This window comes from Melopsittacus undulatus, chromosome 1 (assembly GCF_012275295.1).
Source record: "Melopsittacus undulatus isolate bMelUnd1 chromosome 1, bMelUnd1.mat.Z, whole genome shotgun sequence".
NCBI classification, from domain to species: domain Eukaryota; kingdom Metazoa; phylum Chordata; class Aves; order Psittaciformes; family Psittaculidae; genus Melopsittacus; species Melopsittacus undulatus.
In genome coordinates, this window is record NC_047527.1 from 128,150,585 (window position 1) to 128,294,763 (window position 144,179).

Below are 144,179 nucleotides of genomic sequence, written 5' to 3' on the forward strand. Positions count from 1 at the left end.
TCCCTAAAATAAGGATCGAGTCACAGGCTGTCAAAACAACCATAATTAATTTTTTTTCTGCTTCTCAATTAATTCTACAGGAGATAAGTTTCCTGTATTAAATATATTTTAGAGTATCTCAGATATCTTATTTTTCTATCTGCTACAACTTCTGTCTGGTGACTATACCATACAGTACCATAGGACTGGATTCTCTAATCTATTATCAACCCTTCCTGTTTCTATATACTACAATAAAATAGAGTTCCCTTAGTTTATATGCTGGCTATTCTGCTTTAAGACCTAGCTTCCCCAATGTTAACGGGATGGTTACAGCTGCCCAGTCTTCCCACCGCCAGCTGTGAGAGATTAACTACCTCCAATCATTCTGTATGCAAATGAGGAAAAAGAGAATTCTACTCCTCTTCTCCAGTGTCCTCTTTGTACTGTTTGTTATTAAAGCTCAGAACGCTCTTGAGCCATGGTTATAGAAATAATGTCTCTTTTACACATTCCCTGGCATGAGAGGCAGTTAAGTGACACACTGATTGAGACACTGCATCTGCTGGAGAAACTCCTGAGAGTCTTCTGAAATTCATCTCTGTTTAGAAAAGTACAGGTGCAAATGTGGGTGTTGGGTTTTTTAATTCTTTTTCTTTTGTTTCCCAAAAGTAAACATGCACATGGTATGTATTCCTTGAGCAGAGGCACTGTCCTCTTTCAGACCTTTGGAAGGGTCTCCTGCAAAGCAAAAAAGTGATGTTTTGGATTCTCAAAAGTATAATAAAGATCAGTAAATACGGATAAGCCTCAAGCATCAGTTTTTGGTTTGCATGCCAGCTTCTTCAGTGAGAGTGTTTAGGTTAAAGGTCAGTAGACATACGGGGATTTTCACATCTAGATTTGAACGTGCACAGATCCTGAGAGTGTTTGAATAGCAGGTTTGGATGTCGGTCTTCCATCTTTTCCCATCTTTCTAAATAGCTGTTTCCTATTGCTGCAAGGAAAAAAAAAAAAAGGCCTTCTTGAACCACTTAACCTATAACAGAAATCTTTTCAAGGAAAAGCTATAATGACCATAATGAAAAAATGCATTGCTCACTTTTTGTCTTGTACACACCAGCCACAAATATTTGTGAATTTCTTGTGAAACCAGTGGACTGGAACATGTTTGTTATTGTTGTTACCATTTTTATTACGTTAAAGGGAAAAGGGAAATAACCTGAAATGGGTGAACTTGGCAGCACTGTCAGTGTGTTTCTGTGTAGATTCTGTGTGGAAAAGAAAAAAAAAGACAAATTCTGAGAATAAAGAAGTCTGACAAAGCCCAGGAAATGCTCTACCTCATGATTCTTCTGCTTTGTTTTTTTATTTTTTTTTAAACATTGTTTGGTTTCCCTTGTTTTGGTTAAAAAAAATAAAATTAAAGAAGAGCAAATTTATCAAGTTGAATGAAGGAATGACTACAGTTACACTCTTTTTTCTACTCAAATGTCAGTTAAGCAAGTTGCATAACAATCGAAAACATAAAAATGCGTTTCACTTTTTTTGCAGAATAATTCACACACAAATTACAGAATTACAGAACGACACAGAATCATGCAATGTTCAGACCTGTTCACAACCCTGTATAAGACAAAGAAAGCATTTTTTTTTATTAAAGAAAAAGAACAACAAAAAAGAAAAAAGAGAAAAGAGAAAGTAAATACTGCAGAACTTGGCACTGGAATACAAAATATATCCCTGTTATCTAATAATCCAAAGTACTATGGCTATCTAGAATAGGTGGCAAGTTTTTTTATTGATGAGGTCATAGTTCTACTGGAACTGATCTTTTATGGGAGGAGAGGAGACAGGACTCCCAGTTTAAGGAAAATTGAGAAAAAAATCAGGATTATAAGAAAATATTTTAGGAATAGAAATCCAGATTCAAAAGATATTGTGAATGTATCTTAGTAATAGTAGCTATACTCCAAAAGAAATGTCTAATTTAACCATATGCTATCAATCCAAATATTGATTTTTATGGTTAAAAATCTATTCATCCATATAAGATCTTTCTATCTTTTAAACAAAGGGCTGGCTACATTTTCACAGGAGATATGTCAATATATTCAGAAGTCACCTTGGGTTAATAAAAAAGATAAACAGACCTACTGATCTTTTATATACTGCATACCAGCTACAGACATAGCCTTCAGCATTATAAAAGGTACCCATTAGCTGTCTTCCTTCCCCCATCTCACTCCCAGAAAGCATTATTAATGAGATATTTTCACAGGTAGGAAGAGACTAAGTAACTGTTTGAGGGGCTTTACTTTTAAGTCATTGATAAGTTGTTTTAATTAAAATATTTCTGAAACTGCATCAGAACAGTTAGTGTGTGTAGAGTGCAGGACACAGTACTGTGCTATGGTGCCTTGCAAAAGGAGAAAAAATGCATCTATGTTTTGTAAACACATTTTAGTTCTCTTGCACAAATAGTTTTGTTCCAGGTCATGTGCTGGCACCTTTGAAATCTTGCTTGAAGTACTTTATAGCTTTGTCTAATTCAGGGTACTTGCGTGTGATGGTTTATACGATGAGGAATTACTCTTCACATGTACAGGACTCTGCACAGTTGTGAGGTTTAGCACTGCTATATAAAGAATTAAGCTTATTATGCCCCAAAGAATTAAATTATGCTGAGACAATTTGATTAGTTGTATCCAAGGGAGATACAACAATAATGAACTAAAAGTTTAAAGTGAACATTAACAGTAGTACAGTAATTTAAGTATTTGCTTAACTAATTTCTTTAAATCTATTTTCCCTTTTATTTAGTCTATTTGCTGTTCTCGTAAAAATGTTATTTGGTTTCCAGATGATTCAAAGCATGAAAGTTGATTGAGCTTTCTAAACTTATTTTAGTGTTTATGCACACTTCACAAAATTTTGTATTCATGATCTCTATCAGAAATTCTGTATTTGTTGGATTTCTTTCAAAACATTTTTAAAGATTTTATTACTTTAAAATCTTTTAAAATCTTAATTTTAATCTTCTTGAAACAGACATGTCTGTGCATGAATTGTGATTAAAAAAAAAAGTCATAGCATCTAGTAATTTCAGCTTGTTGAGCCAGTCATGAATGGAAGCTGGTTGATATTTCATTAGTGTTATTTTTAGTTGAAGCAAATGGAAAACCTAGATGTCCTGTAGTGTCTGCTAAAAGCCAAAAAGATAGAAGACTACTGAAGCAGTGAGGCAATGCAGTGGGTGAATCAATAGATTCCTGCAGAAGCAGGTTATTAAAAATCAGCACCTTGCCTTGCAGGTAGTGATGCAGTGATGGCAAGTGATGTCTTATGGGCAGCCTTCACAGCACAGCTATTTTCAGCAAAATATAATTTGATAATTATTTTCATGTCAGCACAATTTAGCATATTTATTCTTTTGTAAGTTTTAATTCCTCTTAAGAGGAATGATCCAGTCAAAGTAACAGGGTCATAAAGATTGTTACATGTTGAGATTAACCTTTCTTCTACTTCATTGCCTCCAAGCTTTAGATCAGTTCTGACTGATTTTGTGTTTATGTGCTGTTTCCAGGCTACTCTTTCAATTTTGTTGTAATGGTACTAATATATATTGCTTTATTTATATTAATATTTATTGGCCACTTCCTCCCCTATAACCTGATTTTCCCTCTTCATTTCTGAAACTTTTTTTGTAACTACCTAGTTGTACCATACATATAACATGGATTTACACTGATATTAATGTCTTTCCTTCTTCACAAACTGAGGTGACCAAGCACATGTTAATATTTGGGCAGTTTGTGGCATTTATGCTGAAATCTCAGAGCCATCAGTACTTAACCTTAAGACTAAGGCTATAGGGATCTATGAATCTTAGCTTACTCCTACGAAAGTCTTTAAATGATGCTTGCTGTGGTGGTTGGTACATAGATGGGTATTTTTACTGTGGTTCCCTTCTGATATTGCTTACAACCCTAGTATCCTATGTTTTCTCACTGCCTCTGTTGAGCTTGAAACACCTGATTCCTTGAGGCATTATGGGGAGAACTAAAAGAAGAGGTTGACGTTTTTTTCCCTCGAAGGTGAAGATATGGAATGAAAGTGAACAGACATGGCCCCTAGTCAGGGTTTGTGCAGTATGTTTATGGTTTGAGAGCCATTTATTATTTAAATTAGTGTTATTATTCTCATCTATATGCTCGCTTGAAGCATAACCACTTAAGAGCAACAATTCCTTAAAAAAAATATTTCCCTTGGAAATCTTCTCCTGCTTTGCATTGTTTTCCACCTAGTAATGATACCTCTTCAGGAGCAATCTGGCAACTGTGCATCAATATATTGCTACAGGGTTTCCGGATTTTGGTTTTTTTTTTTTTTTTATTACCTGTATTGTGTGATAGCTGTGTTATTTGTATGAGTAATATGGTATGTTAAGGAATGTTAGGCATTCCCGATTTGTTAGATTTCAGGCAGAATGTTAAATTTACTTCTAACTTTTCAAGAGTCAACTTCTGAGCATAATTCAAATCTATTTTTTAATTATTCTGCAGAATATAAACTGGTGCCTATTTATTTTAGCTTGATAGCTTCAAATGGAATAGGTAACACATGCAAAGTGTGCAAAGTTTCATTTATTTCAGCAAATCTACTGAGCAATAATTCTGACTTTGTTTCAACTGACAGTGGAAAAAAAATGTTGTAGAGCTTTTTAAAGTGTTTACTTCAAAGCCATGCCAAAATGAAGGAATTTTTAACAATTTTAAACTATTATTGCTGTTTCAGTTCAGACAAAATTAATAATTTTTATGATTCTCTTCCACTTCCCCCCCTCCCTAGAAAACAATTGCGTCTATAAGAATAGGTCTCAACTTACAAACTACACCTGTAATTTTCCTTTTGCAAGTCAGTATTATTGGTATCTTCTAATTTCAGCCTCTGTATTTGTTTACTAAATGCAGTAAGATCACAGCAGGTAAAAACGCTTTAAAGCATTGCCACAGGAATTATTAAAAAATAAAAGTATTTCTTTCAATGACATCTAATATCACTTTCCATGTATTTAATTTAGACACCTTAAGCATTCATTCTTGAAGATCACAGTTTAATTTCAGGAAGAAAACAATTAAAGAGGATATTTCTACTCCTGTATTTTTTGCTTGTTTTGCTTTTATTGCTTGTTTTCCCCATGCCTTTGAAATAACCAAAGTTGTGTGTGATTTCATGAATGTGTCTTTGTGCAGTGTACAGCTGCAGAAAAAGCAAAACACATTCTGATGAAGAGTCACGGAGGTAATTTCAATGACTAATGTGTTTAGCTTTGCATTGTGACCTGCCTGTTCAGCAGCTAGGAGTTAGATAAAAGAAAGCAATGAAGGAAGAGTTAAAAATAAGAGAAAGAAAGTTAAAATAATGGTACCGATACAACTTCCCCACACCTCTGCAAAGCAACAGAGAAAAGTGCTTGCAAATTTGGTGCAGTGGGATAAGAGTGGTTAGGCACAATACAACATGGATAAGTCAGTAATCCCCAGATCAGGGCAGAACAAAAATCTCAAGAATCCTTCAAATAGGAGGGAGGTTGAAAAGAAAGGAGATACTGTCAAAATAGGCCATTGATATCTTCTCAGAACAACAAGGTGATTTTTTGTTTGTTTACTTTTCAGTAGTGGGATTTGCTCACAAAGAGGATTTATTTATTTATTGCTTTACCTAAAGGCTTTTTACTTTGCAAAAAGTAATATAAATTACTCTGTTTCTAAAGCCCCCTGTCAGTGCAAACATGCTGTGACAAGCTCCCCCAAGGAAAGTCCTGTAGGGTCCAAATCCCAGCTGAAATTCCTGAGTGAGCCACGCTGAATGCTTGAGACTGTTACCTGATTGCTGGCTGGAGTGACTAAATTGCAGAATACTGACTTGAAAGGTACAAAAGCCTGAGGATCTGTACATCTGGCAGTACAGGTGGCTGCTTGTCAAACCAAAGAGCACTATTGTTTGTTTCTTTTTCTGAATCCTATCACTCCTTAAAAGTGTATGATGAAATTGCAAAAGTACCCACCATTGATTAGCTTCTGTTAACTTTATTTTCAGTAATATCTCTTCAGGGATTGCATTTAGACCACTGAGGTGGAGTACTCTGTAACTGATCCCTAATTCAGCTACCCTGACTCACACAGCACACACTATTGATATTGGTGCTTCTTCTTCCAGTGTAAACTGGAACACAGGAAAAAAGGGAAGAGAAGGAGAGAAAATAGTATTTAATTGCAGCTTACCTGATCTGGCCATAGGATACAATAAGTACCTGCTCAGGGACTAACAGCACCCACAATTTGGAGGAACCATTAATTTCAACAGAAGACCTTGCAAAGCAGCATGTTGCTCAGAATTAACGAGGAGAGCCACTTCCCTTAAACTGGAATGATTTCCAGGACAAAGTTAGGCTAGATATTAGATAACTTACATAGAAGTCACAGTTTTCTAGAAACTGATGTGTTTTGTTTTCTTCCTATATCACCATTGCAATAGTTTCAGTTACAGGACACAAAAAGTGTCACCAGCTTGCTGTCCTGATTTTTTCTTGAACAACAAGCTTGAAAAGGACTGATTTATTTTCATCTGTGGGTGTCTGTACTTTTCTTAAGCTACATGTTTTGCTACAACTGTGAAAAACTACTAAATACTGTGATTTCTGTGGTTTTTATAGATGGAAATGACTGAGCTACTAAAAAAAAAGTTTTATTTCATAGACACAGATGATAGAATACAGAGTACTGTTTAAAGCTTGTTCTCTAAGTTATGCCATTCCTGTCAAGTATTTTTGAGAATATGTAGTACCTCATCTTTTTCCATACATGTAAATATATTATAGTGTCAAAGAGGCACAATTAAATGAACACAATATGTCAAATATTATCAATATTGTCTGTTGTTACACTGTGTGAATACCAAGAAACTCCATCAAATGCCTAGTGTTAATAATGGTAATTCAACAGCAAAATGGGTATCTCATTCTTTCCTTTCCTTCCCCTGTGACATATTGTCACCTAAACCAGAATCATTTGTCCATTTGTAGAAAATTCTGCTATAAGTCTGCATACAGCTTGATGTTGGAAGTTACTGTATTTCTGACTGTATGTTAGACATACATAAATCTTTGTAGGATAGTTCAATATATACATATATCTATCATGTGCTTGCACTGCTTATGGACTGCAGTTGTAATAAACTTGGCAGGAACAGCAGTAGGTTGTTCTATCCACCAGCCTAAGCTATCTACAGCATCATTGTCAAGTTTAATGTCATTAATCACATATATGTGAAAAATACATTATGGTAGCAACTACTCAGCTGCTTGTGGGTAGACTGTACATAGATGCTGAAGGAACAAATTCAGAAAAGTCAGAGCATCAATAACCTTAGCAGTGACAGAATAGCACAAACACATCTGGAATTCTTGCACTTGGTGTATTGTACTTAATTTTATTTTTAAACCCGTTCAGGTGATCCACAATCATAATTATAAGGAAACTATATTTCCAGCCATCAGGAACTGTAACATTTTAAACCATAAACCCTAAAATGACAGTTTTCTTTATTCTGTTCTGTGTATAAGAGAAAAATTAGAGATGAAGGGTGAAAAAACCCACTGAGCTGTGTTTCTTCCATCTGTGTAGCTACAAAGGGAAGGAAAACAAGAAGAAAACACACATAAAGTAACTATCAGGTTCTGCCCTGCTCAAGGTAACTGCCTCATTGTGTCCATTATAAATGCTGTCATGACACTAGTTCAAAATTTGGCTTTAAACCATGGAGATCACAAAATACATATTTGCTACATATTGGAAATGTTATGGGAATGACCTAAATATTTTATACAAGGATAGCAATACATATTGAACAAACATTGTCTGGCCATAACACTCTGGAACATGGACTGCTGAAACAATTGTGTCTGGGGAGAGGTTTCTACAGGAAGACTAATATCCCCAAAGTAAACTTTTTTACAGGTCTACTTTCAGAGAGGCTTTCTTTTTTTCAGTTTACTGCAGAAGGACTGTGTGGTGGGGGAGGTGGAGGTTTCCCTCTGTGTGTTCTTCCGAGTGTTTCACTAAGGACAGTTTAAGGACAGTTTAAGTTTGTTTACAGTAGTAAATACACAAGATGCTCTATGGAGCCAGTAGGTCACCAGAAGACTGTACAAGCACAAACTGAAGATTATTCCCATATCTTTTCCTTTCTTTGTCCATTCTTTGTACTGGCTGATTCTAGAACATGGGCATAAAAGGCAACATGCACCTAGAAAACTAAGTAGAGCCTAGATGTTGGCAAAGACCCAGATACCACAGCTCAGACATACGTACACTGTTATATTTGTAAAATTCCTTGTATGACTTTCTGCCACTGCAACTGCAGCCATTGAAAACTCTGAGGTCTTTTTAATGTAACAACATATCGATCACTAGATCCTACAGTGACTTCCTAAATGAACTATTACGAAATAATAGCTTCCATGGTTCTACGAGCTACTAATATAACTCTGATTTTCAAAGAATCTTTTGTTATTTTTCAGATTTTTGTTATACCTTCCTTTTGGTATGTTTCTCCTTAACTGTTGCCAATTTTCTCTTCAACAGCCACTCTTTTAATTATTGGTTTATTGTTATTTTTGGATTTCCTTGTCTGCTGTGCTTATCGTCTTTCCTTTTCATCAGTTTAATCTTCCTGTTCAATTCCTGTTGCATTTCTAGGAATGTACTTATGAATCCCAGCTCTAGAGAGAAGACTCTAAAAGGTCTGTGACTGATAAAAGGCCACAAGACTTTCTGGTTATTAAACATCTCAAGATTGTAAAGAGATGCTTAATTAGTTTTAGCAGTTAGTGAATACATAATTACACCAAGAATAACATGATGTTCTCTTGTTACTTAGCATGCAATAAGACTGTTCGCCAGATTTTCAGATCTGATGGAATTAGGGAACTGGATGAAACATAAACTCAATTCACTGCATGTTACTATAACCATTTATATTTTTAGTAGGCATAGTAGGAATGATTACTAGAAAATAGAAAAAAACAAAATGTAACAGACTCATTGCATTTCATTCAATAACTGCAATAATTGAAGTAACCTTCAGCTGTAATTCCTGATTATTTTAGCATTGAGGTAGTAACAAGATCAGAAATTATTCTTTCCTCTCTAGAAACACATTTAAATCACTCCAGTCTTGGGCCATTATCCAGACCATGGGCCAAGCCTGAAGGTTAGCTGAAAGGTTCAGACAGACCAGCCTGCAGCTGTTTGTTTGTTTCTTAACATAGATAAGACTGTCTCACCCAATTTCTGTGTTTGTTGTTTGGTTTCTTTTCAAATACTACTCCAAAGTATTGTAAAGTGTTTCTTGAAAAGATTATCAACTACTTTTTAAGGACCATGTATCATGCTGCACATTATAAAGAAACCTCACCCTCTATTTAGTAAACTGGAAGAGCCCAGATGCAAATTTACCAAGTATAAAGTCAAGGAATTCTTATAAGAGAAACCCTGGGTGAAAAAAATAATGCTTGCTGAAGACTTGCTCCCTCTATTTCTCTTTCAGTAAGCCCTCCTTGCGAAAGAAGCTGTGAAATGGCTCCAGATACACACCCTCAGAAAAAAAACAGCAATATTTTATACCTCTGAAGTGAGCAACTTTAAATCTCTGGCAGATATAGAGCAGCTCCATTGACTATTCAGGGGAAGTGATAAACTTCTAAAGCTTTGTGGTATATTGGTAATGCGATTTGTTTTAGCTATAGAGACACAGTAAGCATATTTGTGTGAAACATTGAAGAAACTGAAGTTCTGAACTCTTTGCGTTGAGATCTCTGGAATTCCTAAGACTATTGATGGTCAAAAAAGCACTGGCACCATGTAGGTTTTGAAGCTGGTTTTATCTACTGTTTTTCAGATGACTGAAGACACACTAAAATAGACTTCTTTTCTGAAAGATCTTTTATTACAAAGAATGCCCATGATAGCTTTTTTCCAACATCCACTCTTTGTTAGGGACTTTACCAAGTTAGATATATATGATGCAGAATACAAATGAGAAATAAGGCAATTTGCTTTAGAGGAACACAGAACAACTTTTTTCACTGTACAGATAATTTTCTAATTCAGTATGTTCAATGATATTAGTGTAAACAGAAAAAATTTTAAAGAACATTCTGAACTGCAAAAGAACACTCTAGACACTGGCCTGGTTTCTTATACAAACATTTAAGAGACAGCTTCTGCATAGCTGAGATTGTTAAAACCTTACTTTTCAGACAGCACCTGAGGCTCTACATTGAAGCTGATGCTACATAGGTTGTTGTGAAAATTAACAGGTAAGCCACTATAACTGAGGAGCTGAACATTTATCTTGCATGTAAGGCACACTGATTAGAAGGTTTTTAGAAGACTCATTACCAGCAAGTGTTAAATACTACAAGTTACTCTGTGGGCCAGACTGAATTCAGAGAACCAGAGATAATAGGACTATAAAGATGATATATAGCTAGCAACAGTTGGGACTTGCTTAGGGATACATGTAAACACAGTCTGGAAAGGACACTTAATAGGATAAATAAGGGGAGGAAAAAGAGTAAAGCAAACAGTACATCAAATGATGTAGAATAAAAGTATTCAAGTCTTTCCTATAGCAAAGATACCTGCTCCTGTTACCCTTTTTCCAGTGTTATTCTATGTAATGTAGTAGCTCTTTGGATATATGCTAGCTTTAATTCTCCAGAGACAGTTGTTTTCCTAGTTTTCTCCCCTAACAGACTCACTGTCCTCTCTCCTTCACTTCCTTAGGTGTCAATCACAGCTGAAGTTTCTTCTTGGAATGACAGAAAGTTGTGGTCACTCTGGATGGGAAAAGATGTTACAGGTCCAAATTACAAAATCTACAGAAATTACAATTGCTCATTGAGAAACTGTCTTAGGAGCAAGTCCTGGAGGCTATAGTTTCCTTGTGACAGAAGGCTGAAAATGATGGGTTGGGCAATTAGCCATCAAGTGTGACACAAGGTATAGCTCACTATGCTGTTGAGGACTATGGACTCAATGAATGACTGCATTCTGTATGATGTAACTGAATATAGTTTGAATGGAACTAACATATCACATTTTTGTTCCCAAGCAGGTTATTTCCTGAGTAGGTATTAAAAACACTGTGTTTGGGCATTTTTTTTTTGTTTGTTCTTGTTTATTATTAATTACACATTATGTTCATGGAAATCACTCTGTAATTATACAGACTTAAATATACAGATTTACTTTGTTATTGATTTTAGCCTTGGCCTTTGACATTCATACATCTGTATATCTATTTGGTATTTTCTACATTCTTCTCTATGTATATCTACTAGATTTGATAGGAAGTTCTATTAAAAAGAGAGAATGCAATTGCCAATTAATACGATACCTGTAGCTTGTCTTAGTGATGGAAAGGTTTTATAAGGCTAAATTAAAATCCATGACAACTAGCAATATTTATTAAAATTAGCTCAGGTTTGTTGGTACAGAAATTAAACTCTGGCATGGCAAGTGTATTGTCACTTCTAATTTAGATAATTTTTTTTTTACTCATTAGTCTTACTTTGTGTATACTCTTTCCTCTTAATGACAGCAGAAAGAGAATTTGCTGGCTACTGAGTTAGCTGTCATAATGGTAAGCTTGTTTCAGGCTCTCTCAAACTACAGGTTTTGTTACATTATAAGCCAATTCAGCAACAAAGCCCTCTTAATAAGTACAGTTCAGCCGTGTTTAAAAAGAGACATAAAATGATCAGCTCTTCATATATTTGTTCAGTGTTGTAACAGCACAGAAGGTCTTGGTGCGGCAAGATCATATGTTGGTTCAGCTGGATCATATGCTGCCCACATTTGCTGATTGTCATGGTGATTTACTGTTGTGACCAAAACTTTCCTGCTTCCGCACACTAATAATTGTAGGCTATTTGCAACATTCATTGCCAAAAGCATTGGAAATATACTCTAAGGTACCAGTAAATTTAACAACTGCCATGGAATTTCCTGGACATTAAAACTCAGTCATCAGTAGTTTTAAATTGTTGGAATTATCCTTTACACAGTTTTGGCATGTTTCCATATTATTCCCAGGGGCAGTTCAGTGATTAGCACAAGCCAGTGGTCATTTGCAGTTTGCATGCAGCCACCTAGTTTGGAAAGTAAGAAAATACAACAGTAAGGATCTGATTTGTTGTGTGCCAGTGAGCTTCATTGGCAGGGAAGGATCCTGAGAACAGAAGGCTTTTGTAGATCCTCATAGTTCAACTGTCAAAAATATCATACAGTATATGCAGAAACATATTTTTCTTGATTTTTCTTTAAATGGGTTTGTAGTTGCAGTCATAAGTCTTTGTAAAATCATGTAACAAAACCAAACTTACGTCTTCTAGCAGGAAGGAGAGAAGAAGGAAGGAGTGGCAGTTGATCGTACTAGTGTCTTGGTTAAGAGGCTCAATCAGGTCATCCTGACTTGCCCTTGGGAAGGAATGACTTGTTACCACTGATTACTTTATGGCCCTCAGTACTTGACTGGGAGTGGATTACATTGGATTAAAATAATGAGTGGCTCTTTACTTTTCAGGATAAAACCACAATGCTCATTAGGAATGATAATGTAAGACTACTTTAGCTATATAATGAAATTTACTTTTAATGCTTAGAGAGGAAGAGGGTTGCTGAATGTTTTAGGCAGATGAGGTTAATTTAAGTAAGTTGTTTGCTCTAACTGTGTAGCTCTTCAGAACTTTTTGGTTTAGATTAAAAAAGGGAGCTCTCTTGAGCTGAGAGACAGTTCCTGCATAAAATAGTTCTCTTCTGCTCATTTCTGTACACAAGAGAAAGCCTGAGAATAGTAAGCAATGTATGGATTTTTATACTTGCTCTATAATGATATTGTTCCTTTATTCCTGTGTTTATAGGCTTTTCATTTTACATATCTTAGGATCTGAGCAGAATTATGATCCTGCTGCACAGATGGTATTTATTAATTTCTCAAATTTTCTCAAAGTGGAAAATACTTGAACACTGTCTCTAAATATGTTTTTCTTCTACTCAGGAAGAAAGTTGAAATAACTAAGACTATAGATTTCATTGGATTAGTCCAAGTTAATAAATTAAAAATAATGAAAATATCATTAATAACAAAGACCTTTCAGCACTAACCATTATGTGAGGATCATAGTCTGCTTGTCCAAACATTAATTACGTTTCATATTTTCTTTACATAGCTCTACAACTTCTGGAAATGCTCCCCAAGTTAAGTACTCAATAGAAAACTGGGTGTAACTTTAAACACTGGAATATCAGAAATAACCCTGCAAGGGTAACGGGAACAAGGAGCCAGGTGTGGAGACAGGAGAAGAGAAAAAGAATGTGCTGGTTCTGTCCTGTGGTTTCAAAAATGCAAACAACAAGGGGAAAAAAAAAGTTTCTTGTCAACCTAATTGTCATTAAAACTCTGTACAGCTCAACTAGTACCTGTAAATGAGACTTTTATAAGAAAGTCAGTATAAAGCAGTGTACTGTTAACCCCATTACTGAGTTTATTTTTTCTAGATATACTTATTTCTGTTTAAGTTTTAAAAAGTGGGGCAGAATTTCCTGCAATATTCCTGGCTCCTCACAGTAAAATGTTTCTATGACATTCCCAGTCAGTATAGAATCAGTATGTAAACTATTCACTGACTCTAATTCAACTTCTCTAGATTATTAGTTCCCTGAAATGAGTACAGAGAGTCACCTGATTTACCAGATATTCTTTCTTAACAGAAAAAAGGCATATGCAAAATAATGCCTAAATCAGCAGTACTTCTGTATAACTCCCAAATGTGAGTTGCACAAATCACAATTTTAAATTGCACTCCTCTTTCTTCATCTCCAGGGAGGCAGAAGAGAAATCATAGATAACCAAACCAGATTTCTTCTGTGTTATTTGCACTGCAAACAGCTAGAACAAGTCAGCACACAGAATTAAGCTGAAGGAAGTAAAATTTTTGCTATGGACAGAAAGAGTAGGATAAAGGCTGGAAATGAGTCAGAGATGACCTTAAGATAACAAGCAGTGTTTATAATTCTTACAAATTCCTCCCAAATGACAAGATTTTTGTTGGTCTCATAGTGATCCTGTGAATCTCAGGCCCACTCAGGAATTTCTGTCTGTTTAGTAAAAGTCCCCTCTTCCAAAAAGCTCTCAACTTGTGAAATGAGAGAGGGGCAGGAGACAGAGCTGAGGAGGGGACTGTGCAGGACCTGAGGAGAAGAAATGGGGCAGAACACATGCATGGAACAAAAGAATCTCACTCCTTTTGGAGTAAGGGCAGCAGGTGTGACTGCTGACAAGCAAGAGCTTTGGAAGATGCATACTGGGTATGGAAGCATGTCTTCATTAATATGGCACATCACATATGCCAGGGATAGGGAAAGCAAACTCTCGATATACAAACACATTTTTCTTGAAGATCTCATCATTCAGTGGCATCACAATTCGTGACTACAAAGGCGGAAAGGCTGGATTTCAGTAATGAGGAGAAAAGCGATCGCTAATGGTTCAAGAGAATTTATTAAGGGAAGATGTGGTCTTTAGTTCAGACCAAATAATCTGCCTGGGTAGTAGCCTAGAGGTAAAATGAGAAGAGGCTAGTTAGAGATCTACAACACACATGAAGGTGATCTGCAGAGGAATTAAATCCTTTTAATTGACCACATGACATCAGTCACAGTCATCTTTTGCAAGATCAAACATGTTGTCAAACCTGAAAAAATACTGCTTTAAAAAGAACAGTAATAATAAGAAAAGCACAGCAAAAAATCTTAGTGTAAAGAAGGCTCCACAATTGATGAATCATGACTGGATGGGTTTTGCTTGTTTTACACTGAATATGACACAGCATATCTACTGTATCCAAATTATCAAACAGAAAATACTGAGACATGGATTAGGCAGAGTCAGGTGAGGATGGATTTGCAAAAGCTGCAGATACTGTGATATCAAAATTTTAGGTGCCTGTGTGCAAAAGGCCCAATGACACATAAGGAAGTTCTCCATGCCCTCTGTGATTCTCTATGTGCTGAACAACTGAAATCTTGTATTTGTTGTTAAATAGGTGGCTGATCCATGGAAGTGGATTTCCAATAGCAGGTAGTGGCAAATGTTCAGAAGATGTGCTTTCTGCCCAGCAGCATGAATTTTCCTTACTCGTTAAACCAGAGAGCTGAAGAGTAACCACAGTACCTCACTGGTGCCATGCAAGTTTCCAGGGCCTCAGAAGGGAACTGGGAGATGAAGTCCATCATGGGAGGCTAAAGCCTACTTACTCCAGAGTTGGAGATGGCAGATGAGACAGTGTAAGTATTCTGACAGTATCTACGTAGCACAGAAGGTCAAGAAAGAGACTTTGTTCAATCTCAGTGAGGAAGCAAAAGGCAAACTGGAAGCTATTAAATGAAAAAGTAGAAGAAGAGGAGCCTTAAACAATAACTGTAAGTTTTCAACACAAAGATAATGTAGCTGAAGAATTTGTTCTTCATATGGAGTGATCACTGCATGTTTGTGTTGACAGAAGAGGAAACCAGTGAGCAGGGAGAGGCTAGGGGTGAAAAGAGTACTGAAAGCGATTGGACAGTTTCAGCTGGAAGAAACTGCTTGGATAGATGGATGGGTTTGGAGTGCATTCATCTCCAGTTTCTGCCCTAAAATCCAAAGAAAGTGGATGTAGAAGGAAGACATGGTGTACAGTATTGATCGTGGTTGTATTTGTGTGCTTGTTTTGCATGTTTGTTTGTTTTCCAGGACACTAGAAAGTTCTTGTGAAGAGAGAAGAACTGAAGAGTGACAGAAGCTATTGAATAGCTGATGTTCTCTGTAGAGGTGTTTGGGCAGGAATGTGACTGCAAAGCACTGACCTCATAAGGTTCTTTAACTATATTTTTTCAAAAACCTTGTTTCCTGAGGACATATTTTCAAAACATCATTGGGTTAACCCCTGCCATACTAACAAGAACCTTAACATCATTAAGGTTTAGTCAAATTAATTTTATCTGCATACCTTGGCTTCAGCATACTTTGCATCTGAGATAGCTTCCCAGGAGACTAACTGAGCAAATTAAGCCGGTGAACAAGAAAGCGTTGTGCTACCGAGCCCCAGTGGAAGAGGAGCGTGCGCAGAGCTCACCCGAGCACGGGCACCTACTGCGAGGCGGACACCACTCTCCGCCCGCTGGTTGGCTATGGCCGGGCTTTGCGCTGCCCTTGTTTTCCCCGCACGTTAACACCTGAGCCACCGCTCATCACCTCCACCAGCAGAGTGGGGCGGAGACGCTCGCATGTCCGGGGCTTCGGTCACCATCGCGCGAGCTCCCGAGCGCTCGTGCAGTGCTGAAGGCCCGGCCGGGCCATGCCGACGGACGGACGGACGGACGGACAGGGGCCAGCACCACGGACACTGCCTCAGCCTCCCGGCACGGGCGGATCCGGCGGCACCGAACCGTGGGGACACCGACGGGGTGCTGAGCCTGCAGCTGAGGTCGCTCTCTGGCGGCTGGGCCCCCCCGGGTGTGCTCAGTGGGAGACGGAGGAGCTCTTCCCGGCTCTCTGCCCGCATGCAACCTGTGTTTACAAAGGGCGACTCCCAGGCTCCCGAGTTTAGTGTTGGAACTAAGTTGATCGCGATTATCCCGGGGGAAGAGCTCTCCTGCTGCTAAAGAGAACAGAGCAAAACGGGCGGGAGAAGAGGCGGCGGGTCAGAAAAGGGTCCCTGTGGATGATTGATTTGTCAGCAGTTAGGCAGTACCTCTTACTTTCTTTGCTGCTCCTTCCCTTTAAACTGTTCAGCCTAAAACGCCGGTATAATAACTCGGGGATTTATGCCCTAACAAGATACGAATTGTGTCCTCCTTCATGGATGCCCCGGGTGCTTGGCGAGCGGCAGCGATATGCCCAGTGACTTCCTTCTTTCCCGCAGGTGTCCTGCTGACCCTGTCCCCGGTGAAGCCCGGTGTGTCCGTGTCCTCTAACCCCGGTACTCCTGACCAGGGCTCCCTCACCCCTCTTTGGGCGGCCGCGTGCTATCTCCGGTTTCTCTGCTGGAGGACCTGCGCTCGTCACGGTTCCAGTCCAAGGCAGGTGGGGATAGGTGAGAGACACAGGCCCCATAGTACCACACAGGTAGTGTCCTCCTCCAACCCCTCCCCGAAGCTCTTCCGTCGCGGTCCCCCCACTCCCGGCGCCCCCCGCCGGCGCCGCCTCTCCTCGCGTGACCTTCCCAACATGGCGGCACAGCCGCTCCCTCAGCCCGCCGCCGCGAGGGGCCTCCCCGGCGAGGGGGCGGTGACCGATAAACCGGGCGGGGCGGCCGAGTGGCTGGGCTGGGCTGGGCGGGGCGGGGCGGGCCGCGCACACTAGCAGGCGCTCGGCCAGCAGACGGCGGCCGCGTTGGGGTGCAGAGGCCGCCGCACACCCTCCCGCCGGCGCAGAGGGAGCCGGCTGGGAGCCGGCGTCGCCTTGGCGGGGCAAGAGGCGCTGGAAAGCACTGGCCTCCCCCCCACACCTGCGCCCTCCGGGGGCGGTGAGTGGGTGTAGCCGCCGCCGGTCACCTGGATCCCCACCCCGTGGCACCTCCGCCTCTGTCCCCGCCCGGCTGGGGAAGGCGCCGCCGCCGAGAGTGAGACCGGCCGCGGGCAGCAGGGCTGGGGCGTGCGGGTGAAGCAGAGCGAGAGCTTGCGGCGCCGGTGGGGCCCTGACAGTCGGGGCGAGGCGGGCAGGAGGGCGGCGGCCCCCGGCCGGTGGAGCCTGCTGTGAGGAGCAGTGGAGCCGCGGCAGGATGAACCCTAATGTCACCTACGCCAGTCGCAAGCGGCGGAAACCTGTGCAGAAAATGTAAGTGGTCCCGCGGGGAGGGAGGCGGATAGGGGAGACCGGCTTTCTCGCGGCTCGGCACCGAGCCGTGGAGGCCCGGGGGGGCCGGCCGGTGCACAGTGTAGTGCAGGGGCGCCCGGGGGAGGTGGTGCCCAGGGGTGCCGGAGAGGTTTACTGATCTTAGCTTTGTTTCTTTAAAGAGAAAAGTGGTGTCGGAGCGCGGAGGGTCGGGGCTGTGGAAGGAGGGAGCCGTGCCGGCAGCGCGGCGCAGCCGGCTGACCTACATTGGGAGGCATGTGAGGTGACTGCTCCGAGCGATGCCTGCGCTCTCCCCACCGGAGCGGGTCCCGCCTGTGGGTCCTGCCGGTGGGTGGGTGGGTGCGTGTCGAGCGGTCACTGCCGCGCTCCCCGCACTCCGGTACTCCCGGCCCGCTCCGCTCCTCTCCGCAGTGCTGTGCGGCTGTCGGCGCGCTCAGGTGTCTCTGCCGGCGGCGCGGGGTCTGAGCCAGGAAAGGCTCTGCTGATTCCCACCCTGCAGGGCTGTGTTTAGCTTCTTTCGGAAGGCTGAACCAGCTTTAAACGTCCCGGTACTACAATACATGTTATTTGTTCAACTCCAAACAAACTCAAGTGCTGAGACCGGTCGAAAGAAGGGGAAAGAGGAAAAGAGGAAAAAACCCAAAAAGGTTTGTCCTTATGGTGGCTGTTTGTTGGATTAGTTTGTCATTTTGAAACTGTAAGAACAGTTTAGCACATGAGTAATTTCATATTATGCACCTGCTTTAGGTTGAGTCCCAGACTTCGAAGGCTTCTCTGAAACGCTAGCTTCAGAAGAGTGTTTTTTCAGGCTAGGGGGGATGCTTAACTTGTACTTTCAACTGAAAGTCAATAATCTGTAGCTCATAAACTGAGTTGCAAGAAAACTAAGCAAACTCAAAAAATCCCATGTATTTCTGCGGGGTACTTTGGTACATGTAAAATAACTGCCAAGACCTCAAAAGCGTTGAAAGAGAGAATGACAAATATTTAACGAAGTTCTATTGTGAATTACATGTTTTTAGATTTATAGCAGTCAACTGTCCTGTGGGGGAGGGGAATTAGCTCGAGTGCTTGCTTCTTTACATTTGGAGTTGTTAGAATGAATGCATGTACATAACTGGGGCTTCACCCTGCAAATTAACACAGAAAGTCTAACAGCTTGAAAATCCCCTTGCTAGAAGATACATTCCCTGTGAAAACAGCAGTGTTTGGTTTTTTGATCGTTATTTTCCAAGTAAAAATGTAGAGGTACTGGGTTAAATTAATTCTGCAGATACAGAAGAATGATACAAAGTGAATGTGTTTTTTCCTGAAGAAATAAAGATATATTTGTGATATTTTTAGATTAGCAATAACTAACGCAAATAATTCTGGAGTTGTGATTGTGAAAGAGCTAAGTGTTCTGCCTTGCTGGTAAAACTGCTTAATGTCATGCTTACTATTAAATTCTGGTTAGTTTTGGTTAGAGGATGTGAAGTCTTATGGTAGTATCTACATACGTAATCCTTTTCTATGTATCTCCTCTTTATGTAAGTTGGCCCAGCTTCTCTAGTTAGTTGAACTTGAAGCCTTTTTTTATTACTAATGGATCTGTTTATCTGTAAGGCACTTTGCCCTGTAGGACTAAAGGAGAGAGAAGTGTGTGTTTCTTAAAAGTATTAAAATAGTGTGTGCCTCATAAATTGAAGTGGAGGCTGGTAACTAACCCACCTTTCTTGGGTTGCTAGAAATTGTTTTTATGCAGGACAAATTAACTGTGCACATAATGTGTATGTGTTTCTTCTCTCCTAAAAATGGCTATGCTCTTTGTTTGCTTTTGCTGTTAGACCAACCTTACAGGACATTGCAAACCGGTCAGAGGGTTCCCATTGCCCACATACATAATTACAGACCATACTTTTAGGCCAAAAAGTGAGAGAGGCAATAAGCTTTTGTAACTGATTGGGGAGGGAGGGAAGATGTACTTGCTGCTGGTTAATAAAGGTTTGACACTACCATGGCTTTACGTATGTTTGAGATTGATGTTTCCTCCCGTGGTAGAATTCATAGCTTCCTCACTCTCACCTTTTACTTTTTTAACTTATAGAAAAGGTGATACATTGTTGGGACTGGTATCTTTTATAGAAGAGATTGTTTCTGTAGATAGTTCTTCTAATGTTTTATTTCCTGCCTGTGTAACTCTGAATGGAGCATGATAATTGGTAACCTGTGGCAGCAGGCAGCTAGTTTATAGACACAGAAGAAGCTATTAATATAATGTCATAGTTGCCATGGAAAAAAAAATGATGTGAATTAAATACTTCTTGCTTCAGGTACAAATAGCTCCTTAAAGCCATGTTAGTAACTCAAAACCACTTTAAGAAACTTACCCCCTGCAGCTCCCTGTTTTGATTATGTGTGTTGTGAAGAACCAAACTTAAAGGGGAATCTCAGGCTGTAGCATGGCAGTGCTGAGGGTTGAAATGTGTTGCTTCAGTTCAGTAGGGAATTACAGTATCACAGCTGAAAAAGAAAAGCATGGGGGTCCTTAACAGGCAACTCTTTCTGCACTTCATCATCTTATCGGGGGGAGGAAAAGTTTTGTTTTGGTTTTTTTTTTTTTTTAAAAAAAAGCCCACTAAACCATGTGCACTTCAATTGCATGTGCTGTGCTACAGAAATCGCTTTCTTAAAGCCTGGGAGATTTTCAGTTTCCTTCCAATGTAATGTTTGAACCCTGCGAGTCCCTCTGGTGGCAGCACATCTGTGGGGCCTCTCGCACCCCACTGGAGCTTGGGCAGCAACGGATGGCCCCAACTTCTTGCTTTTCCCCTTTTTTCTTTAGTCTTGAATTCATTTTCTCTGGGAATTATTAACTGACATGCTGAATTAATATAATAGTATTGTAGTAGGAAGAATAAAATGCAGATTTTGTGGAACTGGTGATAGCTGCATATAGACTCTAATATTAGGTAAAGGATATTAAATAGGTGTAGCTCCACCCTGTAGTTTTTGTAGTTTTCTGCCTGCTAGCTCTGGTTTGCTTTGTTTTTCTCACTGTTTTCTCAGTGTTCCAATAAGAAGTGTTTTGCACAACTAGATAAATGTGAAAGACAAGGAGTGGGTTAGGGAGGTGTAGATGTTTCATGCTATGCACACATGAAAGGCATGTTGGCATGTTTCTTTAGCATTATGATATGTTTTTGTTCCATGTTGTCTTAAATGTATTAATGATATGAAATACTCCAGAGAAAAATGTTTGACTGGTTGAGCCTTAATTTTGAGTAGCTTTAGTAATTTCAGAAAGCAGTGCAGAGATATTTTAATGTAAAAAAAAAAAAAAGTAAATTTTATGTATTCTTTCAAGACAAACAAACAAGAAGTGCCAGAACAAACTTTTAAAATGGAAGTCCATGAGAGAAGGACAAATAATCATTAAAAGATTCCTTTGTGTAAAGCAGGATCTGCTACAAACAGCAGCTTGCACCTCTTTCTTGGAAAGGAGACAATAAAACTGTTATTGCACGTAGAATAGACTTATTAGATATAAGTGAGAGCCTTTCCAGTCTTGGGGTACCTGCATATTACATGTGGACTGATACTTAAATTCACTGGTTTTAAGGCTTGTGAGGTGGTTTTGGTTGGTTGATTTTTGGTCAATACTTCTTGCATATGTATACTGTTTAGAAAGAGAACCTGAAGCAAATGGGGGTAGGCAGATGTAGATATCATGTTCAGTAGATACGAACATACTTTTTTTCTTTTTTTTCCTGTTTCAAAACAGCTTTGGGTTGTCGTCTTGAACAGTAATAAAATATGTTAAAAGCAAGTGTGAAACTTTAATTCTTGTTTGATTTTCTGGCTGTCTGTATCACTCTGGTGGAAGTCCTTCATACACCAAAACAACCTGAGCAAACTATGACATTGTTTACTACTAGAAGACAGTTGCCCAGCATCAGATGAGTAGCACGCTGCTGATTGAGGTGGGGTTTGCTTTAGTAAAAACAGCTTCATCCTTCCAGTGGCCTAAGTCTTCTCTGGCTTTATTGCCTGCTAAAGAAGTCACTGGGTCTTGTGCCCCTTCAGGATGGGTTGACAACAACTTTTGGTCAAAGACGTCAGTCATCTGTATTGTGTTTATTGCTTACAAAGGTATTGTTAGCTGAATTTTTGGTAATTGTAAACTTGCTGTGTGAAAGAAGAGTAAACGTGTAGAAGTATATTTCAGTTGCTAAAGTAAACAGAATTTTGGAGGATGTCACCTAATGAAAGACTTGCTTAATGTTAGCTCATGCATTTCATATACCTGACCTACGTTGAATTAAACCATATAAATAAGAATAACATATGTTATTGCATGTCCTACTAAATGAGATAACAAATATACATAGCTGTAAAGATTAAATCTGTTAGCTAGGTGCCATGTATACTCTTATATTCTTCTTTCCTAAACAATAAAACAGTTCTGATGAGCTCCAAATTAATTTTTTTCTAACTTCTTTTAACATGTAGCTGTGTCCTTAGTGCTTATCTTGCACATTGTTGTGTTTCCCAACTTAATTCTACACTTCAGTATTGTTAATCAGTTACCATGCCTTTTAGTAATTGGTCTTTGATTTTTTTTTCTCCTTTTCGCAGTTTTTGTTTTCATATTATGAAAAAAATAAATTTGCGTTTTCATTTTCTCAAAGAGCTGCTTCAATGTCCCTTTAAAAATACAAATGAGCATGTAAATATTGAAACTTGTTTTGGCCTTTTTATAATAATGAATACTCGGGTACTTGTGCACTTTCTTTGCAGTAATTTGGTGCTGTTAATGTCTGTAAAGGTGCACATGGTAAGCATATGTAATAGAAAGTTCTGATTAAGTATTCTATAGCAGACCTGTGAAAATACTGGTCAGCTAATGTTATGTGAAATCCTTTAGAATTGTAAAACAAGAATTAAGAGTGCTTGCTTGTCTTGCACTGTTGGATGATAAGGATTGTAGCTCAGTTCAGAGGCACTGTGTAGAGACCTCTGGCCTTTGATTAGGGAACTCAATTTCCTGTGAAAGGTAAAAGATCATGAACCGAAAGATCAGCTTAAAATCCACCCCCTCCTTTAGTCCTTCCCCCTACCCCTTTTTTCAAAATTCTTTTAAATAAAACACATACCACATACATGGATTTAATCTTGACATAGCATGTAATTTTCCTTGAAGGTAATTTTCTGCAACGTAGCTAGGGCTGTCTTTAGCATCAAGGGTTTACATAAGTGGATGGAAAATGGTTTAGCTTGCTACTCACGCCCCCGGCGCTTCCGCCCTCATTCCCTTCATCACTGAAGGATGCTTTTTTATATAATGGATTTTAGTTGGGTGACAAGGGAGAAAGCTAGGGAAAATTAGGGAAAAACAGTGTTTGATTTGGAGGAAGAGAGCATGGTAAGATTTATGTTGCAAATAATGATGACTTAATATTCAAAAGTGTTGTATACTACACTTACAGAATCCTTATGCTTTGAACTAGTTAGGAGTAAGAGAAATCATTAGAAAGTAAAGCAAAACCTCAGTCTAACAGCTTGATGAGTTGCATATAGTTTAAGCACTTAGACAAGTTAGCTCTTAGAAGTTTTAAGCAAGTGGAGGACAGTTGTGAAAATAAAAGTTGGTATTTAGTGCTTTTTTATTTGTAAAAGATAGCATGCTTTGAACACTTTGCATCGGGACCTGCACTTTTCAGAAGCAGACCTGTTTGGTTTCATAGTAGTGAGCTGTTCACTGATTGTTATACAAATGTTACCTGCTTCAATTTGGAATTTATTATCCTGTCTCTATTTGTGGCAATTTAATATGTAAAGATTATGAAATAACTGTTAATGTTACTGGTAACTTCTAGTGATTTTTAAACTATATATTTTACAAGGGTTATATTTAAATTGTGTTAATCATATGGCTTGTATAAGTAAATATTCTGCCAGAATAAGAAAATGTGAAGAAATCTTTACTGAATTATTTTAGGTTTAATATTTGTATGGGGCTATGGTAAGCTGCAGCTTTCCATGTCAGGGCTTGTGACCAAACCACACATACATTTGTTTGTTATCCATTTCAATTGGTGACGAACCTATGCTTTTTTTCCAAGAGAGAGAATTTTCATATTTCTTGATTAATCTACTTCCCCACTTTTCTAGTGTTTTTAGGATAAAGCTCTGCTAGAACTTACCCTGCAGCAAGCTTTATCCATCTAGGGAGTAAGTAGCTGCTGATTTCTGTGTATGAGCAGCATTTTGTGTTACAGCATCTTCCAAATTTTCAGGCTTCACATAAGGAGTGTGCCTCCTTCAATGTGCAAAACAGCAGTCACAGTGCTAGGGTAAAGGCAGTCAGACTTAAGTGCAAGTTTTTGACAAGTGACACTTGAATACACAATGCCTGTACAAAGAAGGGCTTGAATTTAGACAAATGTATTAACATTTTGAATTTAACATTTTGAATTTAACATCTTGAATTTAGCAAGAAATGTAATTAAAACATAAAGCCAGCTAAAAATAGGAATGTTCACTCTATCACTGTTTGACTGGAAATACAGAAGAAATTATTTTTCAGTTTGCTTTCAGCAGTGGCAAAAATAACTATCAGAGCTCTTGCAATTTCTCATTGTAAAATTGATGTAAGTGTGAAGTTTAGAAGCACGCTAAATGAAATACTGAAGAAATTAACTGCTGAATGTCTTCATGTTTAGTATTTTTGCAAGTGAAACATCTTGCAGAGCCAACATTCCTTATGAGAGCTGCATGAATTGGTAGCTGCTGCACACCTCAATTAGATATACAATACTGGAAAAGTAAGAATGATCACTAATTAGAAAACTTTAATATAAAATCCATATGGTTCATACAGATAAATGATTTGGTTTCAGTAGTGGTTTGTAATGACTAATTGTCATTCAAGTGAATAGGGATTTAAACCTATTCCTAGAAGTCTGTGTATGATAGAAGGTGTAAGTATCCAAGTATCTGGAATTGGAGCTTAGAATGTGTATGACTGGCAAAATTGCAAGTTTGCAAAAGCTTCGTTATGTAATTAATCAGTAATAGTTTTTTTAAATTGTTTGTTGTAAGGTAAAAACATGTCTTCATGCTCAAATGGAATTCTTTCAGCTGAGAAGTGACTTAAAGGATGAGCTCAATAGTGTTTACTACAAATATTTTTCCCTGCTGACAGAGCTGTATTTCTTGTTTACTTGTGCAGTTTTGTATGCCTTGTGGTCTAGCAAGTTGCTAAAATGTCTGTTGTATGCAATTGACACTAGCGTGTTCCAAACATTGGCAAAAATTAAGGACCCTGTAAAAAAACTGTGACATGTAAGAGTGTGCTGTCAAATGCATTTGTACACAAACATTGCTAGATATTATTGAATCATTTGTAATATGACCATCTTGAGGAATTCAAATGACATTTGAGTGAAAGTTTAGGAAGCTTTATAAAAACATGTTGAATGTCAGTGGTTTCAAATGTTCATTACATGTTCAAATAGACATTGTAGCTGTCACTACTTCATTTAAGTGTGTGTGTTGGATGGGGGATTAAACCATTTTAGATTAATTCCACCCCACAGGGAAACAGAAGTCACTTGGAAGAAACATTTTGCTTGTTAAGGTTTAAAAGACAATTTGTAACATTAGGTGTGGCAGATATTTACCTTAATTTTGGGAAGTGACTTAAGTTTGTATTGTGTTTGGCTTTTTTGCCACAGAGTAAAGCCATCCCCAGCTGAAGGAGTCAAGTCCAATCCATCCAAAAGACACAGGGACCGCTTGAATGCAGAGCTGGACCGCTTGGCTAGTCTTCTACCTTTCCCTCAAGATGTTATTGCCAAATTGGATAAGCTGTCTGTGCTTAGGCTCAGCGTCAGTTACCTGAGAGCCAAAAGTTTTTTTGACGGTAAGGGTTGAGATTTTATTTGGACTGCTTGTAAAATACTGTTCATACTGTATGCTGATTTCAGCTGTTTAAATACTTAGAACTGTTAAGTTTATCTGTATTTTAATGGAACATCCAGTTGTGTGGCTATTTGCAATGTAACTGTATAAAGTAAACTTTCCAGTTTCTTGAAAACCAAATATAACTACTTGTATTTCACTTAAATCACCAGGCTCTCAAAGCTTTGCATTTGGAAGTAATATTTTCCTTAATGAGTCTTTCAGTCCTTTTCTTTAGACCATCAAAGATACTTAAGAAATTTCTTTTTTTTCCCCTTTGTTGCTGTTCAAAACATGTCATATGAGTTTCTGTGAGTTCTTTTGCGCAATAATGCATAAAAAGTGACTTTTTTGATACAGTATAATTGCTAGTGCCCCTTCCTATAGTTTATTGCAAAGGTGATTTTTAAAGAACAGAGGGAAAAGTCTTTCCTGTATTCAGTTCCTGATTAATGCAGAGCATGAGGCATTAAGATGACAGCTAAGGTTCTCCAGTTGTGTGGGCAGGTTTTCACTGACCCCAGCCCTGTCAAGGGTAATACAGCAGCACTTGCGCTTCTGGCCTAATTACTACTCCGTATTCTGTTGCACCACCTTAGAGCTGACTGAAGAATCTTACCTCTCCTTCACTTCCTTAGTTGTTCTATGGGATGAGAGATGCAATGGCTGGCCTCATGCCAGTTTCTTTAAAGGCAGAAATAGTCTGGTCCTTTTTATTGCTGGAATAAAGTAGGCAACTTGTACTTAATAATTGTTCTTTTCTATCAGTCAGTGAAGTTTTATGATATACTGAAGATGGAATTATATTGATCAGTCTTAGCTAAGGAATCTTACTTGCATGGAGTTGATACAAAATCGCAATTTTTTTAATTTTTATTTATTTAACAAAGCATTTTGGACATTAAAATAACCTCTGTCCTTACCAGTTTAAGACTTAGTGTTTCTGCCTCTTGATGGTGACTTCATACCATGGTTGAAAGGACTGAAGAAATTTAGCTGCCTAAGATAGTTCCACTTTTTCCTGCAGAAATACAGGGCACTTATTTTCTTTTATTGTGTCTCAAGGCTAGAGTTGGCGAAATATTTCTAGCAGTGTTTTTTTTAAATGAAAATATTTGCTCCCATGAAATGAAAGAATTCTCCTGGCACATCAGTTTCATGAAATTGTGTCCTGAAACAAATACAAGGTTACAAGTGTTTTGCCTTAGGTGGGATGGAGTGATAAAAGCGAATCTCAATTTCTCATGCAATGAAAGTGCTTGATTTTTGTTTCTCCCCCCACCCTGACAATTTGCACTTTAAGGTCCTAGAATAAAAGGATTAAGGCTATGATTTCTGTATGGGGGAGGGGAGGGAGGGGGAGCTGTAAAGAGACAAAAATCACACCAAAATGTACATCAGTTGCTTGGTTTTAATTTGAATGAGAAGGAAACTTTCAGCTGTTAAGAATGATGATGAATTAGATATATATTAATGGCAGAGAAGTTACATTTGCATTTCAGGTTGCACTTTAACTACTATGGATCCAGAACTAAAGCAGACTTAACCTGTTTTTTTCACCTCAGTAGCATACTATTAGGATGATATCCATGTTAGATGAACATACGCAGCTAATGTTGCCTTACTGGATCACAGCTGTAGAATATAGGGTATTTAATTGTACTGTAATGAATTAAGTAGCAGACTTTTAATTTGCCTTGCAGGAAATTACTTTTTAGACAGCAAGTAAATGTGTATACTAGGTGCATTACAACAGACTATTTTTCCTATAGTGTCCATAAAATAAAACCTGATAAATGTGAAAAGATGAACAATTTGACGTTGCTTATCTTGTGCAAGACATTTTGAACAGTGTAAGATGAAGCAAGTTTAATTTACACCTTCAGATAGAGGAGCTTCAGTAAAAGCTCTCTAACCTTTGGTGGCTTTTTAGCAGAAAAAGGCTTTTTTTTATAGTTTTCAGGCCTTTGAACTTTAGGACTGTGAATCAGGTTGATAGTTGCAATCTATCTGAAGGTGTTTAAAGGCTAACATTGATCACTGAAGATAAACAAAAGTAACTAATCTGTAACTATGACAGACCCAATATATATAAAATTTTGTACTGTTTTAATGTACTTAAATAACATGGGGTCTATCTTGGTTAAAATTTACCCTCCAAAAGATAAATTAGTTCTTTGAAGTACAGAACTAATCGAAATATTCTGGAAACTCCTGGGTTGGTGTTCCATGATCTATGCAGTGCTTCTCACAGAACTGCTTTTTTTAAGGAATGTTTTGTGTAGTTAAATGTATGCTGAAAGCCCTGTAGAATAAATCTGACAAATGCAAGAGTGAGCACTGACTGTCACCTTGAGTGCCTAGACTGGGCCAACAGGTCCACTTTATTAACACAGCATGCTGAAGTAAAGGGAAACGCTAAATGAATAACAGGATGCAAATGGGGGGGTGTGTAAATTCCTGCGGAAAGTAAAATATAAAAGTGTAATCATATGATCTTGCTTGAAAGGAAACCCAAGTTTTTGCTGTAACAATAGATATTTTTTCAAAGAAAACACTTGCATTTTTCCAAGTTTAAATAATCCAGAGTTGAGCGTCTGTTTTCTGATGGCGGAAGGGAGTTGAGGGGGAAAGAACCGTTTTGTGAAAGACATCTCAAGAAGTCACATCAATTTGAATGAATGTGTTACTTAGATGTGTGCGAGTGTTTGGTTTTTTTGTTACTTTAAAAGCTAAGAGTATATATATGTACAAAGAAATAAACAAAAAAAACCCCTTCCCCTACCCTCCCCTCATTAAGGTGGTACAGAATTCTCTCCACAGCTACAGGCAGGTGACTGTTTTTTCTGAAACATGCTGAACTTCTACATGCTTACGGTATTTCAAGTCATACGAAATGGGTGTATGTTCACCCTCCCCCCCTAGAAACTCAAAACCTCTTTCTTCTGTTACTGATCCTGTTAAGCAGTTGCTTTTGATTGCTGTAGTTAGTGAAGGTATTGTGCTACTAAGTGACCCCTTTGTATCACTACCCTTTAGATACTAGTTCTGTGTGGTCAGGTTAGTCTTAAGTCTATCTCATGTCAGGCTTTCTGTATCCCCATGTCAAGCACTCTAGCATGGTCTTTATATATATAACTTTGACCTTGTAGTTAAGTAGGAAATTTCTGTCATGGCTTAAACTATTGTGTCTCAAGTCTGCTTTTTTTTTTTAATTTATTTTTAATATAAACTCAAAGTTCTTCTGTGGTGAGTCAAAGCCAATGAGTGACTTAAGGTGGTGTCGTTTCTCAGCGGTGCAATGCTATACCTGCCTGTACTGAAGTGGATTAGCAGTCCTCAAAGTCAAGCAGGTTAGCTTAAATCAGTGTTGGAGTATTTATTTTGTGCATGTAAGAGATTTCCTGAAAGTGGCTTAAGGCAAGCTTTTTATTTTTAAGAGACAAGGATAAATCAGGCAGGTGACTGCTGACAGTCAGTAAAGAAAGACTTTATATGTTGTCCTTGTATTATTTTACTCCGTTTTGATGCTAAGTGCCCATGCATGTGTGCATTCAGCGGTGAAAAATATAAAGTGGAATATGGGACAACAGCTCTTTGTGTGGGTGCAGGTTAGTGCGAGTTCAGCATCTGGAGAACAACTGGATGATCGTTAAGGCATAGCCTGTGTTCCCAATGCATACTAAAGGAAAAAGCTCTTTTGCCTCTAGCTTTGGTCCTTATAGGATGAATTGATAATCATTTAAATTCTTTACTGCAGTAAGGAAGAACATTTATAATAGGTCTTCTCAGGCTTTGGTGAAGTGGTTAGATTAAAATAATAAAAGTAGAGCTTGTACAATCACGTTTTTAATAATAGCAGCATAATTTTTCTCTTTAAAGGTATAGTGAGAGTTAAGGAGAAGCTTGCAGAATCTAAAATGAAATAGCTGTCCTATGCATGTGTATCAATACATTAGAAACAAAATTTAACATGTTGCTTTTTAATTATCCTTTCATCCACTTCAGTAAGAATTCCTGTGGTTGAAAGAATGTGTTGGGTTTTTTTTCCCCTTCTTGCCTATTGGACAGTATTCTGCAATTACAGAAGAAAGTTTCTGCTCAAAATTAGTTTAGAATTGGTTTCTTATGTTGTATGCAAGTGATTCTGGCAGACTTAGCAATAACAAAATAATTAAGAATTTTTCCTGTAAGTTTGCATTGCTTAATTTTACTTTGTAATATAATTAACACACATTCCTTGGCATAATGTAGCCTAAATTACCAGTGCACCCATTGTCATCACATAAAATATACTCTTTGATATAATGCATTTTTCCTGCGATGCCTGTTGTTCTATCATACTGTGTATTGGAGAGAACAAGGTTGCATATGGCTCCTGCTCTGGAGAGGATAGCTTAAGATGTACAGATAGATGGCAAAGATGGGCAAAGTGGAAGACAGTGTATTTATTCTGTCACATTGAGAAGAGCTACAACGTATTTACAGCCTAGAAGACATGGGTAGCTTTTCTGCCCAGTGTTAGGTGGTGGTCTGAAAAAAGCCTGAAAGTAGGAACAAACTGATTGAAGCTCAGTCAGTTAAGGCCAGGATAATGCAGCAGATGTGGCCTCACTTGCTTTTATTTCAGACTGTTTCTATATTTATTTTCCTTGTTTGTCTAAGGCAGCTTTCCTCATGTATTTTTTGAAAGTGTGACTTCCCTTTCATGTTACCCTCTTTCCCTGCTCTTCCTGCTGCATACATAGACACTCCTGACTCCCAGGTCAGGAAAATCTAAAGCTTTCCAGGGTAGAGCAGTGGAATCAGGCTGCACTTACTGCTTTCAAGTATCTGTGTTGATGCTATATAAGAATTTACCGTTGCCAGCGGATTCTGGTGGGCTTGACTTGTCTTACTTTGTTCATGACTGTCTTGAGCATTTTTGTATTCCCAAGGTAGAAAACATCCCACAGTTTGAGAGAGATTGTGCATTTTGTAGAGCATTATTCATTTGCGATACGAAGTTAAATGGAGAATCCACCACATCTCTTGGTGATTCTTCTAGCAGATATATCATCCTGTTAAAACATTATCTGGACTTAAATTTATTTGGCTTCCAGCCTTGAAAGTTATGTTGTTCTCTGTCCAATTATCTTTCCTGGACTTGGTATTTCTGCTGTGCATATGAATTAATTTTCACTTTTTTGAATGAGCTGCTTTGAGTCTTTAAGTCTTACCTGAGAGTGTAGGAGGGGAACAAAAAAAAATTGTGTGGGGGGGAGGGGGAAATCCCACAAAAGAGCTAACTGTGTTTCCTCTTGTACTCTTCCCCCTGGCCCCAATCCAAAACTATTACGAAATGTGAACCTTGGAATTGTATTTCAGTATTTCAGTTATTTCAGTAGCAGACAGTCATACCATTCAAGTTATTACCTAATCCATGATTGTTCTTCCATGCTGCTGTACTTGTGTTCTCCCCCCACCCCCTGCTCATGCCCACCAACGTTTCCCCCCTTCTGCCCCTGATCCCCTGAGATTCATACTGAGCATTTGTGGCTGTCTGCTACAGGCTATTTTAGCCCGTATTTACGTAACAGAATATAAGTAGGGATTTAGACTTTGAAGTCCTAAATTCTGATCCCCCAAAATGATGATTAAGAGCCATGTAGCTGTGACATCACTTTAAATCTCAAACTATGTATGTTTTCACTATCACGTGCTCATTCTTAGCCTACTCAGAAACTTTCTTTTTAGGACTGCTATGTCACTAAGCATGTCATGAAGCTTAACAGCTCTGTACTGCTAAGGGTTGATGCAACTGACATTTAATATACCCCAAACCGAACATCTAAAATTGACAAGTATGTTTATGTTGCAAAGAGCTCAGTATGCCAATTTATCTGTAGGATAAAGAGGAGAAACTGGCTACAAATACTGACAGTTAACATATTGTTTGGATTTTCTGTTCTGAATCTGTTTTCAATGATTAATGTTAATCATTATTAGAACTTCCTTTGCGAGGGAGAGAAATAAAAGGTTATCTCTTTTTCTCTGCCCTATATGTATTATTTACATATGGAAAGTCAGTGTAGGAAACTTTTATGTTTCCCAAAGCTGTTGTAAAATTTCTTGAAAACCCTGTGTCCCAGTATGCAGAGCATTTGTTTCTTCTCCATAGTCTCCATAGATTAGTTTTAAGTATACTGTTCTGGACTTTGCTCTGGATATCTGCTGCAGCAAATATTCTCTCAATTGCAAGGTCAGAGCCTGAAGTATAGTTTATACTATGCTAACCGTATATGTACTCTGGAGATTGACATTTTTAGGGTTAGTATGACACTCAAACCCAGACTGGGTAGCAAGGTGAAAAGCTATGTCAGGAAATACTGCTGCTTCTCTGACACTTTGTATTCCAAATCTTGTAATCTTTGTTAGCATTTTTATTACTATACTGTAGCGCCTAAAGATAATGAGATTTGGAGCTTTTTTGTTTTGTTATACAACCACAGTAACTGTTGATCCCTTCTCCAAATACAATTTGAGTAGCAAAGTATAATTTAGAGGTAGCACCAGGTTTTCAACATCTGTCTTCCATGAGCTTTTGATTCATCCATTTGAATTTGAAAAAGTATAGATTGTTTGATTGTGACCTTAAAAAATATGTCATGGTAACTTAAGACTTCAGTGTGAATTCACTTTAAAAATGTGTACAAATAATCTATTAATGCTGCAATAGCTTTTAATGCTCTGTGTGCCCTGATGACTCAGCAGTTTTCCTCCTGTGCTTGTTGATAGGAGAAATGCCTTAGCTTTTCCTGTTCGACTTTAGTGTTTTGGTAAGAAAATAAGAGTTGCTTGTATGATTGAGCTCTGTAGATGCTTACAGTTCTGTTCAGTTATAACTGTTTATTTTTTCCCAATTAAACAAAAATATTAGTGGTGTTAGAACAGTTTTTGTTTAATATATGCTTTCATAGAGCACTAACTAGTTGAAGAATAAGTGCTTTGTGAATCATCTTGGAAATCTAGCTAGATAACTAGAACCTCATTCTACTTACTAGAGATCGGTTGTTGTAATCAATTAATTTATAACGTCTTTTTAAAGAGAATCTGAAAAAGATAAGAGAAATAACCAGTTTCAAAAGTGCTTTTCAGGGTTTCAGGTGATGTTCCTGGGAAAAGCCTCCTGGGAGTTCTGCAGCTCAATACACAATTCCTATCCGATTTGTATGTTTTAGCAAGGTGTTCTGTTAATGATAAAACTTACTATAGGTATTCTAGAAACTTAAATGAAGTAAACTGAAGAACTAGAATAGTTATCTGAAACTGCCTTAAGAAAATAAAGGTTTACTGCTTGCCAGCTGCAAACATTAAAGGGGACATACAAATAGGAATTAGTTGCCCTCAGTGATGCATGCTAAACTCTTTTTTTTTAGTTGAACAAAGAGCTGTGCATTTTTTTCCACTGAATAATTGCCTCTTGAAATTCAGCCCGTGTGCCTTTTGAATAGCTCAGTACTTCACACTTTATGCATGGCATCATACAATATCTAATAAGCTGAAAGGCATACATGCTTGCCCCCTGAAGACACATTCTAACTGATTGCATAAAGTAGAAATTTACTATAGCAAGTCCATGAACTGGCTGGTCAAATACTGATTCCCCCATCAGACTGCATTGTCACATCTTCAGCAGTACGATTCCTGTGGGCTAGCATGAGTAGCTAGCTTTTTGTACCAAAGTATTCAGTTTCAGTGAATTTATTTTTGCCTTTTGGTGTCTTTAAGTCAAGAGAAACAAACTGGAGGATGTCTTTCCTTATTGATTTATATATTTATTTTTCTAATCATGCCGCATATATATTTTGCGTGTTTGGAGTAAAAAATAAGGGTAGCTCCCGGTCTCCTACTTGTTTGTACTCTTTGTCGTTTGGTGTACTTCTATCAAACAGTATGAGATGTGCCTAGAGAAAACGATCCCAGTCTTTCCTTGTCCTTACAACTGCTCTTAATTTTGATTTGATACCATCATGCTTTGCATGGTTCTATATATAGTTTCTCACCAGAGACCAGGCTGTTGATTCAGTCACATTAAAGGATGTTGAAATGTATCTGGTGTCATGCAGCACGCTGATACTGAAGGCTTTTGTTAATATGCTTTCTTGACCTATTTAATGGGGAACTGTAGGCAAGTGGAGCCTAATACTTAGTTCTGTGGTTTGTAGCTGATCCTTCAGAAGGACAGCAATGCAAATATGAATTCCTGGTCAGTATGATAATCAGGTGGCATAATGAGTTATTCCCAGTGATGTGGAAGGAAAAAGAAGTTGCTCTTTCTCTTCATGCACTTTAGCAACATTCGAATGTAGAGCACAGAGCTTATGCTCCCCTGCAGGAAAGGTTTGAGCCCCTCGGCTGTAAGAGGTTTTCAGGAATGGATCAGCCTGTGTCTTTCAGTCCCTCTTTCTTCTGTTTCTCTCAAGCTATATTTGCTGACTGCGGGTCCTCTGCTGGAATGCTTGCAATTACTTACCTTCAGTGTTAGGAGTGTCAGCTATCCTGAATTCCTCCATATTTCTTCTGACATGGATGTACAACTCTGAAATGGCTATCCTTCATTAAGTGAAGAAGTCCTTCCTCAGCTGTTACCCTGTGAAAGCGCTAGTCTTACTCATCTGTAGACTATGGGCTAATCGGGCCTGACAAACCTGACTGCCTTTTTTGAAGAATGCCTGCTTTTGTGGACAATGGGAGAGCAGCTGATACTGTTTCCCTTGACTTTAAGAAGGTCTTCAGTGTTGACTCTCATTGTTTATGTATCACCAACCTGGTGATTTAAGGTCTTTTGGGAGTATCTCTCCAGTTCTGCTCCAAGCAATTCATTTGTCTTCTCTGTGTAGTACAATTGAGGTCTGTGTGTTGACCTCAGAGGCAACCTGTTAAGTGCAGGGGATGACAAGAGGTTTCTGCAAGGAACAAGGAAGGACTAATCTTTCAGACTGAGGACATGCATGTGGCTTTAACAGGATGCATCTATGGGCCTTGACAGTGAAATAAGCTGGGAGTAAGTCCCATGTCCCAAGTAGAGATAATACAGTCTTGGGCTGGAAAGGAAGCAACCCTCCAAAAGCATGCTTGACTCCCTTGCCATGCTTCAGTCACTGCAGAAAGTTTTCTGTTAAATTGCTGGAAAGTTTTTTGATTTCGCATAAAAACCCAACTTCATCTGGTTGGTGAAGTGTATGGGTTTTTTTTTCCTCAATTTAAAGAAGACATATTTCTGTTAGTGCTTATTCATTGATATCATTAAATAGCAAGGGTTAGACTTGAATGGTCTTGTAAAGAAACCTTCCAAACCTACCTCCATACCATTTTAATGTAATAGTGTCAAAACTCAATCTTGCATTTTACTAGTAGAATACTTAAACTGTCCTGTTTCATAGATAGAAGGGATCTCTGGAGAACGTCTAGTCCAGTCCCCCTTTGTTAATGCATGTTCAGCTAGAACAGGTTGCACAGGATCATGTCCAGGCAGGTTTTGAGTATCTCTGTAGGAGAAGACTCCACAACTTCTCTGGGCAGGTTGTTCCAGTGCTTTGTCACCTTCAAAGTAGTTTTTCCTCACATTCAGATGGAACTCCTTGTGTTTCAGTTTGTGCCTGTTGTCCCTTATCCTGTTGCTTGGTGCCACTGAAAACAGTCTGGCCCATTTTCTTGGCACCCATCCTTAAAATAGTTGCATGAACTGATAGGATCCCTTCTTGATTGTCTCTTCTCAATGCTACAAAGGCTTAGAGCTTTCTGTCCTTCATCAGAGGAGAGATGCACCAGTCCCTTACTATCTTTGTAGTGTTCCACTGGACCCTCTCCTTTATTGAACTGGGAAGCCCAGAACTGGGCACAGTACTCCATATGTGATCTCATGAGGGAAGAGTAGATGGGAAGGATAACCTCCCTTGACCTGCTGGCCACACTCCTCCTAATGCAGCCCAGGATACATTGTCCTTCTTGGCTACAAGGGCACATAATAGGTAATTTGTCCATCCGGACTCCAAGGTCCTTCTCTACAGAGTGGTTTTCTAGCAGGTCAACCCCTAACCTGTACTGGTGCCTGAGGCTTCTTTCCAACGCAGTACCATCCACTGGCCCTTGTTGATCCTCGTTAGGTTTCTCTCAACTCAATTTTCCAGCCTATCAAGGTCCCACTGAATGACAGCAGAACCTGCTGGTATTTCAGCCACTCCTCCCAGTTTTGTATCATCAGCAAGGTTGCTGAGGGCACACTCTGTCCCTTCATCAAGGTCATTGATGAACAGGCCTCCAACTAGACTCTTCACCACCGATCACAACCTTCTGAGCTGTGCCATTCAGCCAGTTCTCAGCCTATCTCACTGTCCACTTGTCTAACCCACACCACTTCCCATAGATCTCATTCTACTTGGAAGTAAATAACTTACTTCTTTTCTGGCTTTTCATCCCTCATCTCAAAATTTAGCAAGCTTTTTTCTTTTCCCTCCCCTTTTTGTGGCTAAAGCAGTATCATACTAACAGATCTGAAGGTAAGTTGCAATTTACAAGCATGCACCTCTTGCTGACTCTATTTTCTGTAGAAGCAAGGAAGAGGTACCCAGACAGGAATTGAATGGGAAGTACCTCAGAAGAAATGTGGGTGTGCCAGGATATGGTTTTGGTGATTCAGCAGGTGACTGTCATCTCTGTGATAGTTACGGAAAAAGAGTTCATTGCTTCTGTCTTGAAACCACAACCAGTATATGGTTTGGTATGTGGTTGGTGAAGCTTCAAAGCCCAAGTGAGAGTTGGAAAATTTTAACAGCTACGTGTTTCCTGAGATTTACTTTTCTGTTTTAAAGCAAATGATAAAAGCAAAAGTGAAGTTATATTCCCTATGTTTGGGGTTTTTTTTTCCTTTAAAAAAAAAAAAAAACAAAACAAAGCAAGAAAACCCAAAAAGAGCCCCAAAACCAAACAACCAACTGACCTGAAATTCTGGCATTACATGACTAGGTACAATTGGCTAGCTGTAAAAGCACTGCATGCTAATTGCTGTCATGGTTTTCTGATTGCTTTTTCTCAGGCTCTACTTACAGTGGAGGAGAACTACCACTGATGTATTAGAAGCTAAGAAATTCCCAGACAGCATATAGATACTGTTGAGCCTTTAGGACAAAAACATAATAATTTATTCCTGATCCTACACTTCATAGTCCTGTAACCTTCTGCCTACTTCTTGCTCTCAAAAATGGCTGCTTGCCTTTCAACTTCCATACCTTCATATCTTTAACAGGAGATCTGTTTGTTTATTCTAATATTTTTATGGTCTTAAGAGAAACACCAGTCTGCTTCAACAAACAGTTCAGGGCTTGCTGAACTGCGTTTTGGAAATGGGTCAAAAGAGACCATCATATGGAAGTTGAGGAAACTATCATGCACAATCTGTTTAAACTTCAATTACTTAGATTATGTGAATTTTTAAAAGATATTTTTATGTCTTTTATTGTATATATGTTAGACAAATCTAGTAAAAGCTAATGTCTTAATTCTGTAAAGTGCTTTTAAACTCGGTAAGTTTGTTTCTTCAATGTCGTAAGTTCAGCCATGTTTAAGAATGTCATAGCTACTGTTAATGCCTTTAAAAGAAACTGACTCTGGGTATAATATTGTGAGGAAAAGAATTCAGTTACCCTGCAACTTGCATTTTTGCAAAGCATTTTACTGTACACATGCAAGGAAGATTTTTGTATAAGCCAGTAGGGTTAACATTATCTGCCCTGTAACTAACTTCATAAACTAACCCTCTTCTGATATCTCACATGGAGAATGAGAATATTATGCAAGGTACTGAAAATGGAATTAATTTTACAGGTGTAGAAAAAAGTCCCATTTCATTATTTTGGGTCATAATTTTTCTGTAGTTGCTAACAAACTAACTTATTTGGTAGCAGTAGATTTTACAGCCAGTAGTAGCTGTGACTTCAGGAGTGGGATTTAGCCAAGAGTTTGTAGATTTGGCAGGGTAGGGGGAGAAGACAGAGCTTGGTCATTAACCCATTGATGCTCATGCTAGTTTTCCATTTTAGCTTGTCTAGCACTAGAATGTTTTGAAATATTTTACATATGCTATTTCTAGCACCTCAAAGGTCAAGTGATCTCTGTTAGCAAGTTTTTGATGATAAACTGCTCATGTTAGGAGATTTGAGTTGAACTAGGAAGATTTTAGCATAACATAGTCAACAGGCTTTCCAGTTGCATTTAGTCAGATTTGTATATTTTGAAAACATTTTTAAACCATCACTTAAATATTTGAGTTGCTTCAGAATTGAAGAGCAGAATAGGCATTTGTTTTTCTCAAACCGTAGCAGAAAAGGTTACCAGGCAATCAGTTCATGCTAAGCTATGGTGTTTCTGTTTTAACGTTTTTTTTCATGAGTGATACGAAAGAAAAACACTGGTTGGGAAAATGTTAAAAAAATATGAGTAGCTAACTGCTGCACTTTTAAGTACTGTGTTGGGCTACCTGGTTTCCTTCTCGGACATGATTTCTGCTTGCTTAATTGAAATAGCTTGCAGTAGTGGGAATAGGTTTAAAAAAAATCTTGTTTTGCTCTACAGGCTGAATAAAGGTGAACTTTTATAAACAATAAAAGGCCTTGATTGTAAAGAAAAAAAATATTTGTGATAGTGGGCCTGTGTGTGCAAGCAGATAATCCTTCACCAGGTGAATCTGAGCTGCTGACTCACAAAATGTGATTTGGGGTATGTTCATTTTGTCCCATATGTAAATTACTTATGATCTTTTTGGAATGGATTTGTCTGATTAAGGAACGTAAATGGAAATGAAGAGGGAAGGAAGGCGATATGAGATGGAAGGGGGTAGAGTCAAATAATGCACTGTTGGATGGTTATAACTGTTCAGAAAACAATTCTGCTTTAAACTTGTCTCAGCAAAAACAGGCTTTGCAAAGTCTTTAATGCCGTTCAAAGTTGTGTGCCACTTGAAACTTAATGGGATCTTATCTGTGGGAAATCATATGGAAAAAGATGTGTCTTCCTTTGGATTTGGTAGTGGCCCCTAAGCCAACAGTTGCTCTTTTTTGTAAAGTGAGTCACATTCCTTTCAGGTTGAAAATAAAACATGACTATACTGTATATAAATATTATCATACTTGAGGTATCTTTCAAGTATTCTGAAGATTTGTTGGCTGCATTAGCCAACACCCATACCCACAGCCATATTAAAGTAAATGTCAAATTAGAGCCATATTAAATTGAATGGAAAGTACAAGAGACTTTTGGAGGAATTGCCTTAATTATCTCCTCCCCCCCCCCCTTTTGCATTAGCAAGCTACAGCAGTGAGAACATGTCATTACAAGATTCTTTCCTTTCTGTTCACCTTCTCTGATGGAAGAGCCCAGTAGGTGCTATTAGAATCCTTCTTAGCAGCAAGAATTTGAACTCCATGTTTGAGAGCACTTTAAAAATGCAAATCACCATCAAATGCTCATAGGCATACTTCCAACCTATAGATGTGCGATAGGTTCTCTGTGAAGATACAGTCAAGATTATGACTTTCACTGTTAGCCCCATGACACATAAGGATTTCATCTCCCTTAATTAGAAACTTAATGCTTAACAGAGGGTGTAGCTCATCTGGCAACATGTGTGAGATCTAGGGAATAGACTTATATTTTTGTTTGTGATTTTATCATTAAAATAATTAGGAACCAAAGCACTATAACATGTCACTAAATGCTACTTTTTGTCAAAAATGTTAACCTAGGAAATAAAAAAATCTATATTATGGGATACTTACTATATGTATAGGCCACAAACTGAACCCTCTTTCCCTCAAGACATTGATAATAGCTGGAGACACTGATAATAGCCTTAATGTATTTACACTTAAATGATAATTTTGTAATTTCTGGTAACTTGAAAATGAGTCTCAAACTGGTAAATTGCTACCTGATACAGTAGGTACAGTAAGTCTGAATATAACGTTGCTGCGAAAATGTTGCTGTCTTCTTTCTGAATGTAATAACAGGGTCATGTTGAATATGAGTAATTATCACCCCTCTTAAAGGCTCTATGTAAGGAAATCACATGCATAAGATAAATGGATCTAAGAGGTGGAAATAATTTTATAAAGGCTTATTTTTGGCTTTTTTCATGCCATGCAATGGTAAAGGTTGTAATCAGCTGTGATACTCAAATTTGATTTTAGTTTTGAAGGAAGGTTGAATTGTTTATAGCAGAAGATTTTGCTGTTTTGTTTGCAGAGTAAGTTCCTTCTGGAGAACAGGTTGGATGTCAAGTATTTTGTAACTTCAATTTATTCTGCAAAGCTGGCAGCTATATATTTATGTTTGCATAGTCAGTGTAATACTGCTAAATATTTGGAATGAAACAGTAGATATTTTTGGCACTGGGATCTAAGGATGGAAATGCCATTTGCTACATAAAAACAGAAAGTTGTGAATCACTACAGTACTAACTAGACTAAACACCTATAGTTCCTTTCTTAAGAAATACATTACTGAACTCCATCTAAATTGTTTGCCAGTTCTGTTTGAGGAGACAGGCAAGTATTAATAGTTTTCACAATCCTCCAGCCATGAAGAGCAGTAAAACAAATCCGTTACTATAGACAACTTTTTATTTTTTTTTAAGTTCTTCTTTAATTGCTAAAGCTAGAAGTAGGCTAGGAGAGTTCATAGCAATACGATAGCTTTGTCTGCCCTAGAAAGCCAGGCTGTCCTCAAGAAGGAATGCCTGTCAATGTCAGTCTTTTATGAGAATGAACAAAATCAGATCCATCTCAGAGGTTCTGGGTATGCTTTATGCAAAGCAGATCACGTCTATCTGACCTGCTATTTTTGCTTTCTAAAGGTTGGTACCTTCATCTGCTTACAGATTAGTGTAGTCATCACCAGTAATTTGCCTCTTTAATTCCCTTTTGCACTCGAACTTTGTGTTTAAACATACCTGAGAAACCAGTCATGCTTATAAAGTTATGCTTTTAGCAGGGTGATTTTTATTTCCTTTTTTTTTTTTTTTCTGCTTAGTACGTATGTGTACTGAGCTACTATCTCCAGTTTTGTGGTACATAGAATCATAGAATAGTTAGGGTTGGAAAGGACCTTAAGGTCATCTAGTTGCAACCCCCCTGCCATGGGCAGGAGCACCACCCACTAAGCCATGTCACCCAAGGCTTCATCCAACCTAAATTGGTAAAATAACTTAAGTCACTAACTTTTCCAGCAGCTTTGCACAGCCTGCTTATTTTGAGTATGTTTGGGTCAGGAAATGTTAATGCCTCACATTAGCAATTGAGCTCTGCAGCAATGTCTGAAGCTGGGTGGCTGTGAATGTTGAGTTGCAGTGGCGATCTACACAATGTATTAAGGAAGTGCTGTTGGCTTTGTTTTGCGTGAGCACTGTATGCTGAGAACTATCATAGCTTAAAGGCAAATATGTCTGCTGCTAAAGCTACCCAAGTGGTAGAGTTAGCACTGTCCACTTTCAAGGTGAGAAAGCAAGCTGGGGGTAGTTTTTTGATGGCTGTCCTACCTTCACAAATAAAACCATTTAAATTCTTTGAACTGTTGCATTTGTTTCTATTTTGTTATTTGTGGTTTGCTATAAGAATGAGAATCATTCAACTGCATATGGAATGCAGACACCTGAAACTGAACTGCAGAATTAATAAACCTTGTCCAAAATCTGTTGGCTTGTAAGTCTATCAAACTCTTCTTTGAAGTTTTCATCTCTGGAAAATAAAAACATTTTTCTATTTCTTTTTATGAAATTATGGTGATGTATTTATTAAATGTGTAAGTAAAATTAATTCCTTAAATTAAGATTGGCAACTTTTTTTCCCAGAATTGGTGACACACAAGGCACTAAGGGAGATACATACAGATTTTTGCCAAAAATTACCATTTTCTGTTCCTTCTGTACTGTAAGGTCAGGATCCAGAATCCTGGTTACCAGAATCCATTGGTATTCATTTTTACAGAACACTTCATAGGAACATCATATTTGAAAAAAAAAAAAAACAACAAACAAACACCCCCAAAACCCAAAACATTATGATCAGAATGTGATGTAGTTTACAACCACTAATTAAAATGGTCTTCATGAGTTCAGAATCCTCTGGCACAAGGGCCTCCTGGGGAGAGCTTTGTGTCATCTTGTCTCTGTGTTTCCTTCACTAACATATTAAAGCTAATAATAGTTTGTTTTATCAAAGCTAATCTTTAATTAGATGGAGTAATTTTAGAACTGAAGCAAATGTCTCAGGTTATAAATATGGGAGTAAAATTTAGTTTCTATTAAAAGATGAAACAGATGAATAGTTGCAACTGTGCTGGATTGTTCTATATAAACATATCTTGTCATTAATGACAGTTGTCAAAGGAATGTATTTATAAATTTTGTGTTTAGTAATTCATGAGGCCTAGTAAAGTAGATGGAGCCAATTGAGTGAAATTGCCAATAGATTATTTCCAAGTGTTTTTGCACTATTTTCTTTTATGTTTTAAACTGTTAGGCTAAGTGCATGTATTTCTGTAATTGGGTGAATTATTTTCCTGGTGAAAGTAGTGAACACAGATAATAAAGTCTTTTTACCTAAGAATCAATTGTACAAAGACAACTTGACACACATCGGGGGGGAGGAACTGCTCAACTACCAGAAGTGCTTTTGCTTTTCTTCCTGGCTAAATCCTAAACATACTAAGCATATGGAATAATTTAGTAGAAAATACATAATTATCAAATAGATCTGCCTTTGCCACCTTGAACATTACTTTTTTTTTGTGGCAGAGTAAATGAAACCTCCTGTTTGGATTTTATCTCATTTGGTCTTTGTCTGTATTGGCAGAATTTTTTTATATATTTTTTAAAGACAAATGGCTCCATTAAAATATCCATTGATTTGTGCTTACTTTAATATGAATCTGAATATACCTGATAAAGGCATGGTACAAACTTCTAACTGAAATTTTGAGGCAAAGAAACCAAAGTACATATATCTCGGTAAGAACCTGAACAATCTATGTAACTGTAAAAACAAGCTTAATATCATGCAGGTGTTCACAAGCAAATGTATGCACATTATTACATTCATTGTAAATAAAACTGCCATCAGATTTTTGGCTCCAAGGTTGCTTATGATTTCTATGTGGAGGCCAAAATCAGTGAATGCAAATTCTCTGTTCTGTGAGCAGATATCCTTACCAGTGTTGTAGCTTTGTGTATGAAAATTACTTGCAACCTAAGAAACCTGCTGTCAGAATGAATTCTGTATGCTCCCTATTAAATGATTTTGCTTAATTAAATTGATTGAAAGTTCTTTCAGAACTGTGTTTTCTGGACTAGGCTACGCATTTCACATGAAGCAGCCATCCCACAGAAGAGCAGAATGACTCATTCAGCAGTGACTGGATCAGGGTCTGATCTTGGCCTTTGTGGTTAGTGCCCTGGCTGGGAATCTGTTTTCTAATTGTAACTTTCAGGCTTGGGAAACCTCTATCATGAGGAGGAAAAAAAAAAAAGGGGGGGGGGGAAATACTCAATGGGAGGAGTAGGTATTATTTGTACCCTCAGCTTTAAGACTTACTTAAGACTGCAGTGGAAGAAAGGATTGTGAACCACCTGTAAGGAGAGAGGGGAATGAAACCTGAATTTAGCATACCTTGGTACTGTGAAAACGGTCTATGTATCTTTCTCCAGACATACAAAAAAATCAGTGGCTACCAGCTGTCAGAAGAACTGGATTTATGCCATATGGGGGATAGTCAGGAGAACAGCTAGTTTCTGAATCATGCTTGAGGTCAGGGTGAAGTGGGTACCAAGCCATTCTTTCCCATCTAGAGGGAGGTATAGCAGCTATACATGTTGGGGTTTATAGTGAAACTTAGGAAACTGAAGTACACATGGTATTTAGATTGTGAAATTTCTAAATAATTCATTGGGTATATGAACCACAAATTTTATGTATCAAGTCTGTTGTATGGATCTGACCTTCTGGAGTTGTACAGTATTCTGGCATATAGCCCTATCAATCTCTTACATTGTCCATGTAAAACAGTACTTCCCATTATGTAACTGTTTTCAGAAGTCTGGGAGCCAGACAGCAGATGTTCAAAACACCTCCTAAAATGTTTTTTCCTTTGGTAACTCCAGTTACTAAATATCAATAACAAGTATTTTCATACAGTTGCAGTTGGTTTTTTGTATTGGCTTTTCTGGTGGGACTTAAATTCAATGATGGGAAGGACTGTTCATTAAGTTGGACTACTTGTCTTTTGTTTATTCCTTCTGAAAATTTTCGTGAAGTCACCTGAATGAGTCTTGGAAATAGAGTTGGATAGTACTTTCTCATGAGGCATAGTTACTCAATTTATCAAATTCAGTTTAAAACAATGGAGATTCTTTAGAAGATCTTACTTAGTTTGTAGAATCAAGTTAGGGTATTACAAGTATCATCAGAACATGTACAGAGGAGGCCCAGAGAGTGTGTATCACAGATAAGACCGAGTTTGTCCAGTTTAGTGTGGCAAAATAAAGGGTAGGGGTTATGATTGCATTCTATGGATATACCAAGTAAGGTAACACTGAGAAGCGAGAAGAGCTGTTGAGGTTAATGGGCAGCATTATCACAGGAGGGCAAAGAAATAAGTTGGATGAGATAAAATGTGAACTGAAGAGTTGAAGGTGCCTAGTAGCAAAATAGGTCTTACTAGGATTTCAGAAAAAAAAAAAAAAAAAGAGGAGGGACTAAGTATTCTGAAGTTTTAGCTTGCTATTTTCTTTAATGTTATAGCAGTTACCGACTGAAAATGTTGCTTTGTCTCATTTGAGATATTGCACCCTCCAGCTTAACTTTTTACTAGCATTTCAGCCACAGTGAAGGTTGAATGTGCTTCAAAAGCCTTTCAAGAGGAAGTGGCACTTACTTACGTGTGCCCTTCAAATGTCAAAGCTTTAGAAATAAGAATACATAGAATTCCCAAACAAGAAAGGAATGTGTGTGAAATGAAGAGTCAGTGAAATGGGCTGTTCTTTCTGCACATCTGGCAAGATCTCATACTTTCTGGAAAACTGCAGAAGAAGTTATGTGAAAACAGATGGAAATCCTTTTTAAAGTGTGGCACAGAATTGTCAGCTACAGAGATAAAAGGTACTTCAGCAACACATCATGGATACCATATCAGCTCCATGGCCAAGTAGTATCACAGCTCTAGAAAGGTCCCTTGTGCTGTCAGATTCTCAGAATAGGTTGTATTTCTAAGTAGTTTGAAAGCAAACACACACACACACCCCTCCACAATACAAACAGAAGAAAAGCAAAAAAAAAAAACCCAAAAGCTTCAAAATCCCCCAATCTCTCCCCTTCCCAATCAGGAAAAACTCAGGAAGTCTACAGAAGTAAGTTAGTTCTTCTAAGGCATGTCACTGCAGCAAGAAACCGAAAACTTGTGACGTCCGAGATGCTATTGCTCATCTTTGGTTTTTGTGTGGTTGTCCTCCAGGGTAATTTTCTAAGGCAGGCGCATGCTTTGTTTATGTGTGTCCTGGGTTCAGCAGTAGCAGTTATTTTTCTTCTTCTTGGTAGCTGGCAGTGCTGTGTTTTTTACTTTCAGCCTGGGAACAGCACTGATAACACCAGTGTTTTCAGTTGTTGCTCAGTAATGTTTACTCTGACCAAGGACTTTCTGAGTTTCATGCTCTGCCAGGGAGAAGGAGAAGCCAGGAGAAAGTAGAGACAAGACACCTGACCCAAAATAACCAAAGAGGTATTCCATACCACAGCATGGCGTGCCCAGTATATAAACTAGGGGCAGTTACCCAAAAGGGCTAGATTGCTGCTCGGGTTGGGCTGGGTATCAGTTGGCAGGTGGTGAGCAGTTGTATTCTCTTCCATTGTTATTTCCCATATCATTATTATTATTATTGGTGGTAGCAGCGGTGTTTTTGTGTTATACCTTAGTTACTGGACTGTTCTTATCTCAACCCGTGGGAGTTACATTCTTTTGATTCTCCTCCTCATCCGTCCTTGAGCGGGGGACGAAGAGGGGCAGTGAGTGATTGGCTGCATGGTTCTGGGTTGCTGGCTGGGCTTAAGCCATGACAGTGTGTATCAAAGGATCAGTTAAGTGGTGATGCTTTGTGAATGCTGTGTGGGTATTTGTCTTGATTTTTGGGCAGCTTATTAACAGTAGAAAGTCTTTCTCATTTTTTGGATATGTAGTTCTGCTGTTTTAAAATGCTGCTATGACTGAAGCTGTGGGGAAAGACACTTGCCAATTTTGGAGACTGTTGCAGTTAAAACATCATTCTTTTAGGGTATTTAACCATGAAGTTAGTGATTTTTCTCCAAAAATAACAATGGAAACCCAGTGTCTTGTCCAAATCCTGGCTTAGGAAATCGCTATACATTTAGCCCGTCACAAATAAACTCATTAGGTAAGACCTAATTCCTTGTCCTGGTTACCTGCTGTTACCTGTTCAGCTTTCTATTGGAGAATGAGGTTAAGGTTCCTTTCTTGTAAGAGGCTTTCTGCTGTATAAAAATCATACCAGGGAGAGCAGGAGCTTTTTCACAGAGGCTTTCCCATATTACAGGTGCTAGAAAGAAGGGGTTCATGGTTTTGTTCCTCTTCCCGTTTAGTATTTGCCCATGTAGCAACACACTTAGCAGAACAATGCCTTATCAGTACAATAAACTATTAAAATACATCTCCTAGTTTTATTATAAAGTAGTTCTATGATTGAAATTGTGGTTCAGTAAATGCACAACTTTACATGCTGTAAACTGGCAAAGTAGCTGAATTTTTCGTTTCACCTTGTGTAACTTAAGGCATTTTAAAGTTGCTGACATGCCTTTGTGTTATTTTTTCCTATAGATATGCCCGTTAATAATTATTTAAATGACAAAATTGACAAATCTGAATTAAACTTATCTTCCATAGAATATACATATTCAAATGCACACTGTGTTCAAGCGTAACATATCAACACCAGACTAAAGGGGAATTAAGATATTAGTAAAGTGGTTTATCAACATAGGTGTCCAGAAGGGCTCCAAAACTATTTGAAAGGGATTTTTCCTGCTTTTTTTTTCTTGTTAACATCAGTTAATTTTACAAGCAGAAAAATTAGATTCACTGCCCCCCCTTCCCCCCTCCCCCCCAGTATAACAGTAAACTCAGTGTCTCATATGTAATCTTATGATCTAGAAATGTGATTTCTGGGAAATTCATGACTCCCTTTGAGTCTTGGCCAGTGAGATTTGATTGAAGTTTAGGTAGAAAAAAGGTGATATTCTTGCCAAGTTTTTGTCCCTCTTATGATTTGTAACTCTGAACATTGGAAACATATCCTTGCCATAGACCTGGAAACCAAGTAGCACTGGTCTGCACTCGGAAGCATGTCAGTTTTGAAAGGGCAAGCAACAGACTTCCTTATGCCAAAAATAGCTTTTGTGCTAAATTCTTTAAGAATAGCATTTGATCACAGATAAATGGAAAATGTGGGGTAAACCTAAGGTCATTTTAATATTAGATGGTTTTTCTTTGGTGAATCCAAAATATCACACTTTGAAAAAGCTGTGGCACTTGGCATTAAGAAAAATGTTGTGTACTGTTTTTATTTCTCATGTATATTTGTTTTATGTTGATTGAAGAGAATAGCTTAGACTTCATCAGCGGTTCAAGTAAGGTGTACCACTTGCACGCTTTTCTATTGTTGAGTATAAAATATGAATGAAAACTATGTCTGAGGTGTAAGTATGTACAGTGGTCCCTGGGGAAGTTCTGGAGCTGTACCTTGAGTAATTCCAGTCAGATGCTGACAAAATATTTACTGGCTTATTTTTGGTTTGTGAGTCTGTTTTCATCCACAGTCTGTGAAATGTTCAAGTATGTTTCGTAATAGAACCTTAATATAAGAAGTTCTTTATCTTGATTTATATCTTTAGTCTAGGAAACACACATGGCTTTATTGTAGTTGCATTTGTGGCAAACATCAAAGGTTCCTAATACTTTCTGTAGAAATCTTTTGCATTAAAGCAGTTTTAACCTTCAGAATCATCCGCTTCTAGAGATGAAAATTTCATTATTCTGTTTCCTTTCTAGCCTAAGCATTTTGTGGCAAATCCTACATTTTTTTCCTACAATTAAGGAAATCTTGTATACTTGAAAATCCTCACACCTGGGTGGATTTGTGCTCTCTGCTATGTTTGTATAGAAGCATGAGGTTGCATTTTACTTAGAATTTGGGTTAAACAAGAAAGTACTGGATGACTGGAAATGCACAAAATCTGCATTGCAAAGGAAATGATGCCTGGGAATTCTTGATTTCTAGAGACCTGTACACATCAGGTGATGATCGGCGTCTGTACAACAGCTCTTAAAAGCCCAGGAAATTGCCAGAACCTGACTACTTACATTTTTTACCCTTGTTCTCTTTTCCTTTTTTTTTTTTTTCCTCCCCCTGCCCTATCTCTCACTTTAAAACGTACTCTGGTAAAAGCCTTATTCCCCCTTTTCCCCCACAGTCTTTTTTTTTTTTCTTCTTCTTCACCAGCCATAACCTAGTGATACTTTGTTGCAAGTATTGGTGGTGGTATGCTTTATCCTCTTGTGATAGCTGCTTCATGGTGTTTTCTCTCTCTTGAACCTTGAATAATTTCTTTGAGGTCAAATCAAGAATCACTACCAGTCTTCCATGGTGCATAAATTCTTTCAACTGCTTTTCCTAAATATCTAGATATCATAAAAATCATAAAATGTTTATGTCTCTGCATTAGCTGAAAATATGCACATGAATTAAAGCACTGTGTTCTCTGAGTTTGAACTTAGCTTTTTACTAATTTTTTAACCTCCATTCTGCTTTTATTCTGGAAATATCAAAACATGGGCAACTCCTGCATGTGTTTTATTGGTATTTTTCTGCTTTGAAAGTAAAATAAACTCTTTGAAAGCAATTCCAGTATTGTAATAATTTGGCACATTGTCATTCACATGCTTAAGAGAAAAAAAGGTATCCCAAATGTACAATTTCACCCTTATTTTGCTTATGTTTACAAAATACAGTTATTTGAGTTCCGTGACTACTTTTGTAAATTGTTTTCTGCATATAGTGCTTCAGACTATCAAAATAGCGAGGCATTTTTAAAATAATGTGTTACGGTTTGTTTTTTTGTTAGTAATGGAAAATGCATGTTGTTGTGCCTCCATCCATTCACAGTTTACTGTAATTTACAAGCTGTATTGTAAGATGCATTACAGCTTACAATGAAGACTGCCCTTGAATTATTTCAGGCATGTAAGAAAAAAAAGACTGATGCATACCTCAACTTCTCAATGTAATTGTTAATAGTTGGCAGAATAGTTGGAAGACAAGGTAGTGCAATTAGAAAATGGAAATATGGAGCTCTTCAGTATTGAAAACTTGTCAATATTAAACCCAGGATATGTCTAGCATACATTGCTTTTTCTAATAGTTCAGTGTAAATACTTGATCAGCTTTTAGTAGGATATAAATATACAATATAGAGCTATCTTGCACATTATTTGTAATTCATAAATGAAGGGAAAAGAAGTGCAAAACTTAAGTATTCTTTTTTTCTTCATATGCAACATATTTTCCTTGTGCATGCAGCCTACACAGAAGTCAATCTTACCTCATTGTGTAACATAACTAAAATGTTACAGTTATAATAATTCAGAATTGCATTTAATTTCTCTTGTATCTCTAAGTACACAGCAATCCTTTGCATATTTATTAATGAAATGTACAGTTTATGCTATCTAGTAGAAGTGTAACTATTTACAAAATATGCAATCAATGCATGTTTTATCTTTCAAAAAAAATCATTAATTGCATTTTTTTCTCTATGTTAATAACTTTCATAAACATTTTTCCCCTTACAGCCTGGGTGATAACAGGTGCCAAATTTTTCATATCATCTTAAGTAATGGAGGTAGCTAAGGTTGCATCTAGGTACATGGATACATGTAATGTTTTTCTCCTACTTCAAATGGATCCTTTGCCAGTATAAATAGTTTAGTGTATTTTAGTGATTTAGTCAAGAGCTTTATATCAAACTTAGTTTTCTCAGTAGTGCCTTCCTTGTCTAGTTTTGGCTGGTGATCATATTGAAGGTTAGCATTTGCTGCTGAAGTGAGTAAGACCACCCCCCTCATCAGAACTGTTGTTTTTTACAGTAATCTAGAACAGACTAGTTCAATTCATAATTCTGCTGAAAAGGTTATGAAACAGTCTACATTGGCTCTGACTGCAAACTTTGACCTGTTTGGCTGAATTGTGGGAACTGTGCCAAAATTTGATAGAAAGCAGTTCTGGGAAGCTCTTTAAGATTAAATTCCAGGACTGCATGACTGATGTGCTAACGATATACTTGTGATATTAGGCAAGTGTTACTTCAATACAGTTTTAGGCTTTAACAGATCATTCACCTAAAAGTAAAAATCATCTCCAGCCTGTTTTAAATAATTTGTTGCATCTGATTATGATTTTAAAAGCAGTTAAAATTTTATATTTTTATATTCATTTCTCTGCAACTCTCTTGGGTCAACTACTCTGGGTCCTCAAAAACTTTTTCCTATGTTTTTTCTTTGGGAAAGAAAAGGTAGGAAAGAGAAAAGGCTCTAATTGCAGAGTATCTTGTATGATTTCAGAGAAGCTTTTCAGACAGCAATCACTGAGTCAGTTTGTATTCAGCACTCTTTTAAACACGTGACTAGCTTAGGTGAATATCAAGATGGAAAGTCTGTTTAATCATACATTTCTTCGCTCCTTTCATAATAATAAGAAGCATTTGGTGTGGGAATGATTAGGTTTCAGTGGATAATAATCTCTCCAGACTCCTCAGCTGAATACCAGCAAATGTAGTTTATTTCCTTCATTTGACAGAAAAAAAATCTTTATTCACTCAACGTGAAAAAAAACACCTTTAATTCTTTTCATGTTTATTTTGTTCTTTCTGATCCTTTGCAAAAATGCACTTTTCTTCAGATTAAAGAGTGCCTACATTTGAGGAAAACAGTATAATAGAACTTGGTTTGGCTGAGTTGCGTATTGCCAGTGTCCTGATATACTATGCTAGGGATCTTAATCTCTTGTTCTATGGGCCAGACAACTGACTGTTGCATGATACAGTACTCACATGCAGGTTAAAGGCATTTTTATTAGATTTCATTTTTACTGATACTCCTTTTGAATATTTTTACTAGTAATGTAGGTGTATCACTTCTTTCATGGGAAGGGGTACTGGAACGTTTTTTGAATGTCTCTGTATTACTTTAAGAAGTTTAACTGCCAATAATATTTCTTGAAGTCATAGTAAAGTTGACAACTCAAGTATTTGTGTGTTAAAGTAAGATTCGGTATAAATGCTCATCAGAAAGTTGACTGGATAGATGCTGATGTATACCTTATGCTGAATTCTCTGTGTCTCCAGTTACTTTATTAACTTTGCAACAATTAATACAGGTAGTGCCCTTTCAAGTATGTCAGTGAATGAAATGGAATGAAAGATGGCATTTGACAGTAGGTAGAACTCAATTGCTTGGATTCTGGAATTCTGTTCCAGACCTGTGTCGTGGTTTAAACCAAGTCCCCCAACTCCCGGAGAGTTAGGAAGGAGAATCCAAAGAATGTAGCCCCCACGGATTGAGATAAGAACGGTTTAATTGCTAAGGCATAACACAAAACCCCTACTGCCATTTACTACTACAAGTAATAATGATACAGCAAACAGCAAGTGAAAAGAATACAACACCCCACCAGCCACCGACCCATAACTCAGTCCACCCTGTCAGGCTGAGCACCGCGTGCTCCTTCCTCCATTTTCCTCTAGAGCTCTCTCTCTCCAGCTCTACACCTCCAGCTTTCTCTTTCCCAGTATGCATCCTGGGCATCACGTGCTATGGTATGGAATACCTCATTGACTAGCCTGGGTCAGGTGCCCTGTCTCTCCTTCCTCCTGGCCTCCCCTCCTCCACCTGGCTGGAAAAAACCTTGAACAAAAACACCCTCAAAACATGCTCAACCCATGACAACCTGAAATAGTTGTATGTCAGACTTCCCCCAACCAATACTGTTAGTCTCTTAAAATACACTACATCTCTGTACAAATTTCTCATCACCTGAATATAACAGAACTAGAGATAAGAAGCTGGTAAACACTGATGTTACCATTATCTGATTTGTCTTTTTAGATACAATGTAAAACTGATTAACATTTGCTTTGAGTACTAAAACATTTCACAAATGTCAAACAAATGTATCAGAAATTATAATGTTGTTCTGTGTCTAAAAAAACCTATTAAATGTCATTGTCTGATTCTGTTATCTTTGGGATTTAGCTTTTACTTCAAACCAGGAAAGTCTGAGCAATGGAAATGATACTTGTTGCTGGACATAAAATTAAGAGACCTACTTGGAAAGCTTGGAAAGCTACTGTTTACAGTCTAGCCCTCTTGCTAAAATTGTGTAGCATATTTTTAACAGGTGTAAACAACTTTAATTTTGTTGCTCTAAAGTTACTAGTGGGAGATTCTGAGAGGTAAATCCTTTGGTTTTTATGTGTTTTAGAGTATGCATGCAGGGGTTTTTTCTGTTTACTCTGTGGGAGCATTCATGTTTTAATTTCCTGTGACTGAAAATTAAGAGGGAGATAGGCTGAAGTGAGTTGTACTTAGTTCAGGATTCAAAGTTTATAACGCAGTGAACTACTGGAATTACTTTGACTAAATATCATAGACTATGAGAAGTATCAGAATACGTAGCTGATTTTAAACTAGGTGATGTTCACTGTAATATTACCTTTGGGTGAGTCATGCTTTTTAGTTTTAATTCTTATCATCTATTACTGTATCTTTAGCTAATATTTCTGAGGCCACAGCATTGTGTGTTGTGACTAAGTCTTTTCAGAATTATTGCTTCAGAAGATAACCCTCCCGTTATCTTATCCCAAGGCCACTTGTTGGGATCTGGCAGCCTTCAATTTGACTATATCAAACAACACATTGGAAGTTTTCATCCAGGTATCTGGGGTTGCTCAGTGTCAAGGACCTGTGTTGTTTCTGTCTGTTACTCTCATATATATGTCAACCTAAAATCATACTAGCATTTTTTTCATAATGTTTGCTTGAAGTTTATTAATAAAGAGGTTTAATCACACAGGGGTGGGGGGACTTCAAGGGGACTTAGTGAATGTTATGGATACCCTTCTAAATTAATGCTTAGGAAAAAAATATTGCTACACCTTCCACTCACTTGCATTTCAAATGCATTTGCAATTGCAATTCTGTGTGGCCCATTGCAGGACTTTTTGACTATGTGGTAGGAACAACTGTATTAAGGTCTTAATTTCAAAGCAAACCTTCGGATACATTCCTGACTGATTAATCGATTGAGGTCTTTTTAAAATATATTTTTCCTCTGCTGTGCCTTGAGGGATATCTTAATGAAAGCTGTCTGGCTTGATTGTTAGCTGCAGTGATAGCTTGAAAAAAAACTGAAAGGAATAATTTATCTTTCAGTTAATGTACATAGTGTAAATTATCATTTACCTGAGTTAAAACGTGAGCGAACAGGAGTTCTTCAGGGTTCTTGACTAGAGTTCTGAGCAGCTGAAAATGAGGGTTTTCCACAGTTTGAAAAATCATTGGGAATTTGGAGTTAATATCTCATTGCTTGATATAAGCCATTGGTTATATTACAGAAGCACAGCTGCCTTCATAAATTCCACCTGCTTTGCAGCTTAGAAATTCTGTGGGGGAGTGGTGATGTTTAGCTTTATGGGTGAAGGTACAGTCACTCAAATAACTTTAAGCTGCTTAGGAGCTACAGACATGCTCAGACTAATATCAGATTTGGAGACTTTTATTTTTTCTTTTATGACCCTTATCGAAACCAGATAAATTCCAAGTTAGGGACAATCTTTGAATATCTAGTTTTACTTAACAGCATCCTGTTTATTAGAAGACACATTAAGAGATGGGAGGTAGTATGTCTTTCAGGTACTTTATAGCAGTTTGGTCTGATGCTTCATCCCCTATTCATTGAGTAACTTATTTTTTTTTTCTTTCAATTGAATGTATCCATAACCTGAAAAATGATCCATGGTTACAGTATTGTAGCTGATGTTACAAACTTCGCTTAATTGTTTAAACAGTTTAAAATTTAGCTATGGCAGAAAGAACTCAGCCTTTTTGTTTGAAAAGATTTAGTTGTTTTCTGTAGTGTGTAGTATGCATTTAGGGTTTCTGTTTCTTTCATTCCTTTCTCTAAAGGGAGCTTTAGGTCTAGAGCAAGCTTATAGCTGAGGTATACCTTATACTGTACCATGTTGTCATACCGTAGTTGAGTTGTTACCAGGTTATAGGAGGTTGTTGTAGGATAACAAATCTCCTTTATTAACAGGAAAATTGGGCTTACCTCTAGCAGTGAGGAAAATGTCTGACACTGAAACAAAAATCTTTTACTAGGTTGACTTTGTAAGCATTTTTAAAATACAGTTTTTCCTTACACAAAATAGCACATCATCACCTCAATTTCTAGTGAGCCATTCAAAGATCACTCAACTTTTTTCTTTCTTTGTTCTAGTTGCATTAAAGTCTTCTAACTCTACCAGACCAGAGATAAATGGCATTCAGGAAAACTGTAGAGCAGCAAAACGGGGGGAAGGAATGCAGATCCTGGAAGGAGAGCTCTTGCTGCAGGTATGTTTTGCAGTGGATGTATTACACACACATTTACATAAAAATAAAATATATATTTTATTTAATGTGCCAGTTATTCAGTGATGAGATTGATAAAATTTTATTATTGTCAAATTCTATCCTTGTTTTCCTCATTTCATGCACCTAAAGGTTAATATTACACAGCTCTTGGACTTTCTTGGGTGGTAATAATGACTTTGAAGAGAGGGTGTTAAGACTACATGTGCCTCTAAACTCTGAGTCATTTCTTAGACTCTTTTTCCGATGTCTTTGCATCTGTTGTTAACAAAGATATAAAGAAACAGTTTTCATAAAGGTCAGATAGGTTAGTCATTTGCTGTAAATTTGATCACTAATTGTCTAAAAAGAAATATCTAAGAGACTTTGGTCTTGCTGAAATATCTTGCTTTCTCAGTGGTTTGAAAGAACTTCTAGTTTGTAACAACACTTAAGGACAAATTTTAAAATACTTTCCATAACTTCTAGTAATATGAACAGGAAAATGTTATTGAAGCATAGGTAGGGATTTTTTTAAATCATATAGTCTGATAGTCTTCTTTAATGGTGTACAGTCTCAAAGCATATGAAATTACAATATTACAAACAGATTAAACTCAATAAATGGCTAAGTGTTCTAATTAGTTTCATAAAATAGATTTTACTGTGACCAGTTCCATTTGAAATATGTTCATGATCTGTCTTGTACACAGTCTTCACACAAATGCATCCACCAGAAGTGGCAAACATTAGGTCAGTTGGAGCCAGTGGCTTTTCTAGAACAAAATTAATGTAACTGTTTAAAGGGTAGGAATTAAAACAGGTTCTAAGTAGCCCACAAAACATTTACTGTAAACTAATGCTACTTGAAAGTTGTTTGCTGACCAACTAAAAAACCAGGACATGTATGTAATTTTCAAACCTTAATAGAGTATGACTAGGAGCTGTTATGGAGTTACTGCAGGTGAACAGATTTCTTTTAAACACAAATGGTCTAAAAAGGTGCGGTATATTATTTGTATTTGAGGTTTGTATTTGGTGTGAAATTTAGGTTTTCATGACTTCTGAGTGGGAGTTATTGAAGTTTTGTAATTGCCTTTATATTAGGAATATTGAGAGTATTTTTACAGCAACACAAATACTATTTCCAGTGCTCCAGAATAACTGAGAAATTTCATTATGCCTTTTAAGATAATTATTTTAGAACTGCATTTTGCAAAACCTCCATCAGAACTTATCTCCCATTTATTGGTATATCTGCATCTTTTAAGGAACTTAAGTAATTCGTTGCATTATATGTGTGGACAGCTTACATTTTACAGAATTTTTGGCTTACAGAAGATGTCTGATTACAGCAGTAACAATCCTGCTCCAAGATGAACTTGCATACCAGGGCCACTGTAAAATGTGTTTGAATTCCAGGTGCAGGAGCTGTACATAGCTTACATGAAACAGAGCAGAATAACTGATTTTAACATATGGGTCAGAATTAGATACTGTACAGCTTGCAGACTTTTTATATCAACAATTTGAGGTGAAAAGCCCTGCAGATTAGGTCAGCAGAGGACACAAGCACCTGCTGTTGCAGGATTCTGCTCCTTGGGAATTACTGGAGACTTGATCAAAACCAAAGTTTCTATGTAACTATTCAAGAATTCTTGGGTTGGCTACACTGTTTAATTTCAGGTTATTTTTTTTTTTCTTAGCATATTCATGTAAATTTTACCAAACATCTGTTTACAACATCAGTTTTTGAGCTCACGGTTATTTATGAGAATAGATTAAGGTTAAATAAGAGTAGTTCACATCATCTAAAGACCAGTCATTTAATCAGATATTAACTTGACTTAATTAGACTTAGTAAAAGAACAAGAAATTGTAAAACTGTATCTCTGCAAAATAAGGAAAAATATACAAAGTATGAAAAAGGAAAAATATGGAAAAGCAATAGTGGTAACCACAGTGTGGGGCTATGGTAGTTAATTAATGTTTGTGAAAAAAAATCATGCTGGTTTATAATAAGAATATATATTACGTTATTACAGTAAGATAGGATATCCTTCACTTACTTTACATTTTCTGTTACAGTAATTTTGCATAATAAAGAGTTTCAGAAAAATGTGTTTTGAGTATGCTGGCCAAATTTCACTTTGAATGCAACTGAGGAAATGAAGTGGCACAATATACTTAATCGGGTCCCTCAAGACAGCCTTTTGTTAAATCTTGACTGAAATCCATAGAAGTAAATCAGCACCTTTCAGATGAGCTGCCAAGTCACAAATGTACTGTTTGCTATCACAATTGCCATGAACCATACTGATTTGGAGTTCAGATAAATGCCCTTTGCGTGACTTTGAGTGAGGAGCCGCTTAGTCTGTTGCTTCATGAAGGGGGAAATCTCTTCAAAAACATTGTTTACTTGCAACAGTCCACTTGTGCAGAGGCTTTCTATTTTAAGTAAGCTATAAAGTGTTTTCTTGGACTGTATAGGAGCTCTTGATGGCTTGGTTTCCTGTCTACTTAGGCCCGTCTGCACTATGAATAGAACAGATTTGGGGAATGGGGTTGTGACATGGCTCCTGTTTGTGCAGTGGGCATCAGCATGTGCCGAAGGCTTGAGCTACACGATCTTTGTGAGCTGTGGTTGATATTAGATAAAACTTATGGTTATTCTTGCTGATGTTCCTCATCTCCTACAATCAAGGGTAATTAAAAAGTCATCAACAGGGTTTGGCTTCTCCCTGAATTTTCCAGTTATCCATTTTTCCTTCATTAGAATCAGTTTTCTTTATTGTGCCATGTGTACTATAGAGAGATGCAATGAAAAAATGCTTCTGTTTGTGCTGTTAATAATGATAAATTTTTCCATGCTTCACATTTTACTGAGAGACTAATACATAGGTATGACTTACAGCCACAGCAATTATCTGGAATTTTGTCTCTGAAGCTGACATATTGGTGTTTCCTCCCCAGGCATTAAATGGTTTTGTACTAGTTGTTACGGCCGATGCTGTGGTTTTTTACGTCTCTTCTACTATCCAAGACTACTTGGGGTTCCAACAAGTAAGTTTATTTTTTCCTCTGTTTTTTTTGCAGTAGTTTTTCTTAATTTCAGAAGGCACCAGTATTCACATTTAGGGTCTAATAGCTTGTGTAACAGAAGTCTGTTAGGTACTTTGGGTTGGGTTACTTTGAAACCATATTACTTTTCTATCAGTTTACATAGCTGAAATAGGACCTCAGGCCAAGCACAACAGGAATAGAGGTCCCAAAGTTGAGTTAGGCGAGATATGAAATTTTCACACTTAATTAGGCTTTACTGGAACAACTGTTTGAAATGTAATACTGTGGTGTTACCCAGTTTATGATGCAGAATGAGACATAAATCAATGGGAAGGTAATTATTTTAATAGAAATCCTTCATACAAAATTAACTTCATATGCCCCAAGGCTTTAGGTATCAAGTGAGTGATTTTAGTATTTTTAGAATTTTAGTGTTCTCTTGCTCATATTTACTTTATTTATTTATTTATTTATTTATTTATTTATTTCAAAGCAGCATTTGTTATTTACAGTTTATGATGCAGATCACGTGACTAACTTCCTTGAGCTTGCGAGCCATGTACCCAGTGGGCTCACATTGCCTTCCTTAGGGAACTCCTGGGATTAGTTTATGTTAAGAGGATAAAAGATTAGTTATAGTTATTGGGTTATATCTTTGGGTACTGTTTGATGATAGGTTCAGTTGCTGTCTAAAAATAGGCAGAAACTCCACATGTTCTGCAATTTTAGCTAACTGATAAGAGGTTGGGAATGTTTGTATAGAAGAAAATGTTCCAAACAAAACATTATTATTCCTGGGATTACAGATTCTTTTGGTGTTGGGGAATGAAGAAAAATGCTTGGAAAACAAATTGGGCATAAAATTTGTATACTAATGCCAATAAATCAAGTGCATGTTATAGGAGTGAAGTCTTAAAGTTACAAAAATTAGCATTTCTGGCAATTTATTCTGGAAAATACTGACTCTTTTGTAAAATTCATCACAGCAAAATTTGGGCTAGGCTTCTGCTTTTGCCAGCTCATCTGATTTCTTTAGATCTATGTTTTATTTTAAATACTTTCTGTTTATATAATGGTTGGATTTTCCATCCATGCAGAAAATGAGCAGTTTAACTCCTCTAAGTTGACAGAGGCTTTTCTTGAATATTTTGGGTGGGCTTTTTCTCTTTAATTTCTTTCAACCACTGATCCTGGCTGTTATAGCTTCGCCATTTAGATCACAATCCTAACTATGCAACTGATGGTGATATGAGTACTTAATAATTACAGAATTTAATGCATCATTAAGACATGACAAAGCTTTCATGCAAACAAAACCAATGTTCATAATCTACTTGGCTTAGTTCTGGAAGTTTTGCCTTCATTTGTATTCCTGCAGCACCTAAAATGGGTTAGGTCCAAGTACCAGCTGGCAAGTACTTTATTTACAAGTATGTAAAGTTAAATGATTTAAACCTTAAGCATAGCAGTTCCAGGCTTGCTTAGATAAAAGCAGATAAAGAAATACTCGACATAATGTTATTTTTTCTAAGGTAGTATTTTTTTATTATTATTTCTTATGTTTGCAGTCATGGGTGTGACTAAATTATTCTCTGTGCTGCTAAAAATTGTTTCACAAAGCTTTTCCACGTGCATGCAAATGTATGTTTTTATCTCTGAGCAAAATGGATTTTGTTATATCTGTAGCAGCGTTACCAGTCAGGGAATTTATATCACGCATTGTCATGCAAGTTTCTTATTCTCTCTTTCCCACATTTTTCCTCTTTGTACGCAGTCTGATATTATACATCAGAGTGTATTTGAACTGATTCACACAGAAGACAGAGCTGAGTTTCAACGACAGCTACATTGGGCATTAAATCCTACCCAGTCTGGAGATTCTGGACCAAGCGTACAAGGTGAGAATGCACTCAACTTTTATGTTTTCCTGTCTGATTAGTGTTTGGGGTTTTTTTAATCTCTGTATGTAAAAAAAAAAAATAATTATACTAACAAAGGAAGGAATAACATCTTTTAAACTTACTGAATTTTAGCTATGTTTAGCTAATAATAGGAATTACAACTATTTTTTTTTTTACACTTTAGATAAGCACTGCAATTTGTAGCACAGCACCGTTAAAATACTAATTATACTTTAAATTGGAAGACTTTAATTTGGAGCATAAGTTACTATCTTGCATGTCTGATCAGTTTGTCCTGTGGTAAACAGCAAAGCAGTTATCTGCCTGTTTGTGTGGCAAACAGGGCAGTCAGAAGTGGACTTCTGGTGACATACTAAGCAAGGAAGTTTGATTTTTCTGTGTTCACCCTCAGTTGTATGGCTTGTCTTAAATAGTTGTTTGAATGAGAAAGTGATTTCTCTTTTTTATCTGCTACCTTTAGACAAAGATCATGGCACCAGATTTTTTACCTTAGGGAGGCCAGCAGACAGTTGGGTATGACAGCTTCTTTGAGCTCTGCAGGCTGGTAGATCTGCTCTGTAACTAAGAATGTGCTAGCTACAGTGTCAGTGTCGTGAAAGGACAAGGAATGTTTTCGTCTACATTTGTCAGTATTATATGCAGGCTACCACATGGACCAGAACTTCCCTTGGGAATAAGAAGGGAAAAGAAATGAAAGATGAAATACACAAGCCTTTAAGACCAAATGGTAGGCTTGTTAGAGCATCAGGTTATCACATGTTATTGGCTGATGCTTAAATCACCTGCTATAGTGAGAAATAAGGAGAAACACATTTACTATCTATCAGAACCTGTATAGGTACAGATAATGATGTATAACTTGGGAAGCATATGCCTGCCTTATGACGACAACAAAACTGCTGAGACAACTCAACAATGCTCCATTTTGCACAACAGTTGTTTAAATACGTATATACTGTAAGTTACTTGATTACAGGTTATTTGGTTTAAAGTCCATGTTATTTTTTAATAAATCTATGATTCATAAAGCAACTTGTTTTAAAACTCTTAATAGTTTCATATTTATTATTTTAGAGTATGGAAATGCTGTGATTTGACAGAGAAATAAAATCCAGCAAGTGTTACTAACTTGACTGGCTCACAGCTCAGTAGATTTCAATCTTCCATTTAGTTGTCATCATAGTTACATTGCCTATGGAGCGCCTATTACACCACCTGTCTACACAGTCCAGTTAAAAACGTGCTATGCAGCTAGTTAATATTACAGCTTGGTAGAGCAAGCAGTGGCTGGCATTCAGAAATGAGGCTTTAGAGTGAAACAGTGTTCTATAGCACTTAAGCAAGTACATATTAATTTACAAGAGCTGCATTTGAAAAGTATTGAAAAGTCGACTTGGCATCAGATTTGACTGAATAATGGGAAGTGGTGAGCAGGATTACAAACAGTTGTTTATTTTGAACCTTGTGTTCCCAACTGACTAAAAGCTGCTAATTATTTTTGGGCCTCGAGTAATGTTAAATGTTTGAATGTTGAGGATTTTTAAACTAAGTTCAGATTTATAACAAAGGATAATGCTGTGATCATAAGGATCTTCTCCATTCCTGCTACTTTACTCAATTCCTTTTTTAATACGTTCAGCTAGCATTATGTAGATATTTATAAATATAATTGGACTCAGGCTTAAACAGAGATTCCAGCCTGAACCTGGGAACTAATTCGGCTTCAGTTAGCCCAGACTGGTTGTTTCTCACTCAATATCCTGGGGTATGCCCCTAGACCACTGGTTTCCTCAGCTGTTACTGTGACACTCCTCCCGGACTCTCCTCCCAGTCCTGTTATAGTCCCAGAGAAGTCTGCAGAATTCTGTTTTTTTCAGTGCCTGCTTCAGGGCCTCAGGTCTGGATTATTTTCTAAAGTTTGCTTGCTATACCACCATGTATGATCTTGAGCTTGTAGAGAAAGAAAAGGACTTAATGTACAGCATCATCTGCACATCACTTTATGGAGTTGATGAGATACGGTATGAGCTTCATGAGGGATGCGGGTTCTGATCCCTGCAGTGTTGACTGGTAGTTTTGCTCCAGGGACTGCAGATGCTCTGCAGGACACTTTACCATCTTACAGTGTCACTTCTCCAAGATTTTGGCAGCAATACCTCTCTGCCTCTTGTCTGCCTGGGAAAGTGCAGCAGTATGCCTTTCACAAATGTAGAAGGTTTGGGCTTGAAGCACATTCCCTCCTGTTTTGAGCTCTTCAGTTTTTCTCAGGAGCTACAGATGGTGTTGCTTCTTCCACCTGTTCACTCTTTGGAGCTACCAGTTTTCCTCAGGAAGCTGACAGATGCTTTAGAGAACCCAGATAAGATACTTGCATTCAAATTCCAGCTCTGTAATTGCCAAAAGGGTAACACTGAGTTGCTCTTGTGGCAGAAAAGCTGAAGGGCATGCCCACCAGTTTTTATTTAATTTTCTGTGAGTATGAATTTCTAGGGAATGACCAGTTTCTGCATTTTTCATATATATATATATATATATATATTAGAAACAAGATCACTTTGCTAAATTTGCTGTGAGTAGACATGCTCTTGTATCACTGTAGTCTCTGTAGTAGGTATGATATGTAGTCTTGTGCAGAACATATGTATTCCATCAGAAGTTTATTGATTCACCTTCTGTTTTTACTTTATATTCCAATGTTTAAGTCTGTTTTTAAATGCTACTTAGCAACAAAAGCTTGTCCTGAAGTGGCAGAAGTATATCATGTTGGTATATTAGTTGTCAGTCATGGGGTTGCTATGCCTTTTGCAGATCCTGCAGTTGCAGAAATGCTGGTATGCTCTTTATTGAGAACTCTGCTCTCTGCAATTGCTATAGAATCTAGTTTGTTGACAAACATAATAAATTAAAAATAAGCAAACAAAAAACAAACAAAACTCAAAAAAACCCACTTAAAACAACAACAAAAAGAAACTAATACAAAACTAAACAGACGCAGTTTTCAAATACTGTAAAATGTACTCCCAACTGGTACTTAACCTGGTGTTATAATCAGTATAGCTTCTGAGGATGTTTCCAGTTTACATTGTTCTTGCTCAGGTCGTGACCTAATGCTTTGTTTATGAGACGGAAGATGATTTGTTATAGATAGCCTTCAGTAGGTGTTCTTCTAAAAATAATCCTTATAAACAATCCTTTCCTGTAGGAGATAATGGCTTTTCACAGCCAGCAACCTATTATAACCCAGACCAACTTCCTCCAGAGAATTCTTCCTTTATGGAAAGGAATTTTATCTGCAGGTTACGATGCCTCCTGGATAATTCATCTGGGTTCCTGGTGAGTATGGAGTTTTGTAAAAACTTCCACATATGCTTGAAAGTTGGAAATCTTCACTATGTTTACAATAAGTACAGCAACTTGCTTTATTTGTTAAGTCTTCATAGCTATCTGAGCTGCTTGAACCAGTATGTTTGAGTTAATGACACTGAATGTGTCCCCTTCAACATGTTACAACAGGTGCAAATTCTCTCATTTCTCATGGCTCAGTTTACTCAATGAAAAATGAATAAGCATCTGCTTTTGTAAAGTACCTTGTGATTCGCAGATAAAGAAGCATTACAAAAACTGTTTTCTGTTGAGTATCTTGAGATGCAATAAGTCATAATAACTAACAGAGCCATAGTTTTCCCTTACTTGAGAGATTCAGTACTTGCTCTTTCTGATACTTTTTTTTTCTGTTTGTCAGTGTTGGAGATGTTAAAAGAAATGTGGGTTTATCATCCTCGAGGTGACTTCTTGTTTATGTAGGATTTTGCAGTTATACACATTTGCATAATTTATACTAATGACTGACAAATGCAAGAGAAATAATTTCATGTTAATTGTATGCTTGTATAATGCCACGTTCACCAGAATGTTAGAAAATCCAGTTTTTACTAACTTACTGTTAGTTCTTTTTTTCAGTGAGTTTATTAATAGATCTCAAAGTGATATGTGCAGGACTATAACTACAGTGTTCTGTATTGTAGCTAGCATTTGTGTATGTGATGCTACAAAGCTTGAATCAGAGGGGTCTAAAAAAAGGTAAATATATGTATTGCATCATAATAGAAATATTTTATTCTTAAATATCTCCAACATATAACAGTTACTTTTTTCCTTATCCTAAGGCTATGAATTTTCAAGGACGATTAAAGTTTCTCCACGGACAAAACAAGAAAGGGAAGGATGGTGCTGCTCTGTCTCCTCAGCTCGCTCTGTTTGCAGTAGCTACTCCCCTGCAGCCACCATCTATCCTTGAGATACGAACCAAAAACTTCATCTTCAGAACTAAACACAAACTGGATTTCACACCTACTGGTTGTGATGCAAAGTAGGTGTAAATTATTCTGCCTAATACTCTGATAATTTGCTCATGAGATAGGTTTCATCTATGTATTTGAAATATAAAGCTGGCTATTTTTGCAGTCAATACTGATGATTGTTTAGGAACTGTTAGGATTTTTCTTTGTCAATGTACTTGCTTGAAAGGGCATATTGCCTTTTGACTCAATCATTACAAACCAAACAAACAGCTCCCTTTCTCCCCCAACAAAAAAAAACCAAACCCAACACACATAAACCCAGCTATTTCTCCTCCTACTCAAATAGATGTAAAATACAATGGAGATGTTATTTACTTCAAAATAAATTAAGTCCTTTTTTTGTACTGTGGCTTTACCCGTTTCCAAGTAATTCTTTTCCCTATATAAATACTGGCAATACTGTTGCATTACTAGATCAACATAACATAACTATACACCAACATGGCAGGAAGCCCATTAAGGTGCTTCTTTATTAAAAAAAAAAAAAAGCCTCTGGTGTCCTTCCTTCCTTCCTTCTTTCCTCCCTCCTATTATTGACTGACAATGTTTTCAGGTTTCTGACTCATTTTCAGTGGAATCTCATATGGATTTCCATGCCTACTTGTGGGATAATGTGGTCAAATTACTTCGTATTATGTCTGTTGATAAACCAAAATGTTCTATGGGTTCTATAAACTGACACTAGTAAAAGTAAACAAAATGTTAACACAGGCTTTTCATTCTTCTGTTTGATTTTTTTTCCATTATGTTTCACTTGAAACCTTCAATTTTTGTCAGATTTTACACTTTTGCATATATTGTTTCCCACCCATTTTTCCTGTTTTTCCTCCCTCTATCTTTAGATCTCTGTTTCTTTGTTCCAAATTCTGTTTCAGTCTCTTTAATGGATACTGTTAAGTTCTTCATCTCCCTGACCTTAAGGAAAGTAATTTTTGACTACCAGGGCCAGATGTGATATTGCCTGTGCTCTTCTGAGGTATATCTTAGAAAGCTTAAATGCAAACGCAGGTGTCCCAGACCAGTAGCGAAAGGGATGTAGTTCTGAAATATGCCTTGTTTTGAATTTTAGGCTATTAAAAGTACTAATATAGGCAAAAAGTTTTACATTACTGAAGTTAAGCCCCCAGTTATTTCTACATGCAAACACCTGCAGGTAAAAGCTATGAAATGGGGCTAAGCAAAGTGTCTTTCATTGCAACAGATGGGAGCTGCCTGCTATTAGTATGTGCAAAAGTATGAAATCAGGAGTCCAGCTGAACTGTAGACATCCTGTTTTTCTTTGATGATGTGATAATTTTGCTAGCCTGTTCCTAGTCACTGGAGGCAACCTGGGGGACTAGTAAATATTTTGATTTGTTAGCTGTATTTTTCCTTGTCATGCTTCTTCATACAATTGATATTGCAACAAAATGTAGTTAGCATTTGCATCTGAAATGTTCTAGCCATAATTAACTTGCCTGACTTTAATTCTGTGAGTTGGCTCATCACCAGTGTTGCAATTTTTTGTTTTTACCTTCCAGAGGAAAGATTGTCCTGGGATATACTGAAGCAGAGCTATGTATGAGAGGAACAGGATACCAGTTTATTCATGCAGCTGATATGCTTTATTGTGCTGAAAATCATGTCCGAAGTAAGCTTCATTTCCTAAGAAAGGCTGAAAAATTAAAGCATGTATTATATTTGTACTGAAAAAATGCTATGAAGTACTCTTAAAAAAAGTTATTAACAAAAAGAACACTGTTCATGTGATCTTTTCCTCCCTATAAAAACTTACACTGGTTGAATTAATAGTTAATATCTAGACCCCTTTAGGTTACGTATTTCAGTTTCTGTCATATCTTGCTTTTCTCACTTCCTCCTCTGCTCAGTCCAGCTTCTGCTATTTCAACAACTTCCTTTGGGCAAAGGGACTATTTCAGAGATAGCTTTCCTGTTAGGAAGTTAAATAAAGTATTCTGATATCCGTGTAAGATTTTTAACACAAATTAACCTGTGATTTAGCATGCTAGTGTCTTTCGGGGTTTGATTCTTGGCATCTTGATTAGGTTTAAGTAGCAGCTTAAGGAGAGAAGTATAATGTTTTAAGCTAAGGAAATAAGCATCAGTTATTTGATATGTAACTACTGAATGGACTCCTTTCTTTACATTTTTGTTAGCTGTAACATACTTATCTTTGGAAGTTACAGAAACATCTTCAGGATATTTTGGTGCTTCTTCTTTTCTACTGACTTCTCTTGAAAAGCTGCTTTTTCTTTTTAACCTTTCAGTAGCTTAGTTCTCAGTATATATTATGCATGTTTTCTCTTTCAGGTATAGCTCAGTCCCTTTTGTCTATGAGTAATTTTGATTTTTTTAGTAAGGAATAAGAAACATTTTCAAGAATAGAATGGGATGAAATTCTGTTTTGAAATTATTGTTTAAGACTTCATCTTAAAACTGTTTTTTTGGTTTGCATTTCTCATGCTAAGATAAAATGAAGTCGTATAGCAAAGATTATTTGAAGATTCTTAAACTTTCCTCATCCTATTTTTTATTCACATTGTCTGTCTATGAATGCAGTATTTTCAGCAATGTACAACAAAAATGTAGTATTTTTATCAAGCATTACCAGTGAAGTGATTATGGGAATAAAAAATAACAGACTTTGAAGTAGCTCTGCATTAACCAGTTAAAATGTAAAAGAACTGGATTCAGAGCAAATGTGGGGTTTGATTTCTTAAGTAATAGTCACTTTTCAGATGTAGAAAAGACTTGAGATCTTGTCATTTACATGTTCTAGTATTTATTAATTTCTGTTATTGCAGAAATAATGGATGAAGAGCAGTACAGGATGTTGCCCCCTACAGTTCCCAGTCTGTAGGGTATCTCTGACAATTGCCTGCAGTTTGGCTTTTATCTTACCAGTAAATTGAAGTAGGCATCTTAAAGTGATCAGTTATCCTGTTTCACTAAGAATAATTAGTGCTGTAGAGAAATGGCTGATTGAGGACATGAGATTTGTAAAATCGCTGTGCAAATGGGAGTACTTTCATGACATGCCAGATTTTCCTGGTTTTGTTCACTGGACAGTAAACAGTGCGCTTACTCTTTGATTCTAGTGATGAAGACAGGTGAGAGTGGAATGACTGTATTTAGGCTTCTAACCAAAGAAAATCGATGGGCCTGGGTGCAGGCAAATGCACGCCTTGTCTACAAGAATGGAAGACCAGATTACATCATTTCTACGCAAAGACCTCTTACGTAAGTCATCGTTCTATGAAGCAGTATGCTTCAAAAACTGAAAACTTTTGAGCTTGTTTATATTCAGAAATGAATTCTTTCTGTTTAAATAAACCCCCTTTAAAACCTGAACTCCAAAAAGAAAGCCTCCTTCAATTTGCTAACAAATACTGAATTATTAAAAATAATTCTCTTATTTCATTACTTTATGTGGCATAGTCCTTTATGTGTAAAAATAGCCATTTTTATTTCATATGAAGAATGAGAGCAGGGATACAAGCATCATGTTACTCTATCCAGCCCAATTTTTAATACAGTATCCGCATTAATAAAAACTAAGCAATCCAACTGCAGTTGTGTAGAAAAAACAGCAGGTAATGTAAGTTAAGTCCTTTATGGTGCTGAACTAAATTCTGTATAGTATGGAATTCAGCATGATTATACAGGTTAAATAATTTTTGCTAAGAAGTCTGTAAAATGGAGAGATACTTTAGTATTGAAGTATTCATTTACTTGATATGCCAAGAAAAAAGAAGTGTGAAACAAAACCCACTTATTTTCATTTCAGCTCATAATGCACAGAAAATGGTGTATGCTATCTAGATTTAATTACAAATGTAATATGTAAATGTGGTATTACAGTCATAAGCTCCTTATTTCATAATCTGCCTCTTGGTTTAACTCAGCCAAGTTGAGCTGGAATAGCTAGGAATTTGAAAAATGCCTACAAATATTGTTTGGGTTTTTTTAAATACTAATTCCAGGGGACAAGAAGACTACTGTAACTGCTTAGTACTGCAGTATTATGCTATATATCTGATTTATTTTCAGAGACGAAGAAGGGGCAGAACATCTACGGAAGCGTAACATGAAATTGCCCTTCATGTTTGCCACTGGTGAGGCTGTGTTATATGAGGTATCTTTTCCTATGTCGAGCCTTACAGATCCTTCTCAGCTGAAGAGTAAAAGCACAACAGGAAAAGGAGCCAAAGTAACGCTACAAAATGATTCTGTGGATCCAAACTCCCTGCTAGGTGCCATGTTAAGGCAAGATGAGTCTGTGTATCTCTGCCCTCCAGCATCTCATAAACTTTCCTTTGAGCAGAACTTCTTTGCAGACAGCAGGGATGAACTGGGTAGTGGTGTTAGCAGCAGCTGGATAGATAATCTCCTGCCTGCTGGAAATGACAACATTCTCAAGCGGGAGATAATGGAATGTTCCCAGGACAATACTGTTCCTCTCCCTGAAGACAGTGCAGCACTCTTCCAGGATAACAAAACCAGTGATTTGTACAACATCATGAAAAATCTGGGTATTGACTTTGAAGACCTGAAGTGTATTCAGCAGGATGAGGAGTTTTTTAAAACAGAAATATCTGATGTGGATGATATTGGGGATATTAACATAACTGATGAAATCCTGACTTATGTTCAGGATTCCTTAAATAAGTCTGACTTCTTATACTCAGGCTGTAACCAGCAGCAGTCCTTGGTCCAGAATGAAGGTTGCTTGGTACAACCAGAGTTAGATCAACATCAATTTCATCAGCACCAGAAACAGCTCATGGAGCAGCAGCAGCAACAGCAGCAGCAGCAGCAGCAACTCTGTCAAAAGATGAAACATATGCAAGTTAATGGGATGTTCACAAATTGGAGCTCTGGCACCAGCATGCCTCATAGCTGCTCGCAGCAGCAGCCCCAGCAATATGAATTCCCTGGAATGCACACAACTACATCAGAGTTCTCTTACAAATCAGAAGTAAACACTTCCCCGTATGCGTGTAGGCAAGAGTTCATCCCTTACAAGCAACCCACAGCAATGATTCCACAGTTTTCTAATTTTTCTCAAATGGATTTCCCTGTAGCAGGTTTTGACAGATCGACCTATTCTGCTTCTTCCAACTTGGAGGATTTTCTCAGTTGCTTGCACCAAGTTCCCGAAAATCATGAGTGTGGGATGAACTCCGAGTCTGTTACGCTAACTCCTCAAACATGCTACGCAGGCGCTGTTTCTATGTACCAGTGCACGCAAGAAGCACAACCCAGCTGCATGGATCAAATGCAGTATGATCCTATGATGACAAATCAACAAACATTGTTGAACAAGGTAAAGTAAACAGCGTTGCTCCAGTGCTTGCATTTTGAATCATGGTTATATAGTTCCGGGTGGCTACCAGGGTGCAGTTTTCTATACTTGTGTGTCACTGATTTTGATGGGTTAGCAGTGTGGGGAATGTCCTTGCTTTATTTGTTCTTTAGATTGAAGAGAGTTGTATTTGGTCAGTTTGTTACGTACAGGTATCCACAGCTCTGTAGCTCTCTTTGCAGTATTAAAACAAGAGTGAGTGAACTAGTCTGTTATAGCTACCAGTAATTTTCCCATAGGAGCAAAGGAAAAGCAGATGAGTCGAAAGTTTGGGATTTTTTTATGTATCTTTTTTGAGTGTCAGGATGTCAGAAGTATTGTCTGGCACATTTGTTTTCATGAAATATGTTATAAAGATCCAGAAAGAGACCTTTTTTTAAAAAAACCCTAATGTTACCTAGTTTCTCAGATTCTTCAATGCTTTTAGAATTGCTTAAAATACCGGACTGTAATGTCATGTAAATAGCATGAAATATTATGCAGTATTGCATTTCTACACACAATAAGTGAAAGTCAGCTTGTTCAACGGGTTGCTAAATTATCTGCTGCAGACAAAATAGGAGGAAAAAAATATATTCAAGTAGGTAAGTTAGACCTATTTCACACTATGCTGAGGAGAATGCACAGTAAAAGCTGTAGAAGAGGCGCCTGGCTGTAGCATAGACTACGGCTTTAAGCACAGTTCTTCATAGGTAAAATCAACTTAGAAATTAAATAAAAATCAATTACTAAGGCAGTTCCTGATTCTGAACAACATTTGAAGTAATTTAAATTTTACGATTTCTTTCAATTAATGCTGGTCCAGTACAAGGCTATAGTTATTGTATGGGTATTTTTTTTACTTCAGTGAGTTAAGGTTCTAAAGTCCTGATCCTACAAATGCTTATGCACATGCTTAAGCATTTACAGAAATAAAGTATTAATTGCCATTTAACCTACAGAAGATAGAGGTGAGGAATGCAAGTAGAACATACCCAGTTTTTTTGGTACGCTTAATACAATGACAAAGCATACCATTTTCTAAAACTGCTTTAGTAGTGGAAAATAAGGTGATTGCAGAATTGCAGAAATCTAGCTAAAATATGGGACAGTTCAGCAAGATGACCAACTGCTGCCTCGGTACCCAAGAACTGAAGAGTATGAAGCTACTGTCAAGCTGCAGTGTGCAAGTTTGCTCAGTGCTTGGCTGTATGTTGCCAAGCCGGTGTTGCCCGGTCAATGTTATTAGCCCTTCTGTGTTTGGTTGCTGCAAAGCAGTTCCAGGGTCATCCAAGTTCATCTGTAAAATAGTATAGAATTGTTCTGTTCCCAAACGCTATACTGGTGTGATGCACAAGTTTTGAACAGCCGGTGAATAAGCAGTTCCAGTTCTTTCTTTTTGATGGTTGGTTTCCATTAAATTTATTTTGTAGATTATTTTGTTGTTGTGTTGCATTAATCTTTTTCTTAACTGTCTTGCTTACTTTTTCTTCTCACTTGTCTGTATAAATTTTACTAACAACTAAGCATCTCTGAATGCAGGAAATGAATATGTCTGTTACTTCGTATTTACTACAGTACTGTGCTTCAGTACTAATACAGTGTTTAGCTTGTTTGTCATTAAAAAAAAAAAAAACAAAAACGAGGAAAGGCTGCTTTGTGGAAAGTTATCTCTAAGTTGTTCAGAGGCAAATTCAGCCCCTCTTTCTATGGTATACCTATGCTGTGGGAATCTGGATAGCATTTATAAGCAGAATGCTAATGCAGAACTGATGCACGTTAGCTTCTGTTTACCTCTGAGAACTGCTGAACGTTTGTCCAAATGAGCTTAAAAAAGGAGCATGTTTCTTGATGAGACAAGGAAGGATTATTCCCCCAGCACCTTTTGTAAAAGAGTGATCGTAGATAACCAGTAGGTCTCTCCAAGTGTTTGTGAGTCCAAAACTTACGTATGCCAACTGGGGGTGATTTCAGGCGGGAAGACACTGCTTGTTCCTAAACCAAACAGCATGGACTTTAGCAGCCTACACTGCTGTATACTGTTCACACACAAAAAACCAACATCTCTTGTATTAGACTACTCAGTTTTGACCTCCAGTCCCATCTGCAAATTAACATTTTTATAGATTGATGGCAAAGTAAGGCTTTATATAAACCAAATATGTTGAGAAGTGTTTGAATGTAGAAACAATTTTTACATAGAAATGTCATTGGTCCAGAGAAAGGTAACACTATATTTGTATATACTTATATTACAGATATTGTATTTAGTCTTGTATCAGACTTAAGAATTTTAAAACATGTGAACACATGGGAACTAGTAAGTCTGAAGTATTGCTGCTGCACTTGAAGTAATCTTGTAAATTGGTGGCAAATAATATACATTTGTTTGTTGTAAATAGGGAGACTGTATCACTACTTATGATAATAAACTTAAGGTTTGATTTTTTTGCTAATTGGTAACTCAAGTTAGGATGTGACTAAGCAGATAGGATACTACTGTCTGAGCCTGTGTTCACACAGTCAAACTAAAGTAGGGCAGTCTTTGTGGCTGGATTTAACACAATGACATCTCTATCAGCAGTTGGAGTCTGGAGAGAGGACAGACGTTGTTATGCAAGCCACAATTGCTATCCTTTTCTCAGCCGCCTTACTCTCATCAATTTCAATGTGAAAAGACTAGAGGATTAGAAAGCCAGAAGGGTCTATTGTAGTCATCTGCCTTGACCTTCTGCCTAACTTGTTATTGTGATAGGATCATAGCCAATGTAGTCTAAAAACGCTTCCAGTGGTGAAGGGCAGAATGGCCTTACATAATGTAATAACTTCTTTAAGGTCTGCATTCCTTTATCAATCAGGAGGAACATTGCTAAGTACTGGATTCTGTGTTGAGAACTCTTAGAAATTTTAATGAGCATTCTCACCTCATTAATGAAGTATATTGGAATTATCTGCTTCTGCCAGGAGTAATTCTAGCTTATGTTATTGTAGCCATCTTTAAAAGTATGGCAACTTCGATTAAGAACAAAATTCATATGGCTATAGTCTTGTTGTTAAAAACTTAGAAGAGCTGGTCACACTAAATTTAATGTTTGTGTAGAAGGTAAAACCAGAAGTTTCCAGTACCCACCATATATTGATAGATGAATGAATGATTATATAATATATATTTTTAAGGCCAGACCTTGAATGAATGAATACCTAGGGTCTAAGCTACTCCTGAAGAGGTGTTGGAAATGCTTAAAATACTTTGCTGTATTTTCTTTGCATGACTGACGGGATTATTTTGTAGATAAAGTGACTTTTCCATAGCATGACAGGAAACATTACATCAGATCATTAAAATAATCCTGTGAACAATTATGTTAAGACTGATGAAAGCCAGTCATTGCTCATACTTGTCAATATGAAAACTGTTTATCAGAAACGCCCACCCTGTGATAGCTCAGCCTGTAGACTGAATGCAGTACATTTCAGCTTACTCATAGGACTGCATGCACATTCCTGGAAGAGCTGTAAAGTCTGGATCCCATTGCAGACATGAAAATATGTAAGTAGGTTGCTTTTAAAATATTAACAGCTGGATGTGGAAATTAGGAGTGCTCGGACTGTTCTTTCTACAGCACTTTAGATGATGATAGCAATGTTTCTTTACTTAGCCAGATGAAGGACTCTCACTGACTGCAACATGGGAAAGTTTCAGTGATGATTCAGACCCTACTTTAGTGCAAATTAACTTCTCATAATTCATCATTAAAAAAAATAATAATTTAAAAGCTATTCATTGTATTTTAAGATGATTTCATCGAATCCGTGGCTTTAGGAGGATTTTTAAAATCTTAAAAATAAATTGGTTTCCCATTCTAACCACTTATATTGTCTCTTTTCCCACCAGTTCCAAAACGGTTTCAATGGAGGAAATGTAAATGAAGCATATCCCTCTCAGTTAGATGTGATCAGTAACACACAGACTGCCACACATCTTCAGCCTTTTCATCACCCGACAGAACCCAGATCCTTCTCAGATTTGGCATCTAGTGGATTTATGTGATTCAGTTCTAGAGCTCCATCTGTGATTTTGTCTGAGCATCAGGCTGCTCTGAGGAAAGGCTTGATAAATCTCTTTGAGTATTGGGCTTTAACAGCTAAATTACATTTTGAGAATACGAGGTTGGTTGCACTATATACTGGTGGATATGTAATCCAGGACCTGGCTTTTTAGAGTGACAGGAGGAATTAAAACTTCTAATTAAAAGTACGCATGTGCTGTTCTCCATCAGATTGACTGTGTCATTGCAGTATGGATTACGTATGTGTTACAGACTATGTCATGCTATACAACATAAGATAAGGCAAATGGTTTTGTTGTTTAGAAACTGATTGGGCACTTTACAAATAACATCAATGGCACAAGAAAGATGATTTCACACATGGATTATTTCCAGACTTTATTTTTTAAAAACTATTAAAAAGCTCTGAATTAATGAGAATCAAAAGCACTTAATTTTAATGCATACTAAGCTCTTTAATCACTTCTTTTATATTTAAATCCTTTTGTTTTAATTCTCAATTTCCAGCACTTTAATAGAAGGCTTAATACAAGGATATGATATGCAACTTCAGGTTTTCTATGAAACAGACCCCTTGCTTTCCTCCTTTTCTTGTCAACCTTAAGTGCCTCACAGTTTAGCTACCTTTTTTCTGATGGGAGCTTATTTTAGCAAAACTCACTATCATATGTCATCCATATTATGCGAACCTTTGTCTAACATTTACAGTGCTACTGGCTGTATTTTTTTTCCCCCTAAAGAGAATTTGCTCAGATAATGACTTAATTCTTTATCTGTGGACTTGTTATGCTGTTATCAAGATTCATTACTGTTCTGAATTTAGTTCAGGTAAAGAGTTTTGATTTATTCTATACTGCTTTTCTCCTTTCTTCAGGTAATACAGGGTATATTAAAAAAGCAAACTTTGCTGAGGGGGAGGAGCAGATCCTCAGGATTAGTTTTAGATTATTAATGCTGAAAAACATGTGCCTTATCTTGTGTTAAAATGCTCATAATGTTCTTTAGAAATAATACAAGGCTGCTCTATGCAAATATTTTCATTAAAATGGATATTGAAAAGGTTTGCATTTTAAATAAGGGGGAAAGGAGTCTCAATAGTGATTGGTATTGACATTTACTTTGACTGCAGTTTTCAATGTTGGTAGTGGGGAAAGGGTCAGGTTTGGTTTAAACTTTATCCCTAGCAAATTGCACTGCAAAGTACAGAGGGGTTATTCTTTTTATGTATGTTGATCCATTTGAAAAGCTTTGTGCGAAATACGAAATTGGGTAAAGAAAAAAGTCATTAGAGAAATTCTCCTTGTAGTAGGCTTTATTTTCAGGAAGCAAACCCACATCTACAAAACCATTGAGTTTTTTTCTGAGAGGATTGTTAGAATTGCAGACACCAATGTTTGGTGCAAAATAATAATTACATGAAAAATACAGAAAAGTGTATATGTTTAAAATATTTCATAGTCTTGTGTGTTGTATAGGTCATATATAATAAAACGTCTTTGTAAAATATTTTAAAGCAGTTAATTTTAAAGTGTTACATCATTATATGTTAAGAACAGTTTTATTACATTTGTCATATATAATATAAAATGGCAATTTAACCAGTTCGTTTAAAATGGGAAAAAAAAAAAATCATAAAAACCTAATTGGCTGCCTCCTGATAGTTGTTAATATTGTTTAAATAAAGGACAAACACTTAAAATTGGAATCCTTTTGTAGCTGAAACATACTTGCTTTGAAGAAAAGCATATTATCTTCCATTCTGTGTGATACCATATTCTAGGCCAAACTTCTAATTCAGTTACAACTTTTCAGATGAATAACTTCAGCAGTTCTTTTAAGTGAAATTACCATATATGAAAGGGACATTAAGGAAGCAATTACCGTTCAGGAAAAGCCCATAAAGACATTGTGGGTTGTATTACAAGGTTGCTTTTTTGTTTGTTTGTTTAATGTTTCAGATTCTTTTTTCAGCACAAGACATCAGTAACAGATCTAAATAATGTAATTTGAATTAATTTGAGTTTCTGTCCTTTGTTTTTAATTGGAGGTCTTTTTTTTTTACGCCAAATCTGAAACGTCTTCCATATCTAGTTAGTGTATCATGTTTGTGTTTGAACTTGAAAATTGGAAAAATGCTGTAAAACCAGAAGGTTCAAAGGGATAATGTGTTTTACATCTTACAAACCAGTATATATCCTGTTTATGAATTTAGTTAAACCAAATAAATGTTGTCCTATCACTAAGTGCCAAGGGTGCAGTGCTGCAACTGTGCTGCCCTGCTTACTGTAAACAAATTAGTTGTTTATATGCATATCAGCGTATTTTGTGCATTATCTTATGCGTACAATGTTGACTGTATTAGTGCACTCTTGATCTGCACCAAACTGTACCTACAGTGCACAGGTGTTTCTGAATTGGATCTCTATTAGCCCTTCAGGTCTGTTATAAGTAAGATTATAACCCAGTGTTAGTCAGTATTACTGTCCATTTTTGTACAAGTTTCCTTAGCTTGTTTTTCTTTCCAGTTCTTGTCTCTCCTTTGCTATGCCTGCACATACCATGCAGTACACCTCTTGCATTAAGGTATGGTTTTGTAGTGCTCTTGCTCATCTCCACTAAAGTTTGTAAGACATAATATATGGTAATAAAATAATCACTTGAATGTAGCTGAAATGTATGTTCTTTTACTGCAGAAATGCTTGATTTCGGCAGTATACAAGAAAAGTATGTTATCATACAGTTACTGATATCTCTTAAGAGCTCATTGTCTGATAGTTTACAAAACTATTGTTATTTACATCACTGTGGACTTTGCACTTCTCTGAATATTAGATGCAAATACAATGTATATAATTTAGAGTGGTGAACAAATGTGTATTTGTCCATGGAATTAGTATTTTATACTTGCATGAAAATGAGTTTATAAATAAACTTTGTAAATAGTAAGCCACAATTAGCAGTTGGAAGGCTTCTATTTTCATTGCTTAATGACACAGTTGAAAAGTACTCAGGCAGGAATAGTTTTCTGCATATATGCTGCTAAAAAGAAGTATTTTCACATTTGAGATTTGTAGCTGGCTATTCGTAACCTATTAAAAGTTTATTGCTACTTCATAAATAGTATTTTTAATTTAAGAAAAAAATTCTTTTAGTTTATTTCTAATTATTGTAACTACTGTTTCCTGGGTGCTATATTGGCTTTGCATGATAATCTTTTAAAATCTGTTGTAGTGCTGTATCAAATGTTTCACTGTAATTGCCTATGCAGTTTACCAACCTTACAGTAGTTCTTTGGTTTAGCTACATAATAGACAAAAATATAATTGTATTCAACCATGCTGTTACCTTGTTAATGTATTCAGACCATGTGTCTTAGAGTCTGTGCTAGGTCTTCTGATTTATTCTTCTTGCATAGTGCAGAAAGACAAACTGAAATAGAAGATTAATTCAACGATGCTGCAAATCCATTAAGTAACATCTGGAAATAATCAGGCAATAATATAAGCAATATATCCTGTCCTTTTTTTGTAATTTTTGCATTTGGTAAAAGGATACCTTCAAGCCACATAATCTCAGAAGTGTAACTGTTCCCTCACTGTCCAGTTTTGTCAGAAGGAGGGAGAAATTTTCTTCTGGACTAAGCCATTTTCTTTATGATTTATGGAATTCTATTTCTAATTCCACATGAAAGTGAACAACCATGGTGGTACCTAGCCTGCAGTAGTCAACAGCATCATAAGCTCAGGCAGTTCATTGATGGAAGTCATTCGAATTTCAGAGGGAGATTTTTCCCAAATAGCTCTTTTGAAAATACATTTTCCTAGTGAGGAACAATATTCCTACTCACTATACTTTAAACTGAGAGCTGTTTTAGTCTCAGGTGATTTTGTTCACCTGAGAACTGGTTTACTAATTTAGCTTAATGTTACTATCTAGAATAATAGCCTGATTTCACTTTTAATATTTTTATTTTGTCCATTGATTAAGTTGAAGCTTTTGACATCCATAATACAAGTTAACTAATACTAAAATTAATAAAGGAAAAAGCTAAAATCTAAAACTAATAATGAAATCCCACCCATTGCATACTCTGTGTAATGTGAACGTTTAATGAGTTTCTAGCATGACCCATTCTTCACTTCTTTCTTTTCGCTACCTCCAGTGAGCAATAATCACTTTGATTGCTTACCAGGGAATCGGAGCCAGCTCTCCAGAAGAACATCTATTCTTCCTCTCAAACAAGTTCTGATGCATTGATTTTTGTGCTGAACCTACATTTTATAAATCCTTTTATCTCTGGAAGTCGATCTTCCTGACAGGTAAAGAAGGACCGTAGTAGTAAGGCACCAGCAGTGAAGTGCAAAATTTTCAAAGGTTCAACCAACAATGTGAAATCCAAGATGTGATCAGCCTTTGGGACACTGAGATTTCTTCTTTATAACCTACCCTTTCTAGTCAAGGTTCAGCAGGCAATGTTATTAGTATTAAACAAAGCTAAGTACAATTTAGTTTCCACAGTAGCCGGTCTTTGAGAAAGGGAGAGGTTTCTCAACATGAAAATTACTGTGGTGCTTATAATTCATGCTGAAGCCACCAGGCTTTTATCTTCACTTGACTCCAGCCTGGCTACAAATGAATGTATATGCAATATTCAGAAATCAGTAACTTCAGCAGATCTTTTTTACATGGTTTTGAAGTTTGTGTGTGATCATAAATGCATATCTAAAATCCACACAAATAAGTTTGAGAAGTTACATTATTAAAAAAAAATAAAAAACTGTAAGAGGAAGCTTGAGGGATGTTGGGACTAATTGGAATCCTTCATACTGCATAATAATAATAATAATAATAAAATAAATGTAACAATTCCATATTTCAGAATGTCAAGGAAAAAAAAAGTAATTTTTTTACCAGATTTTTTTCCTTTTTACTGACTACAGACATGAAGACTTCCCTCTGTGTGGAATAATGGGTGTCTGTTGGTATCTGGTATGAGCCAGAGGAACTTGGCTCCTTGCTAATGAAAATACTGAATTCACTTTGTGGCACTAATCAGTGAAGTAACTACTCAGATCCTAGCAACACTGAGCTACTTGCCTAGCAAGCCCTCAAGAAGCTGCATAGCAGGTGTTTCCTGCATCTCTATGGGGCCCAAACCAGCAAGTGATTGCAGAACATATTGAAAAAATCTCATCCAACAGAAAGCAAACAAAGTCTTCTGTCAAAATGAACTAATGGACAAGCAAAACACACAAATTAGCACCATCCTGTACCTTGTTTGGAGATGTGAATGAAATCCAGGTCTCCAAAGTGGTTGTTCATAGGATATCCTGAAATGAAACACACTTTCTTTGGTTATTCCACTTGGAACAAATAATTCATGAACAAACTGAAGAAAGAGTGCAAAGTCTTTATCCTTCAGCCTAGGAGCTAGGACATGTGCTTAGAACAACTGGATTTCTCAGTAGGAGGTTCTGGGTGCTCAGGGCAGTCTGTGGCCCACTAATTAGGGCAATCATTCTGCTCTTCACCAGCATCTTTTTCATTCTCTTGAGGGCAGAAGTGTTGTAAATGTAGGTGGAGGTTTAAATATAAAAGCTCAAAACCAAAACCAGCAACAAAAAAACCAGCCTGGTCTTCATACAGCTGTATGTTTGCAGCTGTAGTAGATTATTCTCTGTAGCTATTGATGGTCTTATCAGAGAGGTTATTCCCTTTGATTTTAGCTGTTCATGCTGCCATATATGGTTTTTAAAGGACATCTTTTCCAAGTTAGCATCAACTCTGAGACTTGTTTCTACAGTTGCTGGAAATTGTTCTTCCAATTGGAACTGTAGAGAAAAGAATGACTTTCTACTAGTAGAGCTTCAAATACAATGCCAAGAGCTGGTCAGGGCTTTACAGTAGTGCCAGTCACTATAAAAAATAGTCCTTTGCTTGCAGAAGTCCCTAAAATTACTGAACAAAATGGTATAGTGTTTGTGAGTCCTTGGTGGGTGGTGGTAGCATTGCTGTGTAACATGCACATGAACACACACAGAGCAGCTTGTGATCATGAAGGCACAAGGTCATGTGCCAAAGAATGTTTTAATTACACTGGCATCTAAACAAACCTTGAAAGGCTAATAAGAGCCTGTGACACCTCATTCAACACAAAAAAATGTGTTAAACTTCAGGACTAGACTTATAATCTGTGCATAAACTTTTTGTGTACTCAGCTTTATGGCTCAAGCCTACTTTTAGTCCCTCAGTAGTTCTTGATAAAATTAATAAAGGAAAATTCTCAGACAAAGAGAAGTTTTGCGAACTTTTAAATGCTTCTAGTTTTGTATTGCTAGGTAAAACAATAATGGCAGGAACTTCAGACTATTATTGTTAAGCAGCAGAAATATGGAAATGATCAGTTAAAAGAATGTAGATAAACCTCATTAATATGCTTCCAAGCTCTTGGGGTTTCCTTCAAATATAGGTGTGTGAAGGCACATTCATCAAGTTTGTGCCATTCACTCCTTGTTTTGCAGACATCTGAAACTAGCATTTAAAATGTTTCTTGCTACAGATGAAATCGGTTTTCTGATTCTGAAATTGTGACTTCAACACTTGTGGAAATTTGGTGATTTGATGTCAGTGTGCCAGTTGCTCTCTAATGATAAAATTTGGACAAGAGTGAGACATGCCAAGTCACATGAGTGGATGCACCATGAACATTTTTCATACTTTTATTTATACTTAGAATTAGGCTATTTGTATATTAATGGACATGCTTGCCTACCTGCTTTCAGGAGACATTAAACCTTGCATGGAGCCCACTCCAATAGATGTTTACAGTGTAAGACCAAGTTAAGCTTGTCGTTTAGATGCTATCAATGTTGTTTGTAGCCTCTGCTGCTTCTTAATGAAGACAGTGATGCAGCATCTGCAGAAGAGGTCAAAGCATAGTACAAAGTCTCTTCAAATCACTTTGACAGGTAGCTACCAGATGGCAAAAGCAGACAAGGAGTTTAAATAGCCTATGAGAGTCTGTGTAGCAAGAATGGTTGCTTCATGGCCAGGGCAGTCACCCATATCTTCAGGGAACAAGGTATCCACACTTCTGCCACAATACTGCACAGTAGTTGAAGTTACTAACAGGGTGTGCAAAGGACAAATATGGCTGAGAATTGCTGCCAAGGCTCTTAATTCCTCTAGAAGCACTGCAGGGAGATCCATATTGCTAAGTACTGCTCACACTGCAGAGCCCAGGGCCAACTCAGCTCCTGGACCAGGTTTGTCAAAGCCAACTGTGGAAAAACTGGCAACTCCCTTTTATGCAATAGCCTCATGGATCTAGTATAACCCTTCTGCCAGGGCTTGATTGGCAGCAGGAAGGACTGCATTCAAATGTACAGCATCACAACAAACACACCAGTTGAGCTCCCACCCAGGAACTTGGAATAACTGATCTGAATTACTTGATCCTCAAAATGAGCTGACTTCCCTGCTTGCAAACACAGATCACTTAACAGTTGTTATTCAAGGTGGGATGGGGGTCAGGAGGAGAAAATTCCAACAAGTTGGGTAAACAGGGTGGTTTCTAACACCTAATGCCTAAAGCAAATACCAGACTAAGATTCTTAGAGTCTGTTTTCCTCTGATGTGTCAACTATTGGGTCAACTCTTGGCCGCTTTGCAGTAGCACATAAGTAGCAGCCCTCAATTGATAAAACCTGTTGAGTAACATGACCCAGTTTGAATAGCTGCTGAACTGCTTCTGCTCTGTTCTTTTTGTAGCTTTGCCAGACTCCTTTGCTCCTGTTCTTTGCAACTTCTCACTGCTCTCCGTGCCTTGCTCTGCCAGCCAGTGTCTTTACCATGGCACATTGGTGAGCAGTTCCTGCTATGGCAACTCGGAGCAGGTTACAGTGAAAATAGCACAGTCATCTAACATACATATTTATGTGTGTTCACTTGAACAGCTTTTCCTACTTTGCAGCATATAAGGCAATTTTTGCATAATAGTCCTTTATTCACCATTAGTGAAGAGGTAGATTTGGGTGGGTTTTAGGTCTTAGCTATCAGTCTCACAGTAGAGCTGCAAAGTAGAATGCCTCTCTTGGGTCTGTTCTGCGTCATCACCATTCCTTCTCTGCCCCATGTGCTGGGAACATGGGCCTCACCCCAGTACCAGACTCAAGGCTTTTCTCATTGCCAGTCACTTCTGAGTCACGTAGAGGTAGGTAGCAATTCCCTGGCTAAGATAAACATACCCAGCCAGGTACTACAGCCCACTCATGTTCTCTCATCATTCCCCATGTTAAGGAATAGAACTTCTACAAACTTCTGCCAACCATTACCTCTTTGAAGCCTCTCATAACTTCCTAGTTTTAACCTGAAATTTGAGAAACACTACTTTAAAAATAGCATGCAACAAATGATGAAGGGCCTCCTTCTGTCCCTCAAGAGCCAGTATTTAACCTTTCATTTACCATATTTTTAGTAGTATAATTTCAGATACAATTATCTGCACTCAGCTTCTTAAATCATGCATGAAATGTTTTTTCAGAGCCACATTGACAGCTAGATGCTCAGCTAGCTCAGGAATTAGAAACCAGATATGTTGTTTTATTTACAATATAAAATCAGATGCTGGTTTTGGGGTAGATTGCTATAATAAAGAGGAAAGGTCCCTTTGGTGTTTCTTAATTTATGACACACTGTAAGTGTCCAAGCATATTTTGCCTAGTAGCAGAAGAAGGAAAAATAGTAACTCTTGGCTGGAGATTAAAAAGAGTCTCACCCACCATGAATGTATTTTGAGATCCTGCACATTTGGGAGCAAATCAGCCTCTTATCTGCTTTTGGGATCATGCTCATTCGTAAACACAGTGCAGGCTCTGCGGCTTTAAAGGTTTTTTGTTAGTCTGCCTAAATAAAATCATATCAGATGAATATCAGTACAGTTCCATTAAGATCACATTAAAGAGATCTTTAGGCTAACATTTTTGGCCTTGCAGGATAAATTGCATCCTGTTCAGATTTTTTTGATTCTCAGTGTCTCAAAGCCTTCTTTTTAGGCACACTGGAAACTAAAAATAGTGAAGTGCTATGAATTGCAGCTATATTGTACTCATGTAAAGTCTTGTCATAGTTCTGCTGGAGTGTTTCCTGGGGAGTTGCATAAACAAGCCATGACCTATGGCTTTCTATAGCTTGCAATCAGGCTGTTTAATCTGCTTATCAGTCAGGAACATTCAACATTACTATTTCACAGCAAAGCCTTTAGTAGAAGTACATCACCTGATTATTATAGAATCATAGAATAGTTAGAGTTGGAAAGGACCTTACGATCATTAAGTTCCTACTCCCTGCCATGGGCAGGGACACCTCACACTAAACCATGTCACCCAAGGCTCTCTCCAACCTGGCCTTGAACACCACCAGGGATGTGCATTCGCAACTTTCTTGGGCAACCCATTCCAGTGCCTCACCACCCTCACAGTAAAGAACTTCTTCCTTATATCTAACCTAAACTTACCCTGTTTAAGTTTTAACCTGTTACCCCTTGTCCTATCACTACAGTCCCTAATGAAGAGTCCCTCCCCAGCCTCCTTATAAGCCCACTTCATATACTGGAAGGCTGCTATGAGGTCTCCACACAGCCTTCTCTTCTCCAGATTGAACAGAGCCAACTTTCTCAGCCTGTCTTCATACGGGAGGTGCTCCAGTCCCCTGATCATCCTCGTGACCCTCCTCTGGACTTGTTCCAACAGTTCTATGTCTTTTTTATGTTTGAGGACACCAGAACTGCACACAATACTCCAAGTGAGGTCTCACGAGAGCAGAGTAGAGGGGCAGGATCACCTCCTTCAACCTGCTGGTCATGCTCCTTTTGATGCAGCACAGGATACGATTGGCTTTCTGAGCTGTGAGTGCACACTGCTGGCTCATGTTCATTTTCTCATTGACCAGCACCCCCAAGTCCTTCTCCGCAGGGCTGCTCTGAATTTCTTCTCTGCCCAACCTGTAGCTGTGCCTGGGACTGCTCTAACCCAGGTGTAGGACCTTGCACTTGTCATGGTTAAACTTCATCAGGTTGGCATCAGCCCACCTCACAAGCGTGTCAAGGTTCCTCTGGATGGCATTCCTTCCCCCCAGCATATCAACCGAACCACACAGCTTGGTGTCATCTTCAAACTTGCTGAGGGCGCACTCAATCCCACTGTCCCTGTCACTAACAAAGATGTTACTTTAATATCAACTGCATCAGTAAACAGAAACATTACTGGTGAATCATAGTATGATGCAAGGACCTCTTACATCATCCCTCTCCTCTCAGGAACAGAGCAGGATTCTTTATTGTTGTATAAAAGCTTCATTTGTCTGATGAGGGCAACTGTGGAAAATCCTAATCACTCGAATGCAATCAGTCTGTACAAGTTTCCCCTGGGAGAAAGATTTACCTTCATGCATCCCATCTTTTCCATTCTTCATTTCTTCCTACTAGTCTTTCTAAGTAGTTATTTTTGCTTTCTGGACAGCCACAGAACAAAAAAATTTCTTGACTGTTACCCTTAGTCATTTTGAGGTTGAACAGTATCTATTCAGGGACAGGGATTTCCATATAACATGCAATAAAATAGTTTATATGAAGAGACAAGCTAAAAGAAATAGACTAATCCAGCAGAACTGGCAGGTGATGAGCTACTATTTTTTCTTTAAAAGAAAGGATGTACTTAAATAATATCCTTAATCCTATCCCTTGTAACACAAGTCCATTTTTATCATTGTGTTTCCAAAATCCTTTCATTTTAGCAAGCTGGCGGTTCATTTGTTTTGGTTGCTTTGTTTTGTTTTGATTTGTTTTATGGGGGTGTCTTGTTTTGTTTGGGGTTTTTTAAAGGGGGGATGGTTTTGGTTGGTTGGTTGTTTGTTTTGTTTTCTTGGGTTTTTTTGTATTTTTTTCTGAAACTGAATGCAGTCTATTATGTCATTGCTACACAAAGAGACATTAGTTGAATCAATTACTCCTGTATTAGAGAAATGCATACATACATGGGGAAATCTCTTGCCTCCTTCTTTATTCTCCTTATGCATGCCAGATTTGTACTCTTTTGGTTTTGCTGAACATGATGCTGCAGACTCATGTCAAATGCCTGTCCAACATTGCTTTCTCCGTCACTAAGAATTCTTTGTTTTTTTCACACTTCGGAAGAGGCAACAGTCTGTGTTTTGCAAACAGTAAAGATAGAAAGGGGGAACTGTTCTGACAGAAGAGGATGCAGCAGGGAGCTGCTAGATAAAACTGGGAAAGGAAGATAGACCGAAATATTAAAGAAGGTTGGGGGAGGAACAGGAGATCCAGTGATGGTTCCTTAGGGGTTAGAAGTGCCATTGTGTAGGGCAATCAGACCTAGACTGAGCTAGCTTGTACTCTGGGAACAATCTATATGGCTTAATGCATTTGTCCCATCTTTAATTCATGACTCTGCTTAGCCCATGACCGAGGCCTTTCATTCTATGGCAAAAACATGTGCACAGCCTAAGCATGGATGTTTGCCTGTGTGCGTTTTAAAGGGCTCATGGTTGCCTCCCAGACTTCTTTTTGGTTTCATGTATTTTTGAAAATCGTACAAAACCTTTGGAAGTGACTCATCTAAACACTTCAAAATCTGTTGAGAAAAATTGGCAAGGAAAGGTGTTTCCTCCCTAGCTGTCAGCCTCTGTGTGTCATATCTCAGCCTGCAGCAGGTGTTCTCCACTATCAAGATGCTCATAGCAGCTGAACATACATCTCCCTTTGCTCACGATATAGTTTTATCTCATGGAATTTGACAAATTGCAGCATAAGTTATCTGAGATTCCATACAAAATTTGCATGTAAGTCCTGTATTTGCTGCTTCTATATATTTCTGTCAGTGTTTTGTGGAATCCTTTTGGCCTATGGGAAAAACTATCAAACAAAAAGATGGGTATAGATTTACCCACTCTCTTTCTGTCTTCCCCTCCATTCCTGCTGGTGTCTGTACCCTGACGGTTCTTTCTCACCTGGAAGCCCAGTCATGGTGGATTTAGTTAAGTCTGCAAAGTAAGAAAATTATCTTGTTTAAAGCTGACAGGTGAGTTTAGAGGTGGTCTACCTTACCTAGAAACTATATGTCTTGGGAAAGAGATCACTTCTGCCTATCCATGTAGAAAAATACACAACATGTTTGTGAAAATAGCTACTCACTGCATCCACCTGAAAGAGTTCTGGCAGTCTCTGGCTCTGAATTTCACCCCTGGGTCTCCTAATTTTGCTGCCATCCCAGCTGCAATGGTTACTGCCTCTGAGGCTGGAGAAGATTATCATTTATGCAAAACAGAGAAAAGACTTTATGTCCATTTTTAAAATGAATATGGATCAAGCTTGGAAAACACTGACTGTTATGGCATTGCTTAACCTTAGTTTTCTGATCTATGCCACAAACCTTTTGGCTCCAAAGCAGAGAAGATAGAAAATATGGCAATAGAACAAAACCAGTGTTCTTTCCATATTTCAGGCCTGCTACTACTTAGTCTGTTAGCTATTTCTCATAAATGATGATATACTATTTGAAGAGGTTGAGGCAAAAGAAAGATTTTTATACTTTATTTTCTAAACACCTTTGGAAGATTATAATTTCTACAGGTGGAGAAATCAGCTTTCATGGGTTTTCTTCTATTTTTTATCCTCAGCTATTCAGCCTCTCCTTAGCATCTGTGTAGTTTCAAAGAATGTAATCCCTGCCCTTCACTGAGAAACTGAAACCTTTGCTATATCAGCAATCTACTGACACAGTCTTACTGGTATGCATCTTTTCTTTCTCGCTCAGCGATAATGTCATCATCCATTTTACTCTTAACTCTGAGGAATGAAGAGTGACTATTTGAAATACTTCACTGCTGCAAAGGAGAAGGATCTGTTACCAGATGTAATACTAGATGTAGCTTTCTTCTGAATTTACAGAATATCAAGAGCATGACTAAGGTAGAATATCATTTAATTACTCAGGATATACATAGCTAGTGGTTACACAAATGAATCTTCAAATTCTGAACTTGTAAATTCAATCTCCTACCCACATCAATGAATGACACACTGGAAGATACTCAGAGATCTAAACATAGGCATCTAGTGCCCTCTTAGCTATAGGTTATCCAAAGCATCTACATATGCAACAGCACAACTTTTTACAGCACCAGCTGGTAGGCCAGAACAGATTGATGCCTATGCCAGGTATATGAATCACTGGCACACTGGGGCATCCCCACATTGTTGAGGAATGCTTAGGAGGAAAAATGATATAAAGAATTATGACCTTTTTACATTCTGACATATCAACATGTGGATTTGTTTAACATGTTAATAGCAAAAAGTTTGACTTACCTACCATCTCACAGACCTGGAAATTAGAAGAGCAAAACTGAAGTTACTAACATCTTATCTTCCTAATCCACCACCAGGTCATAGTCCTTTTGTCCTCAAAAGTGGTTAATGTACTGATAAAACTTTTTAAAATTTAAAAAAGTGAATTGTGCCACCAAAGCATTTGGAATGTGGAAGAAACTTATATTTTCATGTGCAAAACCCTGCCAGTCTCATCTCACTAAAGAAAATGCAGTACTTCTGTCCAAATGTGACTGCATGGCAGCAATAGCACATCAGGTCTGGCCTCTGGTGTTTGGCCTTCAGTGTAAAACCATTCTGATCAGTTCTCGAACACATTCAGTGGATTTGCATCCTGCTTGTACATGTTTTATGAGCAAAAGACCTTGGGAGTTATCCATTTGTTGCTGCCAATGGCATCTTGAAATCACAGAATGGTTTGGGTTGGAATGAACTTTAAAGATCATCCAGTTCCAACCCCCTGCCATGGACAGGGACACCTTCCACTAGACCAGATTGCTCAGAGCCCCTTCCAACCTGGCCTTGAACATTGCCATGGATGAGGCAGCCACAGCTTCTCTGGGCAATCTATTCCCCTCTCTGTGATAGGGGTTAAGAAAGTCATTCAGAAAGCTTTTACAGTGACATGGTGCAGGCTGTTTGCCAGTACCACTGGGTGTTATAGTGATCAGACACGAAAACCAGATACAGTGAGCGCAGCACTGCAGTTCTGCTGGAACTGCTGGCACTCAGCTCTGTTTTCTATGCTAATTATTCTTCCTCCAGGTCTCCAGTCTGATGAGGGAGGAAGAACATTTCTGAAGAGAGATTTTTGAAGCGAAGGCTTTCAAAGCTGATTGTGATCCCTCAAGCATATGCTTTGCATGTATCTGGACAACATCGTCTAGCTTGAACAGTGCTGGATACTTTTCATAGATGATGTATCCACTTCACCAATAGAAACTCTGACATAACTGCTTCCCTCTTATCTCTGATTTCTCATTCTGTATTTCTGTTTGCAGATGAGGTAATGGGCCAAAGATGAGCTTGCTAACCATGCCAAAAATTTTGTGGACAGTTCTTCAGTTTTACAAACTGTGTGATCTGTGATTCAGAAACTCAGAGAACTGGGTGGAAAGGCTTGCCTGGGACATATGCATATATTAGTTGTTGTGATTAGATCATTCAGACTACCTGTCCAAGAGAAGACTTTAAATAAAATTAAAATATGAACAGAGAGGTTCCAAGTAGTTTACTGAGAATCTGCATCCCCTCATGAAGTGAATGAGGCTGAGGATCTCTACAACTCTCCAGGGTCTGGACTCATAGGGGGGTCAGGCAATTTTTATCTATCTATCCATCCATCCATCCATCTCTCTATAAACATACACACACACATCTACACACAGGAAACAACTTCCCACTGAAATCAGCTTGCTGGATTTTACAGCTGGACTCAAAGCTTTGCTGTGTCACAAAAAGAGTATTTGTGTCTTGAGTCCCACTCTTTAGAAAACCCTCCTATCACATCTTCCAATGAATTTCCCCCTTTTATAGGTTTCCTCTTGGCCAAAGCGTGTGTATTGTCAGTAAAAGAGGTATATTATTTTTAAAACACATGCAATTTACCTGATGCTTTAAATTGCCTTTTGCTTCAAAATTGCCTTTTGCTTCAAAGAAGTGCATAATTATTATCCCACACCCATGAAGTGAATAATAACTTCACTTTCTCTGAAAAGCAGTGGTACAGCATTTTTCTTTGGCTTTGTGCCAAAAGTGGAAGCATTCATTAAGGTTTTACTGCATTTTTTTTTAAACACAGTCTGATTTACCTGAAATGCCAACATGATCTTTGTCAGAAAGGTTATTTAGTTGGGTTTTTTGTATGACACATTTTTCTTGGGATCCTATACACCAAATGACTGTCCTTTGAAGTCATGTATCCACTGACAACAAGTAATAGAATCTCAACATTGCAGATATATTCTGACATCTGGATCTTGACAAATGCTGGGTAGGGTCAAGTCTTCAGACTCTTTCCTTGTGTTTAGTGTAATGATAGCACAATATTTTGCTTTCATCCCCTTGACTCGCTTAGCAGTCTTTCCCATCACTTTGATTTATTCTGTAAAAGCCCCCTCTTCTACTTGAATCTGTGTTTATAATGACATATTAATTTATTTGGATTCTGCTGAGAGCCACTGACTTATGTTGAGGAAGAAAAGAATATATACAATGTCCCATCAGGCAAAGTGCTAGCATAATTTAATTTAGTTTCATAGTCTTTAGGTGCCAAAAAGGGAACTAGAAATGTAAGGTCACTTCCTCTGCTTACTGCAATGGAAGAAGTGTGCATTGTCCATAAAATGGAAAAATTAAGGTTTAGGGTGCAATATGATCCATATGGGTCCCTTTCAACTTGAGATATTCTATGATTCTATGATCTCCTGCATCAACCTCATTTTCAGTCCCAGGCTGAAAAATAAAATGTAAAATAGTAAATGTAGGCTGCTACCATTATTTTATTTTTTGCTAGACAGCTCCTGCTTTTTCTGTCTTCACAAATATGTCAAAACATTCAAAGAAATGTAGCTCATTGGGTGTACTCACAGAAGTACTCTCTTCCTTCTCTTTGACAGAGTCAGGGTCAGCCAGAGCAACTGCTGGGCAGCATCAACAGACAGTCATGGGCCAGAACATGTAATCTCAGGGCACACAGGACAGCAGTAGGGCTTCCAAAACCAGATAGAAATTGAGCTGCTTAAGCACCTGAGATGTTAGTTATGAAGATATGCACAGCAGGGCTGGGGCAGAAGTACTGCAAGAGCACATTTTGAGCGGAAGTGAGTGGTGAGAAAGGAGCGCAAAAAATGTGGAAAAAACATCACTATCTGTGTTTGGGTGGGCTGGTGTCACCCCTTGGGCCTATCCCCAACCCCTTTTTTCTCTTGCGAAGAAGTCAGCACAGACCATTTCTGGCCTATCATTGTGTAAGTCAGAACTATCTATTTCTGTGATTTCTGTTTTTCAACACTGCATAAGCAGATGCTGTCATTGCCACCTCATGAAATCAGCCAGGGTAAGGGGCAAGTATTACTGACCTCAAAATGCACAAGCACTGTGCAACCCCACACAGAGGCTAAAGATGGATCTTTCTGGTCTGAGCAGAGAGAATGACTGAGCTGACATGGTTACTTGTTTTTCTTTTACTGCCTTTGCAGAAGCAGATTTCATTCCAAAGCTAGCCATTCACCTCCACCCAGAATTACTAATAAACCATGATGGAAATGAGGAACCTGCAGGCCTGGTTGCTCTCTTGTGAACTGAGTCATGTAATGGGGCTGACCCAAAGCACTGAAGATTACCCCAGTGATAAAATGTAACTACTCTCTAGTTCCCACTTAAATATGAGGCCTTTTTTTAATTAAATTTGGGTAAAAACAGGTAAAATTCATATTCCGTGTACGCAGACCCCAGCACCTGAGACCAGTTTACTGAGTGTACGAAACATCTTTGATTTACAGATTCATGGATGAATCAGAGCAATCCATGCCAGCTAGTCTTCATGGTCATATCTTCGTGCTGTCTTGACTTGATTCAAAAAGGATAACAGAAAAAAAAGCAGAGTGAAAAGTGGGGAGTCAGCAGTGGGTGAATATGCTTAATTTTAGAATCTACATGTGACCTTGGTGTCAGTACTTCAATCATTATTGTCAGCAAAGAACTCAGCCTACAGTCAGTGAAGTCTAGAGAATAATTTGGTTATTGGAGTCTGGTCTGCTGTAAGCAGAATGGCTCTCCAATACCAGTTGAGGAAGACTTCTAGATTATCAGTGCTAGACCTCCAGTGTTAAAGAAATCTGGTTGTTTCATCCCACACACAAAATTATCAAGTACCACTGAAATTTCTCTGATGACTAGGAGAAATTTCTAATTACTGGCTTAATCAATGATAATTTATCCTTCAAAGCACAGGAATCCAGATCATACAGTGGTGGAATAACAGGACCTCAGGGCTTGCCCCTCACATCATGCAGTTACTGACATCCAGCTCAGTATTATTTCAATTAATAAAAATGTTTCAGGATCTAACCTGATGATAGTAATACTATGGCATTGCACTGCATGGGGCAGCCACACATTCTTCATCAAAGCACTGGAACTCTGATATTGATTGTATTTACTTCTATCACCTCACTTCATCCTTTGAACTTTTTGTGCTGGCTGGTGACCATAATAACCATGTATGTCACTCTATGCTGTAGATAACATTTGCACAATGACATAGCTTGTGTAACATTCCCATCATCTATTCTGCTTTTCTGAAAGTTTCAGAGTTAGATTTGCTTCTGTGCCAAAACATGTAGCTGACTTCTTTTGTGAAACACTTGTAAGTGCTGTGCTTTGGGGTTTTTTTATTTTGTTGTGGGAGTCCTGTTCCAGAAAGCAACCTGACATCTGCTTTTTCTAAGCAGAGATATTTGTAAAACCTAGCAAGCGTTTTCTGCCTTAATCTATACTTGAAAACCTGAAGTTCTGCAAAACTTTTCCTTAATGTTGCAAGTAATAACTTTCTTGTAAAAGAAAAAAAATAAAAACGCACAGGACATGTCCTGCAGCTTTCATGTTGCAGAAGATCAATATCTCTTCTCAGTATAATGCAGTATCTCTAGAATAGAAACAAAGTGAAAGTTTCGAATCAATTTATTCAGTGACAGCTGAAGCTAGCCAGCTGTCAATATGGAAAACAAACTAAATGAAAGATGACCAACACAGTTCTGAAACATGCTTTCAAAGTGCCTTTTTAGTTACTCCATTTCATTCTCCCTGTTTTCATACCTTGAAATATTACACCAGTTGTTATATTCTTAAAGAAGTTATTTGAAGAATGGTTCACAGTCCATTTATTGTTATTCTGTATGGAGATGTGATGAAATCAATGTACTCTGCACCGCAGGCATAATATAAAGCAGATGGTTTTTCCTCAAGCAATGAGTACATTAAAATCCGAACCATAATACAACGTATATAGTGCTTCTAGATTAAAGCTCTTGCATGCCAGATTTGTAGCTTTTATTCTTTCTGATTTTAGCGCTTAGTAGGATTTATTCCAGTGATTCTGCCCTTGGGCCAGAATGAATCAGCTTTTATCTAGGATGATCATATATTGGCTAAGCCCTGTAGCTTTTCTTTTAATAAACATGTAACTTTAACCTACCATTACATGTACATAAAGTATTACAAATCAAGCTTGCACACAACACTATAGCAAAAATAGAATTAATTACAGTTCAAAATAGGGTTCATTTGAAAAATAAACAGTTCTAATGTGTGTCCTTTTAATTTCTCTGGTTGCTTTTAGTCAGCTTTCTTATAATCAAAATCTTTCTTGTCCAAGCTTAAGCATAGGTGTATCATAGAAAAACATCTTCACACTCCTGCCTTCAGAGTGAATCTTCACAGAGCTGCAATTGTGACTAGAAAGTGACACTACCATGTGTGCAAAGTGGCTCTCTGGTTTTGTCATCTTCCTTGTTAGCACAACCAGCATCATTCAAAAACTGTTTATGCATCTATTTAGTTTATTTTTTGAAACCTTTTTCTTTGTTTTTCAAGGCTGTCAGGGCTTTGCTCATACTCTAAAAGAGTCAATTTCCTGAATCTGAAATTATTACTTACTTTTTCCAACTCTCTAGAAATACATTCTGCATATTCTGGCTCCTGGCTGTGATACTTGCAGGAGACATACGACTTGCAGAGTTAACTTCATATGCTCTCCTCTTTTTTGTCCTCAATTCATATGATGTGACAGCGATGTAAAAGCAAGTGGGCAAGTTGCTGGTCTGCTCTTGAACATTTTGGTTTTCTCAGCACATGGGAAATTCCCGCAGGGTCATATTCAGGCTATAATTGGAAGGCAGAGGGTATTAAGCAATCCTTGCCACCAGTGATGTTTTCAGTAGTAATTTGAAAGTACCCTGAGATCTCTGTAGAATACAGGCTGCTTTTTATTGGGAAGATATTTACAGAACCAAAGCTAGAATAGAATAAATGTGTATCAGGCATGCAGTTCAATCTACTTTCCAAAACCTTAACTAATTAGTTTCAGGACAATTAGAAAATAATTCTCTCTTGCCCCAGATTGATTTTACATATCTGTCTAGACTGCTCAAAGAGGCAGGAGCAGTCTGACCCGAGATATCTGTGTGGCATTAACTATATGCTCTGGCTTCACAAATACAGCTCATTAATTCAGCTGTTGCCTGGGCAGTCCCATAGAGAAGCTCTCTGTACAAGGAATAACATCTAGATGGGGCTGAGTGATTCAAGACAAGGTGAAAAATTGTTTCAGCCAGCCTAACATGTTGAAGGCTATATTTTACACAGGGAAGAATCCTGCACCTATTTGCCCAGGGATGTGCACTGCTCCTGCCCTCCCACCAGCTGTTCCAGCTGACAACTCTCTTTGCTACCAGTTCTGTAGACCTGCTTTCAATACAGGGTGTCATTTCCACAGCTAGACATCAGCTCGTCAGCAAGACTACCTTGAACGCAGTGCAACATGGTAAAAGAGAAATATATCATTCACATGAATAAATTAGAGGGGGTTCCCCTCCTGCCTTTTTCTCCTACATGCAAAGCAGAGGCCTACTTATCATTTCCTGTAAGTCTTGCAGCTCTGAGGTTTATACTGACTCAGAGCAAAATTATTTACACTAATAAGGAAAGAAGGCAAAGCTTTCTCTCTAAATTTAGTGCAGACATTTTCCTGACTGGTTCAAGTTCAGAAACAAGCAGTAGAAGGTTCTCATTGAGTGTTACTGTAACCCACTTAGTAAGAAGAGCAGTAAACAGAAATAGTACAAAAGGTGAAAATAAAGCAGTCTTCCTACACTCTGGTTTCATGTTAACATCATTCAGCATGTGACTTACAGTACATCTCCTCCAGCCTCTAAAGATGCTTAGCAGGTCTGTAGCAGGTCTCAACAGGTCAAATAAAAAAGACTAAGTATTTGAAAGAGTTTGTATGTTTTTCATGTTAATTTAGCATGGGTGACTTTAATGCTGTCTGTCCATCAGACATTCCCACATCAAGTTTTCCCAAACCTGTCCTCCAGGGGAGTATTTCTAGGGTGAGAAGGAAGTGCGCAGTCCTAAATGCTAAACTCTTGCTAGTGTGCTGGGACAGCCTGTGAAGCCCCTGAGGACAGTGAGAGATTTACTGGTCCATGGAACTGAAACTGCTGTGTTTCATTTAGAAAACAGACTTCAGAAGATCCTTATCAAGGACAGTAAAATCTTGTGGTTACTACTGACCTGCACTTCTTCAAGACAGCTATAGAAAGATGAAAAACACTGTTTGTCAGGACGTATCTACTGAAACCTTCCAGTCTTTTTTAACTGTGGATTGAAATATGATCAGTTTTAATCACCATATTGTTAGAACTTGTTCACCCTGCCACAATTAATGCAATGAGAATGCATCTGCACAGCAAATTGTTTGATTATTACTTCATTTTAAATGGGGGATATAAAATTACTGCAGTGCAGAAACTCCCTTTTTTTTTGTTGAAGCACTCATTGTTCTCCATCAGATTAACTATGACTCTCCCACAGTTCTGCCAAGATTTTCTTCTCCAGCTGGAACAGTGCTTTTTTGTGACTGTCAGGAATTCTGTTAACCTGCATTGAACATTTGGTTTCAAAGGAGTAATAACAAATAAGATGAATGACTAACATTTGACTGCACTGATAAATCCCACATCTAATGCCATTTTAGCTAAAAAAGTATTATCTTGTTAATGCAGAAATTAACTCCTTCACAGAAGATTTCCCTCGCTTTTTTTTAGAATCTCAAGAGAAAAAAAATGTAGGATTATGTTTTCTGACCCTGTTTGGGTTTTGGGTTTTTTTTTTGTACCTTTTACAGTTTGTTTCCAAACAATTCAGAAATATGACTTTTGGATGGAATTACCTGTTTAGTATAAACTTATGCTAGAAATGAGAAAAATAATTTCTACTTTTGAAAATTCCAACAGCTGTTTAAATTAGCTCAATCCTCCTTCCCACAAAGTGGGGTGTTTTTTTTGGAAAAATAAAATCACAACAGAGGTAAATACAAAGTGTGGCTCTCAATGTGAGAATTAAAACAAGTAATAGAAAACACTCCTGTTACAGAGGTTACATTTGAGAACATGATGACATGATTGCCTGTAAGTGGTAGGGCATAGTCCTTCTCTTACTTCTGTTAACATAAATCAAAGGTAATGGCTGTGTAATCAAGGATATTATAAAGAGGAATAAAGTTCAAATGATACTAGCCAATGTTATATTATATATATGTATATATACATACATAATATATTTATATAGCCTCCATTGTCATTTTGCTGAAAAAAAAAACATTGACAGAGGTAATTTTCATTTTATCCCATGACACAGGCAATGCACTGAGTCTGCAGGGCACTTATGGTTTAATTTGGAAATATACTGTGGTTTAGTGTCAAGTTAATTTTCTTTTTATTTAGATTTGCTTTTCATTTTTTTGCTATGTAGTTAAACATGTATTTGAGTTAGACTACAGTCGAATTATGATGGCAGCTTCCATATTTAGGGACGACAAGGATAAATAAAACTCAAAATAAAATAAAACCATATGCCAAGTATGATTGCTTTGAACCTTTGCAACAGCAGAGGAAGCGAAATGTGAATTCTTTCCTGTGAAAACATTTGTGGAAAGTATGAAATCTGGGAACTGGCTGGGTTCTGCACCCTGTTTGTTTACCAGAGCAAACACATAATTGCAGCAGGTTACGCAATATGCGGTTGCACGTCACCTGCGGTCCCTTCAGAGAGGAGACTTTCAGGAAGGAAACACTTAATAATGAACTAAAAAAGATCCAAAAAGTCTGCAGTTCCCACATAAAATAATCCCTTTCTTCTGGAAACTAGTGCTTGCTCCACAGCTCTGGGGAAGAGCAGCAGTTGTGACTGGGACTGGGAGAACATGGAGGGATCCTGACTGCAGGCTTGGAGAAAACTGGGAAGTATGTGGGGAATGATCTGAGGCAGATCAGCCACAGGTGTAGGTGCCTGGCCAGAGCCAGGAAAGGCCCTGGGGAGGGAGACTGGGAAGAAAGGCCAGTTTGGACCAGGTCTTCGCAGGGATGAATGAGACCAGGTCTGCAAATCTCAAGAGGAGGTTAAATTTAGGGGCCAGATGAATGGATAGGGCCAACAAGAGGTTAAATAAAAGAATATAAGTAGATAGAGAGGTGAAGACCCATCTTGGAAAGGGAAGGAATGATTTTGTGCACCAATTAATGGACTCAGAGTGGGTAGGATGCAACCAGACCCTGGATTCAAGCTAGGGGTCTCAAGCAGAATTTGGGTGGTGAATGTAAAATTAAGATACCAAATACTCCCACAGAGCTGCCACAGAAGCCTGCAGGCACACGAACATCAGAGACTTTCACTGTGATTCACATCTCAGCACATTACCAAAACGGGCCCATTTCTGACAGGGCCGAGCAGCTGGGAGCTGGGGAACCAGGCATTCCTTTGCCTAAATCCCTGAAGGGGCATGATCAGAGAGGCATTTGCAAAGCATGTTGAGTGCCTCGTGACTGCCACTTTCCTTTAAACACTGCCACAAGCGGAGGGGCCCCTTTGCAACATGAGCAAGGTTAAAGTGCTTGCCTGGGCCGCAGAAGGGCACCTTTGTTTTCCCATCAGGATCAACAGGATCTGGGAACTGAGCCTAGACCCACACTTCTCTTCCTCAGTTGGGGCAGCAGGCAGGCTGTGATCCCTGGAAGAGGTGTTGGAAATCAGTCTGCACACAGTTCATAGGAGTTTGTGGGCCCCACCAGGACTAGTACCTGGTACAGATCTGGGGGAATCACGTGGCTGCACTGCAGCAGAGCGGGGAGGAGAATGCTCTCATGACAGAGGGGGTGAACCAGCCCAGCAGCATGGCCTGCAAGTGCTGCTGTGAGGCCAGCATCTCCCAAGGCTGTCAGCTATGCTGACTCCCATGCACTGCCAGGGAACCCCAGTGCAGATACTGAGGTGCTGGTAGATAGATTAACATAAAAAAGGAGACCTTTAGTAAGCCAGAGCATAGTCGTGTTGGCAGGGGCAGACCTTGGCAGCAAAGGTAAAGGTGTGGTTGTGAGCCCTTCCTGCTATTATGTCACACACATGCCAGTTCCTACTGTTATGTATTTTTGCACTAAAAGCACCAAATAAACCTGACCTGCACCTTACACAGTTGTTGATTTAAGGCTTCAGCCTCTAAGACTCATTTCTTTTTTTATCTCTTCTTCATTGATTTTACTGTCCTCAGTGGCATACACAGATGAGAGCACCCTAATATTTATTACAACCACATATATTTATCATATGTCAGTGCAAGGCTACAGTAACAGAAGGCATAATAACAAAGGAATAGTGTTATAATAAGCACTGTGTGTACAGTCACTGCCATAGCTCCTTGATTATGTTATTAAACATATGCTTTATTTAATCACATAAAATGCAGTCTGTATTCCCCATGTAGTCTTCAAAGCCTATATCCTCACTCAAAATGGTGGTACCTCAAGCTCTGAATTTCTGGCCATGTCTCTGCCACACTTGTAACTTTCCTCATGGCCAGACTCCTCTCCATGTACTGTGTGCCTGCAGACATGACTCCAGGCATACGTAGAGCCCACTACCTGGGGCGCCTGCCCCAGCATGTTTGGGGGTGAGCACACTGCCAAGGCACAGCCAGGCAAGCTGCCTGTGAGACACAAGTGGTGGGAAGAGGCTGGCACCTTGGTGCTGCTCAGTCTTCACTCACTCTCATGACTACCTTGGAGATAGTGTTTTTCCACTAGAAAAACATTACCCCACTTCCTCTTGACTCACACATTGGGCAACTCGGAAAGGGAGCCCATTCTCTTTGACAAGTGCTTGAATAAATTAGTAATTTATTTCCTTGTACTTTCATCAATCTTTCTGTCCTCAGATAAAAGTGAACAAACAAAGAACTTTTTTATCCATTTTAAAACCTGTCAGTTATTTCTCACTCAAGCTACTGTTTCACTGACAGCGATAAAAAGTGGGAGGAAAAGAGGATGAAAAAAGCACTGAGATGTATTTAAATGGCAGCTTGGTATTTTATTTGTAAAGCGAGGAAACTCTGAAATCAGTGAAACATTCCTCAAACTAAATTATATATCCCAGGTTAGGGATTACCAATGGGACCATACTGGGAAGTGAAAAGATCTGGCTCATGGAGCCCTGACAGAGTTTGCACCTCTGCTACAGTCTTTGGACTGAAACCCCTTATTTTTTTCCTAGTAATCCTTGGAATCTTACCACTCTTGGATTCATTTTGAGCAAAACAGACAAGGAGTCTCCCCATAACCACCCAGCACACTGAATGCAAGATAAATCTGATTTAAAGACATGAGATGTAATCTAAACACAGCTGTAAGAGCTGAAAGTACTGGTGAGAACAACATACATGATCCATCAACACCCCAGAGGTAACCTCAGGCTACCTTCAATGTCCCCAAGCAAAGCAGGTGCAACTTTGATGGCACTGGTGTCCATATGTGTAGAGCTACAGATGTGTAAAGCCTTCCCAACCCCAAGTGTTAAGCTCCAGCTTCATCCTGACACTATCTCTCATCATATCACTCTGTATATTCAGCATCCTGAAAAAAGTGACCTAAGCCAAGTATCGATATTGTGATCTTTCCTCAGTATAAAACCTGGTTTTGTTGTGGCTGTTGCAATCCCATCAGAATCAGCCCCCACCTCACATCCCTCACATCATTTACCCTTGAATTCTTTTGCTTTCTTCACCTCTCTCTCCATTTACTGCTTCTGTATATGTTTTGGCATTAGACATGATACACAATAAAAAGAGATTGCGGAATTTAATTATCTTTTATTTATTCAATAAATTTTAGAAACGGATAATTTTTTATAGATAGGAAATCTTCTTTAAGGAAAGGTAAAAGGAATACAGATTCATTTAGTAAGTAAGGAACCAAAAACTGTAATAGTAATGCATAAAACCAACTCCTGGGATTGTATAATATATCATCATTAATTTTATTACAGCATGGTACATAACTCTTGTGATATCTTTGGAGTGACTCAAATTAAACCAACTGAGAGTCTACCTACATTTTTTAAGGGGATTTAAAAAGACACATAAAAGTGTAACTATATGTGATGTCCATAATCCACTGACAAAACGAAACTACAGTGAAAGTGTGTGTCTGTGAGAAACACTGTACACGCTCTGCAGCTTCCAAACCACAATCTTAGCAGCTTTCATTTTCCAAAACAAAAAGTAATAAACTATATAATGCACTGTTACACTGCCAAAATAGTTTCAACCATTATGGTTAGATAAGCACAAATATATCCCAAATGAATAGGGTCTGGGGCTTTTTTTGTGAGTTTATGCTTTAGAACAACCATATTAATTTTTGTCTTATCCACAGGGTAGAAGAATTGCTATAACTATAGTACACCACAAGCAGGATTTACAGCCAAAAACTTAGTCTATTGTATTTCAACTAAACTAGCTGTTTTGGCAATTAGGTTTTGTTTTGTGGGTATTTTTCATCTCAAGAAAAATAATAGTGCTAGCCAGCTGCTCATTTGAGGCATGTCAATGATTTATTACTTGTTTGTAAAGTAAATGGGAAGGGAAAGGTGTCAGTTCAATTTGAACCGTAGTCTGAAGTGAGAGTGCCTATGTTAACTACTCTGGGTATTGCCAAGTCTGATCTAAAATTGTGTCCAGAGCATTGGTGGTGCCTATTCCAGCTTTGGAGTCCTCGGTATGGGAAATACGTGGACATGGTGGAGACGGTACAGAGGAGGGACGCAAAAATGATCAGAGGGATGGAGCACCTCTGCTATGAAGGCAGTCTGAGAAAGTTGTGCTTGTTCAGAGTGGAGAAGTGAAGGCTCCAGGGAGACCTTATTCCAGTCTTTTAATATTTAAAAGAGGCCTATAAGAAAGATGGGGAGAGATTCTTTAGCAGAGCGTGTTGTGATAAGGATAGGTTTAAACTTAAAGTGGAGAGATTCAGACTGGACATAAGGAAGAAATTTTTTGCAATGAGGGTGGTAAAACACTGGTACAGGTTGCCCAGAGAGGTGGTGGATGCGCTGTTCCTGGAGATGTTCAAGGCCAGGCTGGATGTGGTTCTGGGAAACCTTATCTAGATGAAGATGTCTTTGATTCTATTAATTCTTTCAATCAGTAACACAGACCAGATCAGTTCATAGGATGCTACTCCAAGCTCTCCGAGTGGAGAGAAAATACATTGTGATGGGTAGCACAGCAACCTGGACTGAGCTGACACATATATAAGTAACCAGAGTCAAACTGACTGTGGCATTTATTCCTAGTTCTACATTTGCACCTTGGACTTAATGATGGATCTGAGGATTTCTGATCATCGTCTCTGACTGAGTGGAGATGGGTACTCAGTTTGCCCTCATCTGGTCACTATTATATAAATAACTTCTTTGTGATCTGGGCCACGCTAGCTCCAAGTTAGTGTTTTGTAATTATTACTTAATGGCTAAAAAATTCCCTTTTTATGGGAGAGTGAGAGCTGAATAATCCCATATGTTTACATATGACATCTTATTAAACCTCCACAATAAAATTAATGCAAAAAGCAATGCGTTGCCCAGCTTGTCCACCTCAGAATTCTTCTACTAGATGGCAGTGGGAAGATTCATCTCACCTTCCTGTTTCCCATCAACAAATTTCTTTTCCCACCAAAGACATTTTTCCCTTTTATTTTAGATGACTGTGCTGATTGAAACGTTGCCTGACCTTGAACTTCACAAAGCAATTGCTCTCCTTGGCTACCCAGGATTTGGGGGGAGCAACTGACAGAGCTACTTAGTACTTTTAATCTTGTTTACCATGTATACTGCTAGCAACCATCAATTTTAAATACTGACACCTAATTGACCTCACAGCTCCTGCTGCCCCAGCCAGCACAGTTGAGGAGAATGTTGTTTTAGAGCTGTGAATGGTATCACAAACTGGTGTGCAGAACTCTGTTGAAGGCAATAACATGCAGGGTAGAAACACCACAGCTTGATCCACAAAAAAAAAAGAAAGAAAAAAAAAGGCTAAAAGTAGCATTAAGAAACACCTATTGTTTTTCTATACCCAAATTGCAGGGTTGCACAGTCCCACGCTGTCAACTAAAAGCAGCACTTTAAGGGGAAACGTGAGGATTCAGCAAGAGCACGTCAAATAAAAAAGGAAAATTGAAGGTCTTTCAATGATCCTCTCCCTCATGTTTAAACTATCATCTTTCTTATTCTCATGGCTTCCTGAGATTTTGTCAAGGCAGTTCCTGGTGGGCGGGAAGGCGTCAGTAATATGTTCTAATAGCTGAGACCATTACACCATTACTGGGGTAGCAGAAGTTGGCATGTGCACCCACTGACCGTTACCTTGAGCTGCATCTTCTCAGCTGTCCCTGTTCTGCTCATTTCCATAATCTATTATGACAAAATGATGTGAAACAGGGAGCTGTTTCCTGGCACAGGTTAATGTTTCATATTGCCATGCCTGGCATTTTTGTTAATGGATTGTGGCTAGAGATCCCAGAAAGACAGTGCTACATACAGGTCATGCACTTCTCATGCTCCTGCCTACAATAGAGGTCTTTAGTGAAAATTTAACTAATAGTTAGTATGACATTTCTGGAAGGAGGTAACTCTGTAACAAAACATCTTTTAGTCATAATATAAATAAGCTTTAGGAGCTTTAGGTGTCTACATTCCACTGCAAGCTGGGTCTTTAATTCCCCTAAGTTCTTAAAAAATCCGAGGCTTTGTTCACGTAATAATCAACATCATCTCTGTCCTTCAAAAATTTGCAACTAACTAAGCCCCTTAATTCTGGAATTAGCTCTCACTAATGCAAACGAAGACACTAGGGAACCTGATCAAATTTAAATCTGAGCCATGTGATAAATAAGCAAGTGATCTTTAACTGTTTATCAGAAGATTGCTTCTGGGGTAATTTCTTAGAAATTGAATCCAGCTATTAGCAGTAGGCATTAATTTCCCATGAAAATGATCTCAGTTTGTGAGCCAAAATGCTGGGTTTTAAGAACAAGCTAAACATGGTTCCAATAAATTTTATGTTCTTTTAAATTGCTTGATCTCAGATTTGGTATTGCGAGTCCTAGAAATAACTACACATTTAAAACTCTTTCTTTAACTGTTAAAAGCATGGAAAAATTCAAAGTGCACATGTTCATTTTTATTTATTTAATCTTTCTTCTGATTTCTTAAAAACAAGAAATTGTATTTATGGGCACAAAGAAATCAGTACACATTAAAGTGCTCTGAATTACTGTGTTATGAATTTCTAATGCGGACAACGATGTGTAAATATTGTCGTTGCCAGCTAGACAAGCTGAGACCTGGCCTTCTATTATCTTACAGTGGAACCCACAAACACATGTTCACAATATGGAGCCCAACACAGGATTTCAAAAAGCACTAATTGACATAATCTGGCAAACCAGTTCACTTCTTCCAGGCAAATCTATGAATTCTTTCAGAAAACACCCGACAAAATGTCCAAAAATGAGTTACCTATTGCATTCAGAATAGAAATCTGAATACTGTTTAACAGAAACACTCGTAGCCCTCTGTTTGGCCATTCAGTTTTGGTGTGTGTTATCTTTCACTCAGTGTCAAGAGCTCTACTATCTACTATGTGTCAAGTGTTCTATTGATGCGAAAAAGCTGCTCTTCTATGGAAATGGCAGTTTCACATATCTTTGGTAGACTAGACAGATTTTCTTATTCTGGAACTGCTGATGTGAGAGAAATGATATGAACAGAAAAGATGGAGAATCGTTGATATAAAAAGATGGAGCAATTAAGAGAAAAATCTGCTATGTGTACAGGCTTCCATATGATGACAATTCAAAGACAAAGGGAAAAAAGCAACAGTTAGTGAATGGGGTTTCTATTCAGGAAGATGTGAAGGTGATCTGTCAAAGGGTTTTGACAGAAGAGATGGAAGAGAATTTGAAATTCCTGAAGCACAGAAAAATTAATGATTTACTACAGATAGCTATGACTGCCTGAAGACTCCATCTTCTCTTTTGGGAGTGGACCATATACAAAATACAAATAAAACCAAGTAGACATAAAGATCTTGAAAACAATGCAAACAAATATAGACAGCATATCCTTGTTCCCAAGTTTAACCTAGGGCTCCAGGTGACAAAACCAGGAAAACATTTATTTTAAAAGGATTAGAATTATCATGATTTCTGCTCAAGCATCAACCAGCACCATGTTTCTATTGAAAGCAGAATAAAGTCAGAGAGAGGTCACAGTCACTGCTTATTTATTTATTTGTGTATTTTTGCAGGTAGGGAGGGTGAAGTGAAAGGGATTGTGGAAAAAAGTAGTGAACTAACAAAGAAGCAAAGGGGTAGCTAACTTGACATTAAAATGAGTAGAGGTTGAATTTAAAGAAAGACTGCAGAGACATGATGGGCTACAGGATTTTTTTCTGTTCCTGAGGTTTGTGGGATTTCCTGTTTTAGTTCTTCATCTTCCCATGGATTGCTGGCAGTTTTCTGCAATTAGCTGTGATTTGTTCCTCTTCACATCTGGTATAGTTTCTAACTCCCGACTCAAGAACCTCAATGTTTTTAAGCTTTCTGATGGGTCAGGACTGTATTTCTGCTGCATCCCACCTAAGTGAGTAGGACTTCAGAAAAGCTTTTGTGGTGTGCAACTGGGGCGAGAAGATACACAGGTGTGCGGCAGACAACAGGGAGGAATTTGCTACATAGATCAAAGTACTCAAAAGTGGCATCACTAAATCCAAGTTATTATGATCCTTTGGTATGAAAGTGGTAGGCTTTAACAAATATTTGAGGCACCATTTCACAAAGAGTTTATGTGTGTGCTTGACTTACAATGTTGAAGTCTCACTTGAAGCAGCAGGATTTAAGCGTATGTCTTGGCATATGCATTGTGTGGTGTGTTGTGGATATTTTGCAAATGCTGATAGTTCTCCACCTATAGAAAGGCTAACATAGGAAAAAAATATACTCCAACGATACAGAGTGTGGGTATCCTTGAAAGTTTCTCATTTGAGATTTGCTTTCATGGACAGAGGCAGAATAAAATCAAGCATGGATATAACAACACATGATAAAACTGTGCAAATGGAAATGAAACATGATTTCTTATAAACTGTGTGCTTTTGAAAAAGGTCTTTATATTGTGTGAGAAGCGTCACTTGCCAGTTTTATATATACCTACATTTCCTAGAGGCAATCATTGACTGAAGGTCTATAGAGAAGAGTTTTTTCCATACTGTCAGAGAGATAAAATACTTTCCTTGTGGAAATTTCTGGGTACCATCATGCCTTTAGAAAAGTTTCTTAAAAATTATTTTCTACTTGGTGTCAAACATGTTATGAAGGCTCTGTGACCAGCTAAGAGTGATGTTGCTGTTGCTAAAGAGGAAAAGCTGAATGATACCCAGAGTGCTTCTTACAATGTCACAGTGCAAGAACAGGCTCAGAAGCTGTTTCCATGGGAAGGATATGGAAGAGGAACTTGCTAGGAGGATTTTATGGGAGAGACTAAATAATCCCAGAACACTCTAACAGATGGGCCTATGCCGCCATTTAAACTGGCTGAGCTTTAGGCCAGCTTTGTGTCAGCATTTAATTTTTCTCAGAGAACAGACGCTTGTTTTATGTTGTATCTTCCATATTCTCTCAGTATCAAGCATTTTGCAATTAACTCCTTCCATGACAAATAAATGCTGACAGAATTAATGCATGGGAGACAGATGTAAATGAGCAGCATTGCTTTGACCAGCTATATCTGCCTGAACCTCAGCAGCAAGCTGTCTGTCAAACTCTGCCGTGAAAAAAAAAACATAACTCACATCTTGTGAGCTGGTGTGGTGTTCTGCAGAGGCTGATGCTAGAATAGCAACCATGCTAAACAGGGAAGGAGAGCCTGTGATCAAGCAGCTGCTGCAACTCAGTGCAGCTTCATTTAGCTTTTCCCCTTCCCACAGAAAATGCTCAAACTACCCCAGTAAAGAGGAGTTCAAACCATGAAGATATTCCCCATGGAGGAGGATTTTAAAGCCCTGGGATAAGCCTGGAATTAAATTAAAAATAGCCTGTGAAATCAATGTGTTTTCCTCAGTCTGGGAGTTTCCGAGAAGGAGGGTTTTGCTTCTCAAAGCAGTACATGTAATCTCTCATGGATAGATCCCAAGTTGTCCACTGTGTAACAAATGTAGATGACTGTTCAAAAGGAATGTGGTTGCCTTGTCTGGGGTCTTTTCTTGTGGTGCTGGGACAAAGGGAGCCTGTGTGTGCATGTGAATATGTGTGTAGGAAAAGGAGGGCTCAGCCAGTCGATCAGATTTCATTAGATTTCTAACTGCCATCTTTAGGCTAGTGGTTTGGAATATTACTTGGGATCATTTCAAGTATTTTCAGCTTTGAAAAGCAAGTTGTCGTAGTTTCTAATTAAAAGAGAGGGAAAAAAAGGCCCCTTTGTCAGTTAATAAATAATGGTCATTGACACTTCAGTTCAAAAAACCAGGAAAGTCTGGAGCTCTCCTTTCTCCCATCTTGGCTAAGAGCTCCTGGCAAGAGGCAGTGTCCCCAGCAGAGGACCACCTGTGGCTCAGGAGCAGCCAAGTTCTCTAGCTGAGATAGAGGAATTTTATACACGACCATGATGTCCACTTCCACTCCAGGCCATCTTGAAACCAGATGCTTCTCAGCTTTCAAGATACAGAAGTAGAGAGTGCCAGATTTACAGTATAAAACACCTTCTTTTAGCATTACTCAGTCTGTGGGATTTCTGGCTGCTTATTTTATCCCTCGTAATATTAGAAAAGAATATGGATCCTGCCGGGTTTAGTAGTTTCATGTAAAGCACTGACAAATAACCTTAGATGGTAATTTCCCTGGGAGCTCTCTCATGCTTGCAAAGCACCATGCACACTCCTGCTGAAGTATATATATAACATAGTCTCAAGGACAGGGAGAAGATATGCTTAACGTTTCTTTCAGTTCTTGCCTCTTTCATGTCTGTCTCTTATTCCATCCTGTTGTGAATCATGCTATCCATCCACTGATGCCAACAAGAAGGATTAATTTTCAAGTATATCTAAGCACAGACTCTCTTGTTTTGTGGCAACATAGTTGGTAGGTATGGCCTTGTTTTGAAGGACGTCTGGCACAGTTTATGTCTGCCACAGTTTTATTCCCAGAAGTGTGGCATCTATGTAGATCCAAAGGCTGCTGAGGGCTGTTAAGTGAAATAAATTACCTCATTGATGTTCTTATCTATCTTAGTGCCTGCAGAAGCAGCCTAGGCAACCAGCTTACATACAGCGCCTACTACTTACATGACTAAAGTCACATGAGATTAATCCAGCCCCTCTCCCTAAATTATGTGGAAAACTCTTACCTTTGCCTAATTGCATCAAAATTATAAATACTATCTTTGGTTTAATGAAGGGAGTAGAATTTGATAGGACTTGTATCTTTCATGTTAGTGTTATATCTAGAACTCACTGTTCTAGAGCTCATGGTATGCAGGTGCCTGTAAATTTCATGTGTAGGAATCTTCAGAGTCTATAGATGAAACTAAAATCTAGCACTAAAATTAACCACCACAGACACTGAGAACACTCACTGCTTCTTCTCTGGCTCATGTGAATGTAAGCATAACCAGGAACAGCTAAACTGAACTTTCTACCTCAATAGCAGAAAGGTGGGCTATTAAAATTCTTCTGGTCTTTCAGACACTTTTCTATTATATTTCTGTGATAATGATCCAAAAAAACTTTGGAAGGGTCCCTTCATGGATGTTTTACATGACGTCAGCTTTTCTTGTGACCAGCTCAAAAAAACAACTGTAAGGTATATATGGAAACAATAAAGACCTACTGTTTTTTTATGGAAGTATAATGCCATCCAAATAAAATCCACCATATATGGAAACTTTCATTAAAACATAACTCTGAAAGCCTCAGTACTAGTAATTTAATAAAAAGAACACTTGTTTACTAATGTGAGTGTGAGACTTGTAACGTCAGGTTTGTCACAGAAAAAAAATCACATCAGAGAGACAAAACACATCAGAGAAAAGCCTACATGTGAAGGTAATGAAGGACAGATGTTATGTCAGGGAAGATGCCGAGCTTCGGATTTTTTTGTGATGGAGGCTCAAGAATAGGTGTATTATGCATCATATGTCATTGCAAAGATGCCTTTTTTTTTTTGACTTTTTTTTCGTTATATTCAGCAATATGCTTGTACTTTACAGGGAACATAGAACTTCTTGGGCAAGTGCAAGCTTCCCATCAGCTGCTGACAATATGATAAATTGTCCCTGATCTTTTTCCTGTCTGAACAACTTTCAGCTCCCTGTACCCTACCCACTGCCAGTCCCAGAACACATCTGTAAGAGTTAGGAGAGGGGAGAGCAAGTCTTCTTGCCTGTTGACAGGGGGAAGAAAGGAAGTCTGAGGCTGCTCTGTGGGCAAACAGTAATGAAGGGGGAGCTCATTACCAGGGAATCACAGGCTTGCCTGTGTGGAGAAATTAAGCTCTTCTGAAGGAAGTCCCAGTTCTAAAAGGTTTCAGATGCGGGTGGAACAGGCTTTGACAACTCCTAGGAGAGTTATATTACAGGAGCCCGGACCCTCATGCACACCTGACATCTGTCCTTTGTGGTTAAACTACTCTTTTGTATCTTCCACACAGGGAAAACTAAGCTCAGAATTATCTCAGTGTATGTGCAGAAATATGATTGCAGAATAAGTGCCTGATATAAATCCTGGAGTAGCCTATGAAGAATTAAATGTATTTTGAGAACTATATCTATTAAGGTAGTGAGATCATATTCACTCAATAAAGGGGCAACAGCATAAATGGTAAAGCCCTATCATGGGTAAGGATTTGACTATAAAGCAAGAAGAAATATTCAGCTTTCAACATGCAAAGTGATTATAAATATCTATTTTTAACGAGCTGAAAAAAAAACACTACAGTGTAATTTAGATCAGAACAAAACATACTCCTGGAACTGTCAAACTGAAGATCAAAGACGGCTTGCATTCATTTTAGATGACTAACTTGTTTATTTATTCTGATGTTTTCAATTATTTTATTGCAGCAAAAGTTTTTGGTTTAGTTGCATTGAGCAATAGAATGCCCTCTGTGCATTTAAGTGAATTACTTTGGGTCTCATAAACTATTATCTTTGGTGCTTTTCAGTGCCCAGAGCTGCCAAAACCACAGCTGCTATGTATCATCTCTTGACATTATTTTTTAGGTTGTTTTTTTTTTTTTTTAGTTTTTATACTGGTGAGGAAGCCTGTGAAAGGGTCTTTAAAACATTTAGCAGGGGTTTAGATAACTAAGTTACAGAGCATGGCTATCATGTAAGCACTCGCTGCTGACACGATAAGTACACTGGGTTTGATAGGTAATACCTTGTACCTACTGTAATTGCTTGTTCTTGCAGATTGCAGAGTAATCCAGAAAGAATTCTACAGTCATTCTATGGTAACACAAAACAGGAGAGGTTGCAATATGCACATTCCTTCTCTGATAACACAGACGTAACAAAAAAAATAAAGTAGGTTTGCCACAGACCTGTTTATTTCCTGCAATGCAGGCTGGTTGTTTCAAAGCAAAGACATCAGAGATACTACTGTAGAGAGCAGCCCTGGAGTAATACAGCAAATTCAGACATGTACAGATAATAGCAAAACGTATTTACTACATTTCAGGTGCACTAGCTGAAAGATTAATGTTGACACTACCCAGTCCTTTTCAAGCCTATTGCAGAATAGAGCTGAAATATATTTTGGCCTGAACAAGGTATTTAAATTTTAATAGGTTTTAGGGGTTTATCTGTGTTTTTTTAACATTTGTGCTTTTATCAGTTCATTTGTTTAATTTTTGGTGGTACTTACTTATCAAACAATAATCTTTTTCACATAAATAATTTCCCTTAGTTTTTCTGATATATAATCAAAACTCTTGGATTTGCCAATGGAAGGGCATCCCAATTTATTTAAGTAAAACTAATCATTACTAGCTTTATTCACTGATGATGTACAGTTATCAACTTTAAAATTTCCAAGGTGGATTCTCAGGAAGATTATGTGTAACCCACAGTGATCCTCAATTTATTAGTTAGAGAATGTTAGTTTCATATATCCCTTGATAATAGCTTTCCTGTGATATATTTACACATCATAAACATAGAATAGGAAGCAAAATAAAAGCCTGTTCAGTATAATCGCAGATGAAATCCAATGAGCAGTTCAGCTGCAAAAAAAACCCCTGATTCTATTTATTACATTATTTCAATTTACTGCATCCAAAATATTTTTATGCTTTGAAGAATGGCTAACAATTGTATTCAGAGAAAGAAAATTCTTCACTCATATGTGCAGTATGCATGGAAAGCAAAACATTCATGGATGCTTGCAGTGGCTGTGCTTGTAGTTGTACCATGAACCTCATACTACCTTTTCCAGCTCTTATTTTGCTTATGATCACCAGAAAAGATGTAAGGCACACTACCATAACTGACGGGTCGGCAAAGTATGTTGAGAATAACTACTGCACTGGTTTGAGTGTATTGCTTGCTTTCTGCTGTGCTATAACGAAGAGATTCCCTGGGGCAAGATAAATTCTTCTCTTTCTTCAAATAAAGTGAATGAGCAACAGCAAATGGAACCCGGGGGAAATACTCAGAGTTTACCTGGGGTGAGCTGAAGCTTCTTCTTGGTACATTGTCTAGGAGATCACACTTTCTTAGAAGGGATGGGAACAGGATTGAAAAATGTGAATAACAATTTTGAGGAAGACAAATTATTTTCATTAGTATTTGTCAAGTGCAAGAAATTCTGAGGTTCTAACTTCACTCCATTTCTTATTAAAATCAGGCTTTCTAAAATGTAAATATTACAAGTGTACCAATCTGATCTTGGTTAGACTTAGTATTGCTAACAATCACCTCATACCTCAAATCTTGGCCAAGGGTTTCTATTTGCACAGAAAAAGGCTGGGAGTACCCACAGCTTTGGCTTCAGGCTAAGCCTCACAGGTTCCTCTCCATGTTTTTCATCTTTCTAAATGCAGTCTTTTTACAAGGTTCCCCAATTTCATTCCTTCCATATGTTTTCTACTTGGCTTTTGCACAACCACCTGATATTGGAGGGCTGGATTCTTCCCCACATGCTGTCAGAGAAAGGTGCCCCCTGTGGGACTCCCAGCACTTCCCCCCTCCAGGCTCTCTACCTCACTGAGGAGGCAATGTCACCTCTGCTGTCCCTGCCACCTCCAAATTACTGCTAGAGCCATCACCCTGCCTCCTGTCTGGCCTGAGCACACATGGGGGAATTCACTCCTCCTTGCACAAATGGGCAATCCTCAGTGGCCAAATTAGTGCCAGGCAACTGGCAGAGTATGATTAAATAACTGTACCTCAGAGGATCAGAAAAGACAGACAGATGCATATGAGGTAACTTGAGATGGTCAACAGAGAATTCCCAGGCAAGAGCAGCATTAGATCTTTTCTAAAAGGTTGTTCCTATACAAATTTTTGAGTAGAGGAACAAAGGATTCCTTTAACATATACTTTACAACTATGAATATTTTTCAGAAGTAGGATAGATGCAAGTGATGTTATAAAAAGCCAAGAGAGGAAGTTTGTCACTGTGGCTGAAATAAAAGCATTGAATCCTGACGTTCAAGTCCTCCTTATACCTGATTTAGAAAGGCTTTGAAATAAAATTGCTTTACTCCCAAGAGAACTTCCTTACACTTAGACCATAGAATAAGCTGAACAAAGTCTTTGTTGAAGGTGATGCACTTTACACACACATTAGTAGCTGTATAAGCAGAGTTTTGGACCTAAATATATTTATCTTCACACTCTGTCCAAGCTCAATGAATATTTAAGTATTTTTACACAGTAGGAGTAAGAGAGGTTACACAAGAGAGACTGAGAGGTTATCAAAATTGAACATTTCTAGCTTTGCAGTGGGTAGAGGATCTAGATTTAAATCCCACACACATATCAGGCAGATCTGTATTTGGGTATTTCCATCCTGCCTAAGCCTTATCAACATTGACTTCTCAGTGAAGATACAGGTTTTAATCAGTGTCCTTTGCTTGAAAAGCATCATATTGTCTCCTAAAAGGTGTTAAAAGGGAAGGCATCCTAATGTATTTCTGCAACATGATGGAGCTTAGTCATGAGCTACACACTTACATCCTTACAATGCCAGGTTTTAGACAGAAACATGCAAGAATTTAGACCCTGAAGATTCCAAGCATCAAAGGTAATTCAGGAAGAAGAAGGAGATGAATGGAGAGAAAGGCAAGTTTAATCGATTTCTTCAAACTTTCCTAGCTTGAATTTGTAACAGAAGAAATGTGTCTTGATTTGCAGTCACTTGCTTTACTGAGAAATGTACACACAAAAGCCCATTTAACTTCTGGCTTTTTTCTTAAATGGACAAAAGTCCATTTAACCTCTGGTTTTGAAGGAAGAGAAAAATCCTCAGCAGATTTATAGTCTGGATCTCCTCATTCGAATTCTTTAGCTGCCATATGTTAAAAAGCCTATCTTGAAAAACCACAATATTAAGAGCCACATAATTCAGAAGTTAGGAAACGGTAGACTTAAGAGCTCTTTGTGACAGTAACCCAGCTGTTTTATGCACATGCATTAAGGTAGGATCCTAGATCACCCTTGACTTGTCCAGTGCTCAGCATAGGTAGGGTGTCCCTAATATGCACGTATTTAAAATTTGTTTTCTCTGTGTATTTAGTGTTCACTTCCCAGCTGTACTTACTGCAAACTGTTTAAATGCTAGTCAAGACAGAACTGGGTTTTCTTTTCCCCTTGTTTTTTCTTGTGATCCTTAAGACCATAGTGTCTATGTGGGATAGTGTCTATGTATTTCCCAGCTCAGTGGAAGCTGGGAGCACATACCATGCTCTCACATTGAGCCTCCCAAGTCCCAGCTGACAGGATACTGGAGGACATGGACTTCTGCAGAGCTGTTTCATCACCAGCTCTGTACAATTAACAGGTAAGCAGGTCTTGGAAGAAATTAAATTAGTTAGTTAAAATTCCTATATATATATTATGGGGGTGTATGTTAAGATTACTCTGTTGAATGTTTTGGTTGGAAGTCTTAATAAGTTCATCACAGCTCAGTAATTTTCTAGCTTGCTTGCTTTTCAAGGCAAAACTGTGCTGTAGCTGGTCCAGGATGATGCCTTCTTATAGCTATTGGAGGATCCCTTTGGGATACTCTTCAGCTCCAAGGTACCTTCAAGAGAATGATCTCCACATCTTCACATGGATAATAATGCTTTCACAGTTGGCTCTTCTGTGGTGCTGTTAACAACAATGGGGGAAGATTCTCTGTACATGATCATCTCATAGCTATTGCTCATAGCACCTTCAGACAGCTTCAGCAAAGCAATTGGCATCATCTTGCAAAATACTTATCAAGCAGCAGTTTAAGATCCCTGCACAGATGATTTTTCTTGTCTTTTCATGTTGTTTCAGATCAGCCACACCCATTCCAGCTATTTGAATCTTGTGAAATACTTTTTGTGATCTTTGAGCACATGATAAAAGTGAACTCCATGTTGTTGGGGTTTTTTTTGTTTCTAAGAAGTCTTTTCATGTTTGTCCGAAGTACCAGATACATCCTATAAATTTTACTCAGTACTTGCCTTGATAAAAGATGAGCGGAGTTCAAAAGGGAAAGAGATTTTGCATCATTAAGTGCCAATTCAAAGTAGAGATGCTCTGAAAAGCCTACATTTTCCTTCAGAAAAATCTTTCTGAAGGCATTATGGTTTACAAAGCTTAAAACACGAGTAGTTAAGTTGTATGGTGCATCTAATCTTTCGTGTTCTCTCAAAAAAGCATGAAAAGAGTTTTCATGTACAATAAGAGTACAGCTGGAGTTCCCTACTCTGCCTGTGGATTTTAATATCTCCACTGTTCCTGTCTTTATACATGCGCAAATTTCAGACAACAGCCCAGCAATTTACCTTAGCTGGTGGAGTCATGGACTGGTCTGAAGAAGGGATGGCAGCATGTCTTAACCTGAGATAGTTTCTCATTATATTCCTATCTGTCTTCTATCCTCAACTCAGGAACCACTCAGTTATGTAAGAGTTATTTGCACAGGGTTGGAAGGTTTCAGTATTATTTTCTTCAGGTCAAGGGTTTCACCTATTAACTTCAACTTTTCTTGTGAAAAATCTCTTGCCAGTGATTTGCAGAGCAGAGAGTAAATGAAGGAAAAAATAAGTATCATGTGAACTGTTTGTTATGTACCTGGGCTCCCCTCTGCCACTATAATTAATGTTTTTGTAATGAAAACGATGGCCAGACTCACATAGCAGAACATCAGTCCCTTGCTTTTTTGTGAGGAGAAAGGTATACTTAGAGGTTATAAAAAACATCCATTGCCTGACCCAGTTCTCAGCTCTGCACTGGTAGATTTGTTGTGCACATTTTGGTTTCCATTTCTTACTAATTCCCTTTTCTGTGTCCTACAATGTATCAGACATATCAGCCCTAAAGTACTGACGGTTGCGGACAATTGGATCCTGCAGACTGAAGTGACTCTGAGGGCTTAGTCCTCTCCTGCATCCCTGCAGTGAAGCCCTGAGCACTCGGAGGTCTACCACCCTCACAGAGACTGTTTCCTGAGAGCTGCCATGAGGGCAAAGAGCATCTGCTGAGGGGCTGGGCCTACAGACCTTATAGGTTAAGAGGGGTTATTCTCTGTTTTCACCATCAATCACTCATAAGTGCTGCAAATTACTGGCAATTAAAGCTGGAATCCTGTGCATTCTCAATTCTTGCTATTAAGATCTAACGAAGAATGAAACCATGTTTCCTTGCAAATGGATGGGAATGAAAAACTGAAACAGAGTTTGGGACTGAAACAATTGTGTGTCTTCCAACAATTTTGGGAAGTTGGGCTTATTCTGGAATTTTCCACATAGTAATTCAAATTTGTGAGTGACTTAAGTGACCTTTTTGTGGCAACACTTATGTTGCTATGGCAAGGTCTGTATTAATATTAAAAGGTGCTGTCAGACCGCATGCCTTCACTGAAGGCATAAAAACACTTGAAGGTGGGAAATCTGCCAAGATATTCTACACAGTTAGGAAAGGGAATGTATGGTCAGTCATTCTTCTGCTGAGAAGTAAGCTGAGAGAGACAAAATTGTACCTTATATATGCACCACTCTTCAAGCATTAGAACAGAGGAAGGCCCAAAACTGTATGGAGTTGTTTGCAAATATTACAAAACCATCTGAAAATACAAATGGCTTGACAGGAATTTTTCATAATTACAGGTGTCTATGTTTCGTCTCAAAACAGGAAAGAAGACAAAGCTTAGAAAGATACATTTTCCATCTCAGTTACACCTAGGAAACTTCATTGACTTCACTTATTTTGCAGAATATTTTGAAATACGTCAAAAGCCTATGAAAGCAGAAAATTAAAAAAAAATCATTGTAATAATTTTTTGAAGGTTCTTTGCAATGTTTGATGATCATACACTGTTTGGTTTGGTTTGGTTTTTAACTCTTTTTGGTCACACATTTAAGAAGAGATATTTTTCAGCATTACTGCTCTTTAGTCTGAAAACTTTCTATACCCTAGTCTCTTTAGGTTCACTTGAATGCCAGCCAGTATATGTGGTTGATCTACAGATACATTTCATATAAATTCCATAAGCAATAAAGGGTTAAACAAATACCAGATTCACTTAATTGTTTTTGAGAGCAACAAAACCTGATTTTGAGTTTGGCCTGGAGGCATAACTCTGGGTATTGCCCAGACCAGTGATGTGATGAATGGCAAACACTTCTATATTTACCGTGGCACATTGCCCAGCCTTTATACTGTCTGCTTCCTCGTCTTCACAGCCCATGAGGTCTCCAGTTATTTTTCAAAATTACAGTCCTCAGATGATACCAGAATGCCAGACTACAGCTGAGACATACATGTCTCCAGCATACCCTTTTATTTTATAGGAAATGTCAGTCTTTAGATAATGAGCCCCAATAAGCTCTAATTATTAGAAAGCGTTGTTATATCCCTAATAACAGAATGGTCAATTGTAAATTAGTAGATGAGGTCATTATTTTCAATCAGACTCTTCCATGGAACACCAAAACTTTGTAGCTAAGAAAGCAGAGAATTCTTACAAACCACTAATTCTCATTCTCTTCGTAAGTAGCTTAGCAGAGTTCACATGAACATATGAATCATTCTATTTATCTTCTTTCATCAATTTATTTTATAACTGTTCCAAAGAAAATCTTTTATAACAGTTATTTATGATGTAATAAACTTTCCAGTATATATTTATACTAGTATTGTTGCAAAGTAAAGGTTTTTTTCTTACTGTTTTTGAGGAAGTGAATAGTTGGATTGTGAATAACTATTTCAGTCCCATTCACAGTAAAGTTCAGAGTCCCTTTGGCTAATTCAGTGAACGATTCAGCAACTTTATAATCAGTTTCTGCAGACATACTTTTGGGTGGCAACCAAGATGCAGGCAAAGAGAAAAACTATATTTAGGTGACAGAGTTGAGCCACTTTTAGCTCTCACTGAGCAGTGAGGCTTTTTTCTTTTACACTATTGGGAGAGAATGTGTTTCTTCAAGAATGCACATGCACCTAAAATGCATACCATCTAGAGCACACTGAGAACTGACAATCTTTTTAAATGCACAGAACAGACGCAACAGAGCCATTGACAAATGTGATTCAGTTGTGGTTTGCAGAAAGCCAAACAGGTCTGTGATGATACGGCTGTCATAGGTCCTCACCTTATCCCTGAGATTTCAAGCTTAAACACCTACTAATATAATCTGCTGCACTGATTTTGGTTATGCCTTTCTGGGAATTAAAGAGGAATCCTGAAAAAAGAGATTTTAAAGTTATTGGAAGACAGTATCAATGAAAGCGGATGGAGGGTGAGGTCTATTGGAAGCTTTATGCCTAGGGAGTGCATGCCTGCACACAAAATAATCCTCACTGTAACAGCATTTATATCAGAGTTTAATCCACTTACGAAATTTGTTGATAAACAATAGCTTTGGGTTACCTACAGTCTATGAGGAATATATCTTCCTTTTATAACTTACAAGGAGATCCAGTATGAGATAATTGCTTTTATTACAGGGTTGGGGGGCAGAACTGTATCAGGATTTTGCATTGATGCTATAAAAATGCTATTAAATAAAACCATTAAAGTGACTTCTTCAGGGCAGAAACCTTTGTTATACTTAACTGAAGTTCATTGTACATTTCTACTGCTGTAATGGTGGAGGAAGAAAACTTACAAATTATTTATTTTCATTAAGAACAACAAAATAATCTGCAGCAACTCTTTAAACTTTCACTTAAAACTATTTTTAACTAATACACAAAACATCTGTTACAGATATTAAAATATGTGGGACTGTCTTCCAGATGTGAAATAATGTTTATCAAAGAATAGAACAAAAATCAGTTATCACTGAAGTAGGTCAAGAAGGAGTCTCTGAATTACTCAGATCTACCAGATCTCCATAACAGGCAAGAGGTTCCAAAACACACATGCGATCATGGTCAATATAAATTTGCCTTATGAATAAGGTACTTAACAGGATACATCACTGAGACAAACTGAGATTCAGTGAAGTACTCTGTAAAAAACAATCCATACAATTTGTGTTTGGCGTACATTTAGCTTGAAGAGTATCTGTCATGTTAACACAGAGATTAAATGTGGTGTTTAGGCACAGCTCCATTTTGAGTCACACCTTCCCTGAAGGAGTTTGGAGAGATGAAAATACTTCCCAGCACTCTGGAGCTTGTGGTGTGAACTTGGCGTAGGCACCAGCTGCAAGCCTGTGCTTTGTCCCTCTTGGTGGGCTGGTCCCTTCTCAGTGAGACCATTAGCACCTTTTTTGAACAGAAACTTACAGACCTCAAGACTGAACACAGCCATTACTTTATAGCTGTGATAACTAATGTCACCCTTTCTACAAAGGCTTTCTCTTAGAATCTGGGCTTCCAGCCATGCCTTTAAACTGCTTATGTATCTTTTCCTCTGGAATTAACCGTTGCCTTTTGTTTTGTGATTCACTGATGCATCTGTTTCTTCTGTGAATCTTTTATGGACTTTAAAGTCATCCGGTATGTATAGCTTTCTCATACTGTGTGTGCAGACATTAATTTTGCTGCCATTAATACAGTTTATTTCTCACAATAAATGGATGTCAGAATTTTAAGAAGGCCACAGCATCAGAGGCATTTTAGGATTCTGAGATCATCCTGATTTGATCTCCTCCTGCTCAGACCAGGACTGTCAACTGACCCACTAAAGCTCACAAACCTTTCATAATGTATTGGTGATCCCAAAAGTCATGTGAAGCAGTAAATACCGCACAGTTTCAATGTAATCTTTTCTGATCTTGAAATCACATGTGAAAGCTAGATGAAAATATCAGGAGTGATGAGGTGAAGGCTTCCTTCACCAAAGCTAAAGAATGTGTTTGGGAGGGGTCATGGAGGGAAAACTTCTGACCGTGCACTGTTTAGAACATCGCATTATGATGAAAACCACTTTGATCTTTGCTTGCTTTGCTTATGTATCTGTGTCCAGATACATAACAATGAGGTTATATTAGAATTTCTATCATGCTCCTCCAGAGCATGAACTTTCTGACTGCATTGCAAGCACCCAAATTAAAAGGTCAGCCTTCTGGAATTGCTTACCATTTGACAGCTTCACATCAGTGCCTCTTTAGTAAGATAATAATTTACAATGTAGGCCCTAGTTGATGTCAATCACGTAGACATGTGAAAGATTGTTACAACACCATCCTTCTGATAGAAAAATAGGTAACGTGTGCAATTTTCCAGTTTGAGGTTTCAAACTTCACTGCTTTCACCTGTCTTGCCAACCAGTCCTTCATTTCAAGGCTCCATATTCTTTATAGTCAGCTCACTTCTAAAGCAACATGGTATACTTAGTCCTACTTCTCATAATACTTCAGCAAATCCACTTCATGATTTCGCAGAATAGGATGATTAGGTATTGTTGGTATATTGAAGCAGCAGGTATAGCTGGTTTTAATGTCTCAACAAATTTGCTTTGGCAGAAAGCCAGAAAAAAAAATGGAAGGAAACAAGCTCATGACCTCCAGGCAGTTGCTGTCAGCTCTTTGGGGGGCTGCTCAGTCGTAATAGTGAAAAACTCACTATAGATAGTGGTATTTTGTCTCCGAGAAAAAAATTGTATTTTCAGTTTATGAAATTGTTTTACATGTAACAAAGAATATGCTACACTTCTAAATATCATTGTAAGTCAAATTAAAATCTTTATATATAAAGCATTTATATAAAGCATATAAATACCACCTGTGCATCAATGTTTTCCGATGCAGTGATCTTGGTATCTGAAGTACAAGAAGTACAGGGCACTTCAGATGAAAATGTACGCTACTTTTTCTTATACAACTGTTGACCATTCAAAGATGACTGCTGTAATGTAAAAATGCATTTTTGCAAAACAGAATCTGTATACCATTGCATATAATTGAACAAGCCGATCTCTTATTTACCCAAAGAGAAAGAAAAACAAGTCCCCAAAACTGCCCCCCTCCCCAGTTCAAATGAGTCATATGATTTCTAGCAACATCCTGGTTTTATTCAATGTTCCATCTGTGCTGGCTAAGGCACCAAGAGGTCAAGTGACTTCAAGGGTGGCTTTCCCATAAAGGCAGAGCCACCAGCTGTCTAATGGAGAAAACATGAAAGCAGAATAATACCGATTGACACTGGAGCATTTAAATAACCATGGGCTGGGAGGAGATGACATTTTCCCATTCCCCCAGAGCAGCAAAGTCTTTAGAGAAGTTGCTAGTGAGATGGCAACAAGAAGTGGGTTTTTCACTGATGTGGCAGCAGTAGCTTTGCATCTCCCAGCACATATCTCTGATCTCTAGGCAATGCACTCGTGTGCATTGTGAACATTTACCTAGTCCGCACCTATTCTTCCAATGCCAAAAGAACTTTAAATCAGCTTAAAGACAAGATAAAAATTTCATAAAATGCTAAAATCATACATAAAATACAAAAAAATACTAAGATGCAGCTAAAGCCTTTTATCAGGACTTATTTTCTCTTTGTTTCTTAAGTGCAGTGCTAGTCAATATTTGCAAATATCTACTCTATGGCAGAGGCTGAGGTAAACAGTAATCCTTTCAGCCTGAACAGAGGCATAACCTCCGTGTGGGTGGTAACATGCAGAAGGTGTTGGTACTTATGTCCTGGTCAGAAAGCAAGGGTCCCTGGCAAGCACAAAGACACATGTTGCCATTGCTGTTCACACACTATTCTGCTGCTTTCCTCCATGGCTCTTGAATTTTGCTAGGAACAGCACTCTCACTTATATTTTTTGATCTGAATATACTGTTTTTTATGTTCATCAGTTGTGGGTTAGGGTTAGGGTTAGGATTAGGGAAATTTGCCCCCACTTAGGGCATCCTGTTGTGCACCCAACACATGGCCAGAAAGCCCAGCAGATCCTGAGTGAGGACATGCTCCCAGCAGAAAGGGAGCCCTAGAGGCCGTTAAATAAACGTGGCCTTGTCAGCCAAAAAACCTGATGCTATCCTGACTTAATCAGCTGTGAATGTCACTTGCAGAATGGACTGGTACTGTCACAGGAGCTGTCCCCCTTCCTCCTGTTGCAAGTGGGCATCACACAGATGCTCAGCCCAGTTCATTCTTAACCAGCTGAACGTCCGTCAACTCTGCAAACACAAAACTTCACACACACAACTGAACTTTCATAGATTTCTAGAGGTATTTATTATTATTATTACTATTATTGTTATTATTTTGGCCTTCATTTCTCTCCATACCCAGACCTCTGTCCAGCAACAATATCCAAGGCTGCAGCATGAGGCAAGCAAGAATTCAGAAACCAGTGACAGAAATTTCCCCTTGTAAAACAGAGATAGTGATGGCAATTTATTCAATGGCAATAATACTTTGAAAATACCCATTAACTGATGGAATTACCAGCAATATTCATAGGCATCAATCCAAGGATAATACTTCTGATCTACAGTTTCAATTTAAAAGATAAGGAAGAAAAAAAATAGGCAGGGCAAAGAGGATCTTTGAAATATGAGAAACGAACTACATGATGTTCCCTGACATTTCAGACACTTGCTCCTTGGCTGCTTTGTTCTGAGCCCATTTATATAATTAAGATAAAGAGCAACCTTCTGACAAAACAATTTTGTGCAGCTGACTTGTCTGCTGGAAGTGTGTCTTACAGAGCTATTGCTTTACTACCAAAGATTCCTTGGGTCAATGGGTTACTCTAACAATATGGAGTGAACAAAAAAATGGGAGAGCCCCAAAAGTCTTAGGAAGCTTGTACAGTTAGAAACGGATGTGTCTAAAAAGAAAAGGAAGCATGGATAGAGTTTCAGGACCTATACCCAACATGGCAATCTAGAAACATTCTGAGAAACTTGCCTCTATCTCCACAAATTCTTTACTTTTTAATTTAAATACTCTTCAGACATTCAAAATCCAACCTTGCCCTGTTTTGAGCAATTTTGCCTAATTTCTCCCAAAATTAATTATATAGAGATATTTTTCCATATAAGACTCCTGAGAAGAATAATTTCCCAGTCTTCCTTTTCTGGCAGGACCAGACTTCACAAAAAAATAGTGGTGAAGGTGCATACTACTAGTTCAGAAAGTTTCCCTAAGAAGTGGGAAGAAAGGTTAAAATTTTTCTTCAATTTGAGAAATGCCAAATCTATACATTACACCTCTCATAAAAAAGCTGCTCAGCAACTTCAACAGTTCTTAGGCCAGTACATTAAGGTAAAGTGAAGTCACAGACCGGAAAGTGACATTCTTACTGTATATGATCAAATATTCCAGTGAAGGGCATTTGGAGGAAGAACTCAGTTCTGTGTCCAGTGTTTAGAGATCTCGGCTATAAGATTTCCTTTCCCGAAACATAATCCTGGAAACAAAGACTGTTCATGCACATTTAACATCTCACCTTAGAAAATGTATGTGCAGCCATATAAAAGGGGTTCAAAGGTAAGATTCAGCTTATCCTTTATGATTTTGCTTTTCTTCACTCCCCATGAAACAGCAATGCTTTCCTGATATTATTAGAGCATAAAACAAGAGGACTGGAAAATTTCCTCACCTAGAATATCCCATATCTGGTTGCAAAGTTGCCCTCCTGATAAGAGGTTTTGAAATCTTCCATCCAGATGGAAGATCTGATTTACTTCAGCTCTTAGTTCCTGTTTGTGAGCTTTAGCTAGTGGGTCATTTAGCAGGTCAAAGGTACCCATTCATCCTTTTAAAATAACATGTTCACTGTGATAGTTTTTGGTGTCTGCATCCTTCATTAGATTGAGCATAGAATTTTTAACATGAAAGTCTAATATTGTTAATGCAACTTTCCTTCTGTCGTTTCCGTTACCCTCTTGTAACAGGACTTTTTTGCTCTGTCTATTAATTAGGACTTCTGCTGAAAGTAGCTACACTAGCCTGAACTAGACGGATGTTTGCAATGTGAGGCATTTTCAGCAAGAACTATGTGAAAGCTGTGATTTTCATTAACTTTTTTCTGTTAAATTCATTTTATGTCTGCTAAATCAATAAAAAATCTGGTGAACAATATTGTAATATTTACATTAGCATTTAAAATAGTCCTAGTTAGACACTGGAGTTAAACACTTAAAATGTTTATTAAGACATTTGGTGATATCACACATATACAAACATACAGCTCCAGCACTGACAGTAAGAAGCTTTACTAATTCCCTCCCAGATTCTGTTGTTTTTTACATCTGCTCTTGGACACTGCAAAGGAAGCTTCCCCTCATTTATGGTTTAGTATCTATAAATTCATGTACAATAGCCAGGTATTATGTAAACGGATAAATCTGGGGAGCTGGGATAAGATTTTTTATTCAGACTTTGCTGGTAGACTTTTTTTTTCCCCTGTTTCTATCTATCTGCCTTTTTTAAAACCAAACCAAACCCAAAATCACTGAGTAAGAGGTAACCAGTGAATAAAATAGCATAAGTTGACTACCACTCTTCCTTATTCAGAATGTATCAATTTCTCAGAAAGGTTGAAATGAAAAATGCTTTAATGATCTAGGAACAGTTTAATAATCTAGGAAACAGTTCTCTTCAAAGTACTGGTAAGCTTCAGCACTGTTGAACAGGTGTGGTGTTAGCAGCTGTGCTCATTACAAGACCTGCAGTGTGGTCCATCATCAGGGAAAAGGTTAAATGACACTAAAAATCAAAGTTTCATTGGTTTCTGGTGTGGTTAAATTGCCCTAAATGCTCATATTTAACAGCACCACCAGATAATGAAGTCTGAGTATCAGCTGGTGTCTGCACTTCACCTTCCGTATGATGCAAATACACCCCAGAAAACAATTTAGAGCATACTGCATATGGAGAGCCAGAAGTGACATGGGGTTCCAATTACAGTAAAATGAACCATATGTCTAATTAAATATATATGTTTTCTGTTGATCTCCACACTAATTGCTGAAAACAGATGCATATGTTTCATTGAAACAGCAATTAGTTATGGGTAGCTATAATCTGTGATTCTCTTCCATACATCTATTTCTCACCTGCTGCTCATCTTACCCCTTGTGGAAATAAGTTTTTTTTTTCAGGGTATAGTTTTATTTTTATTGGAGTTCTCATGCTTCTGCATATGATGCATTTTTCCTGGTAGAAAGAAATACACAAGTATTTTAAAAAGTAGTGATACAACATTTCTCCAGTTTTATGGGAGACATCTTAAAGATATCCTGAGGGTGGTGCTAAGCACATTATGAAAATCACCCCTTCAAGATCTGCCAAATTAGGAGTACAGAGAAATGCTGCAGATGTTTGAATGGAATTAATTTTCTTGGGTATTTCTTGATGAGGAAAGTTTCTAAAAAATTATTTCCTTAAAGCTGTATAGAAGTAGAAGTGACAAATTTTTTCAGTGCATTCACAGTTTTAGAAAAAATGTATAAAATGACCATCTAAACAAGCACCCTTTTTTTTTTCCAAGCAAAAATTAAACAACAGCAGCAATTCTTTCATTAGACTAATCTAAGAAAAGTTATGTCATCTCATTGGCACACAAAAAGCCAATGTAAAATACTTTTCAGAAAGAAATTTCTGAAGTAGGAATACAAGTTTAAATTTTTAGAGTTGAATAAACGAATTCTGAAATCATCCTGCCCAGCAGCATCCTAAAGTGCATTCGGTTTTGCATACAGAATTTTAATGGTGATGCAAATCACATTCTGAATAGCATAGTGTCTTTAGCTGCAATACTCCAGCTTAAAGCAAAGACAACTTGTCAGCATTTTTCTGCTTTCAAACATGACTGTACATTTATGTTTTGTCATATCAAGTTTTTTCCGCATAATTTTTTAAATTATCCTTGTAGGCATTACGCTGTTGAGCATCCTCATTCACTGTAACCATTTAGAAAGATAAAGCGCATTTCAGTGAGGTCTTTTCATTAAAAAAAAATGCTGCTTGGAAACATTTCCCCAGTAAATGATTTATTTTTCAGTGTACTTTGAGATATGTGTGTAAATTAGTGTATTTTTCCAAATGGATTGCTGTGCATTGCTTTGACATAAAGTGTAGTTATTCATAAACAGGTATTTTCATCATCTGCATTGTCTCACTTCAGACTTGGGGCTTAGGTGTGTTTCAATGAATTCAAAAGTTTGTTTTTTCCTCATTGTCAAAGGAAGAAGGGTGGAAGCCTTCAGTGGGTGAGGAAAAGGGGGAGGAGGAGAAATGGTACCTAAGTTAGATGTCTGAAATGGTTTAAATGGTGTCAGTGTTCGATGATGTCAGCCACATTCCTTGTATTGTAAATGTTCCCAAGTATGCAACTTAAATAAAATGAAACTCAGATTGAAAGCCAATTTAAGTTCATTATGAGAATATAATGATTCACAAAAAGCAGTTTATGAAGGCCTGTAAAAATGCAGGTGACTTGCATATTTGCTGAGAAGGCTCCTGACCTTCCGAAAAATATCAGAACATGGAGGAATGATTCACAGAGTAATGACTTCACTTGATGAGCAACCTACACAACCAGGGATTCAGTCAGTTATACATTTTCCTTGTCTCTCCTTCAAAGCCCACAGTTTTATCCAGTGCGATGTGAACCACACTGTTTTAACTCTGATTTATATTATTCATGCAGTTTGGATGCCATTCTATTTCTGGTCTTTGTTCTGTTCAGCTTTTTAGGAATCAGCATATTCATAAAACCACTACCAGTATTGCTTAAAAAAAAGCCTCCAAAAGATTATCTCTCCTACCTCACATGCCTCACATTGTCATTCTCCATTGATAAACAGAATTCATTTTGAAGGAACAAATTCTTCCCACATCATTTCATTAGTTGCATTCATATATCAAGACATTTGTAACATGAGCAAGGATGAATGTCTCTTAAGCTGGATTCTTCAATATTTCAATATTACCTTTTTAATAGAGTATATGCTTTCACTTGGTAATGAATATTTGTTTCAACAGCAGAATCTGTTATAACAGCCTGGAGAGGTGGAAACTAGAGGGCTTTTGTAACATTTAGACTTCAAGGAAATATCAGAGTTAAATACTGCATTTGCAATTCTTATTTTTTTCTGGAAAATTAGTTTCTTGCCTCACATTATGTTACGCTTTAAGGGTTATATTTGAGAACCATTTTAGTCTCTTTTGACTAACTTTCAGAGTGGAATTTCCAGAATGAAAATAGATCAGACTACTTTGTTATCATACTCTGATGAAGACTTCCTTTTCTGAAACAATCAACTCCCTTTTTTCTGTTTACATTCATGGGTCACATTGAGTAATGCCATCTGCTGACAGAAATATGGACAAGTGAGTCATACAGTGCAAAAGCTAGGGCAGAAGATAAGAAATACTCATGTTAAAGAAAGACTAAAGGCCAAAGATCCTGCCTCTGTCAAAGGTCTGAGGCTGATATTTAGGGAAAAAAATGCATGAAAACTGTAACTGTATGTGTCTCTACAACAGTCTGTCTTTGAGGCACATAATAGTGTTTAATAGTCCTTATGGGATTTTTCTTTCAAAATTCTTATGCAGGATAAATCTTTTCTGATCAATTTAGGATTCAGTACAAAGTGCATCTTGTGTTACTAAATACCACACTGCAATCGTGCTGGTTTTACACCTGTTAACTTTTCTTTGCGTGTTTCCACCCTATCCTTTCTTATGGAAACTAGTAATTATTTATTGCTCAATCATTCATGAATTTCTAGAATTTTGATCATCTAGAAGTTATATGCATACTTAAGAAAATCTCCCAAGTGCTTCTGTAAAATAATAACAGTTAAGACTATGAATTTAATAGTGATCAAAACTCCCATTTTGCCTTATGCTAAGTGAAAATCCCGCTTAATGCTCTGCTTATGAGCAGGCAGCACACAATGAGGAGGTAATGCTGTGAGAAGGATGAGGACGAAAGCAAGCTCAGTAAAACTAGAAAGATTTTTTTTCAGGTCTTTCTGAAAATCCATCATCACATGTACAAAGTTTTTTCAGCAGTGGTTGCCTTATCTCTAACTAGATGTGCAGTCTTGCGTAAGTAAAACAGCAGAGTTTTGGCTGATAACGTCTGACCTCAAAAGAATGGCTGAAGGTTTTATTGATTTTTCTGCCTAGACTGAATTTACAGTTAGGATGATTAATTAATGAATTTCTAGTTCCAGAAAGAGATTATTGCTACTTAAACTGATTAGCACAGAAGTATTTTATGGCTTTCCAGCAATTAATCTTTATAGCTAAACTGACGTAGTAGCATCTTTTTCACTCTAGCATTTCTAGTTTGTACAGAAACAGTAGTTGACAGTTACGGATGACAACAAAACAACAATAGAGTTATATCAGAAATGCAATGTACAGAATGTCATGGGACATTTGCATCATTTATTAATAGGAAAATATATTAATGGCACTGTCAGTTACATATAGACCTCTGTCATATACTGTACAGATACAACTTTGTTGTGTAGATAGTGTGGTGGCTTGCTGCCACAATGTACTCATTCATACAGTGAAAAAGTACGTAGCTGTGCTGCAACACACAATCTCCTCATCTTTGAGAAAAATTCTGTGTGTTGCTGGTAACAATGCAGAACAAAAATACTTACGAGAAAAAGCAGTTCTTTGGGTTCTTTTGAGGAAAGAGGAAAACGGGAGAGACATTGAAATGTCGTCAGGTCTAGCTTGAATAATTATGAATTGCTGCAGTGCTGTGTTATAGATACAAGATTATTTGCACATTACACAACATTGTTTGTAGGAACCTTGCTGTATTGGATAACATCTTTGTATTTAAGAAAGAACAAGAAATTCCAGAAGGCTCTGCCCTTGGGAAACTGCCTCACACTGACCTAATTACTTCATTAAGCTTGGATTGAATGGTTGATCCTAAAGTAGATAAAGCTACAAGCAGGAAAACAGAAAATTCTCCCTCTCTTCCTCTGTCTCTCTCTCCCTCTGGGAAGAAATGTCATTAGGATGATGCTTTGTATCATAAAAAGACAATCTTGCTGTGTGTCTCTGTTCAGGAAATTGGCCTAGGTAACAAATGCATTACACTGTGCAGAGCTGCAATAATTCATTACAAAAGAAATAGCCATAATCTTCACTGTGAAGAAGGTGGCTACAAACAGGAAGAAGGTTTGTATTTTGTTTGCTCGGTTGGTTTGGTTTCATTTAGTTTTTAAGTACAAAGGAAACCATGGAGAAAAGGAGAGACCTGAAACAGGAGGAAAGGAAAGAGAAGATGGGAACTTTCAAGAAAAAACCCTGAAATCTGAATCCTGTCATAAATGACATAGGAAGGCAGTGAACAAATCTAAAGAGAAAAAAATGTGTTTTCCTCCTTAGGAAGAAAAAAAAAAAGAGCAAAACGGGAAGATCGTGATACTTCTATTGTCACTAACTGTGGTGCAACCCACTTGCCAGTGAAAAAAAATTGTGTGACCACTCCAGTATTTCCTGAGTGATCTGAAATCCCTTGTCAAGTTTGGGATTAGCCGGATAGCAAAAGCTCTCAGCTTTCTCTCAGTGTGCCTGAAATACACCCAGAGAGGGCAGAATCTCTTTCAAGAATATTTCCAAAACTTTTATAAAGGTTCCTGGGGCTGCACCGGGAAAAGACATTGTGACAATGAAACAACTAGTCTTAGCTTCAGAATTCTTCACCTTACCCCTAAATTGCACAGGCTTCCCCTTCCAGCCATGTGACCTTGATAAGCTTTCATGAGCTGTATTGAAGATCCCCATACTGTAAGAACATTCATAGATAGATGTAAATAAATGAACTGTTAACCTTTGCTTTGAACTAAATCAATAGATTGCTATAGATTATGCTATGATTATGGTCCTCACAAGAAGCACTTTTCAGAACTCTTTCTCATAAAATATATGTATATATATAAAGGTTATAGCACTGTAGTCCTAATCTCCCTAACACCATAGCAACTTGGTATTCCTTTGCTTGTGTGTCTATATATGTTCTCTTACCTATGGTGTTGAAGCATGAGCTAACATTTAGCTGTCAATCTGTCATGATTCCCAAGCATATCTGCTCAAAATTTAAAATTTTTATCTCATGGGAATTGTTGAATTTTTCAGAATTTTCCTTCAAAAATTGAAGCTTCATGAGAATACAAAAAAGTTTTCACAATGGCTGTTTTCAGAACTAAGATTCTTTTCAGTATCTCCAGACTTCATCTTCGATGCTATTTTTATTTCTGTATTGAGAGAAATGTTTTAACTTCATCCCATACCATACTACATATCAGTCACTGCTTACAACTCCTACTACTGAGATGTTAAAAGATGACACTATTTAATAGTTGAAATAGTCTATTCTATCTTTAAAGCTATTAAAGACAGCTGCTATTCAGTGCTGATTGAAACATCTTATCTCCTTTTACAGATCAAAGTGTATACTGTGGCACTGACCATGGCATGGCATTTGGATATTCTAAATAGATGGTCTTCAAATTATCTCTATGGATCTCAGATTTAAATTCCACTGGAAAGTAAAACACATGATCCCAACTTTTCCTGTTTTTTGAATAATTGTAATATTCCTTTCATACTACAGGATCTTCCAGGGACATGTGAAAGATTTTAGGATAAGGTCTTCCAAACACATAAGATGGCATTCTGCTGGTAGTTGGAGAGCCCAGTGAAATAACAGCTTGTACATGACCTTGCAAAAAGTTTTCAAATGTGGAGAAAAAATAGCAAAATAAAAATCACTGGCTGGATCACTGGCTGAATTTTCATGTAGAGGCTTTGCATCCATATTCCTCAGGCTGGAAAAAGCTGCCTTGGTGGAATTTCCCCCATAATGGTGAAACTTCGGAAATATTTAGCAAAAAAGAATTTAAGTCCTACAGGTGGAGAATTTAATTTCTGCAGGTTTTGCTTCCAAGTAATATTAACATTTTGAACACTAGATGTATTTAGAAAAGTCCATAGGGTTAAAAATTGAATGAATATCAAAATGCTTTCAATCTATTTCTGTGCTAGCCACCTTACTACTATATTTAGTATACCTAACAAGGACACTGATAATTCAAAGTTAAGTAGACTTCAAATCATATTATTTACATCTCAGACACAAGTAAAAATTAATGTTATTGTGATGAGGAACTGCGTAAGACTCCAGCCTGGCTAGGTATAATATTATTGCAAAGGGCTGATGGCTGAAAATGCGCTAGAAGAATGTGAGTAAACAACCATATTAATTCAATTTGTATAACTGTATATGCAGGATCCAGATGCTAGAGAGTGAACCATTAATGGCCGACTTGGTTTGTATATTTAATTATATGTTGGATATTTAATTCACTGTACTCTGCTATCCATTTGGACTTGAGGCACAAACAAAAATGGAACAGTTGTTTTAATGTAATAAATGGAGAGAATGAATAACAAACATTCTACAGTCTCCTGCTTCCCCACTGTTTTTCAAGAACAGAAGCCTCCTGAGAATAGGACACTTTTCTCTGATTTTCTAATCAGACACATTTGTGGTTAGTTGAGCTGTTTCCACTTGCTACTATTTATGTTTATTATCTTTGCTCCCCCATGAAAGAGAGATATTCTGTAGGGGGAAGGCAGGAATGGAAAGAGAGTTAAGGGGAAGAGACAGATAGAAAAAAAATAGACAATATCATATTGCAGAAATCCTGGCTCCTGATGACACAGCTTTAGCTCCAAACTGGTACCAGATACTGAAAACAGACCTACTATTTTTTACTGTATTAGTTGAGTAGAGTAAGGAATTTAGCTCAATTGAGAAATAAAAAGCTGTCCACTGTGACGAGCATTAATGCTTCATTGAAGTATGCCCACTACTACCAATGCTACTTCATAAGATAAAGGCAATGTCATTGACACAAGCTTTTGTGTTTCAAAAGGCAAAGAACCACTCTGAAACATGTTTTTAAGTGTGCCTTGTGAGATTTAGCAACAATAAAAGTATTTAATTGCATTACTTCAGTACAAAAGGACATTAGCCAATGCACTTTCCAGTAATGTGTGTAAGCATGGACATTTGCAACTTCTTAACATTCCAGCCATTGTAGAAATAAAGAAGTTCTGCGTGATTCTTGTAAAATTATTTTAGTATTCTGTAGGTAGAAAGCATGATAAATAAATAGCTGTGGAAATCTTGCTGGATACAGGCTGCAACTGAGTCATAAGGACTGAAAGTTGCTTTCCATTCACTTCTTCTGAAACTTTAGGTTCATTTTGTCTGAAAAGATATTTATGGGATGAGAAGCTGTCACAATTACATGCTTACAGAAGTGCTCATGCCAGAGGTATGCAGTGGTCATTAAAAACACTTCTGTGGGTTTGGGAATCATCCAGTGGGGACCAATAGGTAACTCACAAAGAGAAAACAGATACACATTTGCTGAGTCAATTGCTTGCTAATAATAGTTCTCCTTGCTCTAGCACCACATCCCTTGCTTTGCACGTATTGCTAGTTAGGCTTGGGTTACATGTAAACACAAATGTCATGACTCATGTGCATTAAAAAACTAGGATCCTATCACTGGAAATGTAGCTTTAAGCTCTATTTTCATAAATACAGAGAAGCAAAAATAGAATCATTATGGATTAACACATGAAAATATAAAAGCCTTACTGAGTGGCCTGGGGCCACTGAGCACGATGGGGCCTCAAGGCTGTAACACCAGTCAAACCCTGCCTCTTGGTATTTGGAAGGGCTGGTTAGTGCCTGGATCCCAAATCCTGTGGCTGCCTGGGCATTTGTGTAGAGATTTTTCTCTAGGGAAGGGCCTGATTGTAACCTCTTACCACATGATCTGGTTACATTATCAGCTCTCAGGAGAAAGATGATCTATTTACGCTCTGAATTTCTAGTTAAAGGTCAGTGTCCAATGACTTTGGAATGACGGACAAAAATATAGGTGAGTAAATAAGCAGATCGTTGATGATTTGACTGATTGGTCACTGCTACAAGCACCCAGAAGAAAATCATGCAAACACTTATTCCATATGTATACAAATACCACACAAGTCTGACCATGAGCTCTCTGAGGCAGCAAACTTATTTTAGGTGCACAATACAGTATACATAACCTGGAAGAGTGGCAATTTTGTTGGAAGTTTGGGAGGACAAGAGTAATGATGAAACTAATAGATTGTCCTCAAAGAATGTCAGACACAATCGGTGTAACTCAATAAAATCTCATGTTGTAAGAAAAACACCACTAATCTTCATATACAAAAAGGGCAACCTGTATATTGCAAGAAAATCTAGGAGTAGAGAGGCAGATCTTAAAAGTATTTAATACAGCTCTTAAGTCTAAAGAATATTGAACTAAGGCAGATGCTGATGGGATATAAGACTGAGGTGCCTGAGAAACAAGTGTTGAACAGAAACTGTGTTCAGCTGATTACTGTCATTGTATCTGCAGAGACACTACTGTCTTCCTCCCAGCTACTACTATGCAGACAGTTGTACACAGTTTACTAGTTTTTCAAGTCAATCCTAATTTATTAGTGTAAATGCTTTCATTTGCATTCTGTTAGCTTTTGGATGGTTCAGAGCAAAACTTAGTGATCTGGGAAAAAGCAGTAATTCTAAAGAGTGCCAGAACTTTGGTCACAAACATCTTAAAGAACAAAGTACACAATAATGGTTTGTTTGTTTCAAGCTACCTCTGGCCTTGTTCAATGGACTGACTGCCCAGTGATGGCTGGACCACATCAGCATGTTGTTGTTTGGTTGCATCCAAAAGGAATCCATTTTCAGAAGCCCTAGAAACCAAACCACAGCAAGAGGGGATGATCAGAACACTGGCTTCAATATTCTTAATATGAACAAAAAATACTATGCAAGAGCCATAGTTTTCCCATTATATCTCAGGTACTGCAGAAACCCCCCCCCCCCAAAAAAAACCCTTAGTTTCTAGAAACATGTGATAGTAAGAAAAATGTTGCAAGAGTTGCCATAAATCAACTGTCCATGCTAAAGAATCAAAATAACCTTTTCTAATATCAGAGAAGGCAGACTGCTTTGTATGTTACTTTCTTACTTTTTAGCTTTAAAGAAGACATAAACAGCTCACTAAGCCAGACTGCCAGCTTTCCAAAAAGGTCATACCTGCCAGTAACATATCTCAGGGGGTGAATTTCTTAGTAGATCATGACCAAACATGTGCTGTAAACATCAAGGTCGCTTCAGATGTTAAAACCGAAAATTGTTGAGGATTTTGTGGAATTACGAACTCCCAATAATAAAGTGGATTTTATGCCTGGCAGGTTAACAACATGATGTGCTACTGAGTCCCAGTAATGCTCTGCTAATTATGCTCTCTCTGATCTATCCCTAAAATTCCAAAGATTTTAAGCTAAGCCCACTCCACCCTGGTCTGCAGGTTGCTTACAAAGGCTGCTTGAGAATAGCCATACATCTCTGCTTCTGATTCTCATACATTAAGCAGTGCCTGGCAGGGCCATAACTTGAAGAAAAATGCAGGATCAAAAAAATGGCTTGCTGCTGGAGGCCTTAGACTGGAGTTAGGAAATCTGGATTCATCCTCTTGCTATGCCACAGGGTTTCATGTGGATCGTGGATCCAAAACCTTACAGATTCAGGATTTCTTTCATCCTCACTCTAGAGCTTTTTTCTCTTTTTGAAGAAAAATTTCCCAGGCTTAGACTTTACCTACATTGTCAGTCTCTGGTAGATATAGGAAAGAATATAAATCACTCCACAAAAAGCATTGTTAAGGATTTTTTTAGTATCACCCCTTCCCAGGAGTCCTTTTGTATCTACTCATCTTGACTTGGGGATTTTGTCCTTTTTCAGAGGAGGTTTTAAGCTGATACTCTAATGACTCTTGACTTTAGGAGTTTCATGCACTGTTCCACAGGACAAGAGGTGTAATTGATTAATTTTGCTTATTTCCAGCTCTGTAATGCTGCACCTACTGGTGACTAAATTGTCAGAAGACACTCATGGACCCCTGCAAACTTTAAAAAATGTCTCTTCACCAGGACCACAATGACAACAAGAAGGGAGTCTAGAAAAGCATACTGAGTTGCCAGTAATATAGTGACATGCAGAATATAAACTCATGAGAGAAAGGAACATACTGGTTTTCAAGGCTCTGTAATCTGGACAATCCCTTTCTAAGCTAAGGGTGATGGTTTCATCTTGACCAGAAGCTAAGGCCTTTATAAAACGCCTGTCTTCTGGCTTGGCTCAGAACACTGGAATTTCATTAATATGTCCATCCAAAATTCCCATTGTAAAAAGTTAATATGATTTACTTTCTTCATCTGTACTGGGATATTCAAAGACACTTAGGCTATTGCCACTTTTCTTGGTGTTTCAAGGATGCATGCAGTTTTCTAGGCACGTGGTGAAAGATGTTATGCAAAAATGTTATTATAAAGCTAGAGCAGTAGTTCTTCTAACCAGAGTGGCTAACCAATAGTTGTTTTTGCTGGGACATTTCAATTAGCAGAAAAAAATGGTGCTAGACTTGGGTATCTTTGAAGAAGCTCTAGTTAGACTAGAAACAATGCTGTTAAATGATGGCAGTGGAAAGCACAAATGCAGTAGAAATGTTGCACCTTTAATGTGGTTGGAACAACAGAAAAAGTCCTTGCCTCCTACCAGGCTCTGAGGTTGAGGCATTTGGCAAAACTGTACAAAATATTTGTCTCTTGGACATACGATGAAACAAACACTTTCTTAGCCTTCAGCTAACACCTCCACCCCAAAGCCCACTGTCTCCAAGACAGGCTTTTGCAAGCTTTTCTGAAGCTCCCATCTTTCCTTGCTTCTCTGTTCTCCAACTGAGAAGCTTCTCTTCTGTGTATACAGTTGAGTAAAACAATAATAAGAAACATCTTTCTACACAGATCATCTGAACTGGCACTACACTTGGGTTTTTGTTTGTGGAAGCATAGCCTTAGCTTTCTCTTTCAACTACCTAAAATGCAGGCTGAATTAATTAGTTCTGGTGAAAGATAAATTCAGCATAGCTTAATTTTTTTTGTTCCAATGGGTCTAAAAGGGACACACCTAAATCATCTATTCAAATCAGAAGAAACAACTTAATAGATTATGAATGATGAGAAATAAAGCACTGATACATGCACAGTCTTTTCTGGAAGCATTTCACCTTATCATAATTCAATTCTTATCCAAATCACTTTTTTGAGTGTGTTCCAAACCCCATGGTAGTTTTTCTTTCAGTTACCAAGGAAGGGCCATTCTTAACATAACCTTGAGAAGAAAATATATAGTCTGTAAAATTTGCTATCTGGAGTGTATTCTTCTCCTGGCTATTCACTATTTTATGTCAGTTTCTCTCTTTGCTGGAAAATCCTGCAGCAACACTTCCAGTTTACAGGGGAGAAAAAGGTAGGAAAACTGATGCCTAGAAGCCCTATCTTACAAGCTTCTTAAATTTTGGATTTTCTTCTCTGGAGCTTTTCCAGAAAGAAAATAAGACAGGTATTTTTAACATACACCCAAATGGAAGTACTGGACTACATTTCATGTATCACAGGCCTGTTTTCTATAAACTATCTAGAAAAAAAGGAGCACTAACAGGCAGTTAAAACTCTATGATTATGGTTAATGTTTCCACTATCCAAGCAAAGCCTTGCAAATCCTGTATCCATGCAAGCTCACAGTTTTCAGATCTGTGTTTAACTGACATGACAATCTCTGCAGATTTCGTTCACCAGTGTCAATGTCATTTCCACAGCCTTTTGGTATCTGAATGAGTAATTAGCAGCCAATATCTGTATTGCCCTCCCTCCACCAATAGCTATAGATATACCTGTAGGCTTCATACACTATAGATAATTTTCCTGTGTTTGGACAACATCTTTTGTCTAGAAATACCCAAATATTTTAGAGTTATCCTAGGAAGAGTATCCCTTTTCAACATCTAAGGTACAGCTGCCTTATTCTGTCTTACTGTTTGCTACTTTTGCCTCATTTCTCATAATCTTACTTTAACTACTGTTTTCTCCAGAAACACTGGGGTCCTGATGGGATGCTGAATTTGATAGAAGTTGCCTTAGCCAACAAATGTGTTCATCCCACACAACCTGATTAAACATATCACTTTCTTTAAAATTATGTAGAACCCCCCCACACACACATTTTGTTATATAAGTGCTCTGTCAGAGCATCTTAGATATAACTGATTGCTAAGATGACCAGTCTGGTCTTGTGCTAGAATCAGTGATAGGTTTTAGTCAAATACAATCATCATACTACAGCTTCACAATGCCTATATTGAACACTGGATTTATCAGTCTTTGAAAGTAACATGAAATACAAGCCATATCAATCAGGTGTATCCAAGAGTAACAATGGATCAGACTTCAAACTTTCAAGGACATCTAAAGAAAACAGCTGCAAAAGCAAGGACATCTGTGAAGTAGATTAGTTGGCTTAGCATGGGGTGCCTAAACACAAACCTATCTAACATCCGTACCAGCCATCTGTTACTCAGCCATTCTAACCTGCTACTGATTGTCACACACAAAGCTGGATGACAACCAGCTCTATTTAATCATACATTATATCATAAACTTTCTGATCCAGTCTTTTCTTATTTCTGCTAGTGCTTCGTAACGTACTGCTACGTCACATATAACAGCTCTGCTGAGGAAGTCCTGAACTTTCGTTTCATATGGATACATCCAGCTCATCCAGACTGCCTCAGGATGTCTGTGGAATCTCACTGTTAACAGGAATGGTCTTCATTAGTGGTAACTAACTTGTAAGTTTGTTCAGTAGCAAATATAAAACTTCTGATTTTAACCTGTCACATATGGGCCCTGGCAAATAAGCCATGCCAAGGTTGCTTTAGAGCCCGCATTCCTATGTGGTCCTCTCTCAAGGCTGATCACAATGACTACAACAGATTAACAGTCTGTTTTGACAAGACATATATTAACCTGAAAAAGAAGACAAAAATTGCTTTTAATCACCCCAAACCAGCCTCAACAACTCAAGGAGAAATCTAAATTACATTTATATACATCTAATAACGTGGCAACTGGTCTCCATTTCCTTTGTTAAAGACTGCTTTTGCTTTCAATGCCCTGCTATAGGAGCTCAGTCTCTAAAGAATAGTTTGAACTTTTTTTTGCAAGCTGCTTGATTGATGTTGATCTTATTTATACTATGTACATTAATGGAAACTAATAACAGGAATGTATGAAAGTAGAGAAAATAGTTTATGGTAATATGTAGGAGAGAAGCTTAATTGCAGTAAATATAGCATGTTAGTCTGTTTACCTTGTAGTGCACACAATCTTCACTTGTACTTCTAAATGCTTTTCAGCTGGTAGAGATCTCAAAATAATTTTAATAGGATTGTGCGTGCATGTGCATCATTTAATGAGAATTTAAAAGAACAATATCATGCAAAGCAATTAGCAATTAGGAAAGCATTAGCAAGACAAGCATTTAGATTTTGCATGTCAGAAAATGGAAAAAAAAAGGCACTCTGTCTCCTACATGCCCCTTTCTGCATGCAACCTGGGTTGCCACAAGACTGTCTCTAATTTCAGTGTGAACAAGCCCATGTAGGGCTGACATACAGGTGCAGTATATTTCCAAATTCCATGTGTTGTGGTGCCAGACTTGATGTAAACATACGTACCATCTATACTTAAGGGAAGAGGGAAATATGGTCCAGACAGGTTTTACCAAGTTATAAATTTCTGGTGTGAATAGAGTCTCTGTATTCCCAAAGTAAGAGCTACAAGTGATCCTTACAATAATAAGATTCAGAGATATCTCTTCATTTTATAGTCAGTCAGCCAAGTTAAGTCTGTAATCAAAATTAATGTGCAGTGCCGTTTGAGCCTCTTCCAATTCTGGGATCTATAAAAATCATCTCAGTACTATCATCTGTTATGATAATATAAATTTTTGGAAAATTACCTGGTGAGCAGAAGGAGAGATGTTTCAGGAGAGATGATTCAGGAGATTGTAGAGAGAGACAGTGGTCTTTTCTGCTACTCACATTTGCTGGTTTGTTCAGCCCTGCTGCATTCTTCTTTTGCAGGCTGCATGACAACAAAATTGCCTCCCTTATGACAATTCCTTCCCCTTACACACTTCCCTTCCTTAACCCAGAGACACCAGCTATCCCAGACATGGAGGAGAACTAGTCCTACTCTAGCACTTTGGTAGATAGGGAAAGGAGTGACCTGCAGTAGGGGAGGGAATGGGAGTGAGAGATCTGCCTCTCCATAGTGAGCAATGTGTAGAGAGAGCCTGGACCAGTGGCAGTGGGGGCTGAAGCCATATAGATTGTTGGGGTTCAGCTCAGGGGGTATTCTGAAGCACTGGGTAAAATGGAGAGGTGGTATGAGTGAGTACCCAGGTGAAACAATTACGGTAGAACTAGCACTTTGTATTTTCCCTTTTTCAATATTACCAATGTTGACATACCACCAAACATGACTTATTCCTATTTCATTTAGTCTTTCTTCTATTCATTATAGACACGCGAACAAGAGAGGTACTTGCTTATGTATTTTATTACGAACAACTGCAACACCAGCTGAGCATTACAGGAGTCATTAGAGTTCACTCATGTCCTCAGAAACATCTGATGGATGACACCATGCTCCTCTTTAACAAGTGCCTTTATAAATCTACCGTAAAGACTCAAAGATAAAACCAGACTGCTAATTAGACCTTTGACAGACACTGAAAGAACATTTACTGCATATGAAGATTAAATAAGATGTTCTTTGTTGAGATTTTTTTTTATTTAAGTGGACTGGATGAAAGACAGGAAGTTTCTCTAGTGTCGTATTTTCAGAGAATAGATTAGAGAAGAGTTAGTTCCGAATTTCCACTTAAAATGTCCCTTGGAATGCATAGCTAATTTCCTGCAGACATGATTCTTAGGCTTTTATGTAGCGTTGTAATAAATCTCTCAAAAATCTGTCTAAATAACTTTCAGGCATAGAATTTTTTCCTGCCTTTTCTTTCTTGAGTTCTCTTTTTGGATATAGGCATCAAGGTAAAGTCACAACAAAGAATTCACTGTGGCAATCCCTTATAAATTTTTAAACAGATTTTATGAAGATGAAATGCAGTCAGTAATGTAGAAGGCCTCCATAACAGCACTCAATTTGTTAGAAAAGGTAGGAGGAGTCACATATTGGCCAGCTGTGTTAGAAATTTGGGATGACAGTGGTCCTAGACATCTCTATTTTCTCCTGGAAAACCATAATGTAATAGGGCTACAATATAGAAATCTCATCTACACAGCCTCGCTGTGTGAATCCCTTAATAGTGTTATCATGGGATTTCCCAAAACTGTATTCCTGCAAAACATTATGGTCACTACCACTGCTGTTCAGAAATCATAACAAGGGGAGAATCGGGCACCTTAATGCAGATATTCTGTGATATATCCTCTTCATTCCCCCTAGCACTGAGAATTGTTACATTAGGATATATCTCTGCCTCTTTTATTTTTGGTATCCACTTCCCTTTACCAGTTTCCTACTCTATCTTGTTCCTTTACTGTGAGATGTAGTGAAGAAGAGTTCCACATTTTGTTTATCTATGCTCTTCAGAACTGTGTAAACTTTGATCATATCCTGCCCCAGCCTTCTGCTCTGCAGGCTGGAATCCCAGCTGGCTCATTCCCTCTGCAGAAGGCAGCTGCTTTATCCCTAAAGCATATTAGTTGAAGTCTGCACCTTTGACTTCACTGTCCTGGTATAATGGGTCTGGCTGAGATGGAATTTTTTCTCCACAGCCCTGTGCTAGCATAGCTGGTAGCTAGAAAGGTGTTGATAACAAACCAGTGTTTTGGTTACTGCTCAGCAGTGCTCCTATAGGATTAAGGTTGTCCCTCCAGCATTCTCTCCTCATCAGTAGGCTGGGGATGGGCAAGATCTTGGGAGGGGATACAGCCAGGACAGCTGTGACCAGAGGGATATTCCATACCAGATGATGTTTGCTCAGCAATTAAAGCTAAGGGAAAGGAGGAGGAAGGGAGGCATTTGTTATTTGCAACATTTGTCTTCTTGAACAACTGCTATGCATACTGAAGCCATACTTCCCTGGATGTGGCTGGACATCACCTACTGAGAGGAAGTAGAGAAAAACTTCTTGTTTTCCTTTGCTTCTACACAACTTTTGCTTTATTACTCTTGACCCATGAATTTTTTATCCATCTTATCTTCTCCCCACTGTGCCCTGCTGAGGAAGTGATTGATAAAGCAGCTTGGTAGGAAGCTGGCATCCATCCAAAGTCAACCCACCACACCCACTGTGTTGGAGACCAGAGCTGCACATAATAATCAAGACGAGGGTGTGAATGATTTTGTACAATGGCAAAATTACATCTTGAGTCTTCATCTCATTACTCAACAACACCTCCCTGGCTTTTTTGACTGCCATTATAAATTAAGCAAAGATTGCTGAGGATTTTAAGTGATGACTCAAAAAATGTTTTCCTCAGTTGTGCCTTCCACTTCCAAATTCAGCATTGTATATCTGTCCTTAGAAGCATTACCTTCCATTTATCTACATCTACTCTGCTCAGTGGCTCACTCAATTTTTCAAGGCCCTTCTGGAGTTCATCACCATGAGTATGGCATCTTACTACACAAAAGAGTCCAGTATTTCCTCCAGTGTGTTGGTTGTGTGTGATGTTGTATAAAACTTGTCCCTGTAGAAGTAGTATAGCAGGTGCCATTACTAACTCTTCTGAGAAGTGATCACCTAGACTCCCTTAGATTTCTGTCATTAAGCCTTTTTCAGTCCACAAAAGACCCTTTCTGTAACCTTTCCTTTTCTGGCCACTTTGGCTGTGGCAACTTTTTCCATGCACAAGGAAATTCTGCAAAACTTGAAAGTACATGCCAATTGTGTGTTGGCTAATTCAGACAGTAAGTAAACATTGCTAAGCTAAGCAGTAATACACTAGGCACCAACCAGAAAGTCATTGAACCTCTCCTGGCCCAGATGGAACCAGTCAGGTCTCCACTCCCCCTTGGAATGCACTGATCGTTAATCCTGTTGATTTTACCGTCTTACAAATCTCTGGGTTTTTTTCCTTTAAGAGATTTATATATTTTTGTGTCAGTACTTTTCCCCTTGAATCCTTGAGCTCCTAATTATTTCTGCCTCAGCACTTACTGTCTCATCTATTTGCTGTTTCTATTTTTTTTACAATGGATGCCTTCTGTTCTTCTGTCTTCTCTCACTTTTAACAACAACCTTCTTAGGAAAGCTGAGCTGAGGGTACAGAGCTGTGATGTGTGAAACCTCAGTCAGAGGCAGCTGAACCCCTGGGCTGAAGATTACATTTGCTCATATCTCATAGCAACTTAGCTTCTTTTTTGATGTGGAACATCTTTGAATATCCATATTTTTGATGTCCAGTGGCTTTTCTTTTCCACGTGCTTATTGACACATTCAAAGAGTGTGAAGTGGCTGATCTAGTGAAGTTGTGTATTACACAAACCATGCTGACTCCTTTCCAACAGCCTGTGCTCCTTTGTCTTATTCTTTATTATGGATGGTACCATCTTATCATGGAAGGAAGACTCATCTGTCTGCAGTTTCCAGGATCTCCCCTACAGCCACATTTCCAGATGGCAAATATAACAAGTTGAGAGTCTGTTGGCAGAGTAGCAATTTGTAATGACAATTAACATAACTTGGCTTGCCCATGAATTCTGAAATTTCACATTTCCTTCAGTGTTCATCCGCTCATATTGACATCTAAAACCTATTTAATCTAATAATTCCTGTACATGTACTTCTTACTCTTCTTACTCATCTGCTACAAAAATAAATATTAAATATAAGCTTCTCCTCAGGGTGTTCAGGAGTTAAGTCTGATTTAAAAATGCATTGAGCTTCTCTGCTATGGTCTTATCATTCCCCAACCCTTTGTTTTAAACCTTTGTCAGTATATGATCTCACTGATTCTCTAGGTCTTTTTCCTATCTGATGTAATTAAAGAGATTTTGCTAATGGTTTCAACATCTTTTGAAAGAACTTCTTCAAATTCATTTTTTTTCTCTCATGATTTCATGTTTACATCTGAACTTCTACATCTTACAGACATTCTTATTTCCTTCATTTGACAAGATATCCAGTTCTTATACGCAGAACTTTCTCCAGTGATAGTCTCTATATTTTTTCCACTGAGGCCCTCAGGTTTTTAATTGTGTTTTATTGTTGGATGAGTTCAGTTTCCTTTTTAATTATGGCACATATTTTACCTGGCCTCTTCACATAGTATTAGTAAATCATGAAGAAGAACATCCCTACTATACGCAGAGGTCCAGTAAAAAAAGAAAGAAAGAAAAGGAAGGAGGAAAAACATTCAGAATGGTAGATATTTCTTGCAACACATGCTTTCTTTAAATAGAGTTTACGTAAATGTCATAGTGAAACATCTAATGGCACCATATTTATTTCTGAGTTCACAGGTCATTATGTAGAAGACAAGTGTGTCCTCATATAAGAAGGAGTTAAAAATAACAGTTGATCTTGAAGGCATATTAAATTTGTTGTATTTTCATCTAAGCAAAATTGTCATTTACTGCAAATCTATATTGTTTTCTGCAGGCTGAAGACCATTTTTCTTTTGTTAGTGATAGCTCTCACAATAAATGGAACTGCAGTATTCAAATATGTTAAAAAAGAGACAATTTATTATAAAAATAAAAGCTATACAATTTGTTTTTAACAATAAAATAGCTTTCCTTAAACACTGTAAGGATCCCAGGCTTGATGATGCAGAATAAAACCCTATTTGTTGTTTTATAGATGTACTGAATGCCACATGACTATGTAATTTTTTATTTCCACACATGCATTCCCTTTTTAACCTTTTATTTAAAATTTTTGACTAGTAGGTGTGAAGCAGAGTAAAAGCTCCTGTAGATGAAACATGTCACAGAAGCTGACTTGGAGTTACATATTCACAGATCACAGACTCTTGGCACATAAATTCAGTAAGTGTGATTAGTGGTATATTTCATGAGCCTTTAAAGATATGTCCATTATACATAGTTATAATCATTATTACTCAGAATTTAGTGTTTAATGGCCCCTTGATCTGCCCCCCTAATTCAAAGGTGATAATCTCTTGGGCATCTCTGAACTGCAGAAATAGAAGATGTTCAATACATCTGTTGGTGTCTCATGGTGTGGATGTCATAAGTATGCAACAAGTAACCAGCTGTTGAACCTTTCTTGTATGCTTCCCTAATGACTTGCTTCATTCATGGAAAGCCATATTGACATATGTTTTATTTGTGTGTAGGCATTTGCTGAACTGGGCCTCACTGGGGTGTGAGCTATCTCAAAAATAGAAAAGAACTGAACTACTTTTATCAATCAGCTTTATTTGATGAAAGCTGATGGTCCTAAAGGCCTTTTCTGTAGATCAAATGAGGAACTGGAAGAAGTTTTAATGATTGTTTTATGACTTAATTTATCATTTGTTATTTTTAAAGTTCTGACACGTGTAATGGTGGTGATACAAGACTATCAGTGACAAAATTCATCCCATCTGTACTTGACTTCAGAGGAAAATTTGGAAATCTGTTTACCATCTCAGCTCTCCAAGCAGCCAAGTCATTGTTGCTCAGGTAATAAAGTCCTTCCTCACTTCAGCAGTTTCTCGGTACTAAAAAAAGTAACTTGGAGACAAAAACAGCTGCTTACATTGGTCAGGAAGAAGAAATTCCATGCAGATAGGACCTGGACTGAAGTGTACAGACATGGAGAGTTTATACCCCTGCCCAACCTTCAGAATTATCGCAGTTCCTTTCAAATTCACAGCTTCCTGCCTGCTCTTAAATTTTAGTAATCTTCATTGGAACCACCATATACTTTTCTGCCTTTTGTCTGGGATACTCTTCAAATGGGCTGTTATTCTTCCACATCAGTTACTGCTGTATGCTAAAATGCAGTATTTTGTGAGCTCTGCCTTCTCTCTGTGTCCGGACTGGATTCCTATTACAGATCAACAAGTGTTAATGATTGAGTAGTTACTTGAAAATTAAATGTAGTCCTTATGTGGCCACATGTGAATTTTGTAAAATTTCCTACTATAAGTTTATGCCTGAAACTATAATTAATTCAGCCTAGCCATAGAGAAGTATGATGCACAGACGGAACATGCCAGCAGTGAACAAAAAACCTGCCATTCAATATCATGTTCTTTCTGGGCAACTGATAACAACCTGCATGATCTACTGATAAGATAGCATGGTGCCTCTACAAAACACATGATGGATTTAATAGCCATTTATCTTGGCATGCCTTTTAAAATCCCTTTCTTGGGATACAGCAACTTGAAATATTCCCCATTAAGTAAAATTAAGGGAAAAAATAAGCTTAAAAGCAAAGAGCCAGGAACTTTACCCTTTATTGGTGACCTTTAAAGACAGAACTAATAAGTGGTTCTGAAAGAGCAGCACTAAGATAACCTCAATGATCTTAAATGTCTTAAATCTCTTAAATGTCACTTTGTGGGAAAAAAAAATTAAAAAAATCACAGTATATTTCCAGGTTCACAAAATAAAGGTATGGCTGTAATAATGTGTTCAGGTTAATATGCTGTTACAAAAATATGACACCATATTCCAATTATTAAATACATGTCTGATTCCAGAAACCCTCTGTATTTTCTAACTTAGAAATAATCTCCTCTGTATACACTCACATTAAAGCTAATGCTTCCATTTTGGAGGGCTTAAATATATTTCATTTCTTCCTTGTGAAAAAATGCTGATGTGATTCTCAGATGGCCAGTTTTTAGCAACTGGTTTTACAGTTAATATTAAGGCTATGTAATTTATACATTAACAGTCTAAATATTTGCCTGGATCTCCCAGGAGAGTGAGAAAGAGATATTTGAATTTTTACTGTATGCTAAGTGCTTTTTTTAAGCCAATGAATTGATTTCTCACATACATAGCAACCAACAAAACAGTACTCCTTGAGTCCCAGATCCTTCAGAAACAGACTTAGATTTGTATTGATTTTTTTTTCATTTAGCACATTCTCTGTAAAAATGAATTTCAACCAAAGAATTATCCATAAGCAGTTTGATATTCATACATTTTTTAAATTACTCATGCAATTTTCCCATTTTTTGTGTTTTGGTTCACAGAGCAGATTGGATTCAGAGTACATGAGCTGGACTGCCTGCGGATAAACTAGAAGATGATGCAGGTGCACAGCAGAAACGGGCTGGCTGTAGCATGAGGACTGCACAGAGAGGCACATTTTAATTTCCCTCTGCAAATTCCCCAGGAAGTACAGAGCTGTGTCATATTCTGAGTACTTTGACCTTCTCTGGGGTCCCCCAGGTCGTATGTAAAAGTCAACATGGGGAGATGCCAAATAGAGGCCAGGGATAGAGGTGTGGGGTATTTGGAAAGAACTTTTTCCACCATTTGAGTAACTTGGGAGGAAAACAGAACAGCATCTTTACCCATCTTAGGCTCTGCAAATATCAAGGCCACAAATCCTTTAGCATTGAAGATGTAGCCACTAAAGACATTTCAGATACATTGGTGAGG

The 144,179-nt window shown here is 37.8% G+C and overlaps 1 protein-coding gene across 1 annotated transcript; it reads left to right on the forward strand.

Moving 5' to 3' along the window:
• Positions 1–17,485: 17,485 nt before the first annotated feature.
• AHR (aryl hydrocarbon receptor) lies at positions 17,486–73,787 on the forward strand. The gene is made up of 11 exons (XM_005152869.3): positions 17,486–17,925; positions 25,662–25,849; positions 54,533–54,648; positions 57,619–57,708; positions 59,483–59,606; positions 62,833–62,963; positions 63,797–63,999; positions 65,512–65,621; positions 67,090–67,231; positions 68,042–69,317; positions 73,231–73,787. The coding sequence occupies exons 1-11, from the start codon at positions 17,870–17,872 to the stop codon at positions 73,384–73,386; spliced, it is 2,592 nt and encodes an 863-aa protein (XP_005152926.2). The 5' UTR covers positions 17,486–17,869; the 3' UTR covers positions 73,387–73,787.
• Positions 73,788–144,179: the final 70,392 nt, after the last annotated feature.

Bases quoted from the DNA above. Each gene is read 5' to 3' on its own strand.
- AHR (XM_005152869.3), top strand. From the start codon at position 17,870: ATGAACCCTAATGTCACCTACGCCAGTCGCAAGCGGCGGAAACCTGTG. The intron at 62,964-63,796 runs GTGAGTATGGAG...CCTTATCCTAAG, and splicing joins ATAATTCATCTGGGTTCCTG to GCTATGAATTTTCAAGGACG. The intron at 67,232-68,041 runs GTAAGTCATCGT...ATTTATTTTCAG, and splicing joins TCTACGCAAAGACCTCTTAC to AGACGAAGAAGGGGCAGAAC.